The 144,179-nt window shown below is 47.4% G+C and overlaps 2 protein-coding genes across 2 annotated transcripts; one reads left to right on the top strand and one right to left on the bottom strand.

The window, feature by feature from the left end:
- Nucleotides 1-48,010: 48,010 nt before the first annotated feature.
- On the bottom strand, nt 48,011-116,925 carry LOC144167667 (neuropeptide receptor 15-like). Its single transcript, XM_077696855.1, has 4 exons — nt 115,984-116,925; nt 63,405-63,651; nt 56,396-56,569; nt 48,011-48,915 (listed from the first exon to the last, which is right to left on the bottom strand). The coding sequence occupies exons 1-4, from the start codon at nt 116,394-116,396 to the stop codon at nt 48,613-48,615; spliced, it is 1,137 nt and encodes a 378-aa protein (XP_077552981.1). The 5' UTR covers nt 116,397-116,925; the 3' UTR covers nt 48,011-48,612.
- On the top strand, nt 93,998-98,424 carry LOC144170948 (uncharacterized). Its single transcript, XM_077700943.1, has 3 exons — nt 93,998-96,763; nt 97,532-97,806; nt 98,326-98,424. Exons 1-3 carry the CDS (start codon nt 94,120-94,122, stop codon nt 98,422-98,424), a joined length of 3,018 nt encoding a protein of 1,005 aa, XP_077557069.1. The 5' UTR covers nt 93,998-94,119.
- Nucleotides 116,926-144,179: the final 27,254 nt, after the last annotated feature.

Genomic DNA, 144,179 nt, shown 5'->3' with positions numbered 1-144,179 from the left:
CTATAAAGTTTCGAGGCTGCAAAAATTTCAACTCATATTTTCTGAAACACATTTATTGCATGCTTACACCATTGCGAACGCATACAGGCGGATGTAAGTTTCCTTAAAACCCAATAACGACACGCACACACGCACACATCCACACCCACACGCGCATACCCGCACATGCAAACACGCACATACACACACGCACACCCACACGGCAACACCCATTGAGGAGAAGGAGGAAAAAGATTAGGATGAAAAGGTAGCATAAAAGCAAGAAACGTTCTTCAGGCTAGAACCTGGGACCTGTTCTGAGACCACACAGGCGCCACTGCAGTTTTTTTTTACGCCGAGAAAGGTTTGCATTAAAACACAACTGATGTCGCGATTCCAAGCAGCATGTGCGATCGAACGTCTTCTTAATAGAGCTCAGTAAAGTGGAAATTCGTACTTTAGGGAGTGACCAAACATCCTCTCTTTTAATCTAAATTACAGTACCTTTAATAAAATGTGAACTGCCTCGACAATTTTAAACTTAATTAAGCCAATAGCTGACGGAAGGAAAAGGGTTTTCATACATTACGAGCTTAGTGATTCGCAGAAGATGCGAACGAGGGCAGGCAAGAGGACAAGACAGGGCTCTTAACCCTCGTATCGTCTATGTTAGTGGGGCCGACATCTTCAATTTCTATCAAAGGCTTTCCTCTTTCTAGCTGGGCTGTTTTTGTAACTGCACTTTATCCCTTTATATTTGGTGCGTACTGGTGATGCAGCTGACACGATATTAATATGCAACGCAATTTGCAACGTACAAGCCCGAGGGCAGGGGAGCCTGTTTATGAGAAGGATCTACCAAGTCACTTGCGCGAGGCCACGTGGCTTCTTTTTACGGCGGCCGTGCCTAAATTAAAGGGAAGCATTAGCTGCGGCACCATATACGATGCCGTAATTTATGCTGCGAGAAGACACTAATAGTGGCTTCTCCAGGCTGCAACGAAGCTACGATATCAGGCAGTTATACATGTCTTAGCTTCAAAACAGAGAGCAGCCATTCAATGGCTGTGCTGGCGTGTCTTCCTGAGTGCCCGTTGTGCTTCAATGAAGTTGCACCACAGAATTGTGGCTTCACCTTTTTTTAAGGAAAATGAGCTATAGCTCAGCAAGTGAAAAGAAGGGGTCAAACTTCTGTTCGTCTTTGCATTGCATAGACGAGTTGATATATTGATTGATTGTTGGGTTTAACGCGCCGACGCAACGCAGGCGATGAGGCGCGCCGTAGTGGAGGGCTCCGGATTAATTTTTACCACCTGGGGATATTTAACGTGCGCCGAAATCTCGAACACACGGGCGTTTTTGCTTTTCGCCTCCATCAGAAAAGCGGCCGCCGCAGCCGGGAATCGAACCCGCAAACGCGTGCTCTGAGCTGAGCCAGTGAGCCACTTAGCCACCGCGGCGGGTCGAGTTTATATAAACGTACTTACCTTTGTTTATCCGGTCGCTAAAGCCGAATATTGCAATCCTCAAAATAAAATACAACTAGCGCAGCCCTCCACATTACTGAGCTACGGGAACACGCAGGGCCTCCCAGAAATAACAATTATACTACCCCTGTGTGAAATCCAACAAGTACACATTACTGTTTACAGGTTCGATTGCAGCACTTCGACCTGCTGAGCTCTGACCCGCCGCGGTGGCTCAGTGGCTAATTCGTTGTGCTGGTGAGCATGACGACGCGGATTCGATTCCCGGCCGCTGAAGCCGCTTTTCTGATGGAGGCAAAAAGTAAAAACGCCCGTGTGTACGAGATTTCCGCGCACGTAAAAGACCCCCAAGTAGTAAAAATACGGCCTGCCTCATCGCCCGCGTTGAGTCGGCGCGTGAAACCCTACACTCAATCAACTTGCTATGCTGTGCACTTCTTGAAAATAATGCCTGGACAGACAGAAAGCTTCCCCCTTGCCCCCCCCCCCCTGGCTAAGATCTTATCACGAGCGACTGCGTTAAAAGCATGGCAAATATGTGGTCACTCTGCGAGAAAGTGCTCCTTCTACTTTGGGTTCATGCTTTGCGATAAAAGCTTGGTTGATTTCGATTCCGTATTGACTTCATTAACTGCGTTGACTTTTCTTCTGCTTTTAACTGGACTGCTTTTAACTGGCAAGCGTAACAGTGGCACATGCATAGGCAGCTTAAAGCTCCGGCAAAACAAAGTGAGCAATGCGTCTTAAGCCAGTGTACATGTTGAATATGACAAAAATAAAACTGACAGCGGCAATGAAAGTTTATAAAACAAAGACGTTTCGGCTTCAGCCTTGTTTACAATTAAATTATGGCGAAAAGGATCCAATTTATGTTGGCATCGACTTGTGACGCAGGCAACGTGCGTACACGTGTTGGAAGTTGCTTTAAATCGGATTAAGTCTGTTCTCCATTGTCTGGATTGTCAAGGATTCAAGATAAAGCCATGAAACCCATTTCTTATCTTTTTCTGTTGTTTTTGCATTGGCCCAGTCTATTTACTGGCGAGTTGCTTCTGCGTGCTCGGCCAGAGCGTTAGATTATACATTTTTCTCTCTACGTGATAGATGTGCTGCCTGAGTTCTTGTTGAAAATTTGCCCGTCTCGCCGACGTTGCTTCGAACGCAGTCTGCGCAGGGAATGCTGCAGATAACGCCCGTGAATTGTTCTTTGGGTAGCTTCTCCTTGACGTTCACCAGGGAGTGCCTTAAGTTTTGTGTTGGCACGTGCGCTACGTGTACATTGTAGGGACGTAGAACACGTGCCAAGTGCACTCTAATCCCAGGTACATATGGTATCGGAGCACGATTCTTGGGGCGGCTGTTGCCGGAGGGTTCAGAACGCGCCAGCTGACGTTCCACGCACCGTTCAAGCGAGTCAGGGTAGCCACCCGCCGCGGTGGCTCAGTGGCTAAGGCGTTGCGCTGCTGAGCACGAGTTCGCGGGTTCGATTCCCGGCCGCGGCGGCCGCTTTTTCTGATTGAGGCGAAAAGCATAAACGCCCGTGCGTTCGAGATTCCGGCGCACGTTAAAGATCCCCAGGTGGTCAAAATTAATCCGGAGCCCTCCACTACGGCGGGCCTCATCGCCAGCGTTGCGTCGGCTCGTTAAACCCTACAATCGATCGATCGAGTCAGGGTAGCCAATGCACGGGCTGTAGGTCGGCAGCAATTTCTTCCTGTTTTTTTTGCAGACACTGTGTGTTCGTTCGGCTTACAAGCAAGACGACTACAGGGCTTATGTGGACGGCAAGGTTCGAATATTTAAAATGCACATAGCGACCCGTGTGGGTGTTTTTACTTTACAGGCTGAATGTGAAGTATTATCCCTCCCGCTTAAGGAGGACGTGCTCCTGGCCGTGCTGCTGCTCCTCTACAGTAAACTTGATTTCTTCATCCATGCTGTTCAAGTGTGGTGCGAATGCAGTCAATGGTTCCTCCTTGATTACCCGCCGCGGGGGCTAAGTGGCGAAGGCATTGTGCAGCTGAGCCCAAGGACGCGGGTTCAATTCCCGGTCGCCGCGGCCGCCTTTCTGATGGAGGCGAAGAGCGAAAATGCCCATGTGCTCGAGATTTAGGTTCACGTTAAAGATCCCCAGGTGGTCAAAATTCATCCGCCGCACTACCCTACGGGGTGCCTCATCGCCTCTGTAGCGTCGGCGCGTTAAACCTCATAATCATAGTCAATCAATTGCTTTTTGATTACTCTGGAGCAGTTGTCTACGTAATCGTCTACGTAATCGTCTAAATAATACAGTAGGGGTTGGGTGCAGGGCTGAAGGAATTGAGTGCGTGTTGCTCAAGCCATTCTATAGTAAGGTTTGCTGGCGTGACCGATACGACAGCACCCATCGCTGTCCCTTGTACCTGCTTGTCAACACAGCGCTCGAACGTGAAGTACGTGTTCTCCAGGCAAAACCTCATGAACCACCGGTAATCCGGAACTTCGATAGGTGCATGCGCGGGCAAAGTTGCTTCCCTTGCGAGGGCTGAGACACATGCGTCAACTGCCAAACCCGTTGGTGTGCTCGTGAACAAGGACTGGACGCCAGACGATACCAGAATGTCGCCATATCACCAGGGCGATGTCCCGTACCTTCTCTATAAAATCTCCACAGTGGCGGACGTACGTTGCGCTGTTCCCTGCAATGGACGAATCACTCGATGCAGGTACCCGAACAGCTTGTAGGGGCAGCAGCGAGAGTAATCCACGGTGGAGCGCATTGGCACCTCTGGCTTGTGAATCTTGGGCAATCCGAACAGTGCCGGGGCAGAACCACTATGACACAGCAGATGGTGGTGGAGGGACTTGTGTTGTGTCAGAACGCAACGGTATACGCCAGATAAAAGCTTTTGAAAGTCCTATTGCAGCTTCGGTGTTGGGTCGTTTATAAACATGAATGTACACTGCTGCAGGAAGCGTTGCTGCAATTGCTGCTGGAGCAAGAAGCAAACAAGCATTCAATCATAAAGCATCAGCCTGCAAATACAAAACTTTGACGACCCTCGTCGCTGTGTGTCACCGCATATTTTTTTTTTCTATCGGTGAAGTATTAGTATTTGTCGACTGACCCATAAACAACGCTTTTATGAACTCCGGTACCACTGCATGCGAAGCTTAACCATGCATTTGCCGATCAGCCGGTATGCTATATATGAGGCTATCTACTTTCCTCACTGTATCCATGCAAGCGAGCTTGTCACACAAGACAGCGACGGTGAGCATCTCAGGGATAATTGTGTGGAAATGGTCTACTACAGATGCCCCAGTAGACATCGGTGCATGCAGCAATCTGCCACTCTAAATACGGACAATATCCTTTGGCTACCGGTCCAAATATTACTTGTTTTATTTCCCAGATGCGTTCAGTATAGTTGCCTTAGAAAAAAATGTTTTGCATTTCTTGATATGTTGCAGCCAGACCAACTGGAGTTAACACTAGACCTGGGGTTTCTCACTGCATTTGTTCACGCGTCGTTGCTAATCGTGTCCGCTTTCTCGAAGTAGTACTTCCTCGTCCGCATTTGTAAGTTCCCTTTTACGTAGTTACGGCGCAGAGTGAAACAACACAAGGAAGACGACGGGAAAAAATCTGATGATGAGCTCATGCTTCGATTCGTCCAAATTCACGCTGTAACAGCCTAAAAGGGCCTACGAACTCGCCGAAAGTTTACTGCTTACTACTTTGATAAATAAGTCCCGTGAGGCATTGTTCTGCTTCGTGTACGCTGCCGGTAACACCATAGATCGAACCCTAGTTTACAGCACTCAAGCGTTTGTTATAATCATGCCATGGAAAGCATGAGCAATAGTGGACAGACAAGGCCCTGCGTAATACCTACATTTGTGAAAGCTGGTGCAGTGCACTTAGGGGTTTCCAACTTTGCTTGCTCCTCACTATCGTCGTAACATCTACTAAGCGTCCGTATCAAGTCTTTGCCTAAAATATCTTCTACTCGCCATACGCCCGTCGCGGGAGGACGAGGTACAAGGAAGGCTCTTTTCATCTTGAACAGGATTTTCACCTTGAGTGAGGCGTCATCGCGAACCTACGGGGCGGCGTCCGTTGTTCCGGTATTGCAGTTGTAAGTAGAATCATGTCGCTCTCTGCAGTGCTGTTTAGGGTACCACCCCCCATGTTATTGTTTGGCTCAGGAATAACCTGAGGGGGGAATCGGCTCAGCAGGCAGAACAGAGGTCTCAGCAAACGCACCAGTTTGCACCCGAAATACGCTTGTGTTTCCGTTTGGGCTTCGATAAACAAGTGACAGCTGACCTTTCAGCTTTCATATAGAGCGTACAAGGTGCAAGGCGAATGATTATAGAATCTAAAAATGGCTGTTGTTTCATCAGAACAGACGAAGAGAGGTATGTAGTTGTGAGGGCAATGCGACGCCGGAGCAATCTGTCGTTCCCGCCGTGGATCTTCGATTTTTTGGAGAACAAAAATCGCCTTTGCCCCCCCCCCCTCCCTCCTCCTTTGTTTCAACGTGGTTATTATTGTTGGAAGCTGCTTCTAAGCCTTGTGGGCTTCCGTATTTTTTTACTATGACTTTTCATATTTCAGGTAGGGGCAGACTATTGAGTTCACATTACGGAGGCCGAGACAAACCCTCGATCGTCACGCGTTGCATCCGAAAAATGACGCCTGGAACACTCTGACAGGTAATCTCGCGCTGCGGAACTGGAGGCAAACATCCGCTCACGGTGCCTATTTTGATTGCAAGTGCCGTAAACGCTGCCCGTAGTGTCAACCCCGTCGCCCCCCACATCTGTCTTTACCCCCGTATTCAGTGGCCCCGCCAAACTTCGTCGGTGATGGGTTGACTACGTGATGGAGATGACAAGCGTAAATCTCCTGTTATTGCGCTCGAACGTGGGACCTCCTTTGCGGAGTCGAGCAGGAGAAGAGGCAACATCATTATCCTGCGCGACGAACGACTCAAGCGCGGAGGAAATGCTTCAGGCATAACTTTTTAGAGCCACAGTGCGTAGAGGAGTGGAACTTCCCTTAGAGTGGGGATAATTACTCACTGGTGCGGCATACATATTTGGCAAAGCGCTGAGTTCACATAAATTGTGTATGCGGCATTAATAAGGTCGCGATCTTTCAGTTATTTATTGAGTCGCTCGTTGAATTAAGACAGAAAATAAGGGTTGGCAGTCAAGAAAACCTCGGAAAGCAAAGGGGAGGATGTGGTAGGTCACTGAAACAAATAAAGAATTTGGAAAGCGAGAAAGAAACTGGAGAAACAATGCACGCCTTATTTCAACGAGCCCCTCATTTCCTATTCTGATTCGCTACATGCATAGCGAGGGCCTCTGTTCTGGCAGTCTTGGTGCCATAGGGAGCTTAAGAGGGTTCAACGCTGGTCGACCACTCTCGACATGTCGTAGACACTCGAGTCACAGCCAGGGGGTTAAAAAGAAGGTCCTCTTCACCCCGTGTAGTCCGAGTGGCGCGGGCTACCACCCCCACGCGCAGGAAAAAAAATACCTTAACATAATTTCCCCAGAAAGTGGAGGTCCCCCCGACAGTTCTTACTCTGGGACCTCCTCATGTACTCCGCTTATCTGTTCATTTATATGTATGCCTACCGTTCAATAAACTTCAATAAACTTCAAAATAGCCCTGCCGGTAGCGTAGTCGTCATCGCCCCAGACGCGTATTCTGGAGGTCGTGGGTTCGGATCCCACCCAGCGGGAATTTTTCCTCCACTTTCCTTCTATCTTTCCAAATTTTTTATCTGTTTCAATGACCTACCATATCCTCCCCTTGTCTTTCCGAGGTTTTCTTGACTGCCAACCCGTAATACTTCGTACTCTGAAGAAAGGAAGTCCTCGACCTGAAACGTCAGTAAACTTTTATTTTTAGTTTTTAATGTTTTTCTCGTGTGTCTCTGTCTCTACTTGGCTTATTTTTTCGCGCTCTGTGTGAGTTTTTGTGTTTCTAGACTATATACAGTGTAGCCCGGTTATAACGTACGAAGTTGGCGGGAATCTGAAATTACTTCGCTATAACCGCTTTTTCGCTATATCTGGACTCTAAAAAAATCAAACATTATGCAGACCAAGAAAAAAAAATTATTTACACTTTCTGAAAAAAGCGATCAAGGGTCCCTTGCACGCGTTTCGCGAGCGCGCGTTTCAGAACACGGTGCTCAACGTTGCCCAACAGATCGCAACTGCCCGGTTCGGCGCACAAGTACATAGTACGCAGCGTGTCGACAGCTGCGAGAGCTGCTCCGGCGGTCCCAGGCTGAGGCCAACCAATGTCGTCACCTTCGCCGTCCGGGGAACTGCTATCTGCGGCCGTTTCCTTTTCGGAGACGCTAGCGACGAGTTCATCGGTGGTGAGCTCCTCCGTTGCGACGAGGTCTTGATCCGCCAGGGCAAAGTCCAGATAATCCAACCCACTTGGGACAAGGCTTGCATTGCTTGGCTTGCTTCGCTTTTTCACCAAAATGAGGCGCCACAATCGGAACCGGTCTAAAGCGGACACAAAGTTTCTGAAGCTGCCCCCACGACCTCCTCTCTGAAGAGAGGAGTACGCCGTGAAACGAGGTAAGATCGCGGCGGTCGGCCCGCCTGGCACTGGAAAAAAGAATGGGAAGCGTTCGCGAGACGGCTACCGGGCGACCGTATGGTACGGTGAAGCAAGCTTTCACAGGGAGCCGAGTGGGGCGAAGCGGCTGCCGGGAGCCAAGAATTGGCGGTTTTTCGGCCTAGTTGATTCACGCGATAGCTCAAAAGGTGCTTTGATGGATTTTTTTTGTTGTTCTCGACAAAAAACTTCGCTATATCCTCTGAGTCGCATTTTTTACTTCGTTAAAAGGGGACTTAAAAGGCATTGAAAATACGGAAATTGGGACGGGAAATCAAGATCACTTCGTTATAACCGCTATTTCGCTGTAAGTGGGTTCGTTATAAATGGGCTACACTGTACATATATATATATATATATATATATATATATATATATATATATATATATATATATATATATTTGTAGAACAGAGACGTACGGGACGAGGGATTCCGTAAGGACACATATCAAAGTTGCAGTCCTCATTGCCAGTGCTGTTTGGCGTTTTAACGGTGTTTTATAGTGCCGAATGAGGTCAGATTGCATTTTTTTGCAGGAATAAATAATTGAAAATAATTGAAATAATTTTCAATTATTTATTCCTGCAAAAAAAATGCAATCTGACCTCATTCGGCATTATAAAACACCGTGAAAACGGCAAACAGCACTGGCAATGAGGACTGCAACATATATATATATATATATATATATATATATATATATATATACATAAACATGGGTTTTGACATCTGTGTGCACGTGACGCATGGCTGCAGATTCCTGCGTCGTTGTGTGACAGCCCCAAGAGAGTTAGTTTCCTGTTCGAGGTTTCTATAATTCATTGACTCCGGGAGTCGCGGCTCTGCCAGACGGATGGCTGCAGACCGCGTGTACCGCAAAGGTCTAAATAGTATCCAAGTCCGGTACGGCGTTCCAATAGTGTCATTCGGGTTGCTTTGCAGCGAGCGGGTCGGAACATAAAGTACATGTCTCCGTACGGTTGCCAGTACAAGCCCGCTGAGAGTTCTTTTCTTTCGTTCTCTCTTAGTTGTATTTAGGATGCGGGTCGTTTGCCGAAGACAGTGACCGGAAGGCTTTCGCAGCCGGTCATCATGGTAAGAGAAGGCATGGTAAGAGCCAGCGTGGTTAATTTAGTGGGCGATAAGACGGGAGCACGGCCCTCCGGTGCTGCTGCCGGCCTCGAGCAGGGAGAAAAAAAAGAATTCTCGCTGACCTAACGAGAAACTTGCCTCTAACCAGCTCAGCGTGAGGAAGGTCTCTTTAGCAGGGCTGCGGTTCTTACTGTTGAGCTGCGCGGCTGTCGGTTCCGTAGGGATGACGATCAATCCGGTTCTTAAGTAGTGAAACTCAGGTCGACTCCTCAAAACGCGTTTTCTTTTGGTAAAGATAGTTACGAGGGCACGCCTGTTAAAGGGACACTGAAGGGAATTTGTCAAGCTCCCGGTTTTGCTTGCACTGCGTAGAGTGGCTAAAATTAACACACTTTTCATCGTTTATCCGGTTGATAAGTAGGTAATTATTTTATAAAGCGCGAAAGTAGAAAAACTGCCATGCGCGGTCTGTGGCAGCTGCACCAACTAAAGGCTGTGACGACGGGAGGAGATGCACCTTCATTGGACGATGTCCAAGGTTAGCATTCAAATAAGTTTCGGTTCTCTAAAGCAACATGCTTGACATCCGACGGCATCGTTGGATGGCATTCTAGATATCTCAGTAATCGTCGTACCGTGCTTCTGCCTTGTTGACGGCTGCAAAATGCCTAAGATAAGCCTCCCAGGACATATTGGAAGCGTAACAATCACTAGCCGAGGCCAACTCAGTGGATGAACGCCCTCCGCGTCACCGCAGACACCCAAATGCCATGCGCTTTTCCTCCATATTTGGAGCTTGTCTCACTCATGCCTGTATCGTGATAAGCATGTTTGCACCAGGCCAAGGATCTGTTAATTCTGGCCTGTGCCCATTGCCCGCAAGCAGTCGGTGCTTATGGCAACCGCACGACAACGCAACGAGAACTCGCTAGCGCGTCAGTGCCAGCCTGCCCGCGTTCTGTGAACTAGTTCATGGAGCAGTGAGCGTTACGGCCCAAAAATAATGAACTCAGTATAGAAAATATTGGCCGAAAACGACAGTCAACGTACAAAAAAAAAACCCCAAAAAAAACGATGTACTCTCGGGAATTCGAACTTGACTTGTAAAATAACATACCTAGCGCTCCAAACCACACGGCCACGGGCCAGCGCTGCCAACGTTCGAAATATCAGGTATATAATGTAACAAGTTTATGCTTTTATTTAGTTTTAGCATTTCAAGCAGCTTAGGTGACTATTGGTTGTATAGCGTTCGTGCAGTAAGCGTCACCAAATTTCCACAATATCTCACGTCTAGCAATTGTATTTCTTAGACGGAAAACCGTTCGCAGATGTGTGGTCGTGCTGCTGACCGCTGTGCTTGTTCTCCCAGCGCAAAAAAGTGCTTCTTGGTCCCTGCTGTACGGCAAAAGTATCACTTGATTTTATTTCCTTAGTACCTATATTGACTTCGCTGACTCTTCTCCCGCCTTCAAGTGGCCTTAGATTTTCCTACTAGCGTACCAGTCAGCGAAGCGTCGCATGTGCGCTTGTGCAGCGCTTGTGTGGAGCGACCTTGACTTGGAGGTACATACAGTGTACAAACTGACAAAGTAAAAAAAGGCACATTCTTGCATTCACAAACGTGTCGTGAATTAGTTTCAAGTGAGCGAATGAATTGCGACGACCCGTCGACGGCCGGCGGACGAAACGCTGGGCCGACTGACCCTGTCGGAAGGTCGGTGAGCCGTGTAGTAGCTCGAGTCAAGCCAGGCCATCTCCTCCTGACGTCACACGAAAACGCCACAGAAAATGGGCGAGGATGCAGGGAGGAGGAGAGCATTTTCTAATTGATTTTGCTACTAAATAAATTTGCGTAAACGCGCTCAGAATGGTCGAAAGATGGCCTATGGACTCCTGACTACAATTTGCGCTAGTAATCCTGCAATGTTTCCAAATCACTTCAGTGTCCCTTTAACTGGCACAACTTCACATGAACCATTTTCGTTGTGCTCATTAAAGTTAGCTCCATTCACGGGAGGTTAGCAATTGGGGAGAAAGTATTTTTTACCATTACTATACGAAAGAGGGGCTCGCAGACATCAACTTAGCGTTGTCAATGCCAGCTAATACAGTAAAAGCTCATTTATTCGCACTTGTTTATTTGCACTCACAGTCGACAGCTAATTAGATCTGACGTTCGGGTCCCGGCACAACACAAGCTCTGTATTACAATCGTGGAAAGTCCCGATAATTCACACATGTCGGTATTCACGGAAGTTACTTCAACTAGTGTTGACTGGTGGGCGAATTGCTATCTTGACATTCTTCATGCGTAGTGTACAACAGCAGCATACAAAGGACGCGGAAACACTCCTGTGTCCGCGTCCTTTTTAAAGACTATTGTCTTTCTTGGGCTACGAAAGCCGAAGATTTTGGTCTGTCTGTCTGTCTGTCTGTCTGTCTGTCTGTCTGTCTGTCTGTCTGTCTGTCTGTCTGTCTGTCTGTCTGTCTGTCTGTCTGTCTGTCGATACAGCCATCCGGCCAAACGTCAAACGCAAACGGAATCTTGAACAAAATGTTTATGTAGCCAAAATATTCCTAACCTTTAAATCTGGCAACACACCTCATATCTGTTAACACTGTTGAGCAAAAAGTAAACGTACATTAGGCATACTTGAGACAAAACATCGATGCACAACTGGCATTCGCAGTGTTATTTTAACTGAAAATAAATGTGCGCAATATGCGCGATAGAAAATTAATACGCGTCCGAAACAATACTTTGACGCAAAAATATAAGAAAGAGCTTGCGTGAGCGTGGACCTCTTAACGGTGTTCTCTGTTCAACAGTAACAAAAGGTTCCAATAGATGGAGCGAGCAGTGGAGCGCGGGAAAATGGAATCAACTTTAGCAAACCCCCTCCGTGTTTATCGTGGGAGGATCAAGAGGGAAGGGAAGAGGTTGAGAGATGGGCGGGGGAGAAAACAGAGGCATTTACGTTGCAGAGGCGGCGGAAGGCTATCGTCTGTCGACGACATTTGCAACGAAGTGAGCACATACGCGGCCAATGTTATTGTGCTGTTTCTGTGCGCTATGCATGAAGGTTAATTCAAACAACCAGACCCATGAAGCTTAATTCAAACAACCAGCCCCAGCAGACACTTCTCCTCGGAGATAGAAGTCGGCGCAGAGTGAGAACAACGCCTTGCGAAACCAAACCAAATTTACTACAGACACGAAATAACGACAGAGAAGTGCAAGCATGCGAGCACCCAACGTGAAGTGAGCTTGACTGGCGGAGCCAGTGCAGGCCAGCGCGCCAGCCCTCCGGTGCATGCCGTAGCAGGGTTTCGCTTGCACAGCGAGTGCCGGCGGCAACGCCAATGTTACGCCGCAAGGCTTTGCAGGCCTGCTTAGTGCCTCGTCGCTCGGAATGTCTCTCTGGGCTGTGCCCGCGCAATGCGGTGCGATGGCCGCTCCATCTAGCCCCTACCCGTGAATTTAAACTCCATTTAATTCGAACTAGTTTTAATTAGTGAGCTTTTGCTGTAAATGTTTTAATTTGCGTGGTGCAGTATCGAGCGACTGGTGGATGTGATTAGGTGCTTTTCGTTGTTTCCAGACAGTTTATCGAACGCCATTTCATCGAATATTCCTTTCTGAAAACCCAGCGGCGCTGCAGCTCCACGTCCAGCGTTCGTCTGATTATTGGAACACCTAACGTTGAAATACGCTGGACGCGTAAAGGCTGGAGCTCGCGGGAACAAGCCGGACGCGGAAAAGCGCGGATCCAGCGTGTACTGGAAGGCGTGGTGCTCTCTGTGCTGAATGCGCTGGAACGTAACGTTGGAACACACCGGAGACCACGCCGCCAACATCGGATAGCGTGGCCGATGCTGGCTCAAGGTTTTTTAATAGCCGTATAATTACGAGGCCGCATGGCTGTTAGCAGGAAATACGGACGTCCTTCCTTCCCAGAAACTTAAGGAGGGCTACAAAATTTAGTCATAGTCATTTGGACACTTTTCAGCTGATGACTGCATTGTTTCATCATTGCGCTCCGTCAATAACGCTCACACGGCTCATGAAAGCTAATTTATTCTCAAGGGATAGAAAAAAAAAAATGTGAAACGAGCGTCGATAGTAAGAGTTAGAAATTTGGTCCTTATTTAAAACACAAGTGGGGAAATATTTCTTGAACCTGTATCATTTGAGAAAAAAAGGAAACTCAATCCTTAGATGCATTCCTTGCATTGGTGAACCTTGACATTTTTGACAACGCATTCATACAGCAAGACCTGGAAGGGTATCCTGTGGCGAAAAGCACATGTCTCTGTGGTGCAGCACTATCTCGATGAGTATACGCATGCAGGATACCTGCCAAACTCACGTAGGGGTCATTCCAATTTTAGTCGGTTATCGAAGCACATCGCACGTATTCCAAATCCCTCTGACCCTGGGATTCGTCGGATTCATTCTCATCAAAGTACGAAAAATCCAAGGCACCACTTTTTATCGTCGCAGGAGGCGTTCTCGCTTTGAGATGCTTGGAATCCGCGCCACTGTTTTGCTTTTATCACAGCTTCGCAACTTCGCATGTTGCTGCAGACACTTCCCGGAGGCTTATGATGCACGCTTTTTTTTTTTGTAAAAAACTTGCGCGTAACTTCTTTTATAAAGTAGGCACAGCCAAACAATAAATATGGACAATGCATTCTCCGAATTTATTCTGGACTGCCGGGCTAGAGCGCGGGTGTACGTTTTCTTTCTTACTATGTTTATTCTTTTTTTTAACACGGCTGGGTGATGCAGTGGATTCACTGGTGCTAATTTTTGTTCATTTTACACATGTAGCGGCAGCTGTTTAGCTAGTTTAAAGACCTATTTTCACCAAACTAGCTTGATTGGACACATGCAGGGTTCGCGTTAAAATAAAAGATTTGCATCTAGAAAAAAATACATGCAGATTGAGACGAGGCGGCTCTCAAAGACGCCCAAAAAAGATATTTCGAAATGTCAACTGCACAAATTACACGTTGTGTTCAAGAAGCACGCCTTGCTCGTCCTTTTTTCGCGCTTTTGCCGAAGGGCTACACTTATTGCCTCATTTTTTATCAATAATTGTCCAGGGTACAAAATATGCAACTCAAAAAACCCAAAACAACCCTCGGAATTGGTGAAGTTATTTATTTATCCACCTGTTTGGTTAGTAGGCTACGCTGGTATGTTCCATAATTACCGTGAGTTGTGCTTAGTTGCGTTGTTAACAGCGAATGCGAGCGAAGGCTTTTTTCAAACGCGAGCGGAATGCTAATAGCAGCAATACAACAACATTTATTACGAGAAACACTTGCAATGCAATCGGATTACATGATCGTCACACGTAATCAGCATTCTTTCCGTGCAGTGCACGCTATAAAACGGGATTTACTGGCCCTGCATGAGCCGCAAACACTAAAAGATCCTGCAGAAATTTAGAGAATTATATACTAATGCCTGGCCTTCTTATGCCGCCTGTCTTGAGAGTGAGTGTCTTCCGGCCAAATTTTTGGTTTTTCTAAATCCTGTCCGACTAATTATCTCCAATTACGCCATTATAACGATTACAGGTGAAACTTTCGCGAAATCTGCGTTACTGTGGAAATACCATGTGGTATACGTTTTGACGTTTCCCGTATTTTTTATAGTTTTGTTAGTTTTTAGTTTTTTTCGAAATTTCGTTCGACCAATTATCTCCATTTACGTTATTCTAACAATTACATTTGGAACTTTCGCGAAATCTGCACTTTTGTGGAAATGCAGGGCGTTACACGCCCCTGGCTGTGAGGCTACTCGACAAAAAATGTTACGCATTAAAAGTCTTGGAGCATCTGCGCCCATCACGGCGCTGAAACAAGGCGAGTCGACCACGGGCATTCCCGTGCCCAGCACAGGAGCGGCGCCATGAGACCGGACTGCAGCGAGGACGCGAGCTATTCCGCGTGCCGTCGTTGAAGCCCAGTCCGCACAGGAAACGTCCTCGTGTTATTCAGTGCTTTCCAGCAACCTCCCCGCGTTGCACCGGGCCCGCTCGGCGTTTTCCAGTGTTTTACGTCCTCTCCAGCGTATTCCATCCCTCTCCCAATGATGGAAAACGCGAGGTTGTTGTCAGGGATCGTTTTATCGAACCACCTACATCCGTTTTGTCAAAATTGCCGTTTTGTAGCTTTCCTTCACAAGTCCTTCATTTTGTTGAACTGGTTATTGCAATAACGTAGTCACAGATAGTTCTATTCAATCGTGGCTCTGCCGTGCATTACATAAAAAATTGTCCCCAGATATGTTGTAGTGTTTCTGCTTTTCTGTTGCTAACGGTCACTTTTGCTGCATTAGAAATTTTTCACGTGCTTATTGATAGATTTAAAGTAAATATATTTTGTTTTTTACATATATTACCAAATTTGCCGCTACATCGGCCACTCCTACCTTGTGCATAATATCGTTTAGTTGTGTATCGGTGAATTTTGGTTGGCATTGCCAAATGTATGTGCCATGCCCCACTCGTAATGATCATCGATTCGAAGCCTTGACAATGGAGTCACACTGTTTGCCCTACGGACAGAGATACCCCGCTTCTTTTGAAAAAGAAATGGGGCTATACGTATTGACTTGGAGGTTCCCGGCAGTGCAAATTAGACACCGAGAGGTATAATGAGGCCATATGTGTTCTACAGCGCCCTCTCTTCTCTCTAGAATTACACCACGCCAGTACTACTGTGTGATCAAACCTATCCTTTTGCCGGAGCTTTTTATCCAGCCGGCGTTATTATTCCGTACATCTGGAGCCTTTTGCTTGCTCCCCAGCGCCAAAAAAGGAAAGTATTGAAAGCGATAGAATAAGCTTTCGTAACCATTTGAAGCACAAGGAAGAATCAAGGAAACATGAAAGACGTGAGAAAAGGGTGAGATGACTCTGATGTAGAACCTAGTATTTTTGAAATCCTTTGAAGACGTCTCCTGAAGATCAGTTCTGATCAGGAAAACTGCGGCGGCGGCCACAACGCAGTTCATGAAGATATCGTGGTGGAGAATAGAAACACGTGGTCTAAACCTAAGTAAAAAATAAATATAGGGATGTAGGTATGTGTACTAAAACCACGTAATATGCCTAGGTGCAAAGAGAGAGAGAGAGAGAGACGAACCAACTTGTCACATGGTGACTAACTTTGAGGCTGTTTTCTTGAGCTGTAAGAAATGCTTGATAAAGGCTTGGTAACCCTCTAGCCACAGGAGTACGAAATGGGGGAGGGGGTGTGAAAGGGGGCCTTCTTTTCCTCTTCCCCACACCCTTGTTTTGAGCTTGGGGTAGAGAGGGATATAAGCGAGGCCACTTTTTCATAGCGTTTATTTTGTTAGAGGGCATACATGAGGAAGTATTAGCTGACGATTACAAAAGTTGATTAAATGCACATGAGAACATTCGCTTCGCGGATGAAGTCTAGGAGAGAACGATGATGGAGCCGGGGTGCCGAGCGGAACGCCCCCCCCCTTCCCCCCCCACCCCCCCCCCCCCCCTCCGTATTTTTTGGGACGGGGGATTTTCATGGCTGGCTCCGAGCCATTTCTTGTTTTTGGGTTGGTTTGATTTTGCTTTTGTTATTATGTTACATTAATTCTGTTCGTTATTATTATTATTTTATTTGGTAATTTATGTTTGATATTATTTCTTTCATTCTTTATGTGCCTCCCTCGCCGAAGCAAAATCCTGCGTACGCCACTGGGTGGGGCCCATGTATCCACGCTGTGTATGCGGTCACGCCGTCTACGCGGAGGCCCGTCACCGCATGATGTCGCATCCTCGTCGGACTCAAGGCGAGGCAGGACCACAGAAAGTGGTGCATGTCGGCTATTCCACCGCTGCGGTATCAAACTAGGCAACCGGGGCTTGCAAAAAGAATCTCGAAAGTGAGGCCATTGTCGGGTGACGGTGACAGTTAAGGCTACCACCACCAGCATCCTCCAAAGCGCAACCTCCCCGCACGGGTAAGACCCGGGAGAGGGTGGCTGCCCACGGTGGAATGAGAGCACGTGTGCTCCGCCGGAGGTGTTCCTTCCTCGTCAGCAGGAGAGTGGCATCATCCAGCTCTGACGGGGAAGTCGTAGATGAAACAGAGGCTGCTAGCCAGGCTGCTCCGTCTGCTTTGCAGTGGGCTGTCAAGAGGTCACGCGGAACCCTTTCAACGTGCATCTCGTGAGAAATTCGTCTCGCAAGTCGCTGAACATTCTGCGACAGCATAGGGCTACGAATAACTAATCGCGGTAAGCGGACTGCTTGAAGGGCATACGTTCCAATTACGATGCATTACCCCGGCTGCAAAGCGATTCCTGTTACAGTCAGCAGAGCCTCTCTAATGACCACTTTCTCACGCCTATGATGAAAGATCGACTGCCTGGAATTATTTTTCTACCGCAAGCTGCGTCCCGACCTAGCGACTCTGATGCCTCCTCTCGCCACAAAAATCCGCCCTTTTGCAATTTTCTTGATAATAAATGGACACCAAACAATCAAGTGGCCATCTAGAGTGCCTAAGGCAATCTTCATTTGAAAAATTTTGTAATAGCTTCATGTTTAGGCTTTTAACAGCGAAGCTGTTTAGCAAATCGTAATTTTTCGTGCCCGCAGTTCAAAATACCAAGAAATTGCCGACAGCGCACACGTGAGCGCGGGCCTCGCGGCGACCGCCCCGCAGTTAAAAAAAATCCCCCCACCTCCACGAAGGGGATCGTGCGGAAATGCGAATGCATTGGGTGCACCGATGAGTGCGCTGCGAGAAATTATTATTAATGGCTTACTTAATGAAGAGAGACGAGAGTGTGAACGTAACCATTTATTCATTCATCAGCACCTGTTTGTGTTATCGTTGTACCTGACGGCCACAATCACCGCCTTGTGGTCGCTGAAGTGCACGGTCAAAGGGTCTTTGAGAAGCATACGCGCGGCACAGTTTCGCGTAAAGACCAGATCAACGCAACTCCCGTGAATGGTAGTGGGACACGTGTCGGAGCCGGCATCGCGCAACACGCCCGCCCCGCGCGCGAGCTCTCTCCGCCGAGCTCCGCGATGCGAGCGCCCTCAAACGCCACAGCGCGCTCCCCCTCTCCACTCACTCTCCGCTACTCCGCCCGAGCTCCGCGATGCGAGCGCCCTCACACGCCGAACGCGCTCCTCCTCTCCCCTTGCCCTCCGCTACTCCCGCCCGAGCTACTACGTGCTCCGGTTGCTAGGCGCGCCACAGCTGTTGCTAGGCGCACGCCGGCCAACGCACGACAACCCCCGACTAAGAAATGCATTCGCATTTAAAAACCAAGAAAATGCCTCGCACTCGTGTGTGCGTGTCTCGCGACGACCGCCCAGCGTCCCTTGAACACGTTTGTCAAGCCAAGAATACCCACTTCGGGAGATTGGTCAAGATTGCGGCAGTTAAAAAAAAAAACAAGAAAACGCCGAGCGCTCGTGTGTGCGTGCCTCGTGGCGACCCACCAGCGGGAGTCCCGGCCGCACGTTTGTCAACCAAAGCACACCCACGTTAAGAGATTGGCCAAAGTTGGCCAAAAAACTCCAGCGTTCGCCGCAATCGTGGCAACACTTGCTCGAAACGATAGAGACTCCGGTGTTCGCTGTAATCATGGGAAAACTTGCTCGCAACGAGAAAAACACGTCATAGCGTACGGCCCACCAAGGGGATGTCCAATGATTATCACTGCCCAGACGGGCAGTGGAGGCAGACGGAGGCAGACGGGCAGCTCCACCGGGGCGGCACCTGGAAGCTGCTGCGGCACCTGATGGACGAGAGCAAGAGCAAGGAGTATCAGCGTCACCGCATGGCGCAGATCCTGTACACCGCGATCAAGAAGCTGGGGGAAGAGGAGGTGCACAAGCGTCTGAACGAGCAGTACCTCCCGACCACCCCTCACGAAACGCATGCCGACTACGCCGGGCCGCCAAACGCCGCCCTCGACCGGGACATCGAGGAGTGGGAGGTCCGCCAGGCGACCCGCTCCCTGAACTGCCGCTCGGCCGCGGGCCCGGATCGCGCGACCAACAAGGCGCTGCGCAACCTGAACGACGCGGCGGTGGTGACGCTGACCAAGTACTTCAATGAGTGCTGGAGATCGGGCAGCCTTCCCAAGCAGTGGAAGAAGGCCAAGACCATCCTGCTTCCCAAACCGAACAAGCCGCCGGGCATCGAGAACCTGCGCCCCATCTCGCTCACGTCGTGCGTGGGCAAGGTGCTGGAGCACGTCTTGAACGCCCGGTGGCAGCGGTTCCTGGAGGATAACGAGCTGTATCCCGACGCGATGCTGGGCTTCCGCGCGAGGCTCGGCACGCAGGACGCCATGCTGCTGCTGCAACACGAGGTGCTGGCGCTCCCGGAGGGGCCCACGGCGGACAACCGAGCGATCCTGAGCCTGGACTTGCAGAGCGCCTTCGATAAGGTGCGGCACTCTGCGATCCTGGCCCAGGTGTCGCGCCTAGGTCTGGGGCGCAGGTCCTACGACTACATCCGAGCCTTCCTGTCCCGGCGCACGGCGCGGCTGGAGGTCGGGGGCACGCAACTAGAGGAGCGCGAGCTCGGAAGCACCGGCACCCCGCAGGGCTCGGTCATCTCGCCGTTCCTGTTCAACCTGGTGACGATCGGCGTGGCCCGGCGCCTGGACGAGCTCCCGGACGTCCGGTACTCCATCTACGCCGACGACATCACCCTGTGGGTCACGGGCGGCAGTGACGGCCACATCGAGTCGACGCTGCAGGAGGCGGTACGCACCATCGAGGCCGGCCTGGCGGGCACGGGTCTGCGGTGCTCGCCGCAAAAATCGCAGCTGCTGATCCTGCCCCCGCCGGGCCGGTATCGAAAGCGCGCTGCAGCGGAGGCGGAGCGCAACATCGTCGTACGAGCGGCAGACGGCACGGCCATCCCGTCGGTCCCCAGCGTTCGAGTCCTGGGCATGCACGTGGACGCGAACCGCGGCAACGGCACCACGATCGAGAAGATGATCACGAAGATGGGCATAGCCACGCGCCTCGTGAAGCGGATCTCCACGCGTTCGAGGGGGATGCGCGAGGCCAGCCTCCTCCGACTGCTGCAGGCCTTCGTGGTGAGCCACGTGGCCTACGTGGGCGCCTTTCACCAGTGGAAGGCGCAAGAACGGGAGCGCATCGACGCTGCCATCCGCAAGTCCTACCGGGCGGCCCTGGGCCTCCTGAACGGCACGAGCAACGCCGCCCTCCTGTCCCTGGGGGTCCACAACACCCTGGTGGAGATCAGCGAAGCGCAGCGCGTATCGCAGCTGGAGCGCCTGGGCAGCACCAAGTCCGGGCGCAAAATCCTGCAACGGGTGGGCCTCCGCCCGCCCCTCGGTCCCGCGGCGGAAGACGAGCTGGTCCCGCTGCGAGACGACGTCGCACGCCGTATCGTAGTGCCTCCGCTCCCGAGGAACGTGGACCCGGAGCGAAACGTCGAACGCCGGTCGGCGCGGGCGCGAGCGCTCGCCAGAACGTACAACGAGGACGAGGGAGCGGTGTTCGTGGACGCGGCCAAGCACCGCGAGCGGGCCGACACCTTCGTGGCGGTGGTCCTGAAGGCCACCTCGGGAGAACTGCTCAACGCCGGGTGCGTGCGGGCCGCGACCGCCCGGCAGGCCGAGGAGGCGGCGATCGCCTTAGCCCTGACCCTGCCCGGCACGCGGACCGTCCTCAGCGACTCGAAGTCGGCGATCTCCAACTTCGCGAGGGGCACGGTGTGCAGGAGCACCGCGCGGCTCCTCTCTCGGATCCGGGAGGGGGCCGCCAACAGCACGAGCATCCGGTGGTTCCCGGCTCACGCGGGCCGGGAGCTGCCCAACGGCCACCACAACCGCAACGAAGAGGCGGACGCCGCGGCCCGAGTCCTCGCCACGTGCCGGACCGCGCCCCCCCGCCTCGACCGAAACCCGGAAGACTCCGGGGAGGAAGCAGACGACGACCACGACGAAGACGCAGGGGAGCCCCTCGTCGCCTACGGCGAAGTGCTCCGGTGGTACAGACGCGAAAGAGGGACTTTTCCGCCTCCACAACCCGGCCTGTCCCGGGGGGAGGCGGTGCTCCTGCGGCAGTTACAGACCGAGACCGTGCTCACGCCGGCGCTGGCGCGCCACGTGTGCCCGGAACTCTACGAGCGGACCGAGTGCTGTGTGTGTGCGCGAGTGCCCGCGGACCTGGCCCACATCATGTGGGGCTGCAACGAACAGTGCGCGCGCGACGGAGGCGACCGCCTCCCGCCGGACATTCGCGCGTTGATCGGCTCCCCGGAGCACGGCAACCAGCTCAGGGCCGTCCAGCGGCTCGAGGCAGCTCTGGCGCTGCAACGGCGAAAGGAAAGCCAGCGCCCCTCGCCTCCCGGCCCCCGCGGGGGTCGAGCGGACGGCGACGGCGCGGGCGATCCGAGTAACCCGCGCGGCCGGCCGGGCACGACGCCTCGGGCTCCGCCCGCTACCTAGCGCAGGTAGTTAGACGAGGTGCGGCGAAGCCCTGCGTGGCCTGACCCGCACCTTTCTCGCAGGACGAATTTATAAAGGTCATTTCTCTCTCTCTCTCCGGTGTTCGCTGTAATCATGGGAAAACTTGCTCGCAACGAGAAAAACACGTCATAGCGTACGGCCCACCAAGGGGATGTCCAATGATTATCACTGCCCAAAACAAGAAAGAAGCTCACACTTATAGCAACAATCACAGAGTAAAGGTCATTGTGGCAGCGCAGAAGCTAATCGGCTGCAATCGTGGATTTCGGGATGGTCACGAAAGTTGCGTACAGCTTCGCTACCTTCAAGCCTTATGCGTTAGTGTGAGTTTCCTTCATTTGTTTTTGTACATTTTTCGCATTTTTTTCTTTTTTCCTTCTCCTCCTTTCATCCTCTGCGTCTCCTGTTTTATCCCCCTCCCCTTCGAAATAAAATTGTTTGCACGTCGCTGACTCCATCATCTAAACGTCGTTCTAATAAAGAATCAGTGGCGGGGAAGGAAACCTACTATTGCTATCTTCCCTCCTGCTCTGCTCGCGATTCACGTACTCTGCTCGCGATTCATGTGTTAGCCGAGAAATCATTAACTTTTCTTTGGCTTTCGACCTTACTCAAATTGTCCGCGATTTCACTAGAGAGCAAGCCATTTTGGACTTGGTATTCCTCAGTTCTAGTATCATTGAGAGAGGCTACAAATATGAGATAATTGACGGTATTTCAGATCACAGGGCAGTTATCGTTTATTTAAACTCATCAGTTTCAAAAGCACGCTTCTCGTTCACCACATTTCCGGATATTAGCAATGCTGACGATGTTTCAATTACTGACTATTTGTCAGATAATTTCGACGCGTTCAATGAGCTCGCCGCAACCAGTGAGGTAGATTTACTGGTTGATCGTTTTGAACACATTGTTAAAACTTGCATTAGGCGTTTCATTCCTCTTAAAACCAAAAAGAAAAATGTTAGAATCCTTTGGATCTCGCGAGATATCCTGCATCTATCACGCCGTGTTTCCAGATTAAGGCGAAAGAGGAGACTGAATAAGCCGGAAAGCATATCCCGATTTAACGAAGCAAAGGGAGAACTTCGAACGAAAACTAGCATAGCTAAGGATTTCTTTTTTCGCGTAGAATTAAAGAACTTACTAGCAAACAATCCTCGTAAATTTTGGAGTTCAGTTTTGCCACGGGACTCGTCCTCTACATCAATTATAGTCGGTAGTGAGGCCACAAATGATCCAGTAACCATAGCAAATGCTTTTAACTCTTATTTTCAGTCAGTATTCTCCTGCGACAGTAATGCTGGTCCCCCCTTTACGGCGCTCAAGCATTCTTAAATCACTAATATAAACATTAGTGAGGATGGGGTATTAAACCTTGTTTTGAACCTAAACGTAAAAAAATCCGCTGGCCCAGACGGCATTCCTAACCAGTTCTTAGTTCGTTACGCCTTATGGATGTCTCAATACTTAACAATTATATTCAGGAAATCATTGGCCACGGGTGTTGTTCCAAAATCTTGGAAACGTGCTAAAATAATTCCATTGTTTAAGTCGGGGGACAAACAGCTGTTGAACAATTACCGGCCGTTTCCCTAAACGCCCTATTCATGCAAACTCCTAGAGCACATCATACACAAACACATAATGGAATTCCTCGAAGAAAACAACATTTTGACTAATGCTCAGCATGGTTTCAGACATGGCTTTAGCACTCTAACACAATTAAGTGAATTCGTACACGATATCGCCTCTGCATTAGACTCCGGAAATCAGGTTGACGCCATATTCATTGACTTTGCTAAAGCCTTTGATTGTGTGCCCCACAAAAAACCTCTGTCTAAACTGGATGCTATTTTAAAAAACCCGCTTCTTGTTTCATGGATCGCCAGTTTCCTTTCCGATCGTTCCCAGTACGTATCATATAGCACAAAAAACTCTAGCACTGTTACTGTAACCTCTGGAGTACCACAGGGCTCAGTCCTGGGACCATTACTGTTTTTAATATTCATTAATGACCTGCCATCTGCCTTCGATTGTAAAATTCGCCTTTACGCTGATGATTCCGTTCTATACCACACAATCACTTCACCTGCGGATCACTGCCACCTACAGGAGTCATTCGCATTGTTTTGCAGGTGGTGTGATAGCTGGGGCATGAAAATTAACTTCCGCAAGACTGTTATACTCTCCTTCCATAAGAGCACTTTTCCCTCCAATTTCGATTACAGAATTGACCAGGAAACTTTACAGAGGGTCTCAAAATATAAGTATTTGGGTGTCATAATTACGCATAATTTATCTTGGTCGTCACACATTGACTACATCTGCAATAAATCATTAAAAAAGTTAGGTTACCTCCGCCGTACACTAAGGAACTCTCCTAAAGAAACTAAATTAATGCTCTACAAGTCTCTAATCCGGCCTGTTCTCGAATACGCCTCCCCAGTCTGGAGCCCTTACAAACATACGGAAAAAAATCAAATTGAGGGCATTCAAAAGAAAGCGGTTCGATTTATTTGTCGCCGCTACGACCGTTATTTTTCGCCGTCATCATCACTGTCTTCATTGAATTTGACACCACTCTCAGATCGCAGGCGCGTTGATGCGCTAAAATTTATGCATTGCATCATAAATGGCTCCTGTCGCCTTTCTCAAAATACCCTAATAAGTTACGCCGAACCACGTACGACTAGAAGCCAATCAAAATTAAACCTGGTCCCCTACTTCGCCCGCACCAACACTTTCAAATATAGTTTTTTTCCACTTGCCGTAGAACAATGGAACTTGATGCCCTATTCCACCCGCTGTCTTCCTTTGACTGAATTCCTGTCCGCGCTTTCCTCGTCCTAATACGTATTGAAGTGTTCATGCCAGTGCTCGTGTTCCATTACAATACATATATGGGGTATTTGCTTTTTTTCTTTTTTTTTCTGTGATTTCTGTGTACTTTTTCCTTTTGTACTTTTTCCTTTGGTCATCTCCCCTCCCTCTTTTTGTTGTCATGTGCCTCGGTCTGTTGGTAGTTAGCTCTGGATGTATGCTTTCTGTACCCCCCACTCCTGCTATAGCCCCATGGGGCTGCAGTATGTACAAATAAAAAAATAAAAAAAAAACTTTTGACATTGGCAACGCCAGCGTGAAGCGCCATACGATTGTACGGCAGAAGCGGAAAAATAATTAGCCATAATAGAGTGGAAATAAAAACTGAGTAATGAGAAATACACAGATTTTATCACGACCTTCCAGCGTACTGCAATGCGGTATCATTATATATATGCCGTTGAAAGGGAAAAATAGAGTGGGGAGGATATTCGTTTTAATAGTTTCCCCAGGGAACGATACCTAACAAAAATTTGTGAAGACACCCTTTCTTCATCAGAGAAACATAAAAAAGAGCAGAGGAAGCAAATAATATGACTGCTACAATTTTTGTTAAATAAAGGAGCTCGTTGTGGGGGTGTAGCCAGAGACAACCCATTCCCGTTTGAACCCGACGCGTTTGAACCAATTCCCGAAACGCCCTTACCGTTTGGCCCGTCCCATGTGCGCCCGTTCCCAAAACGCCCTTCCCGTTTGACCGCTTTCTGTTTCAACCCGTTGCCAAAACACCCTTCCTGTTTCAACCCGCTCCCAAAACGTCCACCTCAAATAGTTCACATAAGTTTCTGAGCTCGCAGTGCGCTTTGAGCCTCCAGAATTGTGCTGGGAAAGGTAGTGTAGCTTGCTGAGTAATTACCACAACATATTTTACTCATTTCTTGCCATTTAGCGCAGGGGCAAATTTTATTTTACTTTAACCCTAACTCTACTCAATAGATGGCGCCACCAGCATGTTTTCTTTTTAAAGTTCTGCAGGTGATGGCTACAGTAGTCTCAAAACAACTACATTTATTGTTAACGCTTCACCCGAAAAGCGAAATATTCAAGCTACTCTAAACGAAACCAAATAGATATGAGCAACAAAATTATGCGTGGTTTGTTTTGAGACTAATTCATCAAATGTCACTACTTACGCAAACCGCAGGCGGTGTGCTGAAGTGTCCTACCGTTTTCAGCGGCAAACGGAAACTCCAGCTATGGGTAGCCCATAAATGGTGACGCAGACACGGTACCGATATGATAAAACTCTCTAATATAGACGGATAACTACCTAAATGTTTGCTTTTTCTTTACCACGTACTGCGTGCCCGCCTATGTATTATCCGTAAAAAGTAGACGCAAAAGAATACAGCTTGGGGTGTTCTTAACGCTTGTATAAAAAATGTGTGCGAACCATTTCCTCCAAGCAAAAACTCCAGCTTTAGACTTCAATGGCCATTATTTTACAGACATTTGCATATAAAGTGACCGTTAGCCACACATTAAAATGGATCGTACCACTGGATTGGTCCATAATAGTTACCGCTTTCATAAAATACGTTTTTCTATTTCGCGAGATATTTTGCCTGCGTAGAAATAAAACAGTAGCCCTGTACTACCCCTAAAAAATTAATAGTTGCATTTGTTAAAAGACCAAACTTCATTTTCGGCAAGAGGTACGGAAACTACAAACTGGCACTACAACCACAGAAGGGATTCTGTTAATTCTCGCACTTTCTTTTTTTTGTGTTTGTGTGTTGCTTTTAAGTGCATTCGCATTCGTATGCGCAACCGTACGGACTGGAAGCATCACCGCTGCCGCGGAGTACGCATGCGAGCAACACGTTCCAGACCACTCGACCAACGCAGAAGAAGATGGAAGGGTGGGGTTTCAGCTGTAATTCACCAACGCTGTACCAGGTCGGACGTAATGCAGCAACCTACGTGTTGTTTTTTAATTGGTGCCGCGTATCGTAAAACGGACCATTGCAAAAAGGTTGCAGGTTTATAGGGCGTCTGCATACTTTGGCTCCGCCAGCCGTAACGTTTGTTTACGGTAAAATACGTTTGACGCAACTTTAATTTAATTTCCAGGTTACGGCGGACGCAAGTAATTTTTGACTTTCGGTTACGTCTGACGTAACTCAAAACACGAGGTTAACATGCAGTCGGATGCAACTGTAATTTCAAAAATCGCACTTCTAAGTCCAAGTCATCCGAGTCGAAACTGGGTTCGTTATTCCGGGAAGAGGCTAAATGGGAAAATGCGAAACGGGACGGGCGTTATGTACCGGGTTGAAACGGCAGGGAACAAACGAGAAGGTTCAAATGGGAACGGGTTCAAATGGGAACAGGCGAAATGGCTCTTTCGGCCCTATGCTCCATATGATTTGAACGAATTACGGAGATTTGTTCTTATTTCAGCGTAGTAGCGTTGCCGGACACTTGGAAGTTGCATGAGGTCATCATGTCACGTGGTTGATGCAATTACGTGTGCTCCTCCTTCCCTTTACGCTCCACAGCTAGGAAAATCTGTCTAGCTTCGTTGACTTCAACACCGTTATAGAAAAGCCGAAGACAGGGTAACTGAAGCATCGGGATTCACGCCGTGTGGTGGAAAGAATGAAATTGCCACTGAATCCTGCACTTCTCCCTCAATAAATTGTAGGGTTCTGACAATTCGTTTCGCTTTGTTGAAGTGACAGTTACGATGGAAATGTTGATAACTTGGCAACTGCGTTAATAGAATCACACCACAAGGCCGTTGCTATTCAGGAGATATTTTCCCATGCTGACTTCCTGTCCTGAGTTTTTTCGTCTGCGCTGACCACCATGCGTATCATCAACTCGCCCAATTTGTACCCTAGTGGAGCGATTTTCCCCTCCCTGCACCCAACGCTCAACCTTGTGCAGTTGAGCCAAAGCGGATCGAATAATACCGGTAAGCCCGTCGTAGCTGCCAGCGCTGAATGCCGTTGAGAGCCTCGCTTCTAGCACGCGTCACAAGTCCACCGCCACTTTAGAAACGTTTGTGTGGGCTGGTAGGTGAAAATCCTCCCGAGTCCTCTGTCCTTCAGGCTGGTGTCGATCCTGTGGGTCCCGCCATACAAGTATTAATTGGATGATAGACGAACACACGAACATTCCATCTTTGGGAGTCTCTTTTCGCGTTCGTGCGCGAAAAATAGTTGATGGAGGAGAAATAAATAAGGTCCCCATACCATCAATATCTGATTAACAAGATAGAAGCAATACAGAATAGAGCTGCAAGGTTTATTTCACGCAATTACAAATACCCCTCAAGTGTATCGGAGATTAAACTGAATCTTTCACTTCACCCGCTTGATCTTCGACGCAACATTTCTCTTTTATGCCTTTTTCACAAATATGTTTACAATTCAGCTCACTCAAAGATACATCTTAAAGTTCCGACTAACATTTCACGTAGAGTAAATAACCAACATAGTTTTTCCCGCCAGTACGGTAAAACAGATGCATTTAACTTGTCCGCACTTCCCATGGCCATCAGGCTTTGGAACGGTCTTCCTGATAACATTCTGGCCGAATCTAAGGGCGACGCATTCCGTAACCTTCTTCATGCTCACTTTTTTTCGTAATACAGTAACAATCTGTTATCACTGTTTTATGTACACTTTGTGTTTCATTTTTTTTTGCATCAGGTATCTGTTTACCCATACTTGCTTTTAATCTTGAATGTGCGGAATTTTAGTCTTAGTTCGTGCAAGATATAGCACACATTATCTTTGTATTTTCCGTTTCTCTAGATATGTACCGTAAATACCCGCGTATAATACGAGGTTTTTTTCTAAATATTAGCGTCCTAGATATCAGCCTCGTACTATATGCGGATCCAAACTAAAATTACAACAAAAATTCCAACGTTCCGCTTCATGTTATGGTTTCGGTATTGCTCGGGGCTGCGGCTTGGCTTCGTTGCTACGTGGCTATCCAATTCTAGCCCTAGCCAGTGCTAGCCACCCATTTCTTTGTTTATGGATAAGCGTTTGGTTCGGCAACACGCATGCGCTCTTGTGAATCACGCTTTGGGAAGTTCTCAGCAGTGGAGTACGAGTATGTCGGGGCCACGTAAACAGTGATTGACAGGCCACGCATGACAGTGATTGAACTGCGGGGACTTATCCTCACTTGTGTGATACGAGCGTGAACACCGCGCGGGTAAACTAACACCGCGCCGCGAGGATATGAACCAATAAATTTTTTTTTCCAATTTTGCATCCCTAAAATATTACCTCGTATTATATTCGGGTTCGTATTATACGTGGGTTTTTACGGTATTTACGGCTAATTTCTTGTATAATGTTTTCTTGGACTGTGGTTCTTTGTAGTGCCTTTTTGAAAATCTTGTTAATGTCGCACATTTCATATGTACCCCCCTTACTCAATGCCCTGTCAGGGGCCTGTAAGGTACTTTAAATAAATAAAAAAAAGCGCAGATCGTGACGTTCTGGCGAGCTTCTGTACTTTTAACACGCGAACACAGTTACACAAGGGGAGACCGCAAGAATGTACACCTTTGAGGCTAGCTCAGGGACGCCTCCGCGCGACGTTGAGGCTGAGCGTGCTCGTAGGGATCGTGTCCGGGCCTCTTTGGCGACTGTGGTGTCCTTTTTCAGAACATGTCCGTTCATTTCGAACAAAGCCACAAGGGTAGAAGCCTCGCGCGAGGGTTGAGAACGAGAAGATGTTTTTTTTTTTTTACCTCGACACGAGTCCAGACAGCTCCCCTCAGTCCCACAGTCACTATGTAGCCCATGCACGTGGCGACGCCCCACTGCCTTGGAGCAGGAGTGCAAAACGCTGCCAACCGGCCGCGTTGGCTGAGTGGCTAAGGCATTGGGATGCTGAGCCCACGGATGCGGGCTCGATTCCCGGCCACCGCGGCTACTTTTCTGATGGAGACGGAAAGCGAGAACGCCCGTGTTTTCGAGATTTAGACGCACGTTAAAGATCCCCAGGTGGTCTAAATTAATCTGGAGCCCTCCTCTACGGCGCGCCTCATCGCCTGTGTAGCGTCGGCGCGTTGATTAAACTTCATAATCAATCAAATCGAAACGCAGTTGCAGTCTCAAAGAACCAGGAGGAGCAGGCATGCAGAAGGCAAGACGGCACTCACTCACTCACTCACTCACTCACTCACTCACTCACTCACTCACTCACTCACTCACTCACTCACTCACTCACTCACTCACTCACTCACTCACTCACTCACTCACTCACTCACTCACTCACTCACTCACTCACTCACTCACTCACTCACTCACTCACTCACTCACGCACGCACGCAGGCTCTTCCATGATTAAACATGCGTGTCAAGCGGCAGGAAGAAGAAATAACTCCGCCTATGTGCTCAATACTTTACTCCGGCAAGGTTACTACACAATGCTCCTGACTTCCTTTTGTGTTTTTTAAAGCAATAGCGTGCTATCGTTTCAGAGGCTGAGATGCGTACAATCAAATTGTTAACAAAACCCTCCGCTTGGAAAAAACAGGGCCACAGGCAGTGCGAGACTTCAACCAAATTACGCCCGAAACTACATTTCCAGACCTGAGCACGGCAGCTGCCTTCAAGCGAACGAACAGCACACATATTTGACTATTTTATTCAAGGCATGCCAGACATTAATCGACCTTCCAAACTGTTACGCAGCACGCATGCATAATTGCAACAGTGAACCTTGTTAATATTTAAATAAAGTGCGACTTGTATGCGATATTGGCATTAACGGAGTAACGAATGGCGGCTTGGGGCGTGACCAACCGTAAATTTCCTAACTTGGCAGTCATCCCAGAAGTCGCTTCGGAGCGGAAGCGCGGCGCACATAATTCGTCAAACGAGCTATCAGTCATCGTTATCACCTCCATTGTATGAGACAGCGTGGAAAAGATCCCATCTGCTTAAGGCGCGTGTTTATGGGGAAATATCATCGATCAAGGCGTTTCTCGACAGGTTCCTTTTGGTCAGGTGGTTACAGCTTTAGGCAGCTGCTGCAGTTCGCTGTTCCATGACGCTCGCACACCTTATTCGCTGCGCATCTTTTCTAAAGAAAGCAGCATGGGGCTGGAAGAGTAGTACGGCAAAAAAAAAAAAAGAGCAGTGCAAGGCGGATCTTGATGCGGCATAAACGCAGAGGGAATAGCCGACTGCCTCGTCTGGGCAGTCAAACAACGCCGTATCGACAAACTTCTTGGCGCCAAGTTTTCGAGACAGAAATAAATGCAACAAAACCAAAAGCAAGGCAGGTAGTTCGTTACTATGACCTAGACTACGCCCCAACGCCTCCCAAAAGCCTGCAAGCTAAGCGCCTCCTCTGCCTTTATTTCGTCTTTACCGCCTGTATCTTCCTAGGCATCGCTTGGCGGGTAAACAAGGAGGATAAAAAAACTAACTGTGGGCTAAGAAAAGATAAGGGTTTCTTGTAGGACCAAGATGAACAAAAGATAAACTGAGGGAAACGCGAAAAAAAAAAAAGCTTCTGTTCGCGATTTGTCCACAGGAGCTATTGAAGGCTCCGAGTAGATACAGTTGGAGGTCAGAAGTAAAAGGCAATCAGTGTTTCGATCTCCGCTCTTGAAAAAGTGGCCTCGAAATAAACGGACAGTCGGAGGGAACTTTCTTTACACGGATCGCTGGCCACAATAAAACCAGAATGGTCTGGTATCCACCCTTCTGAAAAATAGAAGTGCGATGTATGGGCGAATGAGAAAATATCAGGCCGTTTCTCATCTCCACAGCCGAACCGATTGAAGACATGCTTTTTCAGGACTTGGATGTTTCAGAACGCGCCCGCAATCTCTAATGACATTGGTTCTTCGGAACTATACTTAGAACGCAGTCACATCATGCAGGAATATTAGTTCCTATTCACATAATAAAACAGCTTTGTAGATTTTGTTTTATTGCAGTTTGCCTTTATAGATTACATACCAAGGTTCTTGGCCCCAGAGCACAGGCATCAAGATGTTTTCAAATTACGTTTTGGAAATTGTAACCAAGCGCTATTACAGCTGTACTTGTGCCTGAAGTACGTCCTGTGCCCCAAGCAGTGGCGCACCCACGGGGGGTGTTTTGGGTGTTGTAACCCCGCCCAGATGTCCGTCAACCCAACCCCCTCCACACACCTCTCCCACCGAACCGAACCCGAAGTTCACCGAGCGCAGTGTGTAGTCTCGGAAGCTTTTATTATTGGACATTCGCAGTTAAATCTCGAAGAATATTGTATGACCGGCATTAAAAAATAAAACTAGAGCACGATCTTTTAGGATCGCGCTTTCAAGACAGTGAGGACAAACTTGCGTATAACTTGAAGTAGTTTAAGAAAAAGAATGCGAAAATATTTTAGTGACACAAAAAGTGTCCTTGGACAGGAAATTTCTGAATGCTTAAGAATCCCAGGGGTTTTTAAATGATTCCGTAGCCCCCCTCCCCCCTACGGCACGCCTCATAGCCCACGCTAAACCGCAAATAGTCTCACAATTTTTGTAGGGCCAGATTATACCACTATCTGAACTTCTGTGCGGAACTTCCATCACGAGATTTGAATCATTCGTCGCCTTCTAGAAAAAAAAGACACTGAAATTTCCCATAGGTTGGGACTCAGTATTGTCGAGCTTGCCTTCTGGCCTCAAATCAAATCTAACAAGATCAGATCGAAGCTGTTTTATTTCATTTGAAAGCTTAAACAACTGCCTTTCCTTCAATACTAAGCACTGTACGAGACCTCCCACTCCCGTTGAATAAAAAAGGTTCGGGTTTTCTTTATATATATCGCCTGAGTTTGTAACATTATAGTTTGTAGTTCTGCAGTCGCGTGCACGTGCACTCACGGGGTTGGAATATCCCGCCCGGAAACATCGCGCAACGTCTGATATATTTGCAGACAAAGCCTCCTCTTTTGTGGATTGAACAATATAAATTACGTTTTCTTTTGAAGCGAAACATGCTGATCTTGAGAAAGGTTTGCCCCGCAGGCAAGCTGTACAAGCGTCTCTCTTCTGGGCATCACTCCCATGCAGCCTCTATATGCCTTCCTACAGGCGAGTTCAACCGAATAAATCCTTCTTCATTCACATGCACTATGTGGCAGGATTACTTAACAATCTCTTGCTTCGTTGTAAGCCCAAAAGGAAAGTCTAATATGCTTAATCCGCGCTTCAAAAAGAAGAGCGCCCCCGAGACAGCAGCCTACCCGCTTGCTACCAACCCAGTGTTGCGCATATCTGCCGAAGGGGGCGCTGGGTGTCGCGGGCTCCGTGTCGCTCTCTGGGCGCTGTCCGGCGCCTATGCGAACAGATTTCGTGCTTTACTCTTGGCTTGACTTCACCAGTGAAGAAGGCATTAATTGTAGTTCCTCCCCAAGCTCATCTCCCGCCATCCCTTCCTTCCAATTCTACTTTCAAATTTGGGTCCGGGGCTTCGGGCAATGGCAAAAGGCTTCGCGTATCTTCTTTTTTTATGTGAAGGTGCATCCATTATTATATTCCTTCTGTAGGCGAATTGTAAGGTTATGGCAGCTGATTTAATGCGTAATTTTTTCGCGTAAAAAATAATAAAAAGTCGGCTGCTCTTTATAGTTTTATATATTTTATTCTTTGTGGTTATTTATTTTTATTCTTTTGTACTACTTACATTTGTCTTTATATTTGTTCTTTTATATTTTTACAATTATACATTATCATATTTTATACTTGTTGTGGAAATTTCAAACCCCCCCTAGACAAAAATCCTGGGTGCGCTAATGGCCCCAAGTGTAGGTTTTTGGGTAGTTAGTTGCACAGCTGCTATGGAATCAAAACTATTCTACCGCCCTTACGCAAACACTTCATCAGCGCTGCTTTTTAAAGGAGCACTGACACCAATTTTCGGCGTTAATATTATTGCACAGTTCGCTTCCTTCACTTAACAGAATACCCTGGCTGAAATATGAGCGGCCTGCGACGCGAAGAACATAGTTCAATTGAATCGCATTTATCGCGCCGACGGAGCACCGAGTGGAGCGGCACTCAGTAAATGGACATCAGCGTGACATCACTCCAGGAGAGGAAAAAGAAGTGACGCGACAGCGCTCGTCAAAAACTCGTGACGTCACTTCACGCGCGGCCCCACGAGCGGCGAGCGGGCGCAACACCCTCTCAAGCGGGCGCTGGTGACGTCCGCACAAAGCGGTGAGATCAAACTGGGAGGCTGTCATATGCGCCGTTCGGGATGAAAGCGCGGGAATTTGAAACAAACGATTTTCAGGCCGTTCAATGTAATTAACTATCGCGCACTGAAGTATTTGAAGTGCTGTTTCAGGTTCGCCAGACCATTAAGCATCGATAAAAGCAATAAAAGTGTAACATCAAATTTTCGTGTCAGTGCTCCTTTAAGCACACACACGCACACGTACACGCACGCCCCACACGCGCATGGCCGCAGGCACGTACGCAACTGCTCGCATGGTAATAGATGTATGCTGGTTTGTTGGTATGTTATCGCGATTGCGATGTCACAAGCGTTTAACACAGTAGAAATGGAGTTATGTGCGTCGGAGAATCTCTTCACTGATGTGTCCCCCGATTGACGCTTGATCATCGGAAGCGAAAACACGCGATATGCTACAATCCTTCACTCTCTCAGAGTGACCCAGGATTACGCACTGCGTTACACGCAATATTTTGTAGTTCTTATAACATACAGGGTGGGGGAAAATCAGATGCCCTATTTAAACCCTAAACCATGCGCACCATAACCAAGCTTTGAAGGAGCGAAGGGGAACGACTCATCAGCCACTATTGCGCAGAACCTGCAAAATGGTTTTAGCGCACCGAGGTACTCTTGCGCAGGAGTTGCAAAATTGTTTTTGTGCACCGATACCCTCTTGCGCTAAAGTTACACAATTGTTTTAGTTCACCGACAGCGCTTTCTGTACAGTTAGCCTGAAACATTTTTTTAGGTGCGGAGTACCTTACGACCGCACACTGTCCGTCTGCGTCCGTCCGCATAGCATTTACAATCGCAAAAAAATCAAACAAGCTCGGGCTGGATTCGAGCCTGTACCTCGTGGACCAGACAGAGTTAGTGTCAGCCGTCTTACCCATTGAGCTACGATCATGAGTCAAACGGCTTAATCTCTCGCCTGTAACGGTGCGGAGTACCTTAGAACCTCCAAATGTCCGTCCGCGTCCATCCGTGGGCACACCACCATCAAGCGAAAATCAAGCGCGATTCAATTTGAGCCGTGAGTTGCAGTTTCATACGGGGAATAATCAAGGTGCAACTCACGGCTCAAATCGAAGGACGGCCGGGGTGCAGATCGGATGTCTCTCGGGGCGCAAATCGGATGTCACTCGGGGAGCCAATTGGATGTAATTTCGAGTCGCCGTACTCCGCCCCATGGCCGTCATCCACGGAGAGGAGATGCTGCCATTTTTTAGTGTGCATAAGTTGGTTGAAGAACTTAGGAAATAAAGATCGTACTCCGCTCTATTTACCACTTAGCGATAAAGCCATGAATCACGTATCGTTGCGGACGTGGGTTCAGCTGGGAGCATGAAGAAATTCACCTTTACTTCTTTCCCCGAGCTTTGGAGCCATTTTGTGTAGCTGTCAGTGCGGTATTGGAGAGCCATTGAAGCAAACATATTCCTGAACAAACGTATCATTTGCCATCAGGGTATTTCTCACCCTGATGTTTTGGAGCGCTAGCAGGTAATAGACGAGGCACTCCACACGAATGTCTATTGCGTGTATACAGAGCGCGACTGCAGACACTGTTTGCCCTGTGAGAAGCACATAAAATTGCACGCGAAGCTGAGTTCTTACAAAAAAAAAACGAGAAAAGCCGATGCCGTATGCATTTTACAAGTGTATGGTAGCTCCCCAGATAAGTAAAAATCATGAATATCCCTGCAATAGGGAGAAAATGCATTGAATCATCCGGGAAAAAAAAAAAAGAAATGGATCCTCCACGCGAACATATCTCCAAAGAAAATGGTAAGTCACGCCACAAGAGAATTCAGCGGTTCAAGATTTCTTTGTTTGCACAAATCTCTGCGGGAAAGACACGTACGAAAATAGCGGTTGCTGGGTGAATGGAACGAGCGGTCGCAAAAGTGCCCTGAGCCCACTTGCATTCACCCGAAAGAGATAATGCCTACAGTACTCTTTCTATATAAAGTGCTCATGAGCGCACCAAGGGCAAGCAAGTCTTACGCAACTGGCCGCGAGAGTGTCCCTGATCCCCATGCGCTCGCCCAAAAAGAAAGAGCCAGCTTTTCGTTCCAGTCTCTAAATAAAGTCTCAAGACGTATACCAAGGGTAAACAAGCCTTACACAGCAAGCCTATCGTAGGGAGTTTGTGCATCCACTTGCAATTTTCTGCACCTTCCATTTCAGGCCCGGCCAACGCAAATGGGAGTTTTGCGCCCGCGAATGCGAGTTTTGCGCCCGCGAATGCGAACAGTAGCAGAAAAAAAATGCATTGCGCCATTTCTGTTCACACAATCCTTTTTTTTTTTAATCTACTAAAGCTCTTACGCTTACTTCAAAGAAGAACGAAGAAAGCATTTTTCAGACTCGTGTGGTCGATGTAATGCCATATAGAAATGACTTCAACCGCTTTGTGATATTATACGGAGGTCTTGAGGAAAGCGCAACCAATGCCGTATTTATTTATATGTTGAATTTATAAGTTTATTTCCTTTTTGTGCATTTATCTGGACCATTTTTTTTCGGCATGTTTACGGCACTGGAGGGGACACAACCGTGATGAGGAGAATGGTGATGATATATACATGAAACCAAGAACGCACGTAGTACCGCAAAGTACTTGCCAGTGCCACAAGAATCCCCCCTCCCCTCCTCCCTCTGCTCCATCCGGCCGAGAGGCTTTGCGAATCTCCGAGAACTCGAACCAGGGGCTATGCACCTCCCGAGGCCTACAGGTCACGGTGGCGGCAGCTGCTACCGCCACATAACGAAGAAGTTGTTGAACAAATGTCATTTCTCTCTCTCTTAAAAAAAAGCAGAACAAAACGTTTGGCCCACTTCTAAAATGAGATGCCAATACTGAGGCAACCGCGGGGCTGCTGGTCTTCACTTGCCTTAACTTGGTTTTTCTTATGTCTGCCCGTTTCTTAAGAGAATGATTGTCAAAAAGCGAAGCTTTCTCGACGAAAAGTGAGTTAAATCAAAGTCCACAGTCAACCCTCCTAATGGACAAAATCCAAACTGGCAAAGTCCGAAGCCAAAGTGCACTTCAACTCAGCCGAAGACAAAGCAAATGCCCGCGCTACGAACCCAAAGGAAATGCTGAGCGCTCCGAATGCTATGATAGCGCAATCAGTTAGACGCTGGTTTCACAACGCAAGATACCCAGATTCGATTGCGACCTCGGGAAGCGTTTATTTTAAGTGCAGAGCAATTTAAGGACTCGCCTTGTTGTCGCAGATCGCTCGCTGTACCCAAGTAGAGCCCCACGGCGTACCGTTGTGGCGGCATCCCACTGAGACTTCGAAAACCAAACGGTTTTTATATAGTCATGACCGTTCTAAACTCGTGAAGTACTGGCGCTTGTCATAGCCCCGTTGTTTAGCCCCCAAAAACACTGGAGGTACATTAGAGGCAAAATATACGTAATTAACCAGCTGCGCCCGTGTTCATTTAGTTAGGAACGCTTGTTTGGTTGATTTTTATGGTAGTAATCGAAAAAAGGGACCCTGCGAAAAAAAAAAAAAAAAAAAGGACGTTCCACTCAACCTGGAGGCTGGCGGAAGTGGAGAGCAATGATTCGCCCTAAGGGTCTGTAGCGCCGTTTTTCCCTCACTGCGACCAGCCATTACGCTGTTCGCCGCCATGTCTCACTTCTTTATTGATGAATGTAACGGAGGTTCGTATAGTGCAATTCAAATTTCCGCCTTGGCAGTTCTCGCGGGCCCCTGCCTTAAACAGCGGCAGCGGGAGTTCTGTTGTTTTAAAGACGATAGTCTTTCTTGGGCTACTTAAACCCAGAAATTTTGGTCCGTCTGTATGTCTGTCTGTCTGTCTGTCTGTCCGTCTGTCTGTCTGTGACTCGATTCAGCCACCCGGCCAAAGCAAAACAATGCCTGCGCAATAGTCTTATATAGTCACAGCTAAATCTACCCGTCTATGTCCGGTGTAATGTTCATACTTGTCAACATTGTTGAAGAAGAACAAGGCATTACGCAAATATGAGACAACAAATCAATACAGAAGTGATATTTGCAGTGTTCCTTTATAAGAAATCAAACATGCTTGGCTTTTGCGAAATTAAATACTTCATCACCTGCAGAAAAAGAATTCACTCCGCCGTCGCCTGCTGTCACCCGCGCCACTATAGCTTCTGGCGCCATTTTAAGAAATCAACCGGCAACAGTTACGCAAGGTTCCACTACATAGTTTCCACGTTCTGCTTGCAACGCACGTGAAGTAGGGAAACGCGGTTCTATAAATGCTGAAGTAGGGCGCCTCGATTAACGCTCGTCTTCGCCGTACGGCAGCCTTCGCATCGAGACACCCGGTTTGGAGCAGTGGAACGCGGGAAATTTAAAATGATTTAAGCAAACCTTTGGCGTCTTTACCTTGGTAGGAGCGCGACGCAAGAGGAACAACATGAGAGGTGAGCGGGAAAGCGAAGGGAGGCATTTACTTCGCAAAAGCCGATAAAGACTATCGTCTTTTGACGGCATTTGCAACGAAAGGAGCAGATACGCGGCCAATTTTTTGGGCTTGCTTTTCATCCCGCACGTGCCGGCACCGCGGGAAGTTTGGAACGCGCCATTTTGTTTTGTTGCACTGCCACGTTTTTTTCTTTCTCCTACTATCGTAAAAACCAACCCAACGAGCATTCCTAACTAAATGAAAGTGGGCGCGGCCGGCTAATTATGTATATTTTCCCTCAAATGTAACTAGTTTTCTCTGCGCTAAACAACGGGGAGATGTAGGACAAGCGCCAGGGGTCCAGGACTTTCGAGCGGTTATGACTATATAAATCGCTTTATTTTGAAAGCCTCTGTCGGGTGCCGCTACGACGGTACGCCGGGCTCCACAGAAATTTGTTGTGCTGAGTATTGAATGGCCGGAGCACTTGGAAACTGATTGGGTTTTTCAGGTTTTAGGGCAGCGCTGTTACCGCTAGGCGCTGCACCATGATACTATGTGGATTCTAACAAATTCTCTTTCATACCGTGATCTCTCTGCGCCGCCTGATTCCGGCAGTCGCGCGTTACGCGTTACACCGAGCTACGACGACAAGGCGAGCCCCCTAAAGCCACTAAAGGCGGGAAATTTCATTAGCATTGGACGAACCTCCGTTCCATTCATCAAGTGAAAAGTGAGACAGGGTGGCGAAAAGCGTGATGGGTGCTAGCAGTGAGCGGATAATGGCGCTACAGCCCATTATGGCGAAGCACTGCTCTGCACTTCGGACAGCTTTCAGATTAAGGGGAACGGCTTTAATTTTTTTTTTCTTGAGGTGCGCGGTCCCCACACCCTTTTGTGGGCTCCTTGCCTTCTCGACACTTTGCTCATACTATTTGGCGTAACATTTCCCCCTTCTCCACTTCGCCGGGAGGGTTTTTCTGTTGAGCGTTGAGAGAAGAGAAACAAAAAGAAAAAAAAAGGCTGTACAGCGTGCTGTGTCTACAATACAGGTGTGCGTTTGAAGAAGCATGCCGTTAAGTCGGCAACATCACAGTTCGCAAAAAACCCCAAAACCCATACTAGTTGGCGTAACATTTCCCCCTTCTCCACTTCGCCGGGAGGATTTTTCTGTTGAGCGTTGAGAGAAGAGAAACAAGAAGAAAAAAAGGCTCTACAGCGTGTCTACAATACAGGCGTGCGTTTGAAGAAGCATGCCGTTAAATCGGCAACATCACAGTTCGCAAAAAACCGGAATGATATGTACTAGCGTAGTTAAGCTCACTTATAGTCATTTATATATGGCTCCCAGCCGAAATACTATTAATATTACGTATTGAGACAGAAACGCTAATATCAGCGGCAGAAAATATCAATTCCTTTACTGGCTGTGGAGACGCCAAAATTGGGGCCGTTTTGGTTATTCTGTCAAAACGATTAGTCACGTTTATAAAACACACGATTTCATTATGGCGAATAAACATTTGCACCATGTTTAAGACGATGCTCGGCAGTTCACCCTCCCTTCAAAAATGGTGGCGCCAGTTATTGTGGCATTGAATCCATCCTCGATGGACCCGAGAAGTCTGCCAAAATTTTTACTCGCTGGTTCCTAAATTTTCGCAGCATCTCCAGTTTGGGACCAGCATACCAGTTGCGTTGAAGCTGCGTGGTCGGTGGTCGAAATCCATTTGCGGCGTACCATATTACAGGTATGCAAGAAGAGCTATTGATTGTGCGTGGCGCATTATTGTTTCTTAATCTTAAGGAGGTACGGGGGGGGTGGGGGGGGGGTTGGCTGTACAGGAAGCAAGAACAAAGCTGAATTTTTGTCTGGATAGGGACAACGTCGCATTCATTACCTTGCGTATATGTAGCCTCGCATATAGCACAGCAATTGCCGCATTTGCTTGTATTTTTAGGCTTAAAAATTGAGTAACTTAAACTCAGCATCCATTTTGGCGGCGCTTTTTCTAGCTATTTCTGCATGACACGAACAGGCGTCGTTTCCGAGAAGTACCCTAGAAGCCCTAGAAGGATGCGTTGCCGGGGTTTCGTATGCTCCACGGGGGCATATCCTCGGCACACTTAAGTCTCCTTACGTGCTGTGAGAGGCGAAAGCTCGGTGATGCTTAGTAACAACTCCTCTGCTGCTACATCTTATTTTCGTCTCTTTCTTCGCTTTCTTTTCTTTGTCTTCTGGCTTAAATTACTTGGACCGCCTGCTTTTGTGCTGCACCGGATGGGCGTATTTTTCTTCGCCTTCGTTTTTTTCATCGTGCAGCGCAAATTACGTCAGCAAGCATTCTGTCACACGCTCTAGAATCAGAGTTTTTGGCTGTTGGTGTGCACCCATTCTACCCACGTACCATAACGTTCAGGTTTCACGTGACATGCTCTGTTTTCGCCTTTTATGTTTCTATTTCACAGTTTTGTGAATTTCGTAAAGCGGGAGCATTAGCCACTCGAGCACCCGATTCCTAGTGAATCCTCTATGTGTGTACGTGCCACAAAGAAAGGAACAGCAACAACAACGACAACGACAACGACAACGACAACGACAACAACGACGACAACGACAACGACAACAACGACGACAACGATAACAATGGCAACGACGACAACAACAACAACAACAACAACAACAACAACGTTTTTCCCCTGCTGGCAACGTGTAGACATATTGCAGTGGTACCGCATTGGGCGGCTACTGTGGATACCTGGTTTCAAACCCCATTGAATAGCATGTGATTTTCGCTTACTCTTTACAATGGCGGTCATCTTCGTGGCCGTACAACAACAACAACGACGACGGCGACGGTTTTGCGCAGAGTGTGGTACCGGGCGTTTCGCCTTAATAAATGTATTGCGCGGGACGGATCTGAAAACTTACCGTTTTCGGGGATGATTGAAGGAAAGGCCGCAGTAAGGGAAGAAAAAGTGATTTCTAATATCGACAGGACCCGCATTCCAGATATGCACCGGCAAGGCGACAACCAAAAATGCTCGCGTAGACACGTGTAATTAAAGTCGAGGCGACTAAACGTATATCTTAGAAGGGCTATAACATCAAAAAAAGAACGGAGTTCGTCAAAAGACTGCAATGAGATCGTCGCTTACGTGTTTACTGATATTGGTGACAATCATCCACGTTTCCTGTTCTGTCATTTGCAGATTTACTCTCACCGCAGCTACACCAGGCTTTACAAGGGCTATACTTCTTCACTTTATAGCGTGTAAGCAGAAGACCCCAGTGAGAACGGGAAGAAGTAAAGCTTCGTATGGCGTAGTAACCTGGGAGCTTACCGAACTACTTCTCAGGAATAGCTAAGGGTATTCGTGAAGAGTTACTGGCTGCCTTTTTAATGTTTTAATTTTTAATGTTTCAGAATGAGGTTTATTGTGTTCATATATGGTACACATAAATGAATATAGAGAAGCAGGTCTCAGAAGTACGTAATAGCTTTTGATGTCGAACACAAGGATCGCTTAGTCGAAAGAACAGCGGTCTGTACGAGAGAGAGAATTATCGGCTAAAGAAAATGTGGTAAAATAATACCTAGGTGGGTCAAAGGTGGAAATCCACGAAGATACAGCAAAACTTCAGCGCTTTAAACACAAAAATACCGCCGTCAGGAAGCGCGTTGGCATTACATTACTGCGACACAAAAAAAAGGAAACAGTTTGACAAACAATTTGGCGGGGCTGGGTACAAATCTCTTCGAGCACTTCGGAGTAATTGTGCGAACATTTGTGAAGTGTCAGCATTATTCTTTGTTGCGTTTACTGGAAGCGACTTTGAATTTTAGGCCCACCCTTCTTCTGGCAAAGAACAATTTTGTATTATTGCTTATACGCTGTATCCCGTTCTTTTTTTACCGCCCGCACGTTTGTAAATGAACAATTTGTCCGAGATTACATAATAAAAATTTTGATATTTTGCATCAGCTAACTCCTGTACAGCTCAAACTGCATGAATAGGGCAAGATGTTTGCAGTCTTTAAAAGGAGTACAAATAATTCTTTGGGAACAACTTTATAGCTACCATTTTACTGATTGGTTGAAACTACGTCCAACACAGCCTGTAATATTCTCTTGCTTCTTACCGTAGAAATAATGTTCGCTCGGACCCTGGGTAGTAGTAAAACATGGCATCTACTCTGGAGGTAGGGGAAGCGTGTTTATGGTAAGAAGAATAAATTTAAAGTGGAGTCCTTGCCTCCTAGGAGGAGCTCCAGTAAAGGGTGATGGCAGGTGTAAATTGATAATTGCAAGTACAGCGATATTAAAAAAGGGAAAAAAGACGCAAGAGATTTGTTCAAAACCACGAAGGCCCTTTTTTATGCAATCATATTCGACGTCATCAGCATCAGCAACAACATAATCACCAGTATGATTACCCATTGTTTGTTCACCGAGTGGTGAGCACCCTTATTTAATACCGTCAACGCCCACATTGCTTCTTGCCTTGCACTTCGAGCCTCGTCCATCCGTTGCTGCAATAACATTTCCTCTAGCGCAAGCGCGATATAAACGCAAAAAGGCAATGCCATTCACTGCACGCTCGAGAAATAGGATCGTGCATGAGAGGTCTCAATATATCTCGCCTATATCTCACATGTTGGCCGGGAAGGCGTTACGGTAAACAAAACCCGTGCTTTCGTGTCTGGAGAATGTTTGCACAGGCGTCAAAACCGCGTCGCCTCAGCCGGGCTTGTATTTTTTTCTTCCACTTCCAGACTACGCCACGAATTCCGGCTCGCGACAAATCGAGTTAGTCGCACCGCCACTCCTTGAGGCACGCCAACTTGTTCTCGACCGGGGGAGTGCCGCAGCCACGTCCAGGTTTCGGACACCGCCTTAAGTTGTGGGGAAGAAAGACCTACTAAAACAGCCTTCGTCGGGGGGAGGCGTTCCGCATGCTCATTCGATAAGGAATGCACCTTTGTGTGCGTGGGTGTGTGCGTGTGTGTGTCATATGATATTTTATCATCGTATTATCATAGTAAAAATATATACACGGAAGAGAAAAAAAATTGTCTAAAACGCTAACGCCAAGAAAAGCAAAGCGGAGGCATTTGGAGACTTTTTTGAACGACGATAGGCATTTTTTAAATGATGGGAAAGCAACTGGATAAAAACGCACCCCTGGTGGTATCCCAATTCCCAAACTTCAAATAATGATTCGTATGCTTTGCTAAATCAGCTACTACGGTGGTTGTGCTCCCCACCACTGTCGGTGGTTTTTATGGCTATTTCAAGTACGACCTATGCTTGAGGTGGGAGCCAGCGCTATTCAGACGCGATGAGGGGAGGCCTTCCTTTTAAGCTAGGGGCCCTGATTCGAGCGTCTAGTGGTCCCCTGGCGGGATACCCTGTTATGATACCTACGGCGTCAAGACTGCGAGATGCGAGACTGTCGCTGTGCATGTAATTACTGTAATTGCTATAATTTGAAATCAGGAGCTCGTTGAAATGAATACGGGAAGGGAAACCAGCAGTAGAGGATGCCAAGACAGACATTTCAGAATTCTAGATTTTTTTTCAGAGAAAGCACACAAACATTTTACTGCATGTATGTCTTAGCGTTCTGGACATCTGGCAACTTGCCTTCGGCGTACATCACATGGGTCTTTAAAAAATTAGAATTATTGACATGTGAATGCTTGTTACAAAAGCGTACTTGGACTAGCGAAAAAATTAACCGAAAACGCCTCTTCTCTTGCTGCGCCGAATTTTATATAATTATTCTCCCTCAAAATTCTCTCTTTTAATACACCGTTTAGTGATTGTTTTACAGCAAAATGTTCTATCTTTCGCAGTGAACGCGGAAGCGCGTTTTCCGAACGCTGTAGGGAAAGAGTGCTCATTGCTGTGGACCAATAATTAAATTACCGTCGTTGATCATATCTTCAAAATGATAAAGGATTGCTGTGGCTGGAAGCCCTCAACGGAAGCGAAACTATTATTGTGATTTCCCCATTTAACGTGGCCCGATTCATAAAAGAACAAGTATTTTTACGCTGTGTTGTTAATGAATGTCTAGAGTATAAGCGTGTGATCATAGGGGAGTTTAATGATACTGACGTAAATAGGGAAGAGCAGCAGGGATTGCTACGGCTGTACTACGCGGCGCAGAAAGGGTCTCTACAGATTTCGTTTCTTCCAGTAGTCTTGAAAAAAGAATGCGCCACAAGAACACCTGTGGAATTGCTTCAGACCATTGCGTTCCTCTGGGCATCTTCGTTTTGTTATGGTATATCAATGTATATCAATTGTTGGTTCGCAATGACATGTTTCCCTCTGCCCTCTTTATCACTTTGTCGAATGTGTCACAGCAATCGTGATGTCTTCTCCATTTTTTTCTGGTGCCTCCCAACTGCACCGCTGAAGATTGCGTTGCTTTTATAACAGGCTCTCTAACATTGATGGAGTAAATGGAGATGATTGGTCGAAGAAAATTTCAAAGAAAAAATAATAACAATAAATGGACTAATAATACAAAAAGAATAACGAAATAAAAAAATATGTATCTTATTTATTCGCCTTAAAATGAGCCCAAAACTCCCAGAAAGAACGACGGGAATACGAATAATGAACTTAAAAAAAGTACCAAGGCTGCACTACACCTTGCAACTGCATAAAGGTCACAATTAGGGAGGTTACGGCCGCTAATCGCTATAATAGTGTAAATGTACATCATTTTGGCGAACAAACAAAAGAAAACTTTCTAACAATAAAACAACCCAATGTATTTGGCTAGCAATAGCCAAATGTGGGTATAAAAACTCACAATGAATAGAAGCGGCGAGAGAATGAGAGTACTCTGAGACAATTCTCTGAGTTTCTGTGTGATTTTATTTAATGTTAATCCCGTACTATTTTCCAAAAAATGAATTTCTACTCCGTCGCTCGCAACGACTGATTTCATTTCTTTCATCGAATGAGTGGCTGGAACAGTGCATTGTCGGAGGCGACCTCATACTGTGTGCTTTGACCTGAGGAAGGCATTTGATGTCGTCAGTCAGTGCTTAACAACTCTGTAACTGTACCATCTCAACATAAACAATTTCTTTCTTCACCTCACAGTATGTTACTTGATGATACGGACCTTCTACATTAATGATAGCGGCCAGCATTAGTATCATTGCTGTGCCGCAAATGGTGTGCCGCAAGCGTCTGTTCTGGCCATCTTTTCTCCTCTGTACTTATCGAAATCAAATTTTTACAGCTTATTTCCTATCACGCGTAATTCCTGCACATAGTTTCATGCCCTGCACTATCACACCCTGGCCTTTTATACCAGCCATCCTCATTGTCTTACTGATTTTACTATTTTAATCTCTGCTCTTGTTGAGCAATCTTAGGGGTTACATCTTCAACCGTCATACATAACCATCGCTTTGGCGCTCCTTGCCCTAGTTGGCCTTGCGCCATAAACATCCAACCATCATCATCATTTTCGCCTCTGTAATAAGGATATTTGGGCCGATGCGTTCTTTAGTTTTAATTTGCATTAATGATAACAACGTTTTAAGGAATTTGGTGTCTTCACGACCGCACGCGTCCTCAAGAAGACGTCGACGCATCCAGTACATGCTGCAAAGAGGACAAACACGTACGAAAAGCGGCAAATACCAGCGTATTTTCATACACGTGCAAAGCGGTACCCCTGCTTTTTGAATACCCGTTACAGATGTTACTCTATTTCAAATTGTTTTTGACCACTGATCGAGTTGTGCTCTTTTCTATCAAACTAACCTTCACGCCGCACGTTAGGTGCATCAAAAAACAGTCTCTGTGGTCCATTAAGCAGTGTTGAGGCTGTTGCGAGAAATTTACGGCTGTGGGTTCACTTTAAACTGTACCGAACTGTATGGGATCAGTTCTGGAGTATGTCTCCATTGTCTGTGAACAGTACCTGTGAATTTATTAATGCGCGTGTACTGATAAGTACGGATAAGGTAAAAATATTTGTAGATTAATAGGGGCCGCTACGTTGGTAGCCTGACCACCCTTGTTCACGATCGCTGATCTGACGAGTGCTCCTTTGATTAAAGGCGCTAGGCACGCTAAACTTGACATTATGTTTATTATAGAACAGATTCACCAGGAAATTGGCTCAGCTACATCTCTGCTCTGGTCCATCTAAGGAAAACAAATGTAGTTTAGAAGGACTTGTTGGGCGAGTTGGTGCATATTCTCAAAGGTGTAAAATGCGCTAAGGAAGACTGCACACAGAGAGAGGTGTACCTCTCTCTGAGTGGCTGCGCTTATTCTTGGATACCTCTCTCTGTGTGGCATTTTCCTTAGCGCAGGTTGCACTTTTTATGGAAAACAAGCCCGAGAGAATTCCGGCATTTTCGTACTTTCAGGATGACACTGTCTCGTGTTAACGCTGCACTTTAGGTTCTCATGGGCGCTTGTCAAAATTTTCAATGTCGCGTCAGGACTCTTCGGTTGAGATTGTTCTTAGAGTAGAACCTCACTATTTTTCCTCCCATAAAACTGTGCTGTATATCTATTTCGTGCCGTCTGACGCAATCCATTTTTTTTCTTTAACTGATGGATCTTTTGAATTGCTGTTTGCATGGTGTGTTTTTCATGTTAAGGATCTTCGTTCCCCTTTTAGTTATGTTAAAGATTAAAAATTGCTGTTCCCACTCTCCACATTCATCTGTAATGAGTATATCTGCTCTGATCCGTATGACAAATTTTTTATTTGTTTCATTACACTTCGTTATGTTTTAGTGTGTTTAGGGCTGTCTATGTAAAACGTATAGGCAAAGAAGCTGTGTTTATTTGTGTTTTACCCTCGATACATAAGCCTCTGGGATGCTCCTGGCTCACGTAAATAAGCTATTCATTTATTATTGATTGATTCTGTGAATTACGAAAGGAAGAGCTTTCCGTGAAGCATCAAGTCCTTTCTTGGGAAGCAGAAAGGACTTGATTCGGTGCTTTGAGCTTTTGCGACAGGAAGAGGAAGATAAATAAACTGAACGGAAAGGCCGAGTAGTTAGCCAGGCGTGGAGCCCGGTTTGCTACTCGGCACTGGGGAAGGGATGTTCAAGAGATGAAAGAGAGGGGCAGGCGAAAAAGATAGGAGCGGGGTGTTTTTTGTGCACTACAGTCGTTCGTCTGAGCGTGCGTCGTTCAGGAAACGTATAGGAGCTTTTGTCGCCTTCTGCGAAGTCGATGGTGGGGATCGATGTCCCAAGATGGTCTCTTCTGTGAATGGTTGATGGTCCCATCGGCGCAGCTCTGTGGCGAGCAGGCAGCCCCCGTAATCTCTGCAACAAATGTTTTGGCACAACTCTGCTTGCGTAGCCGCGTTGAATTAACTCTCGCATCATCTGTAAATTCCAAATAAAAAGCGTAATTACCGCGAAGTGGGGTGTAGGTTTGCCGCGGCGGCCGACTCGCAGCGACGGAGATGCCGAGCGGTCCGCTCACGCCAGCCCACCGTTTACACGCGCCCATTAGCAGCTGACATCACTCATCGCGACAATTTTCATTTTCACTTTTGAAAGGGCATGTAGATCCCCCCACCTTTCCATCAAGGTTTCATAGTACTCCGGGCACAGGTGAAATGTACGATGTTTTCGAGACGTCTTCAGTCCATAATTAATTTTCATGCATAATGAGTGATACGACTCACTGGAAAACCACCAAGTGATTTACTCTAACGGTCATACATGAAAGTACAGAACAGTTTATATTTGCACAACGAACGACATAACAACCGCGGAATGTGTTAACACTGCGAGTTCTCCGTTCCACAAATCCGTTTTTCTGAGCATTTACACCGAACACACGAATAAAAACTTCGCGCATGTCGTACATCTTCCCTTTAAAGTTCCAACCGGCGCACTTTCTCCAAGAAAATATCCGATGAACACGATATTGAACATGTTCTTTCGAACACTAAATCACGTAGAGCGGAGTATTTGCGCGCATGCAGCGGATATAAAACGCAATACATATTAACAGTTATTTTCACCGTAAGAACGAGATAATGTTGGCTGTCATGCGGACACACCACACGCGCTTAAAAACTTTCACCAGGCCGTTCATGGCGCGGAGTTAAAAACAGGCGTCAGAGTTTGTTAAGACCAACTCGAGTCACAAAGCGACGTCTTGAGGACAGCGCCGCTTAATCCGTCTGTATTGTTCGCTTAAAAAGTCTTGCAGGCTCTGGATTCTTGCTCTGGCACCAAGGTCTTCACGGCGTATAATGAGCTAACGTAACGGTAATTACTTGCGCTCTACCCACCTTCCGTCGTTAAGGTAACGGTGAAGCGCTCTGTTAAACACGCACCGGTCGTTTTAGGACCGTGCACTGCATACGTCACACTTGCGTCAGTGTCGTTTTACAGGAGTGGCCACCCACGCCTCCGCGCGTGATGGGGGAAGACGACCAGCGTCTGATGTCGCTCTTCTTGTTAGACGACGTCATGGCCGAGCCCCTGACAGCGCGCCTGTGGCGCATGCCCAGTATGGCGAGGAACTTGGCACGGAATTTGTGGCTGAAGATGCTGTACAGTAGCGGGTTGCATGCCGACGACGTGTAGGCCATCATGTTGACGATGATCAGGAACGTCCACGTCTCCTCGAAGCGCCGTCCGGACAGGGTGTTGTACAGTAGCAACGCCTGCGGGAAAGGCAGACGTAAGGGCGTTGGGGGCGCTCATCTGCTTTCACCATTGAATTTCAATAAAGGCGTAGTGGTTTAGTAGCTCCTTGAATACCCAATTTCAATACGAGTTTTCTGTCATTTTCATGCCACCGGCTCCTGTTCTGTCGTGGTTTGCGCATTGCGTCAATAGCAAAGGTAAAAGCATATATAGATCTTTACAGCATCGCTAGGAACTGAACAAAATGCGGGAACTGGCCTTTCATCGTATGTGGATAACGTCTGTAATCCAGAACGCCACCTGGCGTAAAATATGCTGTTAAAATTCTTGAAACCCTTTATTAGAGAAAATTTTTTAAAAAATGCATGTAATTTCTCACGTTTTAGATTCCTAGTGTGGCGTTATTTATGTAGTTTGTTTCGCCGTATGTTACCTATCTTGTTTCGGTATTTGCTCACCGTTCCAAAAAGAGAATTATGGCTTCTCACCAGCGCATTCGAAGTCAGGGAAACATGGCATTGCTTTATCGGTTATGGGTAACGCTATTGAGATGTCGGGCCCTCACAATCGGCGGGGTAGCTTCGAAAACTAGATTGAAAAGTTGACTGATGCGGGTTTTTTGCGGCAGTCCCTCATCGCGCAGTGGAGACTGTCAGAAACTTCCACACCAAGAATACAAAGACATGATCGTGCCCCCCCCCCCTCTCCCCCTCAAATGGCAGTCCCACCGTATGTCCACAGCGTATCCCATGCAAGTAAAAAAATGGGGGCCAATAAACGCAGTGAATGTGGAGTTCCAGCGGTGCTGTCGTTGTGCTCCACAATAAAGCCCCAATTTGTGATGTGAACGTGGTTGAACAGCAAAGCAAAACGAGTGCACGAAACAAAACGCGATTGATAAGAGGGCATTCCAAAGAAACGAACGCAACAAAACACGTTTGTTATTAATTCGCGAATGAGCACACTTTTTTATTTAGCTGGCATAGACAAACTCGAAAGGATTAGAGTTTCATCCAAACAGACAAACACGGGGTGTGTTTTTCTCCCGTAGAAGCCCATGTACTGACCAAAGACAGGAATTCCACAGCGTTAATAACTTCAGCGTGAACGAACTAATTAAGATTTAGATGAAACTCGCCGTAATGATAGAGTAATATTACCGGCAAATGGTCACATCGTTAAAGCAAGGGTTAGTGCCGTTTTCTAAGCATACTCCTCCCGTACATGCACACGTATTAATAGCAGACGGGCACGCTGTGAGGTTTACAACTTCACTGTGTCCTAAATAATTACCTCAAGTAAATAAAACTCAGCGTAATATATTAATGTTAGAAGCCAACTGTCAATAATATTGGTGGATTGTTTTGATAAAACAAGAGTTGCACATATCTTGGGAAGAGCATTCCCTATAACGGTGACTTTGTCGCAAGACGTTTTTGTCTTTATTACGAACGACGTAAACCGATTCGCTGTAAAAGTAGCTTCTGGCTGCGCAGGCATGCGTTACGTTTTTTTCTTTCTGCGCCCAGGAAGCTCAGCATATTGGGCTTTTCGGTGAATGCATGGGCCCCAAGCGGCAAAAACTACAAGACGCATCATCCCGACCGCTCCAGACAATGCGCGGGATGTCTTGTACATTAGATGTGCCTTTCATGTGGCAGAAGTTATGCGGGGAAAACGTTCCGCTCAGTGTGCTCGCAAACACTCTCCGAACAGGTATAGGCAGCAATTCGGCCGTTCGCCGCACTAAACGCCTCTATCAACCGGCGTTTTATGACGCCGCTATTTCAAGCTCCATCGCGAGCAGCGTGCGAGGGCTGTTCGCGAGGCCTGCGTAATCCACACAATGGGGGAACGCGGCGCGTAGGCACAGGGCGATTCTATACCTGAAATCACGATCGCTGCCTTATACGTGGGGGACTTACATTCTCACAACAAGAGAGAAAATTAGGCAGCGAAACGCCCATTGCTATGAGCACGGGGGAGCGACCCGATAATGTTACCATAAATACTAACGGGGACTACGAAGCTCCTCAGCTGCGTAGGCGGACGGGATGATAGTGGCTACATCCACTCTAGGGCCCCCCCACGTATCGAATGGGCAGAAGAGTGTCGATCATGGCGTCCCCGCAGTTTTTTCTGCCGCAATAGATGCCACCGTTAGCCCGCGCTAAGGGTTTGGGCCATTATCTCGCCACCCCCTGCAGGAAAGAAGTTTCCCTCCTGTCTCGTTTCTTAATCCGTAGTCATGACCGACTTTTAAGTGCAGAGCACTTAGGCGCTCGCCTTGTCGTCCTAGCTCGTTCGCTGAAACCAAGAATATCGCCACGACGGTACTGTGTAGCCTGTGACGGTCTTTTGGCCGTGGCGTAACCCAGAGGATTCGGAAGCCAAGCGGTTTACATAGTCATAAGCGCTCGAAACAAGTGAACCGCTGGGGCTTAGCAGTGGCTTAGCTCATCTATGCTAGGATATACGTAGCGTGAGCCAAGTTTCAGCTGGTTATTCTTAGCCTTCTTGGTTGTCTAAGATTAGCTGATTATCATGCTAACTGCTGCTTATCATCCAATCCAAATCCAATGCAATCCAATCCAAAAACAAACCAATCCAATCCAATCCAAGCCAAGCCAAGCCAAGCCAAGCCAAACCAAGCCAAGCCTCCCGCTTGCGCAATATGTGGTAGTGCAATGCCGGCACGTGCGGGGAGAAAAGCACAAAGAGAACAGAACTCCCGCTGGCGCCGTTTGAGGCAGGGGGCGCGCGAGCACTGCGAAGGCGGGAAATTTGATTTGCATGGGGTGGTAGCAGTAAGCGGATAACGGCGGTACAGCCCATTATGGCGAATCACTGCTCTGCACTTCCGACAGATTTCACATTGAGTGGAACGGCTTTAATTTTTTTTACTTCTCTCTTTTTTCAATGATAGTGTATACATTCCTTGTTGTTGAGTATTAAAATCAGTTGGAAGTCAGCGTAGTGTATATATTTTCTTGCTTTGTCTCCATTTTAGCGCTGTTTTTCTAAGCAGCATCATGGGGAAAATAGCCTGCCTTGGTTCACCTTTCGTTGTGTGGCGGGAATAGATTAGATAACAAAAACATTTTATTGTTGAACAGGTGGAATCATTTTCAAGTCGACTCTGGTGCCCTTCCGGCAGCGTCTTCGGCCTCCTGGGCTAATGAGGCCTGGGTCAGAGGGTAAGTACTGAGCAGCGCGGTCTATAACTGCTTCTGTTCGTAATTTGGAATACAATAAAGTTCTCTTTAGGAGTTTGAAGGTATTTCTCTTCGCAAGATAAAACCACGCGGACAGATCTGCGTATTGTTGCCATAGAGCACATTGCCTAAAATGCAGCTTAGAGTAGTAGGGTGATAGGAGGGCAGGGATAAAAGAAATATTCAAATTAGATTAGACGATTGCTGGATTGGATTGGATTGCAATCCAATCCAAATTGGATTGTGGCGCAGATTACAGGGTTGCTAAATACGATCCCGTAAGCTGTGCAACTGCGCTGAAGGCCTTACTTGGATGAAAGAATTTAACTGTGGCTAAACACCAGCTCCAAATGTGTCACGTGCTGGAAGCCTAGTTGACGCCACCACTCCAATCTCCGAAAAAAAAATATAATAAATGCGATTGTTCTGCAGTCCCGCCAAATAAGAGCGCACGAGATTGCCGATATCATAAGAATCCAACAAAAAAGAGGGAACAGAACTCTGCACGAAGGACCGCAGATGAAAAAAATATCGCAGAAACCCCCATAGTCAACTGTCGAGTAAATGTTTAAGTCACTTTAAAATACGGTGGCACCTTTAAAAGTTGTTTTCACTTCCACAAACATAGGAATTGTTCGGAAGACATTTTTCAAATAATATCAAAGTTTGATGGGCCAAGGGCTTTTTACTAAATACCTCTTTCCCCTTAAAATAGCCATCACACTTATGCGCACATACGCATCGCAGGGACGATATGTTTCAGAGGCATTGTAAGTCTGCTATCGAAGCATGATGGCTGAATAGCTTTTTTCTTAACACCTCCATATGAGCCCTTCAATCCCCATAGAGGGCTATATACGCCCATTAAATGTCGGCCGGCTATACCACTATACCCAACTGAATTGCTGGAAGGCGGTTCTCAAAGCAATGTAAGGGGCATTTTATGAAAATATACAGGCCCCAGTGACTTATATTAAATACCATCTATGTGAAACCCCATGTATCACAATGAAATGCTATACACCTAACCGTGTTCGAGTACTTTGAAGCCTCACTATTATAAGCAAATGCGTTGCTGGGAAGACCATTTGTAGGTTAAATACAGGCAGCCTTATATTGAGGATAATGGCCAAAAGGCTTTTATGAAATGCCGGCACAAAGTCCAGTGTATCCTTAAAATCCCTACCCTGTGAGCTCCTTGACACTCCGCTTCGCCACTGGGCCTTGGTGCATCGCTAAGAAGACATTGGCTCCACGGGCAATACGAAGAGTGATATCAAGGTACCGAGCTACCTGGATCAGAGTACAAACTAGAGTGGAAGATATCATAGCTCAAATAAAGAAAAAATAAATCTACTTGGGCTAGCCATGCAGTAAGACGAACCGACAACCGCTTTACAATTAGGGTAACAGAGTGGATACCAAGACATGGGTCTAAAAGAAGGGGAAGTCCATTAACAAAATGGAGGGGTGAAGGAAAAAAATTTGAGGGTAAAAAGTAGACTCGAGCAGCGCAGGACAGGAGCGGTTGGAGGTCAGTGGGAGAGGCCTTCGTCCTGCAGTGCACCATAGCAGGCTGATGATTATATTATGGTGTAAATACCCTAGCGCGTTTTAAACGAAGCTTACTATGGTTAGGCGACAGGGAAATTCGGCGGTCCCGTGTACGCAGAAAACTCATTTGGCGAAGCCCCATGCGCACGTGCGATAAAACCAGGTTGGAGAGGAGCTAGGAACAAGGGGGAGAGATCGAATGAGTTTATCGCTTGATTGGTTGTAGGGTTTAACGCGCCGACGCAACGCAGGCGGTGAGGCACGCCGTAGTGGAGGGCTACGGATTAATTTTGACCATGGAGGGACCTTTAACGTACGCCGAAATCTCGTACACACGGGCGTTTTTGCTTTTCTCCTCCATCAGAGAAGCGGCCCCCGCGGCCGGGAATTGAACCCGCGACCTCGTGTTAAGCAGCACAACGCCTTATGCACTGATCCGCCGCGGCGAGTATGAGTTTATAGCTGATGTAGCTGCACTCGCGCATCAACCGACACTGGCAAAGGCGCATCGGAGAAAGCGACAGAGTCTCTGTCGCAGCACGGCGGCCTCGCAGCGAGCTACTGCGTGAAGCCCAGCTCAAGCAACAAAGGTGGCCCGTGGCAGTGATGGTGCAGGTGGAGCTGCACGTTACAGTTTTGCTGTTTAACCAACAGAGTGGATGGGCGCATTTTATTAGAATTTTCGTGCGCAGCTAAAATTTTACACTTTATGTATCACCGACAAGCCGACGGATTTTCTCGAAGAGTTCACATAGTCATCCTTCGCATTTAATGGTTGTGTGTCCTACGATTACTGTGATTGCTGATTGTTGACCGAAAGCGCACTCGAAAGTGTGTTTCGACGTGCCGAGGCAACTCTGTAGTCTCTTACTGGGGAGACACGGGATCAATTCCATTACGAACGACCCACGTTTCCATGCAGTGTCGGAGAATGGCTTTTCGCTGCTTTTCGGGACCGTTTATGAAACATTAATTAGCTACAACACCCTCAAGCCGAAGCAGCAGTCAAAGCAGGGGGCGGAGCAGGGAGCGGAGCTTGGGGGAGGGGGGGGGGTGAGGCGGAGCAGGGGGCAAAGCGTCCCTAAAAAAGGGGAAAACATATTCGTAGGTAGGGAAGCTGGTGGACACTGCTGTTTGAACAGCCAAGAAATAAACTCCGTCGGCTACCTTTGAAAGAGCAAAAATAAATAGCTGACGAGTATTATGTAAAGTTAATGGGTTCTTCCAACGAAGAGGTTAAAAAAATGCACAGAAATTACCAGAATTGTCCACTAATGAGTAAGCATTTGTGTGCCATATTTCACTTAAGTTCATCTTCATTCGACAAATAAGGTGCACTTACCCGGTTGTAATGGTTCATTGCCTAAATACACAAATAAGAGATGTTCATGCAGATACAGCACGTTGCACAGTTGGAAGCTTTTTCTCCGACATTTTTATTCATGGTTTGGTTTGTTTTGGGAGGCTTTTTTTACTTCATGGGGAGAAGCCGGTGTGTAGGACAGACACTTTTTTTTATTTTGTCCTTTCAAATTTTGTATATAAATTCTGTCCATATTTTATTTTATTCTCCCTATTGTCTTCATTTACACTCTTATCACAAATAAATTTGCTGACTTAGTTAATTACGCAGTTTTGTGCAGATGCATGGCGTTATACGATTGGTGTTTTTCAGTATTTGTTTATTTATTTCTCAGTTGGTCTTTCGGAACCTTTCTTTTGGTTGTTTGAGGGCGATCTGTAAGATAAACATTTTTTTCGTTAGATCATTGTTATTCTTTTTAATGTTTCTATTTTCATTACAAATTTTTCTTGGACCATTTATGTCTACTCACACAGTTATAACCATTACATACGTTACATACTCTTGTGCAAATGCAAGGAATTACACTGTTAGTGCTGTGGTGTAGCCGGTAAGAAGAGCTTAAGCATTAAAAGGCAAGACTGGCGCACCAGAAAAAGCTTTTCAGCCACAAAGAGCGCGCCGCCCCAGAACCTCCCAACACGATGATATAATTGCATGAACCTGGCTTTGAAATACTTCTACACCATTTCCTTCCCACTGTTCACTGAATTTCGTCCAATCAACCCGAATTTCTCTGCTCGTGAAGGTTCCAACTTTCGTGAAGGTATTTAAAAGTTAGAAGCTCAGTTAGCCTAATTTGTGGCCCTCAATTCGGACGCTGCCGAAAAAAAAATATAGCTTGTTTTCAAAACCAAAAAGTTAAGGGTGTCTTTTTACACTACTTATCAATCAACCGTTGCATTTCCGGAGAAATTATTTGCACACTATTGGGACCAACTAAGGCGTTTTTGTTTTTTCGTTATTCGACCCAAAAGTTGGTCAAAACGAACAAAAATAGCTGGTTTACTCCGTAACTGTTATGACACTGAAATCCAGGTGTGGGTCTCTTGAAGGTGTTTAAATTACAGGCAACCTAAGAATGTTTCCCTGATGACGTCAATCAAGGGCTCAAGCTCCTCTTACGGGTGAATAGTACAAGCTTTAGCATCCACGCTGTGAATCTATAAGGAGGCAAAGAAGGCCAACCAACAGCCACGTGATGGTGGTTTTGGTTTGCTGGAGATAGCTGGGGTCAAATTAAAAACACGTGAACGATACGTAATAGATATACCGGATTCGTATCAAGAAGGTGACTCCCGTAATTAACAGCGATGCCCGTTTTTCTGTGCCTGAGTACGCGACTTAAGGTGCCTGGTGCCGTACCTGGTGCGGTGAGAAGCTGACGAAGTAGACGCTCACTCCGGCCACCAGCATCTTGACCACTCCTCGACGGGCCTTGACGGACCGCGCATACTTCTCCCGTCCCACCGCAGGCGCCATGGCCCGGAACGATTCGGCGCTGAACAGCCGTCGACCGACGATGGTGTACAGCACGCACTGTTGGAGAGAGTAGAAATAGTGAATTCAGATAGACTGGCTCCAACTTTTACCGCTTGCGAATTTCGATGTTAGCCCAATGTATTAGGAACTCCCGGTACCTCATTATTAAGCAGATTTGTGCTTTGTGCATCGACAACCCTGTTTTCTAGAATTCACAGATTTAAAAAGAAAGACCAATAAATGTATATTTCAAGAATGGGTATTTAACCCAATTTAGGAAAATATATATTTTCACCAAGAAAGTAGATTAAACGCCGCGCCAGATGTCGTAGAAAGACCAATTATCAACTACAATCTTAAGTAAGCTGCTTAATATAATTTCCCTAGATACGTAAGCTCTGTATTGTTGCGATAGATGCTGGAATACGTTTGAAGAGATATGAGATTTGTGATTTTTGATGCTCGTGTTTGCGAAGAACACTAAGTTCTCCAGTGAAAAAAAAAGCGTCAAGGAGCAGCGCCTCTGCATCACTATGCCAATGTTTATTTATTTATTTAGTAGTTAGTTATTAAGTTAGTTAATCTGTTTGTTTGTTTGTTTTCTGTTTGTGCAACTATACCTCCTAAACGTTGGACATTCCGTGACAGTTTGGGGTATAGAACATCGTTTATTCACTAGTTCTATTATTATATGCAGCAATATTAAACGGGCCCTGATTATCGCGTCGCAACGTTCTTTCCAATCGCTCGCAGTTTTCACTGCGAAAGAATTGATACGAGCAGAAAAATGCACATGAAGGGGGTCAGTCAGCCATTCCCATGCAAATGTGATGAGCAGGTAATATAACGGAACCGTCTAGAAAAGCTCAGCCCGAACTTCCAGCCTCGTCCCTCGTGTAATATGAATGATCAGAGTGTATGAATTGTGAAGCGCGCTTTTTCCCAAACTCAAGCCTGCTAATCAGGTTAGGGTAATAAGGGTCCCAAACTGTGCATGCATATTCATGCCTGGGGCGGAATAAAGTTAAACATGCTAGCATATCTAGTTTCCGTCCTTCCCAAGCTTGAGCCCGCATAACCAGAAAAGGACCCGGACAACAACTACGATGTCTTCCTTTTTAGAACGCCGATGTGTACAGTCTTGTTGAATGCACTTTCTCGTAAACGTCAGCGCAGCCCTGGTACCGGTGAAACGTTTTATACGCTACAAAGCAAACATTGAGTCTTTACCTTTCGCAAATCAGCAATTTGATTGAAATCCGTAGAAAAGAGAGAGTTCTGCTGTGAACAGATACGGACAACTGCGCCGACGTTCCAGATTGCAATAACGAAGAACAGTGAACAGCCCGGAATAAGTTTGAAATAAGCCCGGAATAAGCTTGAAGGAGTACGCAGGGAGCTCTTTTAAAGCTAGTTTTCATGCCCGACATTATAATGGGAAAATGGGGTATCCTCTGCAACTTTAAGCTAGGTAAAATTTGTAACAAGGGTGTTGTAGGCGTTTCGTTAGCTAGAATTTTTGACTGAATTTACGTGAATTTTAAGCAGAGGTTTTTACGGGTAGGGTGCTTTTCCCAAGGTGCCTAAACATGTTGCCTATGGTGCAAAGGAAATAAACGCTGTCTCAGGATTGAGAAGACTGCGGCAACATTCACTCTGAGCAACATTTAAAATGTGATGCGTAATTATTGAAACGAACCAACAATCGCAAGTTTTAACTAAGTAACACTGCTCTAACCATCGCCATGGCTGTAGTTGCTTTGAAACTACACATATTAGTCGACCAGCTCATGTGCTTTAGCAGACTTAAATTATTCGATCTAATAGTGTTGAATTCTGCTTTGTATACCAAGACACTTTGAAAGGGACATTTACAGGTCAGGTCTACCGGCTTCAAATATCATTTGCTTCAAAAAAATGCGGTGCTTGAGTTCGCATGCCAATCAAAACTTCCCTCAAATGGTGGCAGTTTACGCATAAACGCCGGCTTGCGCTGGGGTGCTTCAAGAGCACGGCTGAAAACGATTACGTGACACACGTAGCTGGTCAGCCTGGCTCAGGCCCCCACACGAGACGTATTTCCACCACAAAGTAAAATTCCTAGGGGCCTTTCGATCTTCTTACTCCTTCTAAAGGCCTGGCGATACTTACTAACAACTTCTTTACTGCCGCACCGGTATTTGCGTCTCTTTCTTTGCTTTCGTTTCTGTGTCTTTTGGCACGAATTACTTCGACGGGCTTTTTTTTCTGCTGCACCGTGTTTGCGTATTTTTATTCGTTATCACTTCTTCGTCTTCGTCGTATAACGCGAATTACGCCAGCAAGCAGACTGGCACACGCCACAGCTCCCCTAGATATACGGCTCAGCGCGGCTGCAGTGCATCTGTTCTACTCACGTGCCATCACGTTCAGGTGTCACGCTGCACGCGCTATTCGAAAACTTTGACGTTTCCGATTCACAGTTTGTGAATTTTGTGAAGCGGTCACATTAACCTCTCAAACCTCCCGATCACAGGCCATTCCCCCTCGTGGGCATGTGGTACGAATAAAGCAAAAACATCGACAACAGCTTTGGTTCCACCGCTCGTAACGTGCTGGTAAATTCTAAAGAAAAACATTTCTGCACACTTCAGAAATAAGCTGCATACTTCAGAACTCCCCGCGAAAATATGGTTTAAAAGAAAGAGCTTTTTCGTACCTTCGGACAGTAACTGGAGGGCATGCAAGAAGCCTGAAACAATAGAGAATTGTTTTAATGAATGCTGGGATGCTGTGTTTTTCTGGGATGTGTTTCCGAGTTCATTTAGAAAAGAGTTTGACCTCAACACTGTTACCATTCTATTTCTAACAGCAGCCAGTGACAGCCGTGTTGCCTATGATCTCGTCTTTATAATTGGCCTTCAGAGTCTATGATATGGTGGACCAGGATGGTTGACCGTCATTCTGAGCCTGCGCGCCCAACAAAAAGTGTATTTCAAGAGGAGATTGCCCAAAGTGCGCTGTGTACATAGGCATTCAAGCAATGCTGTTGACTGGTTTTGGTGTTTCGATATCTCTCTGTCAATGTCCGACGTTTTATGTGAGCTAGTGTGATGTTACAACTACTGTTGTAGCTCGAGTTTTGCTATAATAAGTTTGCATTGTTGTTTGTCGCATTTGATACGGGACTATAGTCCGCCTCCCTCTTGCTGGGGTGATTCGAGTGACATTTAATTCTAAGGAAGGCTATGACGAACACTTCAATTGATAATCTGTTCCCTGTGGATTTTTAACGCCAGTCCTATTTACAGCAGCATAAGAACAGTGTTTCAGTTTGTGTCAAGCATATGTGCGTGCCGCCAAATTCCAAAACATTTTTCTCTAAGGTTTCGAAATAAATCATGCAGCCAGTTTCCGACGCACAAGAGGTTTCAAATAATACTGACGACCCAGAAACTGGTGATGCTCCTGTGACCGCTTCAGGCCAAGTGATCAACGCTATTGAGTTGATCAGGCTCTTGGGTGGGCTCACGAAGCAACAGAGGAGGCGTTGAACGTGTTTGTGTGGTACCAAAAGTGTCCGCTCAGTGCTAACAAAGCGCACGGAGGCGAAAATCAAATGCCTTTCTTATAGGAAAAAAATTCCCCCGCATTTCCCCGTGGGGGAGAATGTGAAAGTGCGAATGCACGGTTGTCGGCCCGCTTGCGGCGCTTGCGCTCGGCCCCCGCAGCCCACCGCCTCGCCGCCTTCTCTTCCATCTCTGCCATCGGGTTTGTAGTATCACGTGTACACCACGCAGTTATCAAGCCGCTATAACGCCGCTGAGTCGCCAACGCACGCCGCTGACGACGTAGTTTGAATGCGTTAAAGATATAAGGCGCGTCACTAACACTGATATCAGCGTCGCGTCCGTGGCTTGGTCGGTAGAGCGTCGCGCTGCGGCCGCAAAGTCCTCGGATCGAAACCTAGCACCGGATGCTTTTTTTTTTTTAAATATAGAGGAGCACTGCGGACGCCGCCGCCGCCGCCGCCGCCGGCGGTGGATGGTTTGGGGTCGCTTATAAAGTGCATTCGCACTTAAAAAGTTTTCCTGCCTAAAACCCCTACCGTTTTATCGTAATTTCACCGCGGACACTGAGCGCATTGCCAAGGTATCAGCATGCCAGCGCCGAGGCATTACGATGGCATCGTGGCTGCTGGGATGCGCCTTCCTTTAGACATCGAATTTATAGAATCAAATGCTTGTAAAGCAACCATGCCGATTTTACAAAGTTCTCGATTTAACGAAATAATGCGCGGTTCTCGGTGACTTGGTTAGATCGGGTTCGGACTGTATAACGATTGCATGTGGAAATTCAGCGATATCTACTTTTTTTGCAGAAATGCAGGGCGGTACACTTTCCTGGCTTTGGGGGTACTCTGCAAAGAATGCTACGCATTAAAAAGGACATCAACATCACCCCGTACTCCCTTTCTTCTTTCCATTTAAAGATGTTAAGGGGGACTCACCTGTTAACATTCCTATGGGACTTACTTCTTCATGACGCAAGGGCTTAAAGGCCATCGTGTTCCCATAGAGTTTTGTACTAATATATACTAGAGGAAAATCTGGCACTGCATTCGCGGGCCGCAGTGGGCGGCGCCATTGCAGCTAGCGACGTTCCTCGCCTCCTTGGCTTGGATAGCCACATGGCTTCTTTTTCGTCTTGAAGCCAAAATCAACAAAAACGGGTAACATTGTTTTTTTTTTATTCATCTTGCATGAAGCTTCTAAATAATCCCTGACAAATAAATCGTTCTGAAGCTTTAATTTTATAATTATAAAACAAATTTCATTAATCTTCTGCAGTAATACTGTTGCATTTTTGCAGCCAGAGGTGACTTTTCAGCCTGTTCGTGAGCCATGCCAAGGACAAGGGGAACGTGCCTGCCCGGTACATGACGGAACGCTCGCCGAAGCGCGGCTCCCCTAGACGGTGGCGCCAGATTTCCCTCTAGTGTATATTAGTATGCAACTCTATGCGTGTACCTATGCGCAAGGTCTTGCAGAAATGTTCCGAACGGCGTAGTTTGCCTATTTTGGAAATATGTCACTTCCGTACTGAAATAAAAAAATAACACTCATCCTTGCTAGACAGCTATCGCCATTTAGTCAAGACTAGATGAATCAAAATATTTTGAGTGTTTACTTTTAAGGCCCCTAAAAATTATATATTTCTAAAAGAAGCGAACTAGGCTTTTATGAACAGTTTCATGTATCAGTAAGTCTTTTTGTATCGGTACACTATGCTTTTTAAGCCCGTGGGTCATGAATGTTAGACGTTTTTGTTCTGGCAGAATTATTCAGCTTGCGGAAGTGCCGCATGATTGATCGGCATGCGGAACCCCGCAGTCTAACCAACTGTATTTTTCGGGAACCGGCAGTGCCAGTGCGGAGCGTTTGTGCGGCGCAGAGTGATCTACCGGAGCGGCTGCGTCTTTTGGATGCTTGCGTCTGCTTGCGTTAGTTTTGAAATGGTGCCAAACTTTGTTACACTGATGTGCTTACCCTTTGCTGTCTGTTACTTTTTATCTGAATTTGTCTAAAATTTCAATTTTCATGCGTGAAAGGAAAAAAAGTGTTGGTATATCGCAGCATCTGGCTGCCTGCGACTGTGGAGAGCAGGGTTCAAATCCCATGGTATCACACAAATGTTTATTTATTTATTTATTTACTCTAATCCTCGGTGGATATTTTGTTGACCGGGCAACAATGGTGCTTTCACATCAAAACTGCACATCAGAACGAGCTGAAGCATAATGCCCGACTGGAGAATGCAGGGTCAGGGTGCGTTTTTAAAATACGATTCAAAGATACAAAGACACCCCAAAAAATATATCACATAAAAATGTGATTCAAATACGCTGCGCCAACTCGGACTCAAGGGCAGAGAATAAAAAAAAAAGATAATACTCAGAAGCAAGTTTTCATTGCCATTTTATGCTGTGCATATATGGATTACCTTAGAGTGCCGCTCAAATATCGAAGTCGTTGGGCGCGCAACGTTCATACAAAAATCATAAGCATGGCTACGCATCGCCCTATTCACTTAAAAGTATGCTGTGGACACATTCCTACCCCGATGGACACTATTCAGACATCAACAATTCGGGTTTTAAGCGTGGAGGCTACACTTGGACTCGGACGCGGGCAGTAGTGGAGGGCTACGGGAACATTTCGAGCACCTGCGGATCCTTAATACACGCCGAAATCTTGACGCACGAGTATTTTTTTTTCTCGCCTGTATAATACCTGGTCTACACGGCCGTTTCAAAGGCCTTCAGAAGGTCCTTGAACCAATTGTCTATCGAGTGCCCCATTGTAAATACATAGGGCGCACTTGACGGTGAGCGTTCAACTGCCAATCGAAAGTTGACGTGTAGCGCAGGTATTAGAATAACGGCAGCCGTGGTGGAATTGAACTCTCGTACATGGTATCAGCAGTACAACGGCTTACCAAATGAACAATATAATATACTAGTTTAGAAATGACTACCCGCTGTCCTTTCTTAAAATATTCGCTCAGATTTTCTACGCGATGCTGGGCACCTCAGAGGGATTTTTGTACTTTTTTCTGGGCCTGATAACGCAACACAAATAGATGCCTAATGCTTTCGCCACAAAAAATTGAGCGTGACCGAAAAAAATCGGACGCCATTTTCAGAAAGCACGAGCTAGATTAAGTCATAGTATTCATTTTACCTTTTGAGCAAAACAACGCAAAATACTCGTTCTTGTCTGTTAAGGATAGCGTATTCTGATCGCGTTTCATTTCTCGCTGGTAGATCAAGCATGACAACCATTACTCGTCACCGCAGACAAGGGTACGTAAGTGAGCGGGTTCAGAAAGTTGAATAACGATGAAGGCTCACCTGCAGGACGAGGGGGATGAGGTAGAAGAGCAGGAACTCTGCGTACTTGAAGACCACAAACGCCTGGAACGACGGGAAGCGCATGACGCAGGGCGCGAAGCCCGGCCGAGCCTGGTGGATCACGTGGTACACGAGGTTCGGTGCCGCCAGCAGGGCAGACAGCGGCCACAGAGCCGCGATCACCAGGCGCACACGCTTGCGGCAGCACAGCAGGTGAGCCCTCATCGGGTGCACGATGGCCACGTACCTGCGTATGGTTAGACCTATTAAAGAGGATTGTCTTTCTTCGATTACTTAAACGAGAAAGTTTTGGTCGGTCTGTCTGTCGTTCAGAAAAAGATCATCGAGGGCAGCCAGATGGCTGACCTGGATGGAGCCACTTGGCAAATAAGTTAAAAATTACTCCCACCACCACTCGCGGGAACATCTGTGTAGATGCGACGCATAAGGGGTTCCGTTGTTGTTTCCGTTAGGTTGATTCTCCCATCGCGTGAAACGTGCCGTGAACCTCCTGCCGCGGCTATGACGCAACGTGGCGCGGTTATGACGCAACACAATCCAACACAATCCACTTTAATCCAATCCAATCCAAGTCAAGCCAAGCCAAGCGAAGCCAAGCCAATCCAATCCAATCCAATCCAATGCCCCTCGCGAGAGAGTGTTCGCTATCGGAGAGGAGAGGGGGTGAGCGGCGGAGAGCGCAGCTCGCGCGGCGAGGAGAATGGGGGAGGGGTGTGGATGGACAACAACGCCGTATGGAGGGACAACGCGAGTGAATGAGATGCCGTCGCATCTAAAATAATTATTGAACGAGAAGTTTATATCGGCAAAACTTTTCCAAACCACATAATCTCGAAACACACTTCGCATTTGACAACATTGTTCTGCAAAAAAGGAAACATTAGGCATTTGTGAGGCAAATAATCTATCCTTAAGTAGTAATTGCAGTGTCCCTTTAAGTAAAAATACAAGGGTACTTGATTTTTGCGATAGAAAATAAATAAATGCGCGTAGAAAACAAGGTTTTGCCCTCACAATACAAAAGACGTTCGCGCCGACTCCATATATTTGTGACAGCATTCCAAGGAATACAAGAGTAACGGAAGGTTTCAGTTGAAGGAGCCCGAGCAGCGGAACGCGGTAAAATTGAACTGCCATAAGCAAACCTCCTCCGTATTTTTGTGACAGGGGCGAGACAAGGGGAAAGTGCGTGGGCGGTGAGAGGAAAAAAAGACGAGAGGCATTTACGTGGCAGCGGCGACGGAAGATTTTCGTCTTTCAACGACATTTCAGTTTCAGTTTCAGTTCTCGTTTAGTATTCCTTCCAAAAGTGTAGTACAGTAATAGTATTATACAGATGAGGGTTCCAAAGTTAAAAAATGTAACGGGACCCTCGATGCATTACAGCAATCAATAATTAGATAAAGTAAACAAGCAACATGTAATTCGAGTGAATGGCAGTCAATTTTACAATATAGTGGGGTGAGTAATCATTAAGCTAAGTGACTCATCAGGCAACGAAAACCGGCGCAAAGAAGGAAAGAAGAAGAAAAGAAGAAAAAATAGAAAAAGAAAAAATCGCATCTTGTTTAATGGCGGACATTGTCAATCAAAATACAATTATCTTAACTGCATAACCAAAAACCAAAAAAACCCAAAGCCCGAAAAGAGGCCGCTAATAATTTACCAGAAAACGTTTAAGCGACTTTTTGAATGATGACAAAGTAGACATTGATTTAACAGAAAGAGGCATGTCATTCCTTAAAGAAATGGTCGCAAAACCAGAGGTCATTTTTCCATAATTTGTGCGCGACGCGGGTAGCAAAAAGTTAAGGTTCGTTGCAAATCTGGTCACATTGTTGTTTCGTAAGAAAACTGAATCAGCGAAGTGAGCAAATACCCGGTCAATTTTTATTTTACCAACATCTAGGTTTGATTTCGCGCTGTTTTCCCAAGTGCCGTCCTGTGAAAAACACTTCCCCCTGCAGACCTTCGTCATCTCATCTGCAGTGATCAAAATTTAGAAAATACAGCACTTTCTTGCCACCTGGCTTTGAGACCATCTCTCCCGTTAACCTTAGCCCACTGGAAGAACACCGGGTAATTAAAATAGCACATTTTAGTACTTTGACCAGCGTGACACGAGCGGTAAAGTGCTGATTCATTACGAAAGGGTTACCCTCTTCAAGAGACCTTATGACTCACTTCACCGGGCTCACAACTGGAGAGCTCCAATCTAAATTTCCTCACCTCCCTACCTACCGAACTACCCCTAGCAGACCTTGTGCCTTGTTTTGGTCAATAAACAGTTTACAACAACAGCAACCTTTCTTCAATTTATAGTTTCATAAAAGGGGAACATTAGACCAGCAAAGCTTCCCATTTTAGGCCAATCTCCCAAGTGAATATGGGCCATAAAGAAAGGAACAGACCCCACAACCACACCCCGGAACAAAATGTAGAAAACCGGGGGTTAAGATGCTGGCTGATTCCAACATCCTCAAGCAGAACACTTTTTCCGGGGAACCATAAAACGGGACACAAAATGGCAGCCTCGCCGGCGGAAATGGCGGAGAAGAGTAAGTGTTCGGTGTACTGCCGTAATGCGAACGAGAAGAGTTTACAAAAACAAAATGAAGTCAGCCCCATCTGCTATGCTGCTAATTTCAATTGACCTCGAGATCTTTACACACCAGCCCATCACTCCCGACATTCATATTGCGTGGGCACGGGTAACGCTCCCTCCTAGGGAATGAGGCAGCTCATGTCTGTCAGCGCGCTCATACTCCGGGTATCCTTGGGAGATTCTGACTCGAATGACCATACAAAATGCGATTTCCCAATTCCATTTAGATACAATGTCATCCTGGCTCACCATTGGCTCCAAAGAGGAGATTTACCCCTCCCTTATTTCGAGCTGGACAAGAATCAAGAAACCGTGCTTGAAATAGTTCCGACAAATGCCTTTCCCCACGGAAAATGACTCCATGCGATTTATCCCTCCCTGTTCTCTTCAATACAACAAATTCTGCCCACCTCCCTGCACCCTATACCATATGGCATGTGAGTTCCCCCCCCACCCCACTTCTTCCTCCTCTCCCAATCCTTTCCCAAGAGATGTGGGAGGGCCACCTGGCAGCCCCCACCCGGAGGATCAGCTTCAGCTTATCTCCCGGGCGGAGCTCGCTGCACTTCCCAGGCTGTCACCCGCGCGAGTGAATGGCTCTGACATCTCCCATTTTGTTCAATATAAACCTTCATTCCCCCGCCCCCTCACCGATAGCTGCAGTTATTGTAATGAAGGTACTAATGGTATTGGATAAATTTATTATTCACTTCATTTTTTACTGCTTTATTATTATTTTGATTGATCGAGCGACATTGCTTCATTTCCGAGGTTTTTTATGAAGCCCTGGTCAATCTCCTTTTGTTGGTACGTGTTATACAGCATATGCATGCATGTACAGGAAGCATCTTCACCTGTTTTATGCAGCATGGGGTCCTTCCAAACGCTAGACATTAAGGAACATACGTACAATATACATTTAAAGAAATCTCGAAATTTTCATGTGACACGGTACAATTAAAAAATTGTACCGTGTCACATAGAGATAAAACCTGCGCTTTAAAAAAAGCGCAGGTTTTATCTCTATGATGAAAATTGCCGTACATGCGCGTCCCCCAGCTTTTTCATTTGTTAACTTGTGTTTCGTTCATTAACTCGCCCCGAAATACATCAACCTGCCCAAGCAGTGACAACGCCCCACCTCTCCCTTTTGTCGGCGCGCCAAAAATCTCGCCAAGTTGACTAATCATATCATCAACTACACCAACATCGTAATTATCAGAAGAGCGGCCAGCTTTCTCATTATCCGTTACATGTGGCCCTATTATCTGTTCTCGCACTTAAAGGGGTCCTGAAATGCCTTCCGCCGATGCATGGATGCACATGTAACCAAATAAAGCAATGTATTAGCAATCTCCTCCTGCAAGAATTTTGTTAAAGCGATGAGTATTAGCTGAGAAATCGTAAATCGAAAACCGCGCATTATCGTCGCGCCGTATTTCCTCCTCCTTTCAACTGTTTCTTCTCTGTTGGCCTCCCCTCCCATGATGCTTCGCTCCTCAGCGGTGACGTACTTCCGCTATTGCGCTCCCACAGACTGCCGTCTGCTACGGGCCAGCTCTTTCGGCTTTTTCATCTTTGTTGACACCATGGACACTCCTCTAAAGGCTGGAAAAGCGAACGAAAGACCTGGCCGCATGCGTGCGGCCTGGCCTTGCCCTTTCGCGCTATACGTAGCTGCAGTTGGTATCGGCGGCGAACTCGCAGCCGCGCAGGGAGAATCGTGCGCTCGTTCCCTTTGGTGCACCGCGCACTGTTTATCCAAAAAGCGCGGTCTCATATGTGGGCCCGCTGGTGCCGGGTGTTATTTTGCGGTGGTTGTAATTCCTACTACCGGCGGCATGTGAAAAAAAGACATTTTAAACCGACACAGAACCCGTGCACAAAACGCGCCGGATCGGATTGCTTTATCAGTGGCGATGAACGGGAAGGCGCAGAGCAAACCAACGCCGCACTCGAGCAGCGAGCATCCGTGTTCTGCCAAGCTGCACCCGTGTGTTGCATTCAATACTGATGGGAAAGCGTTGTTTGAACTTGTTTTGATAGTCGTAAAATGTTCAGGCACTCCGGCACTCCGCTAGCAGATCAGCCGCCGAGTCATTTCGGAAAACATTTAACAGATGGCGCCGTATGCATTAGCATGTCGCAACGCAAAACTGATGAGACGTTCTACTAAAACTCCCCTCGCGATGTTTACGTAGCGGGACGCAAAAATTTAGCGTTTAGCGTATGCAAAGGCACAAACGCTGTACGAAAAGTCTCTAATAGCAGCAAAATAGCGTGCGTACGTGAGGCTGCTTGCGTTTACAAAGCTGCACGCCGAGCGCTTACGTTTCAAACCTAGTGACATTGTTTAAATACACTCGCAAGCACAGTGTAACGTAGTCACATATCAACCGTATGCTCAGGCGACAAGCAAGAGCTTATTTTATGTGGGACGGAGATTGCGCATAAAGGCCCGTTCGCACTTGCGACGAAAGCGAGCGAAAGCGATGGGAATTTCGTCGCTTTGTCGCGCGACGATCGTGTTTGTCGAACTGTCGGGAGAAATTTTCGTCGCGCGACAGAATTCCCGTCGCTTTCGCTCGCTTTTGTCGCAAGCGGGATTGGAAAGTTCTGCCCCTGCCGTCTGCTACGCAGCGCGGAGGCAACCGCGCGATCTGCTCGGGCCGGACGAACGCGCACACTCCCGCACGGCAGCGCCCCAAGCGGCAGCCGGCCGCGTACATCGCTCCCGGCGCCCGCCTGGGGCCCGCCCTCGGCACACTAGCAACACTAGCCAGTATATTACAGGCACAATAATGGAGGAAATATCTTTTGCTTCCGATGAACCAAGTTCTTTGCCCCTGTGTTTTTAAATACGTGAAGTGGTTAGCACGTCGCCCTCACGCAGCTCTGTATCGTCGTAGCATCGCTGACTGTCCGAACGAAGCTTGCAGCTAAGCCAATGCAGCGACCGAAGCTGCGTGTGTGTGTGCATCGCCTCCTGTATCTAGCGTTCGTTTCGCGATGAAATGCGACGTTGTACTTCTGCGGGTGGATTGTGCTTCCCATGGTCTGGATTATCTTTCTCGAACGACGAACGACTCAACCTCGCATGGGGTATGTGTAGTGTGCCTGGCTAAAAGCCTTCTCGCTTGCGTGCCAGAGTTCAGTGACTTGCTGTTCGTCCCCGCAAACAAGGCGCGAGGTGAGTGCCGAATTTACGACGGGCAGGAGGAAGCAACCGATCGTCTGTCAATCGCGGTTCAGACTTGCAACGCATGTTGTGATGTTGTGTTCGTCCGAAACGCATCTCTGGTTTGTTTTGAAGTTGAATAAAATGTATCCGTCAAACCCGGGCATTCGGCTCAGGGCGTTCTCTGCGATTGCACGAAAGAAGTGCCACGGGGCTTCAACGCTTTCTTTGGGGAAGGTACTCAGGTAAGAGAATATCCATGTAGTGTTATGGCCGTGTTGCATTCAATACGAACGGTTAAGCGTTTGTTTACACTTGTTTCGTTTGTCGTAAAATGTCCAAGCACTCCGGCACTCCGCTTGCAGATCAGCCGGCGAGCCGACGCTGAGCAGACGACTCATCTCTTTGCCGGAAGTGCGTGAAAAAGCCGCCCAATAGCAGGAAGTCTAGCTCATGACGAACATATGGGAATCGATGATGTAGACATGTGAAGATGGCGGCGTCCAAAAACACGAAGGGAAGGGTGAGAAAAAAGCGACAAACTTTGCAACAAAAGTGTGAGCTTTCCGCTGCGCGTAAAAGAGTAATACTTGGCACAGCTGACGTTGACGACCCAATCTAACGATTGCGCTAGTTCATTTAGTGTGCTCAAAATGCCTTTCAGGGCCCCTTTAATCAGCCAGTTTCACCCGTACATGTAACTTGCTGCGAAATGTTTCCCGCGAATTCCAAATTACTCCTATTGAATCTCTATCAGATCTTTCAGGGTAATCGCGAGACTCCTTCCTGGCCCGCGATCCACAAGATATGCCGGTCGCGCTGCTTCAATGCTCCCACGTAAACACACGCACGTGCCCAAGCGTCGATTGCCAGCGTGGGTTCCTACACCCATTAATTAACCACCACGCCACAGTTAAAAAACACCCTTTGACGTTCCCGAAACGGCAGACGACTGCACTCATCGATAAGAAAAGTGCAATGCGTCGTTTCACACGTAAAGTAACACGTTTCACCATGCCGAAGAAGTTTCATGGAATTAAATTAGCGCATTAACCCGCAATGGCCGCTGATTATTGCGTCTCTAGAGGAAATGCGCAAGCAGCGGTAACTATGTCATTGCTTACTGCCAAACAAGTACACATATTGGTTGTTTTATCGTGTGCAGCATGAGTCTTGCGCCGCGCGCAACGTGAAAGAGCAGACGACGCGAGAGCGCCATCCACACTAGGAGCGGCTCCTCCCGCCGCCTCCAGGGGCCGACGGTGTTCGATCTCGACTTTGCTGGTACCGCTTACGCACCTTCGCCCGGTTGCGTTGAACGTTGGTGTTTTGCGCCCACCGACGTCTGGGGCCACGTGATCCGTGTTTGCTCTCTGGACTCATTTCCGTTCTGTATTCCTAGTGCGACAAGACTCGAGGCGAGCGGCCTTCCTCATTGGGCTTGCGGACCCCGCGTAAGTGACCCATCCCGGCGCCTGAGCCGGCACACTTCTAAGACACATGCGAATGACGAACGCACAGCTGTATATCGTTAGTGGAGCCATTGAGTGATGCGAGCAGTGTGGTTGCGAAGCGAAAGTGTTGCAACTTGCCGCGATGACACTGAAGTTTTTTTTTTGCCAATCTTGGTCAATCTCGGCCAATTTATTTGTGTGTATGTTTGACGTGACAAACGGGCGCCGGAGCAGTAACTAGCTGGTGAGGTGACCAGTGCGATTGCAATAGGGAAAGTGTTGCCACGATTACTCTGGAGCGTTGTTTTGGGGGGCAATCTTGGCTATTATCTCTAAGTGGGTATGTTTGGCGTGACAAACGTGCACCGGCGTTTTAACCGGTGGCGGTCGCAGCGAGGCCCGCGCTCGGGTGCGTGCGCTCGACAATTTCTTTGGTATTTTTAACTGCGGACATTAAAAATTGCGATTAGCTAAAGAGCTCCTCTCTTAAAACATAAAATAGCATGTAGACGTCCCCATACTAATACGTATCCAAATCGAGACCTCCACATACACTTTCACTCAGATATTCGGGACGGTAAATGTAAACACTGCCCCCAGCTTGCGATTTTATTACCCATGCTCTGGCAATGTCCTGCTATACAAAGAACAGACTTCAGCAACACAAAAGGCGCATTTATTTTCACGAGCAAAGAGCAATGGGAGACCGTGCTGCTTAGCGAGGACCCTCCCATCCAGCCGCAGTGGGCCGTCCAGAGGGCCGAAGGCACCGCTAGGAGCCAAGACATCGTCAGCCCTCCAGTACCCTTTTAAAAATGGCCGCCTACGCTCCTCTCAGATCTAGCCGGCTCTGCTCGCTCGCCTTTTTCGCGGAGTTCGCGGAGCATGTGTCCTACATTGACGAGGCATTAAATGAAGGTTTAGGGGATTTCAGCGCCGTGAGATTCCCATGCTAGCGCATAAAGTACCGGCTGAATACCCTCGAGCATTTCAGCGAGGGCGACTTCCTGTCGCGGTGCCGCTTTACCAAATCGATCAGTGCTTGAGCTGCCGAGGTGACTACCCTTCAAGCCAAACGCCAGCAACCGCGGCCAGCCATTGCAACCTGCGTTGTGGCTGCTGGTCACGTTGCGGTGTTATGGCGCCGTTACATTTCAGGTTGGGATGGGTGCCTTCGTCGACGTGTCGCCGCCGCCAAGGCGTGTCGTCAGGCGTTGGTTGGAGCTCGTAATTCGAAGCGTCATGATGTTTTCTGCGACGGCGAATGAGCTCCGAGATATCTGTGCGGACTTGTCTTTATCCTCGCAATGACAAGGTTATTGCTGTCATTACCGCAAGTCATCACCTTGTAATGAAGGTGTCATATTCACCTATGACACGGCTGCCGTAATATGCTTACAGAGTGCGTATGAAGCAGACGATCACCGTAGCGAAGCCACCGAGCGTCTCGTCTGCTCCAAAGCGCTTTCTTTCCTTTTTTCTTCGAACCGCCCGCGTGCGAGGCTCCGCCCCCTCCAAGTGCCCGTCGCTTCGTGCTTGTGCTACCTCGCGCTTGCGGGCTATCGAACGGGGACATTTCCACGTGGTTTACCGTGGTCTCATCCAAATTCCGCATGGAATACTTTGTGATTTAAACATTATATTGGCTTTTAGCTGACGACACAGTAAAGCCTGCTTATATCGAACATGGACGTATCGAATTATTGCCTATACCGAATCCTTGCATAATTCTGTTAAAAATACATGCATTTGAAACTTTTTATATCGAACGCGATTTTGCTCACAATGGAATCGAACTCTCCCGCGCGGTATTTTTCGCTCTCCTCAGGCATGCGGCAGGCTTTCTGGCAATACATCAACGCGCAGCGGTGCTGCGGGTGTTGCTTGCGACTCTCACGCGAGCTCGGCCGCGTCCAAACCGGCCATGGCGGAGTGATCCAGCTCCACACAAGCATGCCGTTGGAGCCGAAAGCGCCACATTGGGCGCTGCGGGCTGCGGTGTCACCGAACTTCAAGTCCGCGGCTCTCGCTCGCACACTTGCTCGGTTCGCTGGGTTTGCCGTTATTCGCTTGTATCCATGCTTGTCTCCGCTTTGTCGAAGACGCCGAGGACTCCGTACCGCTTCCGAGCACGAGCGAAGCCGTCGCTGTCGTGGCCCTGCTACGGCGATACTGCAGTGCCATTGAGGGTATCGGTCTTGTGCTTGTCGACTGCTTAGATACCGGGGAGCAAGCAGTCACCAGCAACTCGTTGCGCTTCAAGAAGCAGGCTACACTCACGCAGTTCTTCCGCCCCAATAAATTATTGTGTTCTTTCCGAGAAAGTGTCGTATCAATAGTGAACTGCAGGGTGGTAAGAGCTCAGCGTTACCTCGTTACTCCGTCGGCAAGATTTCTCTCATATAAGTTTTTTTCTTCTTTACTTTCTATATCGTATTTTTGCTATATCGAACTATTTTACAATCCTCATGCTGTTCGATATAAGAGGGCTTTACTGTAATGCATTAGCAGCAAAGAACAAAGAAGTAAGCGCTCACTGTGTCGGCAATTCCAGCCGATGATATACGCTCGCCACGGATAAAAATAAACCGCTGTACATCTCCAGCCCTTCCCCTGACATCGTTATCTTGGCTGTCATCCGTAGTGGGGCGCTGAAACTCAAAGTAATCGATAAGATCAGAAATAACGGGAAACACGACGAGATACGGGGAGCATTATACACAAAAATAAAACAGATTTATCGTCTGCTACCACGGAGGAATGTCTGCTACCGAAGTATGTGTGCGGTGTGGCCAGGCGAAGAAAATAGCTATCTCTAGTTGTGTCCCCCAAGTTCGTGTCATTTTTTGTGCTCCGCTCAATCAAAAAAAGTAATATTTCTTAAAATAACTATATAGTCATTTAGCAGAAAATAAAAACGTTATAAACCTATATTTTTGAGGCGTAGTTTCATGTCTTGAATAGAAATTTGCAATAACATCGCCTCCAGATGTCTTTCGCTCCCCCTTCGAAACTGCGATCTCGAGGGTCGCTTGAAATGGAGGATTTCCTCGGAGGATCGGCCTCACCAAGTTTATGAAATACGTTGAGACCTCGACTGGAGGTGTTGCCGTTTCCTTCACTCGACCGAGTGGAGGAAACACATGGAGTAGAGGAGGGATTCAGAATACGGTGGTTAGCTTTTCCTCTGGACACAATAATATAACTTCCTCCTCCTCCTCGTGCTCCTCAAATCCACAGAATAGTTTCTCTCGGTGAGTGCCTCTTTCCCGGCCAATCCCCCTGAGTGGGTACCAGCCGTTCTGCTGGTACCACCCACCACAGTTTACCAGTCCAAGGCAGCAACCACAGGCTATTTTTAATAGTTTCAGATTTAAATAGGATAAGAAAGACATGCGTCATCTCATCTGCAAATATCCTTGTGACGCCATGAACCAAACACGCGGAGCACATAAAGTGACAGTGTGCATTTGCCTCACACCACGAACCCGTGAACTCAAGACGTCATTTCAGGAACACCAACTTGAACTGTTACTTCAACCGGTGGCTGCAAGAAGACCGTGACTGCAGGTCGCTGCTAAACATTTTACAGGAAACCAGGCTGCATGCCTACATGTAGACTTCTCCAGTGTCATTTTCTGACTACCCGTGATTTCTGTACCCCTTCTCTCTCTTCTTCCTACTCTGTTAAATACTTCCATACTTTCTCCGTCTTCTGTCTTTTTTTTTCTTTCTTCTAATCTTCCCACCTTCTGATATTCCGCATTGCAAAAATACGAATTAAAAGTAATTGAATCACGGACATTTTTATGTGAACGTGTAGCGGCTTTTTTTTTTTTCTTCAAACGGATGTTTGCGCCATGGACACGGCAATAAAATACCCGGGACACAATGGGTTCTCAACTCTCCATCGAAAAATGTAGTTAGACTCTATACTGCATTTGTGTTGAACCGACATCCGCCTTCATCGCTGCCCGCCAGTGAAGCACCTACGAGTCCTAATCCGGACTACACCACCAGAACGGGGAAATGAATCAAATTGTAGCTTTAAGACGTGAGTGGTGTAATTTTTCTTCATATTTTACAACGCGTAAGTGCACATCATTCAAGAAAAACACGGGAAAAGGCCGTAAAACAACTTGAAAAACCCTCAGGCTTCGTAAAGTGCGGACTTTGGCGACAAACAACAATGTGGCAGTTTATCTCGAATGCAAGCAATAAGGAAACTTAAGGCATAATTATAAAAATGAAGCACAAAAAGCTAAAAAGCACAAATAAGATGGTAAAAATGAGAACACACATGGTATATCTTCGCCGGCAGGCGTAAGGTTTCTTCTACATGTGAAATCACATTGCGATCAATGTCGCAGCTAATCAGAAGTTCATTTTAACATATCTAGCGGCCTGCACTTTTTCACACGTTTGCCGTAAGTCGTTCGACAAATCAAAGTGTTCAACTTGCACGATTTGCACCTAAATAATTTTTGTGAATTCTGCTTCAGGGGCTTTAAGTTGATATGATTGTTATCTTCGGATTCTTCTTATTTCTTCTGGCGTCCATTTTTTAACCATACAACGTGTCTACGTCTACATTACGCATTTTGAGCAGCTGTTTAGGACAGTAAAGATTCGGCGCTTTGTCAATAGGTCGTTTAAACACACGAAAACAACTGCCAAGGACAAGAAATCAACCCAGTCAGATATATCGGCTTTGCAGGGGCTCAAACGGGGGAGCTCGCTCCCGAACCCACGATTGTAGCTCTAAGCTACTCAGACGGAACAGCAGAGTTTTTTCGCCAGTTGCATTAAAGCATAGGAGTGTTACTGCGTTAGAACGGTGGTTTGGGCTAGTTGGTGCACACTAACTGAAATTCAAAACAGCGCAAAAAGACGGGACAAGAAACGCCTACACACGGCGCTGAATAGCAACTGGTTGGTTTATTCCGCGGCGCCCTTTCGAGTTTCAGGAGTGTTCCAACCTTAGCAGTAGATGGCGCTTGGTTAACACAGAAAATACAGCTCCCGCAGGGAGCCAAGAGCTGCTCGACTATCCGCCATCTTGTTATCCGTTTTGCTGCTGGAAAGCCGCCCGTCGCGCGTGTAGGAGCCGCGCCGCAACTCTCCTGACGGCGGCCGCCACGCGGTGGGGGCGCATCGGTCGGACCCGCTGGATCATAGAGTTTCTTAGTAAGTATACTAGAGAGTAAACTGCGCCTTGTAAGCCATGTCGTCGTGGGGGTTCATGGGAAGACACCCTTTTTGGCTTGGGCTTGGCATGAGAATTGGATTATTAAGCGCTTTTTGGGATTTGCTTTCTTCACTATGCATTTACACGTTTACGAGCTACAATGAAGCCGAATTCCTCCCTGTTCTGTGATACCAGTGTTCGGTGAAACAGCAGGCAGTGCGTGACCGCACTTGACGAATTGCTTATGCCGCAGTCGAAGGACGCACGACTGAGCGGATAATATGCCGCCGCGAAATTTGTAGCCGACGAAAAGAAGAAACAAAATGTACTTCGACGAAGACAAGATATGACCACGGGGATACGGCAGATACGGGAGCTTGTATGCGTCCTATCTTGTCATCGTGCACGACTGTTTAACGCCACGTTTTCTTTTTCTTTTTGTTAAACTAGTTGGCGGTCGGTACACCGGTTCACCACGAAGGCAACGTTTTAATAGGCACGCTCAACAAACTTTAAAAACTCTTCAAGCAACTGATTATTTGATATAATGGTAAAATTAATAGAATCAGAGTCTTTAATAAGTTTCCCCCCCAAATATTAACCTTGTTCGTAACTACAACCTTGGCCTGCGGAATAGCAGGCACAACCATTCCGGCAAAAATACTCTTTACTTCCGTTTTCCTTAGTTTTAAAACAGCCTGTTTTTATTTTCCACTTACATAATTGCACACTATTCTTAGCGTTTTTGTGGCACTTTGTTTAAATTTGTGGTCACTAACACGTCTCAATCCAAGCCAATGATGAAACTAAGGCGAGCGCGATGTATAATGGCGGTCCATGACGACACAGACGGCCTTGATGTTAGCCGCATAGACGCTAGCGCCAGATTCCTCTCTAGTGTATACTGTATACTCTATGTGCTGTATTCCTGCGATGTCGCTCACGCTGCTGCTGGGGCTGCTCTCGGGCGGGGCGAGGTGCCGCCCGCGTCCCCGGCTGCGGCGCAGCCGTAGAGGGGGCTTCTCGACGTGGCATAGATAACCGGAGTGACGTCATCACGGCGGCGTGTGGAAAAGAGTCGCGCAACTCTTAGCTCCCTGCGGGAGCTATATAGAGGAATTCTAACAGAAAACGCCGGGTTTGTATCCGCAAGGGGACGGAATGTCGCTATAAGGACAGTGCTCTGATCTCTACGTCACAGACTAAGGACATGCAGGATTGGTGGGGAGAAACAATAACGTTTTGTTAGATCACGGCTACGCCAATCCTAGTGCCGGCTGTAGTGCGCCGCACTGGTGGCCGCCGAACACTGCGCGCCATTCCGCGGTGTCGTGGAGGAGGGAGACGCAGTGCGTTGCGAGGAGTTCACATGACTCGGGAAAGAGGTGGCAGTGGTGTTGGGCAGTGTAAATGGGCTGTAGCCTTGGGCACCGGCAGGATTTGGTCGTGAGGGGGGCAAACGCAGTGTATTGAGCAGAAAGAGGGAAAGAGAGAGAGGGCGAGGGGGCGGATCAATTGTTCTGGAGTGGCTTGGGGGGAAGATGGGCAAGTGTACCTTTTGCACTCCCCTTCTGACGACCATGGCTGTAACCATACTGCCCCCGTACAGGGCTTTCAATTCCAAAACTTAATTAAATGACAGTCACCATAACAGCATTGGTGCCCTTTGGCCTCGACGCCTTTGCACAAAGAAAACCTATCATCATCCCTATCATAATCACTCCTTAGAATGCCATGCTTCACAGTGCGACACACAATGTGGGAAAGCCACCTTAGAAAGGCAAGCTTACGCAAATCCCCTTAATATCGGCTTCATTTTCAGCTCTAAAAACACATCTCTGTATTGCCAATTTGCCCAATGTTTAACTCATTCTTTGTTTTGTTTTTTCCTCTGGGTTTTATATTTATCCTTGCATAGAAATGTTGATGTCAACCTTCTACCTATCCCCCTCTTCCTATGTACTCTTTCCTCCCTATCCTACCACCCCTACACCAGCAGGCGTTCCGGTGTCCGCCCCTAGGCGAGACAAGTTACGCTTGTTGGTGGATCTTCCCATTCCATTGCTCAATACATACATACATACATACATACATACATACATACATACATACATACATACATACATACATACATACATACATACACATACATACATACATACATACATACATACATACATACATACATACATACATACATACATACATACATACATACATACATACATACATACAAATGAAGTGCTGGGATAACATTCTTCCAAAGGCAATAAAAGCCATCCTCTATCGAAACATGGAGGCCCTAAGGCCTTTTCCATTTTATGTCAATTTTTTCGGTACGCTGAACAGACGCCGCTGAGTAAATTTTGCCGCCGGTGCGAGACCTTAGTCATATACAGCTTCGTTGTAAAACTTTTCAGCATGAGCTGTCTGTCTGCTGGCTGTGTGCTCTTCATCATAATGTACGTTCATGTTCCGTCCTTTACGGGAATTCAGTGACGGCGGCTACAAGTTATTTCGGTACCGGTTTATTATGCATGTGTCTCTCTCTAGACCTCAACGTTTCAGCTTTCGTGGGTGACTGACCTAACAAGTGTGTGTGGGGCTAAAAGTTAAAGGGAAAACACGCAACACGAACGAATCTAAATCAGTCATTTATTTCAAGTATTCTCTGCCAATGGGATGGCTGATATGTAAATCAGTGCATACGACTATAAAACAGTCATACAATATTTGAATGCTTTTTGGGGAGCTTTTTTGTTGGAAACGTTTGTCCCTCTAACGTTGACGACGCTACGGAACAGTGGGAACGAATGCCTAAATTGTAAGGAGAACTGACAAGACGAGACGGTGGTCTCATAGAACCCAACGCGTAGTGGGACAAAATAACCCGCATTTCGATAAATTATATGTCACAGAATGCCGTATTACCCGTTTCAAGGTTTTGAAAAAGTCCTGCATTGTCATTGGAATTCAAAGGGAGCACTGACTGGACTGTCCTGAAACGGGACTTCTTGAACAGTTAAAAGTTCTGCGAAATCTGTCGTTGTTCAGAAGCGCCATTCTCCATTCGTCACTCGCGGACGACCTGGTGGTGTTCTTCCGGGTGTTACCACTCTTCTCGCAGCTCTGAAGCATCACGTACGCGAAGAAAACCTGACTGCCAGAGATGGTTAGACCGTTCGGGCGCCGGATTCGTAGCGCATAGCTGGCATTGGCAGTCTTCTCAAAAACTCCCAAAGCGACTTGCACCGCCAGGACATCGCGGAACCTGCCGAAGCGGAGGAAGTCCTGTCGCCCTGCCAAGCAGGCCTCGGCGGAAAGGAGTCTCTTCCACGTGTCTTCGGTGATCCAGTGTTTGGCGCTGCTGTTCGCCGAATCTGCTTCGTCCAGCAGCATGTCGAATAGGCAACGGCTCAGTTGAGGCGCTAATCGAGGCACTTGCATGGCGTTCACTTCGCCATCGTCGAAGACCTGCGTCACGTTAAATGCAAGCAGGGGAACGTGTACAGTTCTTGGGTGTGCCTCGTACCAGCAACTGGTGCTGAACGCTGATCCACGCCACCGACCCCGGGAGCCGCGTGACAGTGTGTAGAAGAACGTGTGTTCGTAGTTAGAGATATACATTCCTAGGGCCGACTTGGCAGCCTTTGGATCGGGAAGCTTGTCGATGTAATCTTGAATCGACGCCTCGTGTTCACACCAGGTCGGACCGATTAAGCTTACAGCGCTGGACGAAAGAACTCCGTGAATCACATCCTTTGCGTTGGGTTCAAGGTGCGGTGAGTTCTCAATTTTTGAACTAAATTCATCGAGAATGGTCTGGGCAAAACTAGTGAGGCTCGATATCGACGTACGCAGTTTAACATGAGTAAATATAGACGCGTAGACAAGCGGGTAAAGAGCCTTCTCCACGACGCGAAGGCACAGTTGCCACCGAGAAGGCGCAGGGTGGCGCCTCCCGTGTGCCAAGAAGTTCAAAGCATCCATAAGTCCTGAATCCGGTATGAAGGGCGCGACTTGAATAAGCAAACGAATGCCCAGATAATTCATGACAGTGTGAGGGGCAGCCTTCTCGACGAGGCTTAAAACCTCGTTGGTAAAACCAGGCGACCATACTAGAAGCTCCGACATCGTGGAGTCGAAAGCCCACTTGTCGGATCCTCGAAATAATTCAGCGAGGAACTCCAGCAGATCGGACCCTGATCTTCTGCGACGGTCGATGTTCCAAAAGCTACCTTTTAGCTTCAGTGGCCCGAGCTTCTCGATGTCCATGGCAAATCTGACAGTGGCTATGATTTCCCCTGGTGTAGTGTCCTGCTTATTAAATAGCCTTACCGCCGAAAAGACTGCCTCTGTGTACACACCGAACACTTCTTCAGTATCGACACGGGCGTTTGTCAGCAACTCCGGGGGTCCTACTGATACAATATCGCCGGCCTTCTCATCTGGTTTAGAGGCGACACTAACACTGAGAAGGGCCAACGTGCCGGTTTTTCGTAGGATGCGGGCAGCCACTGTCCATACAGGTAGAGTGCCTCGCGTTGGAGAGCTCAGTGGGAAGTCCCCAAGAGAGACGTCGGACATCAAAGAGTCGAGCACCTCCCGATCTTGATGCTGACTACGGGCGACGTCCATGCACGCGTCGTGCAGAGCTTTGAGCGGCTGCCGTACAGCAGAACTCCGGAAGTTGTTTCGCAGTGAGGCGTAGATTTGGTCCTCCAGAGTCATGACGTAATCATCGTCGGTGGAAGATGAAGAATTCGATGACAACGGAAATCGGCTTGTCCACCGGCTGCACACAAACGCGTAGAAATCGTCGCACGGTCTGCCGTCCCTCCAAGATAGAAGGTCACTGAGGTACAAGGCATTTTTCACGCAACTGGGAGAAGTACATGTTGCACCAGATCTCCCACTCACCATGTTTCGGCCCATGGCGTGGCTTTGTCTTGAGGGCCACAGAAGGAAGGCGAGTATTATTATTATAATGACGGCAAACGCCAAAGCTACGACGTAAAGGCCGTATTCAGCGGTTATCAGCTGATTTACACTGGGAGGAATAAAACGCTCACGATTGGCAGCCGCGGTGACCGGGGCTCTGTGTGGTACCCTCGGGGCCACAGCGATCGGTCGGCCAGGAGAGGTGGTCGCAGCAGAGTACTGAGAGTGCGACGGCGGTGTTACACTGCTGGTCGCGGTGCTAGTCTCGGTGCGGTCCCTAACGGTAGAACTAGAAGTGTCCGTTGGTTTTGTGGAGCCCTCACTCTGTACTGACGTTTCTTTCTCGCGGATTACGGCAACTTCACGCTGAGTGGGTCTTATTTCCTGTTTTCCCGACGGTTGGTGGTGGCCAGTCAATGCACGTTCGGGAGCTTCCTTCTCCTTATCCTTTATTTCCTTGGTGGTCGATGGGGCGATTGTACTGCTCACTGGCGTCGCCGTCGGAAGGGAAAAGCGGCACGAATATTGAGTCCTGTCAGTGCCTTTTGAAAGTTTCCTCTGGGCGCGGACTGCTGCTTCCTCAGCCTCTGACAGGTTGCCTCCGAAAGCTACGTTTCGAATGATTCCACCTGAAGCAGTGTGGCTTGATAGATAACTCTTAGGCGCTTCCTTTTTGACGACAGCTGGGCCAGAATATTCGATTGCGGGAATGACCACTGGGATGCCGGTGGCCATCATTCGCGGAGTACCGGATTCAAACGGTGGAGAGGAGGGCGGCTCATTATTCGTTGGCGCTGATACCATTGCTGAAGGCTCAGCGTTGCTGTTCAGTTTGGCGCCAACGCCTGGCAGGTTCTCGCGTGGAGGATGCTCTCGAGATGATGGCTTACGTTCTTTTGCAGCCTGCGAAAACTTTTTCGAATTTCCCTGCACGGTGGTTTTATCGGAAGTGTATTGGTGAGGCTTCAAGTTCTGGTTTTCATTCGGTGTTCTTGTCTTAAAAGGTCTCGAGTACTCTGCGCTATCCTTCGCTGACGCAGGAGTCGCGGGAGGTTTTTCAGACTGGCGAACCAACGTCGTGTCCTGCCGTTCCACCAAGGACGTGGAAGATGAATACGCATCACCGCTGCTGTCCTTCTGCACGCGATGTTTGCTCCCAGGAGGTTCTACGAGCGAGTTGGACCGTTCCTTTTTTGGTGCCCTTTTCGGATTTTTCGGGGTCATCTCTTCAGGTTTCTGCGATGTCGAAGCAGCTTTTTGTTGCTTGTGAAGCGTCGGATAGGTGTCAGGTAAAAATTGTGTTGATGCGGGCGTCGAAGAGAGCTCGTCTGACTCACCAACAACTTTTTGTAATGAGCCTATATTATATGTAAGCATCTCCGAGGTCACATCGCTGGAGCTTTTAGTAATGGTGTTTAAATCAGGTACATTTAAGCTCGATGTGCTGACCCGCGCACGTCCTAGTGATTGCAGCCGTCTCGTTGCAACGATGTCAGGCGTTGGTCCAGTAGTCATTAAAGACTCTTTTAACGTTGACGCAGTAGATGCGCCCATGGCAGGGGCCATACGCAGTTTCGCTGTTTTCGCTTCTTGAGGGCCGTAAACCGTCGGGGATTCTCGAAAAGCCCTGCTTGAAGCGGGTGTCTTTAAGTTACCCTTCGGCACGCAAGACACCGTCGTATCCTGTCGTTCCACGAGGGCCGTGCATGAGGAAGGCGGGACGTAAACCGTCGGGGATTCTCGAAAAGCACTGCTTGAGGCGGGTGTCTTTAAGTTACCCTCCGGCACGCAAGCCACCGTCGTATCCTGTCGTTCCACGAGGGCCGTGCATGGGGAAAGCGGGACATTACTGCTCTGGTTGTAAAGACGTGGTGCTCCGTCACGAGGCGCAGAAGGTGACTGATGTTGTCCCTTTTCTGACGCTACGTTTTTCGTGGTCCGTGAGACGTTTTTCTTTTTCTGTGGTACCGATGAAGCGGTACTTTGCTCTTTGGCGATCGGAACAGCACCGACCGGAGGCTGCTTAGCAATTCGTGCGGGAGGAGGATCACTTGACTCACGACTGCTGCGGGAAAGCGATTCCTTTGAGGAAGAGCGCGTGTCCGATGGCAGTGAAGTGCTGGCACTCTTGGATTCGGTGGTCGAGTGGTCTTGCGTCGGTCCTGAAGCACTGCTTTCGTTGTCTGCGTCGGGGCCCAGCCGTTTGTTCCGAACGACACCCGTTGGTGGCCCAGAACTCCCTATAGGGTCGTCGAGGGTCGAGGACGAGGGAGGTTCAAGAGACAGCCTGCTTGACTTCGCCATTGCGTTCTTCTACTTCATCGACTTCTTCCCTTACGATAAGCTCCCTTCGTGTCAGGCGCCTCATGGCGTCATTTTCTTCCCGGTAAAGTTATAGACGCACCGAGAATATTATTTATAGGACATGCTTTTTGTAACAAAGTTCAATTATCTCAATTCAATTGATTTATAATTATTTCTTCATCCACCTATTATTTATTTATTTATTTATTTAATCATTTATTTATTTATTTATTTATTTATTGCTTACGATCTGCAATGTTTTATATTAGCGTATAACAAAACCTGACGAATGAAAAAAAATTTCTACGGTCACTTACGAGCTTTGAAAGCGAAATCCCGGCGAGACTTTTTAACAACTTCTTCACTGCTACATCATATATGGGTTTCTTTCTTCACTTTTGTTACTGTGTTTTTTGGCACGAATTACTACGCACGGCTTCTTTTTACTACACCGTGGGTGGGTCTGTTTCTTCGCTTCCATTTCTTCCTCATACTGCTCGAATTACATCAGCAAGCAGACTGGCACATGCCACAGCTTCCCTGGATTTAATCGTCCGCGCGGCGGGTGTGCAACCGTTAAACTCACGTGCTATCACGTTCAGGTATCTCGCGGCCCGCACTATTCTTCAGATGGTACGCTTCCAATTCCAGTTGCATGAATTCTGTTAAGCGGGCACATCAGCCCCTAAACGCTCCCGATTGATGCCAATCTCCGAAGTAGAGTTGTGTTCACAAGACGGGAACAACAACGACAACACCGTCCCATTTACTGCTCGAAACGTGGGAGACAGCGCCGTGGTAAAACATTCGACTGCTACTCCGGAGATCAGGAGAAATCGGGTCCCATATGGGTTTTCCACTTATCCTTAAACCGGCGGCCAATTTTTTTTTAGCCAAAAGCAACAACGCCGCTTTTTCGCAGAATTGGACGCTTAAGTCTTTCGCCTAAATAAGCCCGTCCAGCCTTTGCATATCGGTCATTATGAATAAAAAATCTCCAGAAATTCAGAGAATTGTCGACTATGCGTAGCATTCCTATGCTGCTTATCTTGAGTGTGAGTCCTTTACAGCTTCTTATAAAATATTTACAGCAATTTTTTTTTTGTTTTTCTGTATCCTGTCAGACCAATTATCTCCATTTAGGCTATTAGAACTATTACAGGTGGAACTTCCGGGAAACGTGCACTATTGTGGAAATGCGGGGCGTTGCACGGTTCGTCATTTTCTGTATTTTTTTATATTTTCTTATTTTTTAGGTTTTCAAATTATTTGTCGTTCGACCAATTATCTCCATTATGCTATTATAACGATTACAGGTAGACCTTTCGCGAAATCAGCATTATACTTTTGTCATTTTCTGTATTTTTTATATTTTTATATTTTTGTTTTTCAAAATTTTGTTCGACTAATTATCCTCGTTTACGCTATCATAAGGATTACAGGGTGCAACTTTCGTGAAATTTTTATTAGTGTAGAAATGCAGGGCGTTACACTGTACTGGCTGGGGGGGTATTCGGCCAAGAATGCTACGCAATAAAAACGTCAGCCTTCGTTGTAGCTCCTCATAAAGGAGCCTTTTGCAGACGTTCAAATAAACGAAGTACTCGAACTGCACCACAAACTTGTAATTTTATGTGGCTTTCCAGATTTCATTAGTTATGGAAAACGAGTAAAGGAGTAAGCTCTTGGCACAAGTCTTCCTGAAAAGAAAGGACAAAAAGTTTGGGGCGATCTGATGAAGACTTATTTTAGGTGCTTATTTTTTACTGACACCGGCTTGTACGTTTTAGGTGTGTAATCCTTACTGACAGCGTCGAACCTTTCTGAAGCTCTTTCCTGGAATACTGCGCGATTTTCCTAAAGTTGCACACAAATGTGGCTGCGCGTCAAGCTGACTATACCAGCTGTGCACATCCTTTTCCATCGTCCTTTCTATCTCTCCAGTAATCCTGTCGATACTTGTTCGCACCAACATGCCCAACTTTAATCCATCAACACGCTTGCTTCCGGGTGCCGATATCTTCGTGTTTTAGCGCTGTGACTTGTAAAACGCGTAACGACTGCAGCCGTTTTTAGAAACCAAAGTGTTCGTGCGCGCTTTCCAGGCCTTGTTTGGTGCAACCGACAACATCCGCTCCGCATTCCGGGTACTCGCGGCCTTGTTTCCGCGATCCATCTGCTCGCGTATCGAGCTCCTTCCCTTGACGTCGCTAGACAGATGCAATTTTGCGGTTCACGGCGAGCGCCTTTTTTTTAGCCACTGAAACAAACAAAGAACTTGCGGTTCATTCTGAACGTGGGAAGGGACAATCTACTGGCGATGCTCGAGCCCCTATTTGGTGACGCTGTTGCCAGGCGACGGCCTCCGCGGGAGACAAATGACACCCTGTGAGCGCTGTAGGCTGCTTTTTTTTTTTTTTTGCTTTTTGCTGTTGTTCCGAGGAGATGGTGCCCGCGTATTATTTCTGTTTATCGTTTTCCTTTATCAACGCCGTGCGTGGAAGCAACCAAAGGAATTTCCTTCACTTAAACGACCCAACATTTTTGCCGAGGGCGCGTCTTCTCTTGGTCGGTCTTGTTGCGAACAGGTAAATATGTGTAGGTAGCGGGCAATGCACATAATAAAACAAAGTCTACAGCTGAGTCATGGACGCGACACGTAATATTCATTTGACAAAACCAGTGTTTTTATCCGGAGAGCGAGAGCATATGCGACTTCACGCTACCAACCTGCTCTTCCGGAAGTTGGAAACGAGTAGCATTTAAAGCTACACGTGGTACGAAAACAGTCTTTAAGAAAACAACGCTATCTAAATCGACAAAAGGGAATACTAGGGCGTTAATGTGACAGGTGAAATACAACACGAGTCGAAATTAAAATCTTCTTCATTTGAAGCCAGGTTTACATGAGTTGTCAAAAAAGCGCGATTGCGAAAATGTCTTTAACTATTCCCGTAGAGTAGGTACGGGCTTCAAAAAAAGAAGAATACAGGAAAAAAGCCCAAATAAAGAAGAAGCTATCCTAAATAGTTAGTATACGAAGACTCGGATGAAGAGGTAGACCGAGGAGCAGGGGAGAAGTACCAGGCCATGCCTGTAAAACAGTTATTTTACGTTTCTTCTGACTCTTTTGTTTTATTTCCAGGGTTTCTTGTTCTCGTCTTTTTCTGTCTTTTTTCTCGCTTTAATTTTGTTCCTCCAAGTCACCACATCAAAAGCAAACTTAAGGGACACTGAAGTGATTTGAAAAGATTGCGGGATGACTAGCGCGAACTGTAGTCCGGAGTCCATAGGCCATGTTTCGACCACTCTGAGCGCGTTTACGCGAATTTATGTAGTAGAAAAATCAATTCGAAAATTCTATCCTTCTCTCTGCATCCTCGCCCATTTTAGGTGGCGTTTTCGTGTGACGCCAGGAGGAAATGTCTGGGCTTGACTGCGCTACTGCACGGCTCGCCGATCTTCCGAAAGAGTCAGTTGGCCCAGCGTTTAGTTTACCGACCGCTGACAGGTCGTCACAATTCATTCGCTCTGTTGAAACTAAGCCACGACATGCTTGTGTATTGAAGAATGTGCCTTTCTTTACTTTGATAGTTTGTACACTGTATCAAGCTTTAAGTCCAGGTCGCTCCACACAAGCGCTGCACAAGCGCACATGCGGTGCTTCGCTGACTGGTACGCTTGTAGGAAAATCTAAGGCCACTTGAAGGCGGGAGAAGAGTCAGCATATAGTCAACATAGGTACTACGGAAATAAAATCAACTGATACTTTTACCGTACAGCGTAAAACTAGGGAGCAAGAAGCACTTTTTTGCGCTGGGAGAACAAGCACAGTGGTCAGCAGCACGACTACGCATCTGCGAACGCTTTTCCGTCTAATAAATGCAATTGCTCGACGGGAGATATTGTGAAAATTTGAGGAACGCTTCTGCACGAGCGCTATACCACAAATAGTCACCTAAGCAGCTTGAAATGCTAAAAATAAAGTGTAAACTGGTTATGCATTTTGTACCTTATATTTCCAGGACAGACAGCGCTATACAACAGATAGTCACCTCAAGTACTTGAAATGCTAAAACTAAATAAAAGTGTAAGCTGGTTGAACATTATATACCTCATATATCCCACTGCGGCAGGGCTGGCTAGTGGCCGAGTGGTATGGAGCACTACGTTCATTGTTTTTCAAGTCGCGAGTTCGAATCCCCGAGGGTATTTTCTTTATAAATTGATTTCTTTGTTTTCGGCCGATGTTTTCGATACTGAGTTCACCATTTTTTGGCAGTAACGTCCTCTGCACCACGAGCGAGTTCGCAGAACGTACGGAGACTGACACTGACGCACTACCAAGATTTCGTTGGCGCGCTGTTGCCATATGCGCCGACTGCTTGCGGGCAGTGGGCACAGGCCAGAATCAGCAGACCCTTGATCTGGTGCGAACACGCTTTTTACGATACAGGCATGAGTGCGGCAAGCTCCAAATATGGGGGAAAAGCGCATGGCATTTGAGAGTTAGCGGTGACGCGGAGGGGGTTCATTCACTGCGTAGGACTCAGCTAGTAATTGCTACGATTCCAAGCCGTCCTGGGAGGCTTATCTCAGGCATTTTACAGCCGACAACACGGCAGAACGCGGTATGGCGATTATTGAGATATCGAGAATGTCCGTGCAAGGATAACGTCGGATGTCAAGCATGTTGGGTTACAGATCCGAAATCGAAACTTGTTTGAGTGCTAATCTCGGACATCGTCCAATCAGGGTGCACGTACTCGCGACGACACACGCACACACACACACGTTGGTGCGGCCGCCTCAGACCGCACATGGTAGTTGTGCGTCTTTCGGGCTTTATAAAATAATTACCGACTTATCAATCGGATAAACGATGAAAAGTGTGTTAATTTGAGCCCGTCTACGCAGTGCAAGCAAGAACGGGAGCTTGACAAATTAACTTCAGTGTCTGTTTAACAGGTCGCTTTTTGGCCAATCGCCCGCGTGGGCATGTGCCGCGAACAGACGTTATCAGCCAACCCACCGGCCAACCCTGGAACAAGACCCATCTTCTGCGCACCGAAGTGGTACCTCCGACGCTTGGAGCAGGGAAACAAGCTCTAGGCCACGCTGGAGCTTGTCAGCGCTCTAGCTGCCTCGTTGCGCACGCAAGCCGGCGCGCACGCACGCACGCACACACACACACACACACACACACACACACACACACACACACACACACACACACACACACACACACACACACACACACACACACACACACACACACACACACACACACACACACAAACACGCACAAACACACACACGCACGCACACACATACACGCACACGGACGCGCACGCACGCCCACACGCAGACACACATGCATGCACACACACACACGAACGCACGCACACACGCACGCAAACACACACACGGACACACATGCATGCACGCGCACGTACGCGCACATACTTTCGCAACACTTGTGGTTCCCTAGAATGCCCGCGACAGGACCAGGGTCCTTCAGATTGAAAAGCTTTTTACTTCGCTCATCGTTTAACTTCCATTACCCAACTTCAATTAGCACCCCACAATTCCTCGAATACTCCCTCACTCGCTCTCTCTGTCTCGCCCGATCAGCCGTTTCTATCATCCAGATAAAAATTGATTTCTCACATTGAAGTGGGTTTTCTTTTGTTGGGCTGATAAGCTGATTTTGTTTACTTAGATACCGATTTAAAAATATGCTGGTGATTACGGTACTCATTAATGCGATATTTTGGCTCAGCTGCTCATTGTTGAGCACCCACGGGGGGTTCTGGCGTCGGCGGCGCTGAGCTGTCGTTACCGAGGGAACGATGGCCAGACCGAAGAGTGAAAGAAAGCAAAGGAGGTGGCTGTCACGAAATTGGGAGCGGAGGGCGGCTCGCGTGCCGGCGTGAGGCGCTTGTTGGAAAGTGGGCGGTGGGGTGCTGAAGAGGGGACAGTATGCTGTGCCTGCACCGGGCGCTCGACTGCACGACGCTTGGCGAAAACATGAGGGGGGCGAGCGCGTGACAATGATGCGGGTTCGCTTAAGAGACAGTTCGCGGTCTCTTCCTGAGACGCACTTCAAGCCGCCAACGCTGAGGCTCACCATATATCTGCCAGTTGCTGTCGACAAAACACAGGAGTGAGTGCTGCCTCAGCGCACTGCAGCCACCAGGAGTGAGTGCTGAACTGCGAGTGAGGCAGCCGGTCGTCTCGTCTTTTGTTTTTTCTAATTTTGACGATTCTTCTCACTTTTATTGTGCACCGCTGTCCTTCGTTTCTTATCCGATTTCCGTATCCCCATCCCCATGTGTAGGGTAGCCAAACCGGACAGTGCCCTGGTTGAAGGTCCCTTGACGACAAAATACATGTGCCCTATTCGAAATATTTTGTGTTTTATAGTTCCCCCAGCGCTTGTCCGGATGGAAAAAGTTTTATTCACTGAGAAATTAATCAAATTAGCTTAAAAGTTTTATTTTCCCGCTCAATCGTACGCTTTCGTGATCTGCAATGACATCAGAGGAACCGACCGCTCTGCAGCCGTTTGAGAAGCATTGTTTCCCGTTAGTGAACCTAGATGGCGCCACCATACCGCGGCAAGCCGTTTTGCTGCCTTTGGTTTGTTTTTGACCATATTTAGACCTGGCTCTTTTTTGTTCAGGGAGAAAATAATCGTTTCCTGAAACATAGTGCTCGCTCGACAAATATGGTCACGTAATGCACTGTTGCTTTCGTCAATCGGCCAGTGTCGTCTGAGACAACCCCAAAGCCCTGCAGTCCTGTGGAGCTAAAGGAACCATAGTGCGCGCAGTGCCAACAGCAGTCCGCATCGGTACTTCTATGTTTACGTGTGCTTTCGTAACTTCCACTGTTTTGTACCACCATTCTTACTGCTTTAAAAGAATGTGCCCTAAATGTAAACGCAAACAGCTCGCCTGGCAAGCTTATAAGCCCTGCCTAATTTGCGTTTGCTTTTGGCGGCCTCCGCCAATTGCACAGCTGGCTGGTATGCCATCATAGGTTATGTCTCGGGAAATGAGGTAGTGGGTCTGTAAGCCCGCTGCGGAATTCTCGTGTTGTTTACCGGCGAGACGCGAAGTTGGAAGCCGCGAGCGTATGCCTCGCGTTCCTTCCTTTTGTGCGGCGAGAGGAGGGGGTGCTTTTCCCGAGAACCTTCGTTGCGCTGGTATGCGGTCAGCTCTTCCCGCATGCTTCCCGCGGGTCGGGCGGCGGCCGTCCTTGGCCTCGGGAGGGGATTAGCCCCGACTTCCTCATTGTGCCGGCGAGCGCCCGTGAACAAAGGCGAGGCGGCGAGACGTTAAGACGTTGCTGTAAGGCGTTAGTCTAGACCGTTCTAAGCCGTCCGGCTTTCGCTTTGGAGCAGTTACCGCCCGTTCAACCTAGTGGGGTGACTACTCCTCACGGTATGCGACTTTGTGTAGCCGAGGCCTTGCCTTGGCTTAGCGGTGGCAATAACGTTCGCGGAAAGCTGACTAGGAGTTGCATGAGAGAGATTATCGGGTCATGTGACCGCGGAGGTGGCATGTTTACGATTGGTTAGTTCTTTTTTTGTGTGTGTGTGTTTTATTTGTTTGTAGTGGACCAATCGGGGCTTTGAGAGCTGATGTCACCATGGTGTCAGCCCGGATATCCGCCTGACATCATGTGCACTCTCGCACCAGCAGGGGCGCTGCCCAAATCCTATAAATGTTAGGAACCCCATTACCGGCGGTCGGATTTTACTTCTTGCAGGCGCTTCGCGCCATCGGCTATGCCGAGCGTTCTTCTAAGATCCACCACTTGGGTCCATTCTCGTTTGTAGGTACCCTGTACCTTCGGCTATGCCGAGAGTTGTAACGAGTTACCCCATTTTATGTAAATATTTTAAAGGGGCCCTGAAAGGCATTTTGAGCACACTAAATGAACTAGCGCAATCGCTAGATTGGGTCGCCAACGTCACCTGTGCCAAGTATTACTCTTTTACGCGTTGCGGAAAGCTCACACTTTTGTTGCAAAGTTTGTCGCTTTTTTCTCACCCTTTCCTTCGTGTTTTTGGACGCCGCCATCTTCACATGTCTACATCATCGATTCCCAGATGTTCGTCATGAGCTAGACATCCTGCTATTGGGCGGCTTTTTCACGCACTTCCGGCAAAGAGATGAGTCGTCTGCTCAGCGTCGGCTCGCCGGCTGATCTGCCAGCGGAGTGCCGGAGTGCTTTGACATTTTACGACAAACGAAACAAGTGTAAACAAACGCTTAACCGTTTGTATTGAATGCAACACGGCCATAACACGACGTGGATTTTATCTTACGTGAGTACGTACCATAAAGAAAGTCCCGTGGCACTTCTTTGGTACAATCGCAGAGAACGCCCTGAGCCGAATGCCCGGGTTTGACGCGTACATTTTATTCAACTTCAAAACAATCCAGAGATGCGTTTCGAACGAACGCAACGTCACAACATGCGTTGCAAGTCTGAACCGCGATTGACAGACGATGAGTTGCCTCCTCCTGCCCGTCGTAAATTCGGCACTCACCTCACACCCGGTTTGCGGGGACGAGCAGCAAGTCACAACTCTGGCGCGCAAGCGAGAAGGCTTTTAGCCAGGCACACTGCACATACCCCATGCGAGGTTGAGTGGTACGTCGTTCGAGAAAGATAATCCAGACCATGGGAAGCACTATCCACCCGCAGAAGTACAATGTCGCATTTCATCGCGAAACGAACGCGTCCACAACACACACGAGGCGATGCACACACACACACACACAGCTTCGGTCGTTGCATTGGCTTAGCTGCAAGCTTCGTTCGGACAATCAGCGATGCTACGACGATACAGAGCTGCGTGAGGACGACGTGCTAACCACTTCACGTATTTAAAAACACAGGGGCAAATAACTAGGTTCATCGGAAGCAAAAAATCTTTCCTCCATTATAGTGCCTGAAATATACTGGCTAGTGTGCCGAGGGCGGGCTCCAGGCGGGCGACGGGAGCGATGTACGCGGCCGTCTGCCGTTTGGGGCGCTGCCGTGCGGGAGTGTGCGCGTTCATCCGGCCCGAGCAGATCGGGCGGTTACCTCCGAGCTGCGTAGCAGACGGCAGCGGCAGAACTTTCCGTTCCCGCTTGCGACGAAAGCGAGCGAAAGAGACGGGAATTCTGTCGCGCAACCAAAATTTGTCCCGACCATTCGACAAAAACGATCGTCGCGCGACAAAGCGACGGAATTCCTGCCGCTCTCACGCGCTTTCGTCGCAAGTGCGAACGGGCCTTTATGCGCAATCTCCGCCCCACATAAAACAAGCTCTTGCTTGTCGCCTGAGCATACGGTTGATATCTGACTACGTTACACTGTGCTTGCCAGTGTATTTAAACGATGTCACTAGGTTTGAAACGTACGCGCTCGGCGTGCAGCTTTGTAAACGCAAGCGGTTTCACATACGCACGCTATTTTGCTGCTAATAGAGTTTTAGTACAGCGTTTGTGGCCTTTGCATACGCTAAACGCTAAATTTTTGCGTCCCGCTACGTGACACCGCGATGGGAGTTTTAGTAGAGCGTCTCATCAGTTTTGCGTAGCGACACACTAATGCATACAGCGCCATCTGTCAAATGTTTTCCGAAATGTCTCGCCGGCCGATCTGCTAGCGGAGTGCCGGAGTGTTTGGACATTTTACGACTATCCAAACAAGTGCAAACAAACGCTTTCCCGTCAGTGTTGAATGCAACACATGGGTGCAGCTTGTCAGAACACGGGTTCTCGCTGATCGAGTGCAGCGTTGGTTTGCTCTTCGCCTTCACGTTCATCGCCGCTGATAAAGCGATCCGATCCGGCGCGTTTTGTGCACGGGTTCTGTGTCGGTTGAAAATGTCTTTTTTCACATGCCGCCGGTAGTAGGAATTACAACTACCGCAAAATAACACCCGGCACCAGCGGGGCCACATCTGAACCGCGCTTTTTGGATAAATAGTGCGCGGTGCACCAAAGGGAACGAGCGCACGATTCTCCCCACGCGGCTGCGAGTTCGCCGCCGATACCAACTGCAGCTACGCACACCGCGAGAGGGCAAGGCCATTCGTTCGCTTTTCCAGCCTGTGTCCATGGTGTCTACAGAGATGAAAAAGCCGAAAGAGCTGGCCCGTAGCAGACGGCAGTCTGTGGGAGCGCAATAGCGGAAGTACGTCACCGCTGCGGAGCGGAGCATCATGGGAGGGGAGGCCAACAGCGAAGAAACAGTTGAAAGGAGGAGGAAATACGGCGCGACGATAATTCGCGGTTTTTGATTTACGATTTCTCAGCTAATACTCATCGCTTTAACAAAATTCTTGGAGGAGGAGATTGCTACTACATTGCTTTATTTGGTTACATGTACATCCATGCATCGGCGGAAGGCATTTCAGGACCCCTTTAAATTTCTATTGTAAATAGTACTGCCTATAAACTCCAAGTTATATCGTACCCAAGCCTGCGTATAATGGCTACCGGGATCCAGCAACCACCGAACCCATCGACTCCTCGACGGCCGCCTCCGGCGGCTTAACAGATCGTCGGCCGCACTGGCGAACATCTCGCTGCTGGTCCTCATCGGCTGACGGCGGTACCAGCGGAGCCACCTTTGGGGGAGGAGTGCGAAGGAAAACTTTACTGGCGCAGTCGGACAGGCTGGTATCCGGAAGCAACGGTACGACACCTGCATCGCCTCTGGCGATTCGCCTCGGGCGAAACAACTTGGCAGAACCTCACCGCGGCGAGATCTCGGATCGTCGCCCCTGGCTGCGGAGCAGCCGAACGTCGACGGAGCCACAACCACCCTGGGTGGAGTCACCGATCGACAGCATCACCAGGAAGCCTGGCGTAACTCCGGAAACCTCGAGCGACCACAGGCCGCTAGCCACACTTGACGCAGCTAAAGTGGGTGAGTCTCCTCATTTCTTTCCCCGCTGCCACTGTTGTGTCAGAGCTGTGTGTGGGCCAGAGATAGCGGGTTAAAGGGCTAACATGTCTGGCGACGAGGATAACGAGAGTGTGAGTGGCGGTAGCGACGTACAAAGTGAGGTGCTCTCAGAGCGCCAGATGGAGTACAACTTGAAAATGGCAAGGGAGCGCCGAAAAACGCTAAAACTGGAACTCGCTCTGGCGAATAGGGCCTCTCGATCGCGTGAGCCAAGCCCAGCTGGCAGTGCGTCTCCGCGCGGTAGGAACAATGGGTTGCAGTACCATGCGAAAATGCTGGCAGGCGCATTCCCAAAATTCCCCACGGACGCGGAAGTACCGATATGGTTTGAATCGGTTGAAAGCACACTCTTGGCATACGAAGTCCCTAAGGAGTTCTGGGGGCAGATAGTGTTTCCCATTATCGCCGAGAGGGTCGAGTACCTTTCAACGAGACTAACTCCCGCTCAGCACCGCGACTACGAATCGGTCAAGGAGGTGGTATTTGAGGAGCTGAGGCTTTCGCCCTTAGAGTACCAAAAGCGGTTCCTCGGGGCCCGCAAGCGTAAGTCGGAGACGTGGAAAAGCTTCACCACCCGCCTTCGCAGCTACCTAAATTTCTACGTGGAAGCGAGAGGTGTGTCAACCTTCGAAAAGCTGTTGGACCTGCTCGTGGCCGATCAGCTGAAGACGGGGCTGACCGAGGAGGCTTTGAAATACGTGAGGCTGCGTGAGGGGGCCAGCTGGTTTGACGCATCAGAGTCCGCGAAGCTGCTGCAGACCTTTGAGGGTGCCGCAGGAAACAAAGACACTAGCGCTGAGGCTAACGTCACCAACGGGGAAAAACCGGCGACTAAGCCGAGCGGTGACAACCCGAAGGGGGCACGGAAACTTCCGCAGGGGCCCAAGACAAGGTTTAACCAACAGAGCAAGGGGAAACCTAACGCATGCTTCGAATGCGGCGCGGAGGGTCACCTGCGCCCGAACTGCCCACGTGTCCGGGAGCGACAGACAGCCGCGACAAACGCGCCAGCGCGCACAGAAAGGCTAATCGCGCGGGTCGCCACCGAGGGACCTACAGGTGTGGGGGATCGCTTAACGAGCGTAACCATGCACTGTGGGAACCAAGAGATAAGCGCTATAGTGGATACCGGGGCAGAAATCACTGTCGTGCGGGAGAGCATCGTGCCCGACGCGCTAACGGAGTCTCACGGCACCGTGAAGCTTGCGTCCGCGTTTGGGGAACAAGTCGAGGCTAAGCTAGTAGTCCTCCCGCTTGCACTAAGGGCGGGCCAGGCGATTTTCTCCAACGTCGGGGAAGGGACTCCAGTGCTTTGCGCACTCACTGACAAGCTAACATCGCGTACAGACTGTTTGCTATCCGCGGAGGATTGGGGCGTTCTGCAGGAAAACCGAGATCAGGAGCAGGAGGCAACCGGGATGGTCGCGCCACCGACGAAGCGCGACGAGCTGGTAGCCGCGCTTGAGCTGAACGAAGCAGACGCTCCCCAAGAAACCCTGGAACAGGGTGAGGAAAACGCGAACGAAGCGGTGACCGGTGAGGTTGACGGCGACGCGGGTGATAGCGTTCACGAGCGAGAGCCTGCCGCGAGTGACACCCAAGCGCTTAGAGCAGAGCAAAAGGGCGACGCAACCCTCGAAAAAGCGTGGCGCGATGCAGCCGACGGGAAGGGAGGCATGCTAGTTATCGACGGCTTGCTCTACCACCGAGACAAGGTGCTGGGGGAGCCGATCAAGCAGTTGGTTTTGCCAGTGGCGCGTCACCGCCAAGTACTCAGACTGGCTCACGAATCGCCCTGGGGTGGTCACCTAGGTTGTCGAAAAACGAGCGCTAGAATAAAGTACAGCTTCTATTGGCCAGGCATGGAGAAGGACATCCAGGAGTGTTGCAACAGCTGTCACGGTTGTCAGGTGAGGTCAGACCGGCGACTAACAGACCGCATGCCGATAGCTCCGCTAAGCCGACCAAAATACCCATTCCAAAAAGTGAACATCGACGTGGTGGGGCCGATAGACCCGCCTTCGATACGCGGATACCGATACGCGTTATGCGTCGTGGACTTGTGTACTCGTTGGCCGGAGGTGGTCTGCCTAAGATCATTGACCGCGAAGGCTACCCGCGACGCGCTGCTGACGGTGTTCGCTAGGACGGGAGTCCCGGAAGTAGTTAGCTCGGACTGCGGGGCGAACTTTACCGCGCAGCTCACCACCGAGTTTCTGGCGCGGCTCGGGTGTTCCCCGCGGTTCTCTACACCCGACCACCCTGAGAGCAACGGAGCGGTAGAGCGTTGGAACCGGGTGTTCAAAAATATGCTTTTCCATGTGGTAGGCGAACACGTGGGCGAATGGGATAAGTTCGTCCCATTTTTGCTCCGGGCTTACCGCGAGGTGCCACATGACACGACCGGTGTGCCCACATTTCGGTTGTTGAATGGTAGGGACCCGGTCGGCCCGCTAGCTATTCTCCAGCGCTCGTGGACAGGAGAACAGGAGTTCCCGATCGCCCTAGCTGAGAGTCCCGAGCAATACTTGCTAAAATTGAGGCGAAAACTTCAACAAGCGGCCGAAGCTGCAGATGGGAATAGCGCTAAGCGCCAGCGCGAATACGCTACCCACTACAACCTACGCACTACCCCGAAGTCCTTCGACCCCGGGGACCAGGTGCTAGTGTTCGATGATAAGCGACCCGGCAAGTTATACCCTAAGTGGTTGGGTCCGTATACAGTCAGGGAGAAATACAGGCAGCATTCCTACTATGTAGAGAAGCCGGAGGGAGCACGTATGCTGGTCCACGGTAACCGACTGCGACCCTACACCTGCCGAGTGCAGAACATTGGCGTCATATTTCATGACGACCAGGACTTCGGAGAAGTGGAATACGTGCCCAGGAAAATCGCTGCGGCTGAGGTTGCCCCAGTGCTCCCCGAGGAGAAAACCTTGCACCTACGCCCGGAGGATGGGGTCAGCATAAGCGAATTGTTTCAACACTATGCCCCCCTGTTTTCCAGAAACTTAAGAATCGCTAGGGTGGGAGAGCACAGGATTAAACTCATCGAGGGCGCGGAACTGAAGCGGAACCGTCCGTACCGCATGCCGGAGGCATTGAAGGGAGAGGTGACGAAGCAGGTGAACGAACTGCTAGAGCTAGGCCTTATATACAGGTGCGAAAGTCCTTCCGCCCACCAGTTGGTGTGCGTTTCGAAGAAGGATGGCACGATAAGAATGTGCGTCGATTATCGGAACCTAAACGCGATCACCGAGCCCGATGCTTTTCCTATCGGTTGCCCTCAGGAGTTGGTTTTGAAGGTAGGCAAGGCACATTTCATCACCTTGATCGACCTACGACGCGGGTATTGGCAGGTACCACTGGCGGAGAGTTCTCAATTGGCTACCGCGTTCGTGTCGCACATGGGACAGTTCGCGTGGCGGGTGATGCCTTTTGGTCTGCGAAATGCAGCCGCCAGCTTTCAACGAATCATGAACCAGCTGCTCGCACCTCATGAGGGTTATGCTTGCGCCTACCTCGACGACATTGCCGTTTTCAGCGAGTCGCTGCCCGAGCACCTGCGGCAGTTAGACGCCGTGTTTGCGACGCTCGCCTCGGTGGGCCTCTCGGCGAACTTAGAGAAGTGTCAGATCGCGCAGTCTTCCATCCGCTACCTGGGTCACGTGGTGGGTTCCGGGAAGCATGGCCCCGACCCGGCAAAGCTGGAGGCGATCAAAGGGCTTAAGGTACCCCAGACTAAGAAAGAGCTCAGGAGCGCGCTGGGCCTGTGCGGATATTACAGGGACTATGTACCTAACTTTGCCGCCATCGCGAAGCCTCTGACTCAGTTGACGGCTAAAGGCACTCCCTCTCGCATCCCATGGTCTACTGAAGCCGATCATTCCTTCAAAATGATAAAACGTGCTCTCTGTGAAGCCACCTCCTTGACAACACCCGATATCACCAAACCCTTCTGGCTGTTTACCGACGCATCAGCCATCGCCGCGGGAGCCTGTTTGGCTCAACTGACCGACGACGGCAAGGAGCTGCCGATAGCATTTGCCAGCCACCGCTTCACGCCCACGCAATCGAGGTGGTCCACCATTGAACGCGAGGCATTCGCGGTGATTTGGGGTCTGAGGAAGTTCGATACTTGGGTATTTGGAGCCCAAGTCATAGTCGTGTCCGACCACAACCCACTCAGTTACCTCACCCAGACAGTACCGCAAGGGGCAAAGCTTACGCGTTGGGCCTTGGCATTGCAGCGGTATAACATTGTGGTAAAACACCGGAAAGGCGAGGCACACGCCAACGCGGATACCCTGTCCCGCCTTCCGAACGAGTGCTGGAATGAGGCGCAGTAACGGCTCTGACATACGCACTGGCCGGGGAACGGCGTGGGGAGGCCACCGGTGCCGGTGTGTGTGCGAGTGTGTGCGCGTAGACGAAAACGGAACACTGAAGAAGTGGCCGTATGAACAATCGTCTAGCCAGTGGCAACCAGTGTACCTCTGGTGTTTCTATGTGTTTTTTTTCTGTTCCTTTTGTCTAGCATTGCGGTATCGTTGTTTCAGGGTGTAGCGTGTCTCACGTTATATTGTGTCATTTTTAGTTTCAGTTCTAAGCCCTAAACTGCGTGAAAAACAATAGCTACATGCAGCTGACTTTTATTATTTTTTTTTGTTCTGCTAATACTGAGTTCAAGTTATTGCAGAATCTTGGCATGAGGGTGTAAGCCCGCTGCGGAATTCTCGTGTTGTTTACCGGCGAGACGCGAAGTTGGAAGCCGCGAGCGTATGCCTCGCGTTCCTTCCTTTTGTGCGGCGAGAGGAGGGGGTGCTTTTCCCGAGAACCTTCGTTGCGCTGGTATGCGGTCAGCTCTTCCCGCGGGTCGGGCGGCGGCCGTCCTTGGCCTCGGGAGGGGATTAGCCCCGACTTCCTCATTGTGCCGGCGAGCGCCCGTGAACAAAGGCGAGGCGGCGAGACGTTAAGACGTTGCTGTAAGGCGTTAGTCTAGACCGTTCTAAGCCGTCCGGCTTTCGCTTTGGAGCAGTTACCGCCCGTTCAACCTAGTGGGGTGACTACTCCTCACGGTATGCGACTTTGTGTAGCCGAGGCCTTGCCTTGGCTTAGCGGTGGCAATAACGTTCGCGGAAAGCTGACTAGGAGTTGCATGAGAGAGATTATCGGGTCATGTGACCGCGGAGGTGGCATGTTTACGATTGGTTAGTTCTTTTTTTGTGTGTGTGTTTTATTTGTTTGTAGTGGACCAATCGGGGCTTTGAGAGCTGATGTCACCCTGGTGTCAGCCCGGATATCCGCCTGACATCATGTGCACTCTCGCACCAGCAGGGGCGCTGCCCAAATCCTATAAATGCTAGGAACCCCATTACCGGGGGTCGGATTTTACTTCTTGCAGGCGCTTCGCGCCATCGGCTATGCCGAGCGTTCTTCTAAGATCCACCACTTGGGTCCATTCTCGTTTGTAGGTACCCTGTACCTTCGGCTATGCCGAGAGTTGTAACGAGTTACCCCATTTTATGTAAATATTGTAAATTTCTATTGTAAATAGTACTGCCTATAAACTCCAAGTTATATCGTACCCAAGCCTGCGTCTAATGGCTACCGGAATCCAGCAACCACCGAACCCATCGACTCCTCGACGGCCGCCTCCGGCGGCTTAACAGATCGTCGGCCGCACTGGCGAACATCTCGCTGCTGGTCCTCATCGGCTGACGGCGGTACCAGCGGAGCCACCTTTGGGGGAGGAGTGCGAAGGAAAACTTTACTGGGTCGCATGGCCATTCCCTTTTTCCCTAATTATATAGCTTATTTGAGCGAAGTTTACGTTAAAAGTGCGGTCAGTGTGATTCTAACGAGGCAATCTTTTGAATGAACCAAACTTGTGTTTTGTCTTCATGGCCCCTTTAACTGGTTAAGCTCCCTCCCTTTCTTGTACTGTTCATTCGTTCCTTCCCTCGTCGGTTTTCCAGGCCTCCATATCAGCAGCACCAACTAGCTCCACCTACAGTGGAAAGGGAAAAGCTCCTCGGTGGTGGGACTATAATTAAGGGGGTATTAATATTCGACTTACTAATTTCTTACGCGTTGACGTGTCTGGCTAAACTATTGGTCTTCGCAGTTTACCCATGACCTAAAAGTTTGAAAAGAGATGTTGCTCAGTTGGCCTTGCCCACAACGTACGTGATGGAACACTTGGCGAGTAGGCGGACTACAGTCAATCAATCAATCAATCAATCAATCAATCAATCAATCAATCAATCAATCAATCAATCAATCAATCAATCAATCAATCAATCAATTTTGGATTAATTTGTGTTGTTATGTTTTTCGAAATTGTAAATCTTCAGTGTGTGCGTACGCGGATGTGTGTCGGCGACAGTTTTATTTCTTCATTGAAGGGATCACAAAGACGAGTTAAAATTTTGTTAAATTTCAAATTATTAGTTATCCGCGAACTTACATATCTTCATTACAGCCCCGAGATGTGTTTAAAAAAAAATTGGCTGACAATTACAGTATTCTCAAATGCAAAATTTCTGCGCAGCTACACGCCGCATACATGCTGCGTCTCACGAAGTGATCGCCGCATCAACAAACGCATGAAGGCGCGTGATAGCGCGTCGCTGGCGCGGGGGAGAATGCCTTACTCCGTTCGCAATATTTTCATCCTCCTCTTCCTTGCCCGCTGGATCTTCGGTGGCCCCTTCGTTCACTCGGTTACCTCGTGGCACGTCGCCGTTGGAGAGAATAGAGAGTTTTAGCACTCCATATGCTCCGTGTTTTACGTGCCTACCGTGTTGACCGAGACCCGCCTGGGCGCTTGCGCATTCGTTTCGTTAGGGGGGATTAGTACCGCGGACAGCCTTCACCATGCCCGCGCATTCGTTACGTTGGGGTTAGCCCTCGTCGCCGTCGGGTCCCGGTCAACACGCTAACCACGGAACAGACGGAGCCTACGGAGTGCTAAAACTTTCTAGTGTATCGCGCCGATTCAGCATACCGTCCTCACCCTAACACTTCTCCATACATTTCTCATCCGCTTTTCTGCTCGTCCCATCTAGTTTGTCTTCGGTGTCCCCTTTGTTCGCGCGGTTACAACAAGGGACGGCGGTGCCGCGTAACCAAATGAGTGGGCGATTAGGTGCTGCGCACTAAGAGAAAGGAACCTTGAAATTTCGCTCTAAACTACGTCAGCAATGACGTTATTGGAATAATAAAAACAGAGTTACCAATGTGTTGTCTGCCCGTTACGATTGGAGTGGTACATTGAAATAGAACTAGAGGCACCCCTACAATCGCACAGCCGTGTCTCTTAGCGGGTACTTGTCCGTCGGCTACCTGACCCGCATTTAAATCTCTGAGACGCCTCAAGAGCTGGGCAAGAAAGGGACCCGTGAGTTTTTCCTGCATAGTCTGTTTCCCTTAATGTCTACTTTAGTTTTCCGATGTTTGCGTTAACATTGGCGTCATTGGTATTGGGACAATGCGGCCTTTTAAACGAACCAAACGCGTATATTGCATCAAGGCCCCTTTAACGAGAAACTGCTTCCTCCCGTACGCTCAGAAATGAACAGCAGGGTCGCTCCTTCTCAAGGTAAGAGGTGGATATGCTGCTCCTTTGTATTATCTTCAATATAGCAGCCGTGCGTTCTGTAGTTACAGCACACCGTTAAAATGGCTGCGTCTGAGCTCAGCTAACTCGGGATATGCAAAGGGAAAACTTGGTTTAGCCTGGTCAAGTCATGGTTTCACTTGGTTAACCTTTGATGTAGCTGTAATAATTATACTATTCGTACAAAGCCTGCCTTTGTCTGTGGTTGTTGTCTCGCCATCAGTGTTTTGCGAGCCAAACGGATCACTCTCACTCAGTCTCCGGCGCTAGCTTCGCGCGCTTGGCATTCCGGACCCTCTCCAATGAAGCAGCTTGCTGGGTGATATTCGCGTGGGGGTCGGACGACGCTTGCCGACGACGGCTCTGAGAAGACGGCCCGGCCTCGCTCTCATCCGTAGCCAAGCTCGCACCTACTAGGCGAGCGCGGTGCTCATCTTAGACAGGCGGGCCTTAAGTCTCGTAGTCAGGCGGCGACCCAGCTGCTGAGAGCGGATTGGCCAAGCCGCGGCGAGTCACGTTATCCGTTTTCAAGGCTACGACGCCGCTGCGGTCAAATGGAGGTCAAATTGCTAGCGGCGGCGAAACTCGGCTAGGCTACGTTAGTAAAGGTTCGCTTTAAAAATTACCTGGAGGGAATGGTGCAAAAGCGTTCCTTTATCGCACCATGCCGATCAGCATGTGTAAGAACGGCAACTTCGAAATCAAAAGCTGGTGCATGTTACTGCGGAGTTCGCAATGTGCATAGCAGGAGTCATGTATGTGCAAACTTCCTTTTCTTGTGAAGAGGTTTGCCTCGTACATGGCGGCCGTTATATTAGTGAGGGGCTACCAGAAACGTTTTACCGTTCAGTTTATCGGTGTTGCCTAACGTTTGCGCTTTCAAACGTCGCCCGCATGCACCAACCACTTTGCGATACCTGAAGGCAACAACTTTTACCCCCCTTAGTATCGGCTTTCATGTCCTTCAACCCAATGATGGGTGTTTTTGTACGTTGTTGCAATGTCAATTACGGTATGTCGTGACATGAACAGGAGCGAAAATTCACCACTAAAATATAATACAGGTCTAACAAAGCGATGAACCTTTATCAGGCCGTTATTCTTTGAAGAGAAAGAATGTATTAAAATCTATACCTTTTCATAAAAACCGTCGCCTGAAAGCAATTATCCGGTTATTGCTTGCTTTATTGTAAGCTCCGCAAAGGCCGCATGGTTTAAAAGAGAGGCATGAAGACAGATAACGTCCCTGACTCCATCTACCTCATCGAGGGAAGACACACATGTTTGAACTTATAAATAATGGAATACTAAGCTTCCCGAGGACAAGACATTCGGGGGTGGGAAGGGAAGGCTTGTCGGACGGATAACAGTCAGCTGCGGTGCCGACCGTTCCCCGCTTGTCCCATCGCTGCAACGTGTATCAACGAAAGTTGTTTGTTGTGCAGGTCTGAAGGCAACAGAGCGAGATGATGCAATGCGGCGTTGCGTGCCGGTGCCGGTGCTCGCCAACCCTGAGACAAGCAGCGGCGCGACAGGCTGACGCAAGAAAAGGGTGTGCCGCCTACGCAATCTATTCTCAAGCCATCTCTAAGCGACGAGAGGGAAAACAACGGAACATTTTTAGCGCCTGCACGGGCTGACATATAATATTACCTAAAAATAAAATACGGTTTTTACCTCGTGTACGGCCCCGTGACAAAATGCTGATAGACGTTTATAGATCTGGGATAGTTAGTGCGGATTCATAATGTAGCAGGTCAAAGACGAGAGGACGAAAAGGAGGCAAACTGGAAAATCTGACTTTTAAAATAACATCTATTTATTTATTTATTTATTTATTTATTTATTTATTTATTTATTTATTTATTTATTTATTTATACAGGTACCTACCTCGCACTCACGGGCATTATTTTAAGGGGGAGAACAAGCAAAGGAATACAGTACAGTTTATATAACAATAAAAATGGTTGCGGGTAAAAGACTGTAAGGTTGAAACAACAAAGTCTTGATTTACACTGTCATAACTAAGGCATCACATTGTAAATACAAAGCGATAGCGCAAAAAGAGAAGAGCGTTATCGATTACACAGGGCAATAAAATAAAATATAAAGCCAGACCATATAAATTCCAAGCATATAAATGACACTAGTGCACTGCGTATATATACAGAGACAGACTGAAAGACAGAGAGAGAGAGAGAGAGAGAGAGAGAGAGAGAGAGAGAGAGAGAGAGAGAGAGAGAGAGAGAGAGAGAGAGAGAGAGAGAGAGAGAGAGAGAGAGATACTTTTGAAGTTTTCCTGCCCCGCATGTATTGGTTTGCATGCAGGCAGGCACGGCATGGGGGTGCTGTCAAGCTCTATAACCCTGCCACATCACTTGCAGCAAGCAGCCAGGTGCCAGATTGGCGTGGCGTGCCTCCTAGAGTGCTCGCGTGTTCCCGGACGCGCACACTGACACAAAGCCCCGGCTGTCCAATGTGTGGTCTGTTGCATAACAGCGGAATGCGATAGACCACTAGACCACATTACATTGGCGCCCCACATACGGAGTTTTGCTTCTAACGCCACAAGCACCGCTCGCGGAAACAACTGACTTTTGTAATTATTCGCGAATCCGTAGCTAGTTGCTAGCCTAAAAATTGGCTGCAACTTCAAAGTTGTTTGCATCGTCCTTTAACCTGTGGGAAATTGCTTGCACATGCCGAACGACTGCGATTTTTTTTCTTACAGTCTGTAGAGCAAGCCTCAAAGGTTCACCGAAAAAAAAAACAGCATTATTTAAATAGTGAATTTAAAATAAAACGCTGTAATGCCTGCGTTGCGATCAGGACTCCATAATGGTCGCCAAAAATTCGTTTACAGATTTTAAAGTTAGTGTATGCACCAGAAAGTTGCGCAGAATACAGCCGCCTTGCAAACTGTGTTTATAAGGCAGGGGACGCGTAATCTGAATGTCGTCTGTTCTGTTTATATCTTGGGCACATGTCTTTCTCCCCTATTCGCTCATTTCCCCGTTCCTTTCTTTTTCTTTCTTCCATTCTTTCTTTCTTTCTTTCTTTCTTTATTGCTTGCTTCCTTGCTTGCTAGCTTTCTTTTAAGCATCACAAAATTTTATGTTTTCAGAAAAAAAAAAAAACCAATTACGTCCGCTAGGCCGTCCTCGACCTTTTTCGTCTGCCTGATTTCTTTTCTGTGTTCATTTAATGAGCCCCTCATTCCTACGCTTGCGGCTTTCGCAGAAGGTCTGAAAGAGAAACCGTGCAGGATTAGAGCAGGCGAATGACATTTCCAGCCAAAAAGGTTAGCCCGACGGTCACCGGCGATCGCGGCCGCAATTTTCGTGGAAAGTCCAATTTAGCAACCCCGTTCTCAGTCTACATTCCTGATCCACAACCTGAGATAGGGGGTATATAGCTATTTTGAATCCTTCGAAGGTTATTTATTGCCTGGGGCAGCATGACTTTCTATTCATTTCGAGCGGAATATAGTGATGTAAAAATAGTGAGAAGAGTAATAAAAAGAAAAAGAAGCAGTTAAAGCACACAGAAGTAAGGAGAATAAACAAAAGTTTTAATGACCAGGAAAAAATGTTCAATGGCCTCAAAGTAAAGGGCTGCGACATGGCCTGCGCTAGTTACCAAAATCAGGAGCGGGATTCACTTTGCTGGCTTATTTCATGCAATGCTGCAAAAGCTCCACTAATAGCCCCTACCGTCGTAGCCTCAGAAACTAATTAAAGGAAAACGTGCCACTGAATAGTTGCTATTTAAATCCTGCGTGTTTGTTCCGTGAACAAAAAAAGTCAAATCGTCCCTTCTGCATACCGCCTTTCCTCCCGTCCATCCTCTCCTCCCTGTACTCCTGCACTCCTTCTACCGTACCCGCAATGAAATCAAAACACACAGACTAGAGTGGGACAACGGTTAGACATATAGCGAGGAAAAAAAACTGTGGTTGATTCTTCTGTCATAGGAATCGGCAAAACACGAAAGTTAAATGTGCAGCGAAATCTTCAGCTGAGCATGAATGGCGGGTCGGCGGATGTCTTGTGGGTGTGCTTGGCGAGCGACGTCATGCTGGCGGGTCGCTCGGCAAAGGTGTACTGGCGTTATTTCAGTGACGGAAATGACGTCAGTGAAATGTTGGTATATACCGACATCAAAAACTTTCGTGGTAAAATACAAAACCCGAATACGAACAACCCAAAGTATAGCGTACTCTTTGGTACTAAAGGTTACTTTCCCGCAAAAAGATCCTGTGAACAGGGGTGCACCCTTTACAGGGAGCTTGCTTCGTTGTACAGGCGTCTCTTCCATCACGGATATGACGTTAGTAAAAACTTCGTGGATCCCGGAAAAAAACACTTTCGTGTTAAAAAATACTGCCGCGTGTCAGTTTGATTCAATGTAAATAAATATCGAAAAAACACCACAGTTTTCTGCCTCCCCGGTAACTAGCTGCCTGTCCTCTCTACCCCTGCCGCCCTCACGCTATTGCCTCCCGTCTTGCTTTTCTCATGACCAATTCGATCGAGGTTAGTTCATTGCAATGTAAATTTTTTCACTGCTTCGCACTGCTAGCGTGACATGTCTTGTGGCATTGCGTATCTTTCAACAGCAAAGCAGTTTAAGCTCTTAGTCGCGCCCTAGAGCATTACCAGAAAAAAACACCAAGAAAAAATATCAAGCGCACTGAAGCATGCGCCTCGTTAGGAACGCGCGGCGTCTCCTAAGCTTGCACGTGGTGTTGCGCCACGTGAGGAGGTCGCGAAAAACACCAAGAGAAAATATGGAGCGCACGTGAGCTTACGCCTGGTGAGGAGCGCCTGGCGTCGCCCATCTCGACCTTCGAGAACACTCCTCTGCCCAGCGTGCGTGGCGCGATCTCTAGTGTGCGGTTCTCCTCGCCAGTTGACGTGCGTTCGCGCCTCAAGTGGGGAGCACAGACGCCGAGTTTGCGCTACAGACGCCGCGTTCGCGAAGCCGGTTGCCGCCAGTTCTTGCGTGTGCTAACGCTGTCCACCTTGGGAGAGATGTGAAAGCCTGCGGACAATCCGGGTCTATCAGTCATGGCGAACTTTCAGTGAAAACTTCGGAAACTCATGTAAAGTGCAACAGCCATTTTTTTTTTCTTGGTCTTTTGTTTCTTGGTTTGCCTCATTTGGAAGAATTCTAGCGCATCCGTACCCCGAGATATCGAACTGCGAAGTTTAATTGCCGTTCGCATGGGTAGGCATGCTAGGCAGCGACGACCAGCGCAAAACTCTTCCCCTTTGTTCTGTGTTTTTATAGTGGCTCTGAGTGCTGCAGACTGCGATAACGCCAGCCAAGACTGAAAGGGTGCCAGCTATCATTTTGCCTGTCCCTCCACCCCACTGTCAAACTAAAGACGGTACACAGCAGGCGCGTCACAAAAGGGAGGAGCTCTGCGCTGGTCTTCACTGTCTTCCATGCGTAATCATGCGAACGGCAATTAAACTTCGCAGTTCGATATCTCAGAGTACGGATGCGCCAGAAGAATTCTGCTAAATGAACGTGCGTGGAAACACGATTGCGTCCAACTTTTCAATACAAACATGCCTGCTTACTGCAGCCACTAAAAAGTTAATTATTCTATTTTAGTTAATTAAGCCACCGACATAAACAATTACTACCTAATTCTATGTCGCCCTGGGCGCCAAACGTTACTCTAGAAGTGGTTTTCACATAAATCTAAGCGCCTAATTTAAAAAAAAACCTGTCGACTTAACTTTGATAAACTTGTATATCTCGGAATATGCATTCGCTAGAAGAGTTCGGCCAAATGAAACTGTGTAGAAAGACGATTGTGTCTAACTTTTTAATACAAGCATGCCTACTTACTGGAGCGACTAAAAAGTTAATTATAAAATTTAGTTAATTTTGTCACGAACCTCAATAATTACCACCTCATTCTGTGTCCCCCTGGGCGCATAATGATACTGTAGAGGGGGTCTTCACCTAGATCTAAGCGCTTAATTTAAAAACATAACTGTGAACCTAACTTTGATCACCCTGTATACTTCGTGGTCAGGTACTCCTTCCCTTTGGTGTGGTGATTGAATCGAGAGAAGGAGGGACGGACGGACGGACGGACGGATGGGCATACAGACAGACAGACAGACAGACAGACAGACAGACAGACAGACAGGGGAGAGGGAGGAGGAAAAACTTTGTTGTGAGCCTGGTGATGTGGGAGGGGTTCCTCAGTCCAGGAGACAGACAGACCAACATTTCCTCGTTTAGATAGGCGAAGAAAGGCTCGTACTTCATTGTTAGGCAGAACCGATCTCTAATTTAAAGTGCCGATGCGACGTGATCTGCGTTCTTCCACTTATATGGCAGATTCGGGTTTACGAGTTTAATCCGCTGACGTGATTACCTCCCTCAATCTCTCCCTCCACCTCTCCTCTCCTCCTCCCCTCCAACCTCCTTAGTTTCAAATTGCCCCTCCCTCTTCCTCTCCCCTTCCGCTCTCGGTTCCTTCCCCTCCTGGGTTTTAAGGGAACATTGGCAGCCTACCGTGAAACAATGTTTTGATAGATGCCTACCGGCCAGAAAACTGGGGGAAATAGCTCAAGGTTGCTAATCGCGTTAAAAGTAATTAAAATTCAAATCGCTTTAAAACACGCTAATCGCATTACGTTTGGGCACAGTCCCCCTCCTGTGAGTGTAGATGCGATACGATTGGCAATCTCCCGGCTGCGTGACAAATGTGTGTTGGCGACAGAACTAATTGGGGTATAATTTCCACTTAGTCTTCAAAGCGCTTATTACATTCGATGCTCTCTAACATCATTAGAGTGGTCTGTATGACGCCACCGTATAATATCGCTTTGAAGCCTGCAGTATTTAAGCCGTTCATATATGGCTTGTAAAACGAAACTTCGGCAATAAGCTTGTGCATCAAGGTAAGCCGGGTAATAGACCTCCATGACGAATATTTTTGTTCTCCTTTGCAAATTGCTGGGTCCTTCAGAAATTAAACTCATCTACCGCCTTAACCACGTTTACTTTATTTTCCGACACGTGGCAGCGATTTTCTTTTGATTTTCGTTAGCTTTCTTACGCCGTTTAGAATATTACCCCTGCTCACTCCAGGAAGCACTTACGCTGAATTTGATGGAAAAAGGGTTTCATTTCTTGGAATGCCTGCTGCGGAGAGTTTTATTTTTCTGTTAGCAGCAGATTTAGACACGTCTTTAATTAATTTTATATTTAAGATCACGCTTTAAAAGTCCCGCTGAGTGAAACAAGCTGCACACTTTTATGTTATCGCGGTACGTGACAGACAGCGACAGCAGAAGTGCCAGAATGGGAAACGCGCCACATGTGTATTTTTTTTTTACTTTCCGCCTTAAAACCTGATGCACTTGCGTCCATGATAAAGTGGACTCTTATCGACATCCTTGAAACTTGTAAGGTTCTGCTTGCCGACGGACATAATAAAGTTTGGTCGGGATTTCACTTTCGGGACACCGATTAATTCTTTCGTCACCATAAGCGCATTGGCTTTTTTATATCGGTTTTTGCTGGTATTCTGGCACTTGTGATTTCATCAACCAATAAGGACCAAAGGGGAACGAAGCTAAAGCAATTTTGTCCCATCAGGAACGGTGTAGAAAGTAGGAAAATATCCGGCACGTGGCAAGTGGGTGAGCGGAGTTTAATTTATAAAGGTCAATGAGATAACACTAAACTGTGCTCTCCCAGACTCGTTACTGTCACGTCCGTTTTACGCAACCTGGCAATGCAGGCACTAAGGTTGAGCTACCACAGTGGACGGAACACAGTAGCATGCTGGGTTTGCTGCAACATGGGTTCTGAAAATGCAGGCCACAGGAGACAATTTATCACTGCTCAATCAGTTCTTGCCGAGTACCCCCGATTCGGAGCACTATCCGTGGAATTCTTTGTATCGGCACAAAAAAGGCATGATTTGCGAAGTTAACGCGCTTAGTCGCTACAATGGTGTAAATGTCTAATATTTATTGAAGAAATAAAACTTAAGAAAAAACAATTTAAAAAGTCAGTGCCCTTCCCCTACGTGAAGAAAGATCATCAGCAAAGCTTGGCGCAGTGCAAGGAGTGCATAAAAAAAGTTTGTATTTTGCGAATGAGCATGCATTTCTAACTACTTAGCAGAATGAAACTTGGAAATACTACAGTTTTCCTCTGAGGGACAAACACGGGACTGCCCGTTTCTCTCCTGCGTCGTAAGCATCTTACGGTCAGTGCATCACACCGACCCAAACCTATCGACCTCGAGGACAGCCGTCAGGTCGAATCGGACAATGCGACGCCCACGTTGAAATCTAACATAAACCTAAGCTAACATTATGTTACCTAATATAACTAGAGCATTTTTAACTTTATTTTTCTCACAACAGCCCAGAAAGCGTAGATCGACCTGCAAAAAACACTCCGCCCCCCCCCCCCCCCTTTAATGCATGCACGCGAAACGGGCGCAAAAGCGAAGTTGTATGTAACGAAGCTAAACAATTTCCTTGCTTGTCAGGCTCACCACGATGAGAGTTCGCGGATTAATTTCGTCAAGCTGCTGCTAAGTAACATGTGATGAAATGGCGTGCGAAAAAAAAACATTCGCTCGTTTCTCTTCAATGGGACGAACTGCTACATTTGTAGTTTGAATCGGATGTTGTTGTAAGCCCGAAAAAACGGTGGTGGAAATGGGATGGGTCAAAGCTCAAAGTCAGGCTTAAACCGAGCCTCCCGCAATTTGGTCACCGCCACCACCCAGACAAATTAATTACAGTGCGTACGAGCAAACAGGCTATGTATACTCACACACGGCAATGTAGGCTCAGCGTAGTTTGAGGGCCAAGAATTCGGGTACGAGTGCACTCGTAATCAATTCCCGATGCAATTGGCAGCCAACGAAGTGTGGTAATTATGGACGGTATACCATACAAATGCGAGTGGTAATGAATGGTAGCCACGTTTTCAATGTGGAAACATGGGCCATTCGCTAAACACAATTTCTAAGTCGGAACATATCAAGGCTTCTAATGAAGGCTGCCAACACGGACGTCTGACAGCGGCATTGATGCAGCTCATCGCTATAAGAGTAGTACATTCAAGACAAACTGGTAGGTTTTTTAAGTAGTTAGAATATTATTACATGCAAAAAAGAAAAAAAAGTAACTCAAATCAGCGTTGAAAACAGGTTATTACCGAAGGGTAAATTGAAATTCTTCAGGTTACTCTTCGTTGACAAATCCCAGGCCATCTCCACTAACGTGAAACCTGGGGAGGGGCGAAGCATGCAGTGTATAAGTGTATTCTTTGGCACCTTGGCGTTTTTGCCAGCTGAGATGAAACCATTAGGGAGTAGAGGTTATACAGCTTTGCTGTTAAAGTCTCTTGTCTTTGAAGAACGAAGGTCTCTAGCGCGAGGCGTTGTCCCGGTGTTTTTTTAGCACGCGTTACGTTCTAGCGCAAGGCGCAAACGAGTTTCCCAGTGTTTTAGTACCGTGACTACATGGGACGACAATTACGACGACGACGATGACAGGAAACGCCAACATCTTCAGCCCCTAAGGGGCTTCGTCCCTAATATCGGTGAAGGCTCAGCTGCAGACGTTAACAAGAAGAGATGGCACGGACGCTAACTTGAACAAAGTTTATTTTTACAAAACAACACATATGAAACATCTTTTTGCATATCCGCGATAGGTGAAGGCAGGCGGGATGCTCCTTCTTGGCGAGGGTCCAGCTGCTGACAGTTTAAAATAAAGGAAATGTTGTTTTGCGTTTCTGTGACAATGGTAAAGTTTCGTTTATCCAATCCATACCTTCGCTTTGCGGAACCATGACTTTAACCATTATTTAAGTGTGCTCGTCTTCGCTCATGAATTGCTGAAGAAAAAAGTAGCGAGAAGGCTCTAATGTCGAGCATCTTACACGCACTGGTTGTGACGCAGGCATTGTCTACGAGATACAGGTCTCCTGTAGTAATTCTACGAGGGTGAAACGAGTCTGTGCATTAACTGCCGCATGTGCACAGATAATTCATCAATTAGAAATAGAACCGGCTTACACCTACTAATGCATCTCAGGCGACGCCATATGGCGTTGTAAGGGACCCAGCGGCGCGTGCGAGCAAGTCCTCAGAAGCAGCAGCAGCAGCAGCGCCCGAAAAGTCAAGGACGAGAGGCAAATCAAAATTTAAAATGCGTAGCTGCTTATTACTCATCCTTACCCTCCCCTCCCTGATCTCTGAAGTGCGAAGATGGCTCGGACCACACATTAATTGCTGAACGAGGGTACCACTCCCACTACCGAGCTCAATAAAGACGTTCTCCATTTACCGGGCTATTCTGGGCAGTTTTATGTGTGATTTGGATGAGATCTGCTTTCTTTAAAATACTCAGCCGGACGATTTCGCTTAAAATGGCTGTCTCAATTTCTCTTTTCAGCCACGAACCAGTTGGTATGCGACTGCGTTATTATAGTAAAATCCTGGGGCTTTACGTGCCGACATTGCTAATGGTTTGGGAGGTGCATTGAAGTGGAGGACTACATATTCATTCAGACCACTTCATGATCCTTAACGCGCGGGCGTATTAGTTTTTCCCATCTACCAGAAAAACGGCCGCGAATCCGCTTCCTCTGCTCAGCAGGTCAACGCCTTAGCCACTGAGCCACCGTGGCGCGTGTGTTATAACCACCTAGCCGGCGATGTTCACCGACTGCCTTGGATGACAATTCGACACTCGCAAGGCCTTTTTACTTTCCTTTGTTCCATCATGCTGACCACAGCATACGCGGGGTGGTAATCACACCCTCTTGTTACCTTGCGCCGCGTGTTGCCTGGATCAGCGTTCCTTCGAGGCAATCACCTTCAGGTGTAATCGAAAAACGGACTATTGAGTTTCCGTTTGATGAGCAGCAGTCGAAAGAAAGCAATCAAAGAAGGTCGATAAACAGCTGCTGTGTTACTCGCGGAAAGTTAAGTTCACGTATCAATTGCCTCGCCTTGGTCGTCCAATGACCCGTCTAGATTATCCCTAAAGTCAATGTACCCTCGCAAAGAACCCATGCGTACGCGAATCTTTTGTTCTATTGCGAATTTCACTTCAATGTACTAGACTTTACGTTTGGGAAATCAGTTTTCTTGATGCTGGGAATATAACTACTATTACGAATGGTCCGTAAGGTGTTCAGGGTTATATCCTGTTGGTTTTAACTACAGCATAAAGGCTTCGCAGAGAAACAGAGAGGCTGTATATATACTGGGTTTAAAGAAAGAATGTTAGAACAGCCCTAAAGCGGACGTGGAAATCGAATAAGGCGTGTACCCGGCTGCACAACTTTAGGCGCTAGAGGAAGGACTTGTCTGCCCATCACGTTTACAAATCGCGAAAGCCCGGAACCGTGTACATCTTTCCAAATCTACTCAAGCCACAATATGTAAAGCTAGCCCTAAAAACATCCGTGCTGCTTCCGCAGGTGTGTTTGGTTCGATTTGTCAATAGACTTGAAGTTGCCGATGGTGTTGCCATGTTTGGCAAAAGATTAGTTCTAACGTATCACACTCCGTCCCGACGCAATGCCGTTCTCTCTGAGCTCACCAAAACATATGCATCTGCCCTTTTACACCAATACATGAGCAGGGCTATACCGGATGCACACGTTATGACGTTGTTCAAAGAGCCAAGGCCCTGCAGCGGCAGATGGCGGTCATTCAAAATCCCATAGGCGTTTTTGTCGTTTACAGCGAGCTAACCAATCATGAGCTCCGAGATTGGCATGCGATAAAACCCTTAGATCATACATTAAAAATGCGAACATAAGCTATGGTGTTTTTTTAAAAAACCATGTCACTCCTTGATTTTGGCAGCTACTAACGAAATAAAAGAGTAAGTTACTAACTGTCGTTATAAAGCCATTCGAAGATTATGCTCCAATCGACAACCTTTTACCGCGAAGCGACAGACCGAGCGTCGACGAACAATTTTCAGGGAATGAAAAAAAATTCACGAAGAATATTATAGGGCCTCCATAATTTGATAAGAGAAAGCTTAAATTGAAGATAAAAAATTGTCTTTCCCAGCAATGCAGTTGTGTTGAAAGGTGAAGCGTATTTAAAAACGGTCGATGTAAGCCTTGGTTTTTTAAGTTGGCTTTCCCATTTCGTAGGTTGCACAGTGAAGCACGGCCATGTACGGAGGGGAGTATAGTTACAGCCCTACTTTTACTGCTCTCTACCGGTGCCACCTCTTTCCCGAGTCTTGTATACTTCTTGCCACGCGCGTCTCTCTCCCGCTTACATTGCGAAATGCCACGCTCTCTTTGGCGGTCACATGGGCGATGCACTACAGCCGCGCAAAAATTAAACTCCGTTGTTTCTACCAATTAATCGTTACTATACATAGTCTGGGACGTGCGATTCCCGCCACTGTCCTTATAATCCAACTTGATTAGCTATATCGGCGATTTGCTAAGTTGGATTATAAGGACAGTGGCGGGAATCGTACGTCCCAGAGTCTGGGACGTACGATTCCCGCCACTGTCCTTATAATCCAACTTAGCAAATCGCCGATATAGCTAATCCCCAACATAACAAATCCAGCGATATCGCCAGCTTCGCTGGGCTTCCCTCTTCACAAGGTTGAAGGCTTCTGTTTTTTTATAATTTCATAACCTGAGCATTTCTAGCATAAGGAGCCCCTGTCAAGGAATACGACCGTCGCATTCGAGCAACGGTATAGCGCTTTAAATCATACGAGGTGACGCTAAGAAAATGGACATATCCGTTCGGGATGACCATAGTCACGTTCCTCGGTGACACCATCGAACACAATGAACTACGGTCAAATTCTAGCAAGGTTAAAGACGTCCAAAAAATGAAAAAAAAAAAACCAACAGTAAGCCTCGGATACTCCAACACATGGCGACGTACTTCAGACGCCTTTTCTCGAATAACGGAAAACTGCTGCAGCCCCTGAAAGACATGCTTTCATCGAAGAACGGTTTCGTTGAGATAACGCGCCAGAGCAAGTGTTTATAAAACGAAAGGTATTCCTTATCTCTGAACGCGTTTCAGAAGTTTATTCATTCAAGAAAGAAAACCGTCGTCACAGGCGGGACTTCTTAAACGCCTTATCCGCCGTGCTGAGGCAACGTCAACAAGACGTTCATTACCAATTCGTCACTGCACTCCAAGCGTGATTACCTCTAAGGAGCCCCATTCCTCCCAAATGGAGTGGGAAGGCCTTGTTGTGGCTGCACAAAATTCCCTGGCTCTCTAAGGAAAGCTGGGTCTTACTGTGCACGAGTTGAACTCTTTTGTGTGGTCTTTCTTTTTCTTTCTTGTACAATACGCGATTTTTCCCTCAAGCGGGTGGTTGACACTGTTGGATGTAAAAGAAGTCTTACTTATATTAGCCTCGCCTTCACTAGAAGAATTACGCGCGCACACAATGTGTTACCGCCGCACGGACCACGAGAAGATGCGAAAGGACACCGCTTTCTTAATGGCGTTTCTGCTTTTCCACGCTGTATTTTTACATGCATGTTTTTTCACGCTGTATTTTTACTATGCCAGAGTGATTGTATGAATCATCAGGATACATCCGTTTGCTCCAATCTGCTGCTTGCTGTCTTGAGGGAAAAAAGATGAACTATACCCTTAAAGTGAGGAGGAACTTCCTTGTATACCTCCTTAGTCAGGATGACGTCTGCAATATATTCATTAAAACAACCCGATGTTGCCAATCAACACTTTAAATTAGAGAACAGCTTACCAGGAATTTTTATGTCGAGAAGGATATGAAAGGAATACGACCACTCTGTATTATCGCAGTCAGATTCAAGTTCGCGTGAATAAAATCAGCAGAGGCGTCGAACCTAGCATGTTTATTAATCAATCGTAGCGAATTATTCACATGCATGACAGTACGCGGCACCCACAGGCAAATTTAGGTCTTCCGCAAATATGGACCCTTATAAATATAACTCCTCATAACGCTTATAGGAGACCATATACCTCGCTGAGCAAATGGATGCATTGTGACAACTACCCAGCCGTTCTCCTCGATTAGCTTCACCCTTCTAGTACTCAATGAGAATAATGCTCATCTCTTACTGGCCCGTACTGTTTTACTTCCGAATTAAGGCTGGCTAACAGCCATGATTTGACGTCTAACAGCCATGATTTGACGTCAGCAATAGCTGCCCAGTTTTCTATACTCTGGGGCGCAACATATGAGAGGACAAGAAACTTTGCTGGCAACCCACACTTACCGCTCAACGCAGACGCTGACCAGGGTCATGACAGAAGCGTAGAGCGCCATCACTTCAACGAACCGGAGCGCACGGCAGAGGTCCAGGCCTAGCTCCCAGCCGCGGTTGCGAATGAACAGCACGATGTCCGGGACACAGACCAAGAGTATTGTGAGGTCGCTCAGGGCCAAGTTGAGTATAAACAGGTTCGTCACGGAACTGCGCATGTCGCGGTCACCCAGCACAGCGCACACCACAAAGGCGTTGCCCATGACGCCCGCCAAGCCGATGGCCGCAAACAGAGAGGCGAGAGTCGCGATCGTCGCCGGCGACGCCACGGGTTCCTCCGGGGCAAGTGGCGCACTTAGAAGCGTCCCGTTACCGAACACAGCCGGTGAAAACACGCCTACCGGTGTACTCTCCGTTGGAGACATGGTGGTTCCTTGTGATGTTGGCGCCAACGCAGATATGAAGAGTCGTCGTGTCAACGTTTCGTCACCAGTCTACGCTACGAATGCGAGCTTCACTTATGAATTATCAGCCGAGGGGAAAGCAATGCTCGGCTTACGGGGAGGACAGCGACGAGGATTGAACGAAGATTTGTTAAATAGAAGCAGTTCAGACACTGACGCTGATAGTGCCCTTTTCAATCCCTGTGCTTCAAACTGGCCGGAACATTCTTGCACGAACTATACTTTTAGAGCAATCTTCTGTAGTTTCGTAGATGCATCCTTAGCCGTCCATGCGTTACTGCGGAGATGCTGCCACCGTTTGTGTTTGAGTTGTGTTAGTACTTTTGAAGCGCACGCACAGATATAGCGCTCATTGCTTGTTCACTGCTACTTCAAAGAAACATGTTTACATGAAGTCCCAATGAGTCCTTCCAGCTTGGTGTGGTCTGAAGCCGGTTGCTCTTGGCGGCCGATGGCGATGCCTCTCCAGGAGTGCGCTAGGACGCCCGCCAGCAGTAAGTTAGCCAGGTCCTGTTGGGAGATGAAATGCGCGTAACTGTTACACAGGTATTCCGAAATTCGCCAAAATGTTAACATAAATAAAATTTGAAATAAATTCATTGAAGTTTAAGTGAAGCAAATGTTGAATGAAGCTTGAATTAATTAAAAACCTTGTGCAAAAAGACTGTTTGAAATAATTAAGACGTGATATCGACATGCGCTGGACAATGAACCGGTGGGTAATGATTATCATTACAAAATACCAAGAAGTGAGTAGCTAAGTTCTCATAACCAACAAAATAAGTGTTTGTAAAAGCCTTTAGACGTGTATTTTATGGATTTGCAATATCCAGGTAAAGATGTCTTTTAGAATAGACACGGTGATCGCGTAGGAAATCCATGAGCACATAAGAGCCTTGTTTTGGAGCGGGCGAAGACAGATCAAATGGGCGAGAATATATAATGCTTAAACAAGTGCACCTAGTGTTCAACAAATGTTCTAAACAAATTTTCAATAAGGCGGAGAATGAAAGTTACATCCTGTTCGTTGACAAGGCATATATGAAAGGGCCCATAATTAAACACACAAATTTTCGAAAGCTGTCGCCCATTCATTACTCTGCCCACTTGTATGCGATGGGCAGAAACCTTGCACCCTTGACGGCGATCAAGGGATGTGGTGAATGAATTTCGTATTTCTGCCACCACGGTTTTACCAATGCTTCCTGAAACACCGCACTACGAACGAACAATTTATTTTACTCGCCTGTAAAAACAAAATCACAATATAACACTATTATATCAGGTGGACAAATTTACCACATATTGCACAAAAATTGGAGAACCATAAGGCTCCGCCTTTAAGCATGGAACGCGATGTTATCACACTCGGCGATGAGGAAGACTCCATATTGCGCCAGGCACACATACACGGCAGAGCCCCCATAACACATGTGTCCAGAGCAACCAAGCGCTACAATGCATTACACACTCGCGCTGGCGTAACTGATTGAGTAATTGACTGCTAGTGGAATACCCTTTGAAACAGGGCGATTACGTGTCATCTTACCAAGAAAAAACTACTATATCTATGTTTATACTCTTCGCTTAATACTTGCGCTGCTCTGATGGAAGGCACGAAATACCTTTTTTTTCTGTTGCAGGTGGTATATGTTCTAAGCATTATTCCCCCTCTCTGCTTTGCGTCCACCAGCATTCTAATCTCCTTTTACTTCATACTGGGCCATCGTAACACCTAGCGGCGACCTCGAGCGGTGTGAACTTTCCACTGCAGCTCCCGCGTTATCTGTTGAAGGAGAGCTTCACGATCTCATAGTTCCAGTGAGCGCCGTGAGGAGGCGATACGGGATTTATTGCTCATTGTCAAGGCCGACGGTGGCGTTGAATTTTCTGCGACACGGGTCCTTAGCGCTAAGCATTGAAATAGCCACAATGTTAGATGAGGTACAGACTTTGAAACAGCGGGTGCACCTATAGTACTAGACAATCTGCGGCTCTGGATTTTTATGGTACTCGCGAATCCCTCGGAACAGTCATGAGAACCAACTCGTTTTAATTAAAAACAGCTTTTATCACAATAACGAAGATATGATCAAGTACCCGCAGGTCTTTGTGACTGCATTCAAACCGCACACACAAGGAATCCAGCTATCGCAAAAATAGGGCTCTTATCATTTACCAGTTGACGCTAAGTGTAAAGACGACTTGAAAAATTAACATCTTGGTTTTAATGAATTATATTTCCCTATAGACTGTCGACGTGCGCCTGTAGTGACAAAAAATCGTAACTAAAAATGTGTCTTTTGGGGACGCCGGTATTAAACTACTTGCCGATTTGTACATATCAAAACAGATGCAACTGCGCATCGTAAAAAATGCAAAAAAAAAAACAGAAAGAAAACTTTACTACGCAGCTTGCGCTAGTGGTGTAAGGCTGGGGAAACCGCCGAGCTGACGGCCCTCTTCCTTCGTCGGAGACCCGGCTGTTGCATCTCACATTTATTTCCAAACTTGCCGCTGAAAGTTCCGCATGAGTGGCAACCCCGGATCGTTTCTTCCGCAGGCTTTCACATCTCTCAGAGTGGAACGCATCAGCACGCGCTAGAACTCGCTGCAAAGTCCAAAGCCAATGCCCGCGCTACCAACACAAATGAAATGCAGTGCCCCCTCAACGCGATGATAGCTCAATAGGATGGACGCCGGTTTCATAATACGAAGGACCCAAGTTCGGTAACGACCACGGGAAGCGTTATTTTAACAGCAGAGCTGTTTCGATCGAACTGTGTCCGTCCGTGGCACCAAAATACCTCAAGAAAGATAAAAAAATGTGGTTAGAGAAGTCACCCGAATCCAAATAGGGGCCTTTAGACTTTGAAACGGGCAACATAACCACTGGGCCACTCCAGAGGGTCGAGGTGTACAAGGATAGCAGCAGCGGGGAACAATAAGATGTACTATTATGAGCAATATGAAAGGGAACACAGGAACGCGTGGCAAACAAGCTCGAAACAGACTCGGAGCTACACGCGGATGGCGCTGTGAAAAACAGAGGGGGACAGGAGAGCGCTCTTCCACTAACTGTTGGCACTCCCACCACGCTGGCATTTCTAAAAGGCAGCCGATTACGTCATTTCGCCGATAATATAGTATCGTCCAAAATCCGATAAGACGCGCGGCGGGAATGGGAACAGCTGTTAGAACAGCGTCCCCCTTTCCACTTTGTTTCCGACGGTGGCCGCTGCGTATCACTCAAAACTGGGTCTGAGGGTGTTTTCTACGCGTTCCTGTGTTCCCTTTCATATTGCTCATAATAGTACAGCCGATTCGAAAGAAAAAAATAGCTTCCCGTGGTTGGAACCCCACCCGGGTTCCTCGCGTTATGCAACCGGTGTCTATCCGATTGAGCTATCATCGGATTCCGGGCGCTAAGAATTTCTTTTGGTTTCGTAGCGCGGGGGTTGACTTGGCTGCGGGTTCTCGTGCGTGCGGCCCACTCTTGGAGATATGGGAGAGCCTGCGGAAGAAATGATCCGAGCTTGCCAGTTATGCACAACTTTAAGCGGCAAGTTCATAAATCAATATGAGGTGCAACAGCCGGGTCTCTGACGAAGGGACAGGGGGGGACAGCTCTGATGTTCTCCAGCCTTGCACCGATAGTGCAAGCGGCGCTCATGTTTTTCCTTTCAAATTGGCTGCACATGTTATAATTCCCCGCCGCTGGTAACCCCATTCCCTCGGGCCTTTGGGGAGTCCCAGCGGTTAGGTTGCCGGCTTCACTGTGTAAAATGTCCCGGGTTCGATTTTTGGGACCTCCCTCACTACATTTGTTTTTAGGCTTCGAAGTCTTTTGGGGCGGCGGAGAGACAAAGCTAGGCCTAAACAGCTTTGCGGTTAAAACAAGGAACAACCCTTTTAGCGAGCAACTAGAAGTTACGACAAATTGCGAAATCTCTTGATAAATGCATGCAAGCTCCCGGAGGTGGTTGTCATAAAGGAAAACAAGATACTATCATTACCCTCCACTGTGACTGAGTGGTTAAGTCGTTGTGCTGCTGAGCCGAAGGACCTGGGTCGTTTTCCCGGGCGCGGCGGCCGCTTTTCTGTTAAAGGCGAAAAGGGAAAACGTCCGTGAGTACGAGATTTCGGCCCACGCTAAAAATCCCCAGGTAGTCAAAATTAATCCGGAGGCCTCTACCACGGCGTGCCTCATCGCCTGTGTAGCGTCGGCGCGTTAACCACCATATTCAAGTCAAGATATTACCATTTAAATTGATTAAAGCGACAAAAAAAAGTTGGCTAAAAATTGAAGGTCTTTAGAAATACAACAAACACAATGTTCACATTTTTATACGCATATTGGTACTTCCTGGAAGGCCCGGATCACTCTATCCTGTTCCTTAAAGTTTCGATATCCGTTCCGCCCCCATCGAACTTCGGTTCTTATCGGCTGGGATAATTGTTTTTTCTTTTGCTACGGCCACAACCATAGCCTTGTTAAGAGTACAAAACGAGCTCAGAAATAAATTTATTTTATTTTCTTGAGTGTCCATTTTGCTCTGGTGAATATGAGGAGCTACAGTCGGTGAGCTCAACTTGCTTCAAACGCTGCCCTCATTCTCTCTCCCTTAAAATATCACGAAAATTCGCGAAGATTTTCTTCGGTGTTCTGAGCTTTAATATCTCAATTCTCATTTCTCGACAAAAAAAAAGAGAAGCGCTTGTACTTTGAGAATAGACCACGAAAAATTGCGCGTCAACAGACTTTCATCTAAGCTGCCGATCCGTGATGTCAGCAGCGAAAGTAAATAGGCATGCGACTATCAACAAAACCGATTTTTTTTTGTGCGTGTTGAAGCTTAAAAACAGGATTCCTCGTTTGTTCCTCTCGCTTGGGTGGATCTCCTCGGGTATACAGCAGGTGGCGCAAGAATTTATAAACCGCACATTTCGAAAAGATGATGTGCCGAATTCAGGAAGTATGCTGGTTCCGTCGTTTTATATGAGGGTATCAAAAGGGCCGCGATCATTCAAGCGTGCTTCTTTGTGAACTCAGAACATGTATGCTTTCCGAAACAACACATGAGTGGTGACGGAGAGGGCGCCGAGTGGTATTTATATATGATATATACCAGTAATCAAGACTGGAGCCCACATATAGAATCTCACAGAAATGCTGTACGTGCGCCCCGCAGTTGGTATGTTGAGGCGTCTCAGCCATAAAAAGAAGGGGATGCGCTGAGATACCCTTCTCACGATATATAAAATGTACGTTCGCACTATTTTAGAGTTTGGCTGCCTGTTATTGTCTGGGTCGGTGGGGTATAAGCTTCGTCTTTTGGTTCCTCTGGAGCGACAGGCTCTTCGCTGCTCGTTAGGGTTACCGAAATGTGAAGCTAATGCGAGATCGACGTGTAGGTGGCGATAGCGTCGCGCCGATAGTGTGGATGCTCCGCTGAGCGGCCCGGAAGAATGCACACTGTGGGCGCGCTTCGTTCCTTTCTCGCACCGTATGTGAGCATGAAAGGCGCAGACAAGAGTGGTAAGCTGTAGTTCGGTTCCTCAACGTTCAATGTATTGCACAGAAGCGACAATGAGCTTTCATTACTACGCTGAAAAAGTGGCGACCCTCCGGGAATCTCAGAAAGGCCGAAATACGACAATGAACCTAATTGTATGCCGTGGTTCGTAGCAAGCTCGATCTTTCCTGACTATGGCTCTGAGCCTTCAATGCAAGCATAAATAGAAACAAATCAGGAAGCCTAGATCTCCGAAATTCAATTTAGAACGGCAGTTTCAATCGCTTTCATTGGTAGCATGACCCATTCTTGCATTTGTGGGATGCCCTGAAATGGTAACACCACTTAACTGCCCCGACATTTTTTCTAAGAGCTTACGATGTTTTTTGTGTGTTCGAATGGCAACATATCATTACTGAATTTTCTCCAGCGCAGAAATATTAATGCAACCGTTTCAATGGATATTTCGCGTGCAGCTGTAGTTGAATGAAATTTCGCGACTCTGATCAAATTTGATAAATAATGGTGTCGGGTCACTTATTTACGGCTTTCATAGCAAGTGAACTTGCGAATTAAATTGCTAACGCTCGCAGTACGATCAACATCTCATGTTTACTTAACTTTTGTGAAGTGACTAGCAGGTTTACAGTACGAGTGTAAATCAAGCTTGTGGTACCTCACCGTGAGCACAGATTTTCTGCTACGGGTACACGGTTGAGCAGTTGCGTTCCTATTAGAATCGAGCAGGTGCAGCGAGATATGTTCGCCTTCTTGTGTAATGTCGCTTACGAATCATAAAGAGGGCAAATGAAGTTGACCTGTTACAGATGTCAAAACATTCCTCTTTATTTCTCGTTACGAAATAGCGCGACGGGTTCCCGGTAACCGCTTTGTGTTGTAAACTGAACCTCGCTTTTGCCTTGGCATTTAATTCGTGAGGATTGGTTAAAAATGCACGGATAAAGGGTTTATGTGCTTTTTTTTATGGGGTGCGGGGGTGGGGAGGACTTTTGCCAAAATTTCAAACGCAGCGAAGAGAGAAACCAAGTAACGGGAAAAACCAAACACTGGCGATCGGCGTAGCACGGTAGGCGTGGTGTTCCGTAGCGGTGAAAAACCAGTACTTCAACAAGTAATCGCCAGTATTTTAAAAACTGATTAACCCACCTTTTGGCCCGAGATTGTCCGGGAATTGTGGCTCGCCTTTTCGGAAATGGTATTTAAAGCGAGCGTCGTGGGGAAAAAAATCCACCGAGTCGTGGCACACACCCTCCTCACGTGTGGGCAACAACGTGCATTATATAAACGGAATTTTTCCTTCTTTAAACTTAGGTCCACCTTAAGGGGTTAAGACCTGACCATAACAGGCATTTGGTTATGCTGAGTGAAGCACATTATTGAACAAGGTGATTCATGTGATTTGAAAATGGGGCATTTAAAAATGACACACGAAATTCTACAGGACAGACACAAACTCACAACTGCTTAATTTTACCAAAAAATTCCCATGAAATAGTCTTGCGCGTCCACAGAGACGTATTTTAAATAATACATAAAATTACCAACACAGTATAAGCAACGACTGTCAAAAATGGTATTTTTTAAGAAAAAGGGTACGGGAAGAATTCGATCACACAGGCGCTTGCGTGTGTAAAATACGTCCCCAGTAATGTATGGGTGATATAGTGCATGGGTCGTGTGCAGTGTAATTGTTTTAGTTTGTTTCTTCTTCCTAAAACGACACAGCGGCATTTTACCGCTGGATGTGTCAAATTTGACAAGGGTGTGTCAAATGTACGAGTATGCACGGGGTTTCTCGCTTCTTATCCGTTTCATGTTTATCCTTTAAATAACCACCACGCCACCTTCAAAAAGCACCTTTTGACGTTCCCGAAACGGCAAACGACTGCACTCATCAATAAGGAAAGCGCAATGTGTCGAAACAGTGTATATAACCCGTTTCACGCTCAAGCGGTGACAACGGCGACGATGTTTCGTGGAGCTAAACTAGCGCGTTATCCCTCAACGGCTGCTGATTATTACGTTTCTAGACAAAATGCGCAAGCAGAAGTAACTATGCCACTGCTTAGTGCGAAAGAAGGGCCCATATTCATTATTTATTGTATGCAGCACGCGTCTTGCACTGCGCACAACGTGAACTAGCAGACGACGCGAGAGCGCCATCCACACTAGGAGTGGTTCGTCACGCCACCGCCAGGGGCCGACTCTGTTTGAGCTCGGGCGAATACTGTATCTTGAAGCTCGCATTCCTCCTCTGTTAAGTAGGTTTTGCATACTTACAGTGGAAACCTTTCCCAGATCCTATGATTCGGGGTAAACAGACTATACAGTCTGTCTTTATTGTTGAGCCAGGGCGTTTTTAAACACCCGTGGCCCAGATCATATGGCCCGCAAAGTAGCTTAGTACAAAGCCCTTCCCCCCGTTAGGCATAGAAATGAATTGGGTGACTCCTATACTTAATAAGAGTACTTCCCTCTTCATAACCCTCCGCAACATCGCCCCACAAAATAGCACTTACATCCGCGACTACTCAATTGTCTCCTCCAAGATCATTCGACATCCATGCAGCCAGAAGGTGTAATTTATGCAGATGCCTCTCAGAGCATTGAAAAGTCAGGAATGTGTATCTTTTCCCCCTCACTTAATTGGTAGTTTTCAGTCTGTCTGGTAGACGTTATCCCTATATTCCACACTGAATTCTTTGCAATTCTCTTGGCTCTACTGGATGCATCAATTGTGTCCCCAGTTATAATTTCAGAATCGCTTTCCTTCTGCTACTTCTAACTGTCTCTGAATAGACCCCTCTACAACACCCGTTTAAATCGCTCCTTCCACCTCATCTTACTGAAAACCACGTTCTTTGGGTACCTGGACATCCGGGAATCTCCTCGAATGAAGCCGCGGACTTTCTTGCAACAATAGCACTCTTTTGGCCCGTCGTATACATGTTCCGCCAACATCTTTCATCACTGCTACTAGATATCGCAGGATCGTAAAGCTACAAGGACAGCAAGAATCAGTTTTATTGTCCGTGAGGGCTTTGTGCCATCGTAAGGTTTCCTGGAAGTCCGACTGGTGCCCTTCGCACAACCTAGAGACCATAGAAACTGCTTTTCTCTGTCGACTTCACAGTTAGATACCTTCGTAGGTCTCGTCGGGCTGCCAAACCTCAGTGTAGTTACTGCAACGAAGAGGAGCCCGTCGACCCTTTTCTACTATCCTGTCGACGTTTTACCAGACTTTATGAGACCATCCTGTCGTTTTACTAAAAAAGGACCTACTAAACGTGGCACAGGTAGGCTCCAGCCTCTGCTGATCTCGCAGAGGCTGGAGCTCAGATGGGAGAAGATGAGCGAAGTATAAACAGAAAAAGAACAGAACTCCCGCGAGGGCTGTTCCAGGCTAAACAAGAAACAAATGATAAAGCGATGCGGGCGCTACAAGTGATTGCCCTCCCAGTGATCCTTGGATACAAAGAACCGGCAGCCCCAAGGCATATCTGCGCGACCGGAGAGGCCACCAGCTGAACAGTCACATGAAGAAATAACGGAGATGCCCGTTTTACCGATCCTCATTTCAGCTTTCCGTTCAATTATACGTCTCTCTCCGCAAGCTAGTTGCCTTCCAGAAATCCATGATCTTGCATCACTGACACAGGCCCGCTCTTTCGTTCGGGATCGGTGCCAAAACCGTATATAGCTTTTATCAACGAACATCTATTTCTGCGGCAATTGGTAACCAGTTGTCTGAGACCCCCAATATTTGCAAAAACGATTGGTTCCGGGGGGCAATTTAAGAAGCCAGACCAAGGACATCATTGCTCTCTGACAGCTCTTCATAGCGACAAAGATATGCGGGCACTATACTGTTGATGTATGTTCAGTAGCTCACACATGTTCTATTAGCGATCGTGTCTTTTGTAAGCTTTATTACTTCCTTTATCCTTGAATAAGTTACTGTACCCTTCCCTAATTCAAATGTTTGGAGTAGCCAGTTTCTGTATTGTTTGGAGCTAACCTCTCCAATAAATAAATGTTTCTCTCTCGCTCTCACTTATGGCGTGGGTATTTAAATGTAAGTAATATATGGCCATAATGAGTGAATTGGAACTAGCACTGTATTCATATTAGAATGAAGATAGACCAGTTCTTGTTTACTTTGAATCCACTTTTTTGGTCCCGTCACTCCGCAGTTTTCCTTCAAAGAACTCAACCAAACTGGCCAATTAGCAAAAAGTTATCTATGGCTATCTTAAGTTACTAATGGTTTGGATATAGCGGACCGGTTGGGTAGTAACTCGTTTCGGTCTGGCGGACTAGTTCATTCGGAAATGCGGGCTTGAAGTAAAATTATGCGCGAGTATTTTTTTTTTTACAACAAACGTTTGTTCACATGCGCACTAAACCACTGCCTATCTGCAGTGTTGTTAGCTGGTGCAAATACTGGTGCCCGCTTTCGGAGGCGGTAAACAAACCCGCATTTATAACGCACGTTCTGTGTCGCCAAGAGTGACATAGGCATTTTACCATTTCGTATTACCTGCATTCATGAAGGATATAAATACGTACAGAAAGAATTTGATTTTTAGTTTCTTTTCAGTTTGGTATCGCTATATATTTACGTTTACAGTTGCAGTGGTCCTGAATCCCAACGCCGGGAAGCGGCTTATTAAGTAAATCAAGGAATCATGACACGAAACGAAATCAAAAATAAAAATTAGCCGCGTGACGGCTCATTTCACTGCAAATGTCGTTGCAAGACGATACTTTTCGGCCGCCCCGGCCATGTTAATAACACTCTTCTCTCCTCCCCCCATATCTCATGCTCTTTTTTACCCGTCTCGCTTCTCCCACGAAAACCACGGTGGAGGTTGGGTCAAGTTACTTTAATGTTCCCGTTTTGGCACTGCTCGCGCGCTATCTAGTGGGATCTTTTGTTGCTGTCGGACCATTGGAATTCCACCAGAAGGTCTTGGCTGGGGCGCGCTAGTTTGTATTTTTGGGTAGAAATATTATTTTGAAAACGTATTTCATTTGTTCTCACAAATCTGAAGCACACATCTATTTTCATTTAAGCGTTAACACTGCCTAGTACCAGTTATGTATCCATGTTAGGCCTCAAGCTGGTCTAGTGGTTTGTTTTTTTCTTAACAATGTTTACAAGGATCAAGTGTGGTACCAAATTTAGGGGTTCGGAAAGATTTCGCATATACAGGGTGATCTAAATTAAGTCGACAGGTTATTACGCGCTTAGATTTACATGAAGACCACCTCTACAGTGACGTTATGTGCCCAGGGGGACATATAATTAGGTGGTAATAAGTGATGTCGCTGGCGTAATTAACTAAAATTGAATAAATAACTTTTCAGTGGCTGCAGTAAGCCAGGATGTTTGTAGTGAAATCCTAGACGCAATCGTGTTTCTACGCAGTGTGATTAGGCCGAATTCTTCCAGCGCATCTGTACTTCGAGATATAGAACTGCGAAGTTTAATTGCCGTTTGCATGACTGCGCATGCTAGACAGCGAAGACCAGCCCAAAGCTCCTCACTTTTGTTCTGGGCTTCTATAGCGGTACCGAGTACACCGGATCGCGATAACGCCCGCCAAGACTGAAAGGGTGCCAGTTATCACTTTTGCATATGTCTCCACTCCGTTGTCAAAACACCGTGCACAGCAGGCAAGTCACAAAATGGACGAGCTTTGGGCTGGCCTTCGCTGTCTAGCATACGTAATCAAGCGAACGGCAATTAAACTTCACAGTTCTATATGTCGGAGTACAGATGCGCTAGAAGAATTCTGCCAAATGAAACTACGTGGAAATACAATTGCGTCTAAGTGTTCAATATAAACATGCCTGCTTACTGCAGCCACTAAAAAGTTAATTACCCACTTTTAGGTAATTAATCCACCGACATAAATCATTACCCCCTAATTATGTGTTACCCTGGGCGCCTTACCTCACGGTGGATGTGGTCTTCACGTAAATCTCAGGGCCTAATTAAAAAAAAAAAAACCTGTCGACTTCATTTTTATCACCCTGTATAAATTCTCGCTTCAGAATTCTTGTATCTTTTGGTGCTCTTTTCCCCAGTTCGCCTGTCGCCATTAACGTTAAACCATCATCGTCTATTCTTGTATCTTTTGACCAGATGGCTGAATCGAGCGGCAGACAGTCAGGCAGGTACAGGCAGACAAAATTTTCGGGTTTAAGCAGCCCGAGAACGACTATCTTCTCTAACATTTACCCCCATCCACAACATAAACGATTTTGTTCTCGCCACAATAGAGATACAACCTTGAAACCATCCGAGCACAGCTCGCAAACTCCCTAAACTGCCTTCGCAGTGGTTGCTGGAGGTGAAAAGCGAAAAGGCCCGTGTGTCTACATTTTGACGCACGTTGCAGATCTCAAAGTGGTCAAAATTAACCCGGAGCCCTTCACTATGGAGCGCCTCATTGCCCTGGTGCAGCTTCGGCGCATCAAATACCATAATCAACCAATCAGTGTCGTATGTCATGGGGCAATACGAAAAAGCCCCTCTCATAAGGTTTGAGAAATTTTCTCAAACAGCGGAATGGCCTAAAATTCTGGGACACCTGAGCCTTCACTACGACGTAGTGAAGGCGAAAGCATTGGTGTTGTATTCTGGAACGAATATTATTAATAAAGACCTGAGAGAAGAACACTCCTCGTCCGTGAATCACCACAAACATGGCTGTGAAGGAAAATGTGAGGAGACAATAATACTCAGAGGATCGTTTACAAAGTTTTCTTGGCAACAGCCTCTAACATTAAGATCAGTTTACTCGCGAAAATGCGGAAAACGCCACGTTATTGGCCGCAAATAAAATTGCGCCAGCCCAAGTTCTCCGGCACAAACGGGCCTAAACAGATTATTGCGTCTCATACGCTCCATAAAAGACCACACAAATGGCGTGAAGATCCTGTGGAATCGGCGAATGTGAATCCGAGTGCAGTAAAATATTTGAAATGCACGCAGAGAGAACCGAGTTGCACGTCGTTGCTCTACAGAAACTGAAAAGATTGTGCGTTGCAAAGCGCTCAGCGCAACGACGGAGTGTCTCTCCTCGCTCCCACCAGTAAAGTGTGCTGTTATTTATCAATACGCTGGCACGCCAAGGTACTTTAGCGGCTGAAATGAATATTGAATGCCAGCATACCGGTATGGGGCAAGTGCGCATGAGCCAAACCAAGTGCCAGAGCTCGTGGTGAAGTTACCTTTAGCTTCTGAAAACAAACTCCAATTCTTCAGTCAAGGAGACCACCTTTTTAATACTAGGCTTGTCACCATAGAGAAAGGCAATATCGTCACGTCGGCAAACCTGTCTGCGCTTTCAGCTTTGATAAAGAGTATATCTCTCACTCTTTCAGCAAACATCTTTGACACTTCTCGTTTTAGTGCGAAAACGCTGTCAGTTAAAATCGACCGATTTCACATGAACTCTATCACTCACTGAAACCTTATTAGGGAAGCCTTAGCTGTGAATTCCCCCGTATTTTCCCGTTAACAGCCCGCGCGCGCAACGGTTGCTTCGCAGGCGAGGAAGGGGGTGATGTTGGGGTGAGATGGCCGGACGGGCTTTTAACGTCGCTCTTCCAGGCGTAATATGGTCAGCTGGTACTCGCAGCTCCACGTACAATGGAGTCTGACGTTGCTTGGGTCATCGTTACACTTCAAGGTTACACATTCTCACGCCTAGGCCCAGGACATCAGACATATCGCCACGCACTGAAGCCTAAAGTCGTCAACCGGTGCCGGCTCTACAAAGTACTCGTCGCACCTATCTCCTGCGCATACGTTACAATTGAATTCTCTTGTTATTCTAGCAAAGCGATACCTTCGGCAGCACATACCCGAACTGTTGCATTGGAGAACGCTTTGCAAAAGCTTTACATATTGCATGCACGCTGCTGCAAGGCACGTTTCTAGAAACACTGGCGCCCGTGGTGTGGCATGTATCAACGAACAAATCAATCAATCAATCAATCAATCAATCAATCAATCAATCAATCAATCAATCAATCAATCAATCAATCAATCAATCAATCAATCAGCCAACCGATCAATCAATCAAACAATCAATCAATCAAACAATCAATCGTTCGATAGACTGATCAATCAATAAATCACTTAGCTCACAAGCACCAGGAAGGTTAACCACAGGAAATCTGTGCTGCACTCTGCACCTCCGAGCCTACCAAAGGGTTCATACTAACAGAGTAGACATACTCGAAGTTGGATATTACACAGCGCTTTATATGAAGGAATGTATGCTGCTTTTACACAATACCTCATGAATGGCGGAGCAAACCTGCCTGCCAATTGTTTTTTCTCAAACCAGTGCAACCGGTATGAACAAAACCACCTTGTCTTCACGAGCAAGCGGTCGTGTCCCCTTGGTTACATGAATATTAGCACGCTACACGTTTTACCTCCGGAGGGTGTGATTTCATGTAGCGTATGCAGCGCATCTTGCGTTATTTCAAAGTAAACAAATGGGCGTGCTAACTTGCATAAACATTTATGGAACGGCTAAAAAATCCGTGTGGTTCGGCGTATAGGTAGAATCATGGGTTTTTTTTAATTAACGCCCCGAGTTTGAGCCCCAGCACTGCCAATAATTTTTTCTAATTCTCGTGAATATTTATTGTAAAATGTTCTCTTACCTCAATTCTACGCACTCTTTTCGTAATAAAAATACTTTTATATCTTTCAGGTTGTTTTAGAGGTGGGGCGTGGGACATATGGGCGTATTTTATTTACCTTTGTCATCGAACCAAAAGTGCCAGGCTTGTAGCTATCTTGAAACAGAATATCGAGCCGAGAGCTGGGCGCGAGCGACCTGTAACTGATATCATGGAAGTTTTCAGGGCACTGGCTACCCCGTAAGGCGACCGTTCGTAGCTGCAGGAAATGTGGGTTGGTACTGCAGATTTGCAACTCGGGGATGGGCTATCCTTTTTATGCAGCACGTAATCTTCCTTGAAGGGGTGGTTTGAGGACATGCATGCAATGAAAGTGTCCTATTTAGACATTATATTTTTTATTGGCGGTCAAGTTGCATTTTGAAATTTTGTGCGCCGTTTTAACGCTACAAAACAAATTTTGTGACTATTAACTTTGCTACGGGAATATGGAAGCAGGTGCTATCTTTTTTCTTCGAGCGTTTGCCTTTGGTTCCTTTGCGTTTCGTTGTAGCTCGTATTCCAAGATCGTTTTATTTATTGAATTATTTAACTTTGCTGTTGCCAAGGCCATCTTCATTGTGTAAAAATGGGGCTTGTGGACTATGAGCGGACGTTGGCACATCGTACCCGATGAAACAAGGCGCATGAACCCGAAGAAAATATGGCAGAAACCACTCCTTGTCTGCCAATTCTTTCTCATTGTACGACCCTCTTGTTGGGCTGGTAGCAAGGTAAAGTTGTACCAGAGACGTCGTTGTTTAATCCAGCACATCCCAAGGGACAGCAACGCGCAAATAAACTTGCGTTATTACTATTGCTTTCTAATTATGGGGGCGCGCAAAGGTGTTCGCAAGGTGTACGTTTGACGAACGTTACAAATAGCCCGCTGCCACACAAACGAAAACCAAGACTCAAAGAGGAAAATGACACTAGAGATTTCTTGGGACACTTAAGACTACTTAGGTGCTGTGAAGGCAAAAGCCTGGCGATACTGATCAACGACTTCTTTATTCCAACATGAAATTGGCGTCGCTTAATTGGAGTTTGATTTGGCCATTTTTGGCGTGAATTACGTCGATAGGCTTCTTTTCTGTTACGCCGTGTTCGTGTCTCTGTAACCAAGCGGACTGGTTACATACGCGACAACTTTCCCACCATCAGGGGTCTGCTCGCTTGGTGTGCACCGGTTCTACTCACGTGCCGCAACGTTCAGGTGTCACGCGGAACGTTATGGCTGTAGAAGTGCGCAAATATCGCAGTGCTAACACCCGTTGCTCCTACTTTGGATTACCAGGTTCAATTACTATGCGAACACAAATGTGTTTCTATTTTCTCTGCACAAAGGCGACCATTTTATGCACCGGACAGGCTACAACGGCAGTTTTTCGAAGAATGGGGCATTTCAGACTTTCGCCTTAAAACACAAGACAAGTGCACACTCTGATGTGTCTATACAACGTGCGTCGAATGGTTCCAAGAGGGGTAATATAACACCAAAGGAGCGCGTGCCTCTTGTGCTTCTGTAGCGAACAATTTGAGGCCATAATGCTTCCGCACTGAAATCACGTAAGCAGAGTTATGTGCCCGCGGAACTTTTCCATAGCCCTGCGTCATCCCGTGTCTCAAAGTTCAGATGCGGACTAAAAGCATCAACTGCAAAATGGTTTTGTTTAATTTTCATAGCCAGCGCACTCTTTCTGCTCGCATATTTGGGAGGATACCTCATTAATTTTCTTTAAATATAGTTCTTTGTGGACAGCGCCCTAAATTGCAGATTTCGCAGCCTTGGAGCATAGAAAAAATACTTTCAGAGTTCAGATTTAGACAGAACAATTTGTTTTTGTCGTCGATGGGGAGCTGCTACATACAAGCGTCCCATGAAAAAAAAAATAGTTAGGCTTTCTCTAATGACCCATACAATTATTAAACAGCCATTTTTCATAAAGGTGTTCTCGTAAAGTCTTCACAGGTGAGCTGTAAGTCTTGTTCGGGACCGCAACTAACCGTAACTTTTAAATTGTTTTTCATATCCATGAAAACAGACCATTATATGTTCAAGTCCAGAGAGAAGCAGCTGCGGAATGCAACAAGTTTGTAACTTCCACGGGACGGACTCATTACTCTCACTCTCCGTTAATAGCATCAAAGCACTACTCACTAAAGCGGTTTTATTTTTTGAAAAATTATCAAAGTTTCAGAAATATCTCCTATGTTACTGGCGCTGTCGTTTTACAAAGGCAAAGCGCTTACCCGAAAAATGGACGAACCCCAAGAGTGGACTCATAATGCCTCGGCCGAAATACTAGCGAGGAAGTTGGTGCAAGACGAAGTCGTGGACTAATCTCTACACCTGAGCGCACTGCACAAGGAAAACGTCTTGCTGAGGAAGGCGCAAAAAAAAACAAAACTCCGGGAAAAAAAGATAGCCGGTCCTCTCGACGCGTGGCCCGGTTCGGGAGGCGCGTAGACCACAGCCAGCGGTTACAGTCGCACTGAGCCAAGCGCTCGGCGTTCGGGCCCGCTGTTTTCGCCCTGGAGTCGCTGCGTTCGCCCAACGGGGGCGCCGCGTTGGGAGTCCCTCTCCCTGCGCAGCTTCTCGCCCCCTCGCTCTCCGTCTCTTTTACCGCCTCTCCTTGTGTCCAGCTCGCGGAGGCGTAAAGCTGCTTCCGGCAGGCCGGCAGCAGCTCACCGCTTGGAACTTGAAGCAGAGACACCCACAACCCGTGAAATGGTAGAGACTCAGTGGCACAAGGGACGACACCGTTCGTCCTCACCGTGGGCGTGTACGAGTATGATCAAACAAAACAGGTGCAGACAATCTCATTTATTAGTGTCAATCAGCCTGGTTCACGCATTCACACGCAGTAGAATGGCGTAGTCGTTAGTAAGAATTTATTAGATTAAGTGAGACTCTCTGGACCTTAAGCGACGACTGTTCTTTTTTGTTTACTCTCTGCAGCCCTGCTCTGCGGGTAATGTATGCTTCCTTCTGCCATGGTGTCCAAAATTTGCTGTTACGTGTACGGTGTCCCTAACTTAATCATGGTTACGGGAGGACATGGGGGGAGGGCGGAGAGAAGGAAAGAATGAGCCACACCCTCCGCCACAAAACAAAGTAATTATAATACGCCCGCTGTCTTTCAACAAAAGCTTATATACTGACGCAAAATGAACAGGAGAGGTAAGAGGATATAACAAGAAGCGTCGTATTTCTATTTCTAGTGCCTCCCCTTCCATTTAATATAATTGAAGTTTCACGGAATCGTTCACCCATATCGCAACTTCAGCAACAGTAATACGTCTATCAACTTACTTTAAATACAAGGTGTCCGGCAACAAATTTCCGATTCTTCTTGGTGTACGCTTTATCTGTGTACCTTCGCCTCCGCCAAACCGAGGCCTTTTCTTGGTGCCTGTTTCATGTTACAATCGTGGGATCGCCCTTCAAATTCCACAAGTCTGTGCATTTCTGCCTTCTGTTTTTTTTTGTGCTATGCACCTTTACTGTGCCAATCAGCCTATCTATGATATCTCCCAATTACCGCAGCGCATATTTCTAGCAGAACACTGTTGGTACAGCTCAACCTGCTCGACGCACCAATTTGAATGGTTCTCAAGTGTCTCAGCGTTACCTTTTCGTGCAAGTGTCCATTTACCCACTAGTGCTTTTCCTCACTAGTTTTTTCTTCCTCGTCCACGTGAATTCCTTTGTTTGCAAGTAGTAACAACAGGAGAGAGAGAGAGAGAGAGAGAGAGAGAGAGAGAGAGAGAGAGAGAGAGAGAGAGAGAGAGAGAGAGAGAGAGAGAGAGAGAGAGAGAGAGAGAGAGAGAGAGAGAGAGAGAGAGAGAGAGAGAGAAGGAACTTTATTTGAGCCCAAACTGGTAGAAGGAACGGGGTGACAGGGAGGAAGTCACCTAGCCTTCCCCGTTAGATGGCGGCCATGAGCCCGTGGGCCCTAGCGGCATCTTCCGCCAGCTGGACGAGTAGTTGTTGTACGTCGGGGTGAGAGCTGAGCAAGGCGGCCTCCCATTGCTCCTGAGTCCTGATGTTTAATGCTCTATTAGGGGAACGAGGTTTCTGTGGGCATGCCCATATGATGTGTTGTAGGGTGGCTTTGTCTGCACACCACTTGCATCTGTCGGAATACGTGTCTGGGTAATATCGGTTGTAGAGAACAGGGTTGGGGAAGGTGTTCGACTGTATTCGTCTCCATGCAACCGACTGCCATCTGTTGAGGGAAGAGTGTGGTGCAGGGTACTTGAGGCGACTCGGTTCCCGCACAGCTGCCGGTGAAGTGCAGTAACAACAGGAGACAAATAAAAAAAGTTACCATGTTCAGCACGCACACCTGAATTTGTATTATTTTGTCATGTACAGCTACTTGTCTGTTGTTCCTTGTATCCTGAATATTTATTCTTGTAAACGAACCAGTTTCGGTTACAAAAAAAAAGCTTAGCGATGGTGCAGGTGATGCATTTCGAAATCACGTTGTGTGGGAGCCGGAGTAGAATCACACTTTCGCATCATTTTTTTCTTTGCTTTTGTTCTAATAAAGCATTCTACTCTTCGTACGTCCAGGTGCAACGACGTTAGGTGATGAGAGGTTGACGACGTTAGACCTCAGAACATGAGGCTAGGCCATTTGTCGGGCCGTTGCATACCCACATTGCCTTTTAATCCGCTTGTGCCTCAACCTCTACAGAAATGACGTATTAACCGGAAGAATTTGACGATTTGATTGACTGTGGGGTTTAACGCACCGGAGCTACACAGGCGCTGAGGCACGCCGTAGTGGAGGGCTCCGGATTAATTTTAACCACCTGGGGATCTTTAAAGTGCGCCGAAATCTCGAACAAATGGGCGTTTTAACTTTTCACCTCCATAAGAAGAATAACCGGGAGAATAAAACAGGGTTCAGGAAAGACGCTTCAGCGGGTATTTTTCTTAATGTTTATTAACGCGAATATTTTGGGTGGATGTTTAGAATGAGAACGCGAGAGCCTTGACACACCTTCTGTTGACCTGATGTGGAACTTTGTGTAGAACCTTGCACCCCCGCCGGTAAATCCGAAGCTCGTTCCGGTCACTCGCCGCCGCCAGGAGCCACCTTTTTGCCTCCACTGGTTACTTTACCTCTCAAGGAGGCTCGCATTGCCCGTGCGGCAGCCGCCTTCCCTCCTTCGGCGCCATCTTCCTCCATGTTCGGCGCCACTGATGCCCTTTCCCGCTGTGTGCTTCGTCGCCCTTTCTCAGAACTCTCCTCTGAGCACCCCCCCCCTCCACACACACACACACACACACACACACACACACACACACACACACACACACACACACACACACACACACACACACACACACACACACACACACACACACACACACACACACACACACACACACACACACACACACACACACACACACACACACACACACACACACACACACACACACACACACACACACACACACACACACACACTGCTGTTTCCCTTTTATGGCGCGTGATCCGGGGTTCGCGCCTCGCGCTCTCATTTTCTGTGTGATTCTGTGTACCTAGTGACTGTTTGCCCCTCATATGTTCCACAAAACACAGATCTAAGGCTTTTGCCTTTGAAAAAGTCGCGGGTCTCCTGATAATGTATCAAATGTATCAGTCAATATATCCTTGGTATCGGCAGAGATGGGCTAATAGTCTGTTAGCGCTAAGGTAATGTTTAAGATCGGAAGATAGTTCCCATAAAATCTCTGAGTTAACTAAGAAAAATTGGTAAAACGGCACGTGTTTCAAAGGTCGGCCATAACTCAATGCAGAGAGTCAGGAAAGAAACTCTAATAAAAGATAACCTTAGAATCAGTAATTCCGTCCCTATTAGACGTACTTTTCATTACACGTTTATTACCGCTTCCGTGGCATTTTCAAAAATTGATGCCTGTTCCTTTGATGTATTCCCATGCATTGAAAATAATTCAATGTCGGTGACTTTCGAGATAATTAATGCATAGAACTCTAGCGTAATCTTTTTTACTGTTAATTGGCCTAGGTGCATGTCGAAACTGCCCATTATTACTTTTGGGAGTAATTGGGAAGATTCTTGTAAGCGCACCGCCTCGCTTTGCGTTATTCAGCTAGCGAAGAATTTCAACTGAAACTTTGTCTTTGTTTAGGTGTGTTGTGATTGTTGCCTGCTTCTTTTTCATGCTTTTGCTGTCAACCCACAGGAAGCCTTTATGCAAGGGCACCGTTAACTGCTTCGCAGTAACTCGCCACTACGTCCACAACAAAAAACCAGTAGCTGAAGTGAAGAAACGAGGAACCCGCATGAGCCAGATGGCCTGTTGTATCTCGGGTAGGCGGCTAATTTGAATATGCTCATTAATCCCAAGCACCGACACCTTGAAGCGACAAACAGAAGAAATAAAATAGCGATAAGAGTCTTTTCAGACTAACAGAAAGAGAAACCAAAAATAAGAAAATGCTGGTAATGTAAAAGCAGTCGTCTGAGACTTAGAACCTATTTTTCTTGTCCGGCACTTGACCTAACGGCGAATCTACTTTTAGACTAGGCACAGTTAATCCGGTAAATTTAGAATTAAATTGTTGATGTGGCACTGTTATGGCCGAATTACAGTGCACTGGAAGGTACAGGTGTATCGTGCGGGGGGGAAAACCAATGGAGAGTTGGGGTCCATTTTGCGAGGAAAAAATTGCATGGAGCGCAGGTGTTCTCCAGTGAACTCTTGTTGCAGCCAGCGCCTCCTACAAGTTTGTAAATCAAACTAAACGATTACTTGACAGATTTTATAAAACTTTATGTCATGAAATAAAGAAATAAAAATTTTAAGGGCAATAAATAAGGAATAATTTAAAAAACAAAACTTCTGAAACCAACTGGTAAGAAGCGGCCGCTGGGAGCGCTGCTTACAACAGGAGTCCCTCAGCCGAAATTTTCATCGCAAAAGGAACCCTCCTGATCGGGCCCAAAGGACACACCCCTCTCTTCTAGTACATTGCACCCGAAAGGAGCATTCGCCCGCAAGCAATAATCCGGACGATTTCCGGATTATTTCCGGACGAGATCCGGATGCCAGTCCTAGGAGACGATCGGTGTAAGAGGGAAGAAAGGGGCGAAGGGTGCATGACCAGCGTGGTCATTATTTCATCTATTTTACAGGAATGGTGCTGCTAACAGAGACTGCCAACAACCAGACCGTGGATGCGAGTGCTGGAGAAAGCAAGAAGGAAAAGAACGGCTAACCTCTCACAAGCTAGGCACCCTTTCGACTTAGAAGTCAAGTCCTTAACGCCGTGTTCGCTTGGGCCCGTGACAGTCCGTGTGCGCACTCTTGTGTCCCATTGCTGTCTTGTTTTTAGTAGCCTCCAGACTTTTCTTATCGGGTAGCATGTCGAGCACGTGCATTTGATCACGTGTTCCTTCCAGCATCCCTCCCCTCCTGCCTCTTCCACCACGCTGGAATGCCACGAAACCGGAGAGACATCGTGGCAGGCAACGGTGCAGCAGGTTGAGAATGAAGCTGTAGTGCTACCCCCGGACGGGGTACGACCCTTTCGTCTCAAGGCGTTTTATTATAGGCCGGTTCACAATTCTAGAACGTAAGGACTAACTACACCTCTGTCAAAACGACAACGATGGCGGAATGGAAAGCTTTCCAAGATCAAGCCCAACGTGAAACGAACGATTTCTTCTGCCTAATTTTGCACGCCCATGCACCCCTGCACCAATCCAAACTGCTTCGACCACGCCGGAATGGAGCACATCGCCTACACGTCGGCTTCATAACGCGAGAGAGCCAGGTTAGATTCCGACCATGGGAAGCGTTTTAACAGCGAAGCTGTTTGGGAAATCGTATTTTTCGTGTCCGCAGTTCAAAATATCAAGAAATTGCCGAGCGCACGCACGTGAGCGCGGGTCTCGCAGCGAGCACCCGGCCATTAACAAAACCATGAAAATGCCGAGCGGTCGTGTGTGCGTACCTCGCGGCGACCGCCTAGCGTTCTCGGCGCACGTTTGTCAAGCCAGTTGCACACCCACTTAGGGATGTTGCGCCCAAAATTGGCCAAAAAAAGAAAAAAAATCCAAAATTCACCGCAATCGTGGCAACACTTATTGCGCGGAAAAAAAAAAAAAAAAACGTCATGGCGCACGCCCCTCAAAGGGGATGTCCAATAATTATCACTCAAAAAAACTGAAAGAAGCTCACACTTACGGCAACAATGATGGAGTAAAGGTAGCTGCGGCAGTGAAGAACAAGACAAATCGGCTGCAATTGTGGATTTGTACCTTAGTGATGGTCGTAAAGGTTGCGTACAGCTTCACTACCTTCATGTCTTCCGCATTAGGCGGAGGCTCATAGTTTTTAATTTTTCACTTCCCCTACTATCATCATCATCTTCGACAGAGAAAGTTGGCTTTCCAGCAGTGCAGTTTTGGTGGACTACAGACGAATTCAGTGAGTCGCCGAAAGCTTCGCTTTAAATACAGCACACGGAGGGGTAAAAAACAATGGAATAGACGCTTCATAACAGTAGGACAACCGTGATTGGATATGGTTCATTACGTGGGGTGTTGGGCGCAAAATAACGGGGTATGAAAGAAAGTTTGACATCAACCTGAATGCAGCCAAACGGCTACAAAGGAAAGCTATACAGCTTTCTCAGAAACTTCGCAGTTGAAGAAAAAGTCGTCCCGGACCAGGATACAAACCCGGGACCACCGCTTAACCGGAGCAGTCGCTCTAGCAACTGAGCTAACTAGAAAGCTAGCAGTTCGTAGCGCAAGAGCGAATTGATCAACAACTCCAATCGAAGTTAGATGGCTCCAGTTAAAGGGAAGGGGAGAAAAATCCCGCAGAAGTAATGAGAGGGTGGTTCCGGTATCACCGTAAAAATTGACGAAAGATGGCCAAGTCGGACAATTAACTTCGAACTTCGCCTCCTCTTTCCGCTGTCAGCTTGTATGTCCCTTCGGCTGTAGACAAAGATTGAAAAAAAAAAAAAGATATGGTTGTACTAAACAATTATTGCAAGGCAAAGTGCATATCGAGTTAACGTGATTCCATCTTCAAGTCATTTCATTTTGTCTCCTTCGTCTCGTAGCCAGCTGCTGTTAAGCAATTAAGGCCAACGGGAGTGGACAGCCGCGGTCACCCGATTCAGGTATAAAATAATTATTCCGTATTTCGAAACGATGAAATACTAAGTTTCCTTCGGCGTGTCTGCGTCTATGTTTACAGTCTAAAAGAGAACCCGTTTTTTTTTTTTCTTTTGCGTTCCCGCTCTTTATTAGGACGTGACGTTGGCCACCAACCAAGCGCCATGATTTTGCTCTTCGGTTATACTAAACTCTCATCAAGGCTAATTAATTGACGCTGCATTAAACTGACAGGCAAAGGGAGGAGGAGGGGAGGGGAAGCAATGATTGAGCAAAAAGGAAAAAAAAAAAAAACAGTGAGTGGCCTTCTTAGTTCAGGAGGCCGCGCGCCGCCGCTGCTTGTGTGGCTTACTGGATCAGGTTGTGCTGCTCCCCCAGGTCCGAGCTCGTCAAGGCGCATTCTCAAAGCTCGGGGCAGAGGAGGCGAGAGGAGCATGCGTAGGAAGTTTCTAAGATTAGAGCCTGACAATCTTTTGAGAAGTCTGGGATCTTTTTCTATCACGGCTGACGTAACTTAGGAATCACTGAGTAGCAGCCAATGGTGCAAATATTTTCTGCGGCAATCGATCATATAAGCCAGTACATGCAACAAAACAGAGGCGAGATCATATCACGGTAATCAATTGAATTTATTAGTTCATAATATACATTTCACCCGGAGGGCGTTACAGTAGGGGGTCAGAACGCATTTTCACACATGAAATGCGCCAACAAAAGTGAATGAAAGGAATATAGAATAAAAAGAATTAGGGAAAAAATAAGAGACAAAAATATACAAATACCTGCAAAAAGCAGCTAACAATGCTTAGCGTTCAAAGCAATCAACGTATGCAGAAACATAAACATAAACTCACGTATGAAAGAAAAGAAGTACGCAATAAATAGACATGCGCGATCGGAAGAATAGAGTACAAATTTTAGCCTAGAAGCTCATTGCTCAGAGACACAAATATACGAATGCCTGCAAAAAAGTAACAATGCTCAGCATTCAAAGCAACGCACGTATGCAGAAACACATGCACAGACCCACGTATGAAAGCAAACAAGCATGCACTAAACACTCTCGATTACCCATTTATCTCAGTTAACCATTCATTACCACGCAATTAAAAAAACACACTGCTAAGAAAGGAAATACGGAAATTCTTTGTCGTGCCACTATGACGGATGTTCCGCGGTAACAAATAACCCTATGACGAATGACCCTATGTGAGTACACGGCTGGCCCAAAAACAGCCTATGATGAGAAACCATATATTTATCTCTGTCAATTGCGAATGTTAGCATGAAACCGACAAAAGTCTAACTTTGTGGCAAAATGATATGTGCTCACAACTTTTTAAATTGGGTCTCTAAGCTCCAAGCCTACACCTAGAGCGGGAGATGCGTTCGTAAAGGGTTACGAGAAATGTTAAACCGTTAATGCCCTCCAACACGTTTTTATTCTACGTTTTTGGCAGAGCAACGGTTGCCTCGACCAGAAATAGAACTTTTCACCGTGCGCACATCACTACAGCACCCTGATCGCAGTGTGTGGCGGGTAGGTTTAAGAATACAGCACCACCTTACAGGGAAGACACAACTTTTCAGGAAAAACTGTAGCGAAGTAATTTTTTTGGCGTGTATCGCATTCCCCACGGTCTTTTAGCGGTGTCAGTGCTCCAGCAGCATTCTACAAGGCGTGTAACTCGGCATTTTTTTTTTTTTTTTTGTGCACAGGGTGCACCTCCAGCTGGCGTGCGCTGCAGAATTCCTTGTGAGAGCAAAGCCTCACTCCGCGAACATTAGAGGTTCCCTTAGAGCCACGTCTAGCGCAGCTCGGCTGGGCATTGCCGCCTCTGTACATTTACCCGCGAAGAATAGCGGTGCTGCACTTGTGCCAGGGCTCTGGAAATAACTGAGCGTGAACACCTGAAATCATTAACGGTTCAGTGAACATTTGCAGGTATGATTTAGGCCGAACGCTTGCGTTTACGCTGCTTTCGGCCTAAATAGGCGTTCGTAAAAATGCGGTTACGCTGAGTTCGTAGTTTCAATAGTCCGCAATTAACGCTAACCCGCTAACTGAATGCCGGAAATGTAACTCAGTCTTCTATGCCCAAGACGGAATTCCGCTACCTCGGGGATTCCAACACGTTGTACTTCCGCTTCGCTGGCGTATTAGGTCGAGCACTAACCGTCGAGTAATCATCTGTATTGTTTGGGGCGTCGAGGAAATGGTTTGCGCACACGACGGAAGCGATGGAACGTGTCGATAATTCACCGCTGAGTAAACGCGTACTGCCGATCCTTCGCCACTACCACGGCGCCTGCCCGATTTTCTTGGCGATGTTTAAAAAACGCATTTTACACGTTGTTAGGCTCATCTGAGAACATAAACAGTGTCTTAGCGCATTGTATTCGAACCATGAGGGTGATAAAAGTAATCACGGAATGGCATGTGATCAACTATGGATTTACTTGTGGAGTTAACAAAGTAATCGGTTGGGAGTTTCGCGAGACGCTACGTTTCCTATTGACCCCGCAGCCTTTGGGCTTGGTGGCCTCTTGTTCTACGCCTTTTCACACGGGTACGCAACGGCCCAACTTCCGCCCTGTCTCACGCTTTGTGTAGTCACTGCCGAACATGAGCCAACAGCTTCGTCAAAAAAAAAAAAAAAAACAAAGAAGACATGCAGGCCACGAGACAAAGTGTTCGCCTCCGGTGGATAGTAATAAATATAGTGTGTGCAGGTAGCGATATTCTCAAAGTAAAAAAAAAAATGCTCGGTGAATTTTTGGGAAAGAAGACATGCAGGCCACGTGACAAAGTGTTCGCCTCAGGAGGATAGTAATAAATATAGTGTGTGCAGGTAGCGATATCCTCAAAAGTAAAAAAATACCCGGAGAATTTGTGGGAATTCTAACTATTTACGTAAAATATAATTTGACATTCGTTTAGGTTACCGATATGATACTTCAGTCCTCTTAGTGTAGTCGCCCCCCACCTACTCCCCTCCCTCCATCGTCTCATGTGGCCTCGTTAAAACAGGTGCTGTCATTGCGCTTCCCTCCCCCTTCTGGTGTCACGTGACCACATCCAGCGTGTATCGTGCAGCCCAAGGTCAAGGTGCTTCAGGCGTAGAACTTGGCTTGGTTATACTATGAAAGTATGGCATGAAAAGTCTTGGCAATCTATTGAGACCGGAAAGCATCCTCGACAGGTATAAGGATACAACGTACCAAAGCAGTGAACGCACGTGCGTGTGTGTGGGGGAAAATAAAATACCAATGTATTTAGATGCTATCCTGGTTTTCGTGTAGTTGGTGTGAGTAGTAGTTCGGCGGGGACGCATTGAAGACGTGCAAGGTGCGTTGAGCTGGCTGCACGCGCTGGTGCATGCAGAACGCCTTATGTGCGGTCTGCTGTGGTCGTGCTACCCGGGCCTCTAAACTGGCGCTCTGATCGACCGGCTGATTTAGCCCGGAAAACACTGTTCTCTCTGTCTTTTGAGAAGTATTTCGATTTTTGACCTCTTCGCGGAGTTCTCGGCTCTGAAGATTGTTTTCTGGGTTACCGCTTTAGTCTGTCAGTTTGTGTCTAATCGTGTTGTGTAACTATGAAGCCATTTTTCTGCAATACTCAATAATATGGCCTGCGGATCGAACTGGGTGTTTTCTCAATTTTGCATGCCATTACTAGATTCTCGCAAACTTTCGACAGCTATTTTTGTTTAATTAAACACTAATTTACATTTATACTGATTTTTGCCAACACTGGAAGCTCCCTAACATAACGTGGGTAAGCACTGCTATACATAAACCAAGGAGTTGTTCTCCTACTCCTACTTAAATGTTATATCCATACAAACAAAAGCACAGGCGGGTTTTCTGCACCATCCTTGCACGGAAAACCTCGCAAAACAACGTTACTCCTGCGGTGGTTTTCTGGAGCTTTCCCGTTTTGAAAACGCCAGTTTTGCGTTTGTTTCGTTTTGACGTATTTCCGGTTGCAGGCGGGATTTCGACTTACGTTTACGCAACTATTATTGTAAACACATTTTAAAGAACTATACCTATTTCAAACTATTTTTTACCTGATAATTAGAACGTATTTTGAAAACATAAGCTTTTGTATGACGCAGTTGAAAATTTTCGCCACAAGGGGAGGAGTGTCGAAAGGCAGTAAAGCGTAAACAATGCTGTGACTGCTCAGTTTTTTTCACGCTTGGGCATAATTTTTATGTCGGTGACAATGACTGCGTACAAAGATAATAACGTGTTACGTCTGTCCGCAGCGACGCACTTGCGGCATGGTTAGGCGAGCTTTTCCAAGAGC

Source organism: Haemaphysalis longicornis, unplaced genomic scaffold (genome assembly GCF_048455015.1).
Source record: "Haemaphysalis longicornis isolate Haplotype H1 unplaced genomic scaffold, Haemaphysalis longicornis Haplotype H1 scaffold_2, whole genome shotgun sequence".
In the NCBI taxonomy this organism is placed as follows: domain Eukaryota; kingdom Metazoa; phylum Arthropoda; class Arachnida; order Ixodida; family Ixodidae; genus Haemaphysalis; species Haemaphysalis longicornis.
This window is presented reverse-complemented; position numbering and strand designations above follow the sequence as displayed.

What these genes read in the sequence shown, in the direction of transcription:
- LOC144170948 (XM_077700943.1), top strand. Translation starts at nt 94,120, where the DNA reads ATGTCTGGCGACGAGGATAACGAGAGTGTGAGTGGCGGTAGCGACGTA. An exon ending in GTTCGATGATAAGCGACCCG is followed by an intron (nt 96,764 to 97,531) that starts GCAAGTTATACC and finishes TGCGAAATGCAG; the next exon opens with CCGCCAGCTTTCAACGAATC. An exon ending in AGGCGATCAAAGGGCTTAAG is followed by an intron (nt 97,807 to 98,325) that starts GTACCCCAGACT and finishes TTGGCATTGCAG; the next exon opens with CGGTATAACATTGTGGTAAA.
- LOC144167667 (XM_077696855.1), bottom strand. Translation starts at nt 116,396, where the DNA reads ATGTCTCCAACGGAGAGTACACCGGTAGGCGTGTTTTCACCGGCTGTG. An exon ending in GTCAGCGTCTGCGTTGAGCG is followed by an intron (nt 63,652 to 115,983) that starts GTAAGTGTGGGT and finishes AACCATACGCAG; the next exon opens with GTACGTGGCCATCGTGCACC. An exon ending in TCAGCTTCTCACCGCACCAG is followed by an intron (nt 48,916 to 56,395) that starts GTACGGCACCAG and finishes CCTTTCCCGCAG; the next exon opens with GCGTTGCTACTGTACAACAC.